Genomic DNA, 144,179 nt, shown 5'->3' on the forward strand with positions numbered 1-144,179 from the left:
AAAAAAAAAAGGAACTTGCCCTAGATTTAAAAAATCAAACAGGTAGTGGCTAGATATGATTTCTAAACATAGCTAAACTCCTCACAATCATGAAATTCTAATCTCCCCCCAGGCTTGAAGGAAGGGCACTGCACTTCAATCTATATATTCATATTACACAAGGGCTGCTCAATCCTATTTTACACAATCCCACATTTGTTATGAAAATACAAATTTTTGCAAGGAAACATGGTTTTATTTTGTTCAAGTACAAAGGAAAAATCAAACTATTTATTGCTAAACAGATGCTTTTCCTGTCCTTGGCCAACTCAGCACCCAATAGGCCATAAGAATTACCGGTACTAGATTGGACTCATTCCATATTCAGTGACATCTTCTTATCCTGACCTTTATTTTTAACTCCTTCTAAGTCAGCTTAGAGTTGTGATTAAAATACCCTACCCATTCTTCATTTTTTCTTTTAAAAAAAGCCTGTGGGGAACCTTGACACACAAACACTACACTGTCTGCTGGGAATTTCAAAGGAACAGAAAAATTGAGACAGAGTTAGGCGCAGATAAGGAAGGAGAAACATGGGCAGAAACAGCATTAAATCTATAATGCAGTGATAACAGAATTAGATACTATGACCTTAAAGTTTCCTCCCATTTCTAATATTCTGATGAAGAAAATGAAAACTATGGGAAGATAAAATAGAAATAACTGTGTAGACAGATGAAGGCTGGGCTCTGAATCTCCTATCTCCCCTTCCAATATCTTCAGTCTCAAACTGGTCCTCCCACACTGACCAAAATACAAACTCAATCCTGCCCCCCATTCCTTTGATCATGTTCTTCTGTCCTGCCTAGAATTCTCTCTGCTCTTTTCTCCCAGTGTTCTAATCCTACCCCACCTCTTTTCAAGGCCTGGCTCAAATTCCTACTCCAAGTGAAGACCTCATCCCATACCAACTAAGTTCTCTGAACGCAAAGTGTTAATTGTCTGCACCTGTGGTGTTTGTTCTGGTTTCAATCCTATTGACCTCACCACCTCAACTAGAATCATGAGCTTCTGAAATACAGAGACTCAAATTTTCTATTTTTATCATGTTCCTCCATAGTGCCTGCCACAGTGTTAGATAGCAAATACTGAAAAAATGCTATTGATTTCAGTTCTCTTGAACAGTTCCATAAAACTTCCAGATCTCAGTTTCCTCATATATAAAATGAGGGAATAGGGTAAGGTGATTTCTAAGGTTCCATTCACCCCTAACAGTCCAGGGGCTGATGAGGCTTAAGAATTCCCACCAAGTTTCTGTTATCTGTACCCTGCTGTTGATAAGGAGACAAGGTCTGTAGAGAAGAATTTGGTCAAACCAGAAAGATCTTCATGCACAAATTGTTGCCTTCCTCTAATTCTTCCCTGATGTTGGTGGTTATTCATTCACAGAAAGTGTAAACATAAGGTGAGGTGTGGGGCAGAGGAAGGACAGTTTTCCCTGGCCCCACTTTGTAGTCCCCTGCTGAGTTCAGTGGGCAGTTAGTGAGTGAAAGGGTTGGTAACTCCTGCCAAGGGTACATTGATGCTAGCCCGAGGACCAACCTGTTGGTTGTAAATATCTTACTCCATGATGCCCAAGGGAAAAACTGCCCAGGGCTCTATCATAAAGCCCCTGGATAAGGGGATTCTGAAAGCAGAGTCCCTTCCCAAGCCTCGCCCAGTTCTGCCAGCTTAGGGAAGGTGGTATGGCTCTTGCCTTGGCTCAAAGTTTCGCATCTAGCTCCAGGTCTTCACTAAACTCAGTTTTGTGGGCTATCAATGGAGTACTTGATGGTGTTATAGATTGACCCTGTTTGCCATAAAGGTAGACTTGGATGGCCGATGCACAGTCCAGTCTCTCCATGGACGTCATGAGGTAGTGAAGCTCCAGGAGGCTCCCATTCTGCTCCTCAAACAGCTCTAGGACAGCAGCTGCTGGACTTCGTTGGCAGGACAGGAACCTGCTCAGAGGGAAGGAGTCAGAGGATACTGAGAGAGGTGTCAAGTCTTAATCCCCATCTCTTGTTCTTCCATACTCTCAGAAAAGTGACTATTTCTCAGCTATAACTCTATGTTCATGTTATAATAGAATCCTATCTCTCACCCTACCTGTGTGACCCTGGGCAAGTCATTTTACCTCTTAAGGCCTCAGTTTCCTCTTCTAAAAATGAGGTGTTGGTACTAGAGGACCTCTGAAGTTTTTTATAGCTCTCAAATAACAAGCTAATGCCAAATGCTGGATTTGGAATCCAGAAGAACTGGTTTTGAGTCAAACCTTTGACTCTTACTAGTTGTCCTAGTGACCCTGAGATATTTTTGCTGTGGATTTCCTTTTCAAGTAAATAATAATATCTCACAGGATTGTTCAGAGGTTCAAATGAGTTAATGCATGTAAAGTGCTTTTTAAAATGAAAAGGGACGTATGCCTATGAGTCATTTTTTATTATTGTCATCTCATTCAATAAGCATTAATTAAGCACCTGACTGTCATATTCTGTGCTAGTTATGAATATTCAAGAATTATATGTGAATGTGTATAAATAGATACATAGATAGATATATAGATATGAATGTATACATATATATAGAGAGAGATGTGAATGTATATATAGAGATAGATAGATAGATGATAGATAGATAGATAGATAGATAGATAGATAGATCCTGAAGTCCCTGACTTCAAGGAACTTAGATTCAGAATTACAGGTCATCATCATTTCTGTGTGTGTAAATGTGTGTGCGTATGTGTGTATGTTAAGTTTGAGTATTCAAATGTATGTGGACAGAGAGATGTAGATGGATGGATATTGATACATTTATATATATGTAATACAAAGGTAGGGTGTGTGTGTGTGTGTGTGTGTGTGTGTGTGTGTGTGTGTGTGTGTGTGGTGTGTGTGTAAAATAGTCTCTGACTTCAAAGAACTTTGATTCATCATTACAGGTCATTGTCTATCCCATAAGCCCATGATCCTGCCATTGCATCCTTTGAACTGGTGTCATAAAATGGAAGGAATTCTGGACTGGCATTCAGAAGAACTGGTACATAAACCAGTGTCTGCCACCAAATAGTTGGGTGACTTTGGACAAGTGACATTACTTCTCTTGTCTTTATGTCCCTCAGTTTCCTCATCTGTAAAATGAAAACTATTATCTAGACTACTTTTAAATCTTCCCCTACTTATAAAATTATGTGATTATTTAAAAAAATAATAATAGCTAACATTTTATAAATATTATCTATCTGCTCCTCATAACAAACTGATATCCATTTTATAGATGAGGAAACAGAGGCACAGCAAGTTTACATGACTTGAATCAAGCAGCTAGTGTCTAGTGTCTGAGGCTAGAGTTGAATTCAGATTTCCTGAATCTAAACCTAGTAAAGCATTATCTATCCACTGACCACCTATCAGCTTCTTGTATCTACCCCTTTTCCATCCCAGTGCCACAACACTGGTCCAAATCCTTATCACCTCAGATGGTCATAGGATTAGAATTGAAAGTGATTCTAAAAATACATCTGAACCAGTTCCCTCATTTTATAGATGAAGAAACTGAGGGAGGGGGTCCAAAAGGGGGAAATGACTTTCCCAAGGTTGCAAAAATATTATCTGGACTATTACAATGGTTTCCATGCTTTGAAGTTTTCTCTACCTCAATTCCTCTAAAAATCTTGAGATAGACTACAAAAAGTCATTTTTTATGAAGACTATTTCCTTAAAAAAATACTTTCATTATGTCACTCTTCTGCTTAACAGTTTTCAATGGCTCCCTATTTGACTATGAAATCAAATCTTTTGTCTGGAGTTCAATACCTTCTATGATCCCTAATTGTAACATTATTTTTTTCCTTGTCTTGAACTCCTCAAGAATGAACATGTTCTTCCTAGGCTCATTACTATTCAATACTTTTGTTTGTACTGGTTATCTGATGTGATGTGGTGGATGGAGCAATGAACTTTGAGTCAGGTCTCTCCTACATCAGACACTTAGTAGCTTGACTGCCATATACATGTCACTTAATTTATAAAAGCCTCAGTTTTTCCATCTATAAAATAAGCTATAAACCTACCTTACAGATTGCTGTGAGAATATCTTGAGATAACATAAGACTGATGAAGAATTGTCACAAGGATGATAAAAATATTATCACCCATGTTCAAGACTTCACTCAAGCTCAAGGCCTTCCTCCTCCATGAGAAGCACTCAAATTTACAATGTTCTCTTTCCTCTTTGACTTCCCAGTATAAGTGGTCATTTGTGGTTTGACTCCTAAATTTATGTATTTTTTACAGAATTATGAAATATCAGAGCTGGAAGAGATGCTTCAGAGGCCATGGCATCTAACTCAGTTATCTCCTCAATTTGACTATAAGTTCCTGGAAGACAGGGTCTATATATTCTATTTATATTTACTATACCTGATCTTCATGCCACAAAGCCCTAGATGGGATGCCAACTTGCGCCAATCATTGCCTGTGATACTGTTTGGTTCCAATAGCATCTGCAACTGCTCAAAAAGTTCTGGAGGCAACCTGAAGGAAAAGACATTCTATGGTTGGGGGGTGGCACGGAGGTCTAGATCATGCTATTGATTCCTCCCCCATAATTAGCATCACACCTTTCCCAATCACTCCTGGGTAGCTGTAGGGATTGAGCTAAGACAGGAGCTTCAAATTGGCATCCTAGATATTTCCCATCAATCTTCTGCCTCACCTGTTGCATGGGGCAGGTCGAGAAATTGCAGGTGGCACTGCCCAGCTTTCCTCCTCTGATGCCTGGAACCTTAGGATTTCCATGTACTTTGTCTGCAAGCCCTGGGGCAGGAAAGGGATAGAAAACATAGGAAAACAGAACTGGATTTAGAAATCCTGACAAGTAATCTCCTGAAGTTAGATACTGATAGAATTTTCATGCTAATCTTCCCCTTTCCTATGCCAAAAGAGACACGTAACCTAAAACCTCTTCACCAGTTCTCTCTTCTTCCCTAGGGCATTTGATAGTTGGAATAGAGGAGGGTTCTCTGAGAGCCAGCAGGTCGACAAGTCTGTTCATTGTCAGTCAAGGTGAGGAGCAAAGACTGATTCATAGACTTCAAGATGCCAAGGAAAAAAAATCGAGTGGGAGCAATTGAATATCAGCCTGAGGGAAGGAAAGGGAACTAAAATTTCTCTCTCTCTCTCTCTCTCTCTCTCTCAACTCTTAGAAGAATCCCTACCATCTTGGCTCCCCTTTCCCTGATTATTCCTATTTCCCACTCAGATACAAATTAATCTCTTGGGTGAGGTCCTGAGTTGTTAGAATGTAGAGACTTATACAATTTTACCTGATGGACTTAGAGACCCCCCAAAATGTGAGACCCTAAACTATAGATTGTTTAGTTTGACTTATGATCCTGCTTCTACTCATCTCATATCTTTTAATGCCTACTACCAATATGTCTCCCCAATTTCTTTATACCCTTTATTCTATAGATGAGTAATCATTTCTCTTTGACTTAAAAAGTCAACCTGGAAAGAAAGTATAATTCCACTCTATGGCCTAGTAAGGGTAATTAAATGTTTTATAAAATCTCTTGTTGATTTTCAAGATTCATGGACAAGAATCATTAAAGGACTTTATATCCATTTGCTTAATTATATTAACAAAACCATATTCATTATGCTATTTCTCCAAATCCCTTAGTCCCATAAAGTTCTCATTTCCTTTTTTTCCTGATAATACTATTTCCCTGGTACTCACATTCTGGAAGGTGTGCATAGTGACAATAATCTCATTGGTCAGTGCTGAATTATCTTCATCTTCATTGGTTCCTAAGATAACAGAGGAAGCAACAGGTAAGGAAATGGATGGAAGTCAGAGTAGATGACTGAGAATGAGGACAGTAGAAGACACTACCTTCCTTATCCTCCCCACCCTCCTCTAACCTTGTTTTCCAGCTCCCAGGAAGACCCAAACTCTGAAGGATCTGGTGCTAGAGAATCTATGGATCTATTTTTCTACCTTGCAAAATTCTATTGTATTTCTCTGCTGGTACAATTGTGGCTCAGGAGCTTCAGGACCCTTTCACAGCTATTGGAAAGAAGGGAAAGGGATGGGCTCTTGGGTTACCTGCTTTTTTCTTGAAGCAAAAGGAGCGGAAGGGGCACTTTCCATGCCAAATGTGTAGGTAGGGTACCATCTGGCAACTGCTGTCATCCACATTTTCCCAGCCTGGGTTTGGGGGATGCAGAGGAGAGCAGGTCACTCTGTGGGGAAGGGTTGAGATGGGAAGGAGGGTATGTGTGCCTGTATGCATGCGCACACACACACATACACACACACACACACACACACAACCTTCAGATATTATCTATAACTCTTTCAATTCATTTATGAGAAGAGAGAAAAAATCAGTGATTCCTAGTTCTTAACACCATCCCATCCTTGATGTGGAAAAACATGGGGTGTCTCTATCTCTATCTCTCTCTCTCTCTCTCTCTCTCTCTCTCTCTCTCTCTCTCCCTACACACACACACACACACAGAGAGAGAGAGAGAGAGAGGTACATGCAAACACATATAGCATTGACATATATATATATTTATATTATATATATATATATATATATATATATATATATATATACATAATAGATCAGCTCAAAGGAAATGTGAGATGAGCAAATTCCCAGGAGTTCACATGGACTATTTGTTTCCAACCTGTGGTAGAGCATTCCAAGCTTGTATTGATCTGATCAGCCACAGTTGGAAACACTGTAATTTGTCTCAAATAATGATGTCATTTTGGTCTTCTTTGATAACAAATGACAAGAACTAACTAACCATATCCTTTTCAAGGTGGCCTTTCCAACTTCTTTTTCACCAAAGTCAGGAGATATAATGAAGGGAACAATAACAGAAATAGACAAAATTCAGTAGCAAATAAGAAGAAAAGTTTGTTGACCCTTCTTGAAGTTGCTATCCTCTAAGAGTCAAAAACAAAATCTGGAAATAAAGAACATGGAGTTTTGAATCAGAGGGATTTTCACCCTAAGATTAAATTTCCTTATACAAAACCTCTTTTTCCTGATTCCACCCATGGGGTGGGGGGGAGTCAGAAGGCAACATTTGCTCATCTCTCTCCTGTTCTCTCCAATGGGCTCATTATGAATCAATAGTCCTTCTACCACTCCACACTTAGGATCAGCTGTACCCTCAAAGGATCACAGAACTTAAAGGTTTTATAATAATATACTATGACAATCTTAGTGATAATCTAATCTAGTCCATTCTATAGAGTGAACCTGAGAAATGTAAATTGGCTTGCCCAAGGTCATAATGGTAGTAAAGAGCAGAGTCAGCATTAGAAGCCCAGGCCCTGGACTCTGAAACTGATGATGATGTTTGTTCTTTTTTCTCAGAAAAGATCATGACATCAGGGAGGTGATGCCATGACAAGCTCATGAATTAGATTTGAATGAGGGGTTGCTTTGCTATCATTAGCCTATTTTCTCCTCCAGAGTCATCTGGGTCCAGTGGTCAGATAGGGATCAGGATGACTGGAGACGGTCCTGGATTTGAGACAGTCAGAGTTGAGTGACTTGCCCAAGGTCACACAAGCTAGTAAGTATCTGAGCCTGATTTGAACTCAGGTCCTCCTGACTCCAGGATTAGTGCTCTATCTACCACACCACCTGGCTGCAGATCCTTTAGACTACACCAGGGCTACCTCTCTCACTGGTTCCTTCTCTCTTGGCAACCTAGTTTCACATTACTGCTCTCTTCTTTCTATATACTTTACCTTCAGAGATGTATTTGAGTTTCAGATATTGATCCCCTTGAGTCCCCATGAAGTCAAAAAGTTGGCAGGGTCCCCGGAGGCGCCCACCATAGGGCTCCTCATTGGTCATTGCCCACTGCAGGGCACAGGGTGTGTTGTTGAGGAAGTAGACACGCAGCTGAAGGTGTGACTGTCCTGGTACCAGGGCTGAGCAGAAAACAGCTAGCTGCAACCATTTTCGGGCATCACATGCATTGGGTGCCTCCAGCACACAGGTATAGAGACTAAAAGAGGTAAGGGAAAAAAGATGGGCACATCTTTGTTGTTTGGATACAGTGGTCACAGGAGGGAAGATGAAGAAGAGTGTTAGGGACAGATAAAGAAGTGGGCATCTGTGACAAGAGAGATTGGCAAAAGATCACAGATAAGAGACAACACATCTCAGACCTCCATATCTCCAACTGGTGAAAGAGAAAAGGAGATTGATGGAATTATTTCTGGATTTTGAGTCCAAGGACATGGGTTTGAGGCCCCACATTGGCCACTACATTGAACATATGATCTTGGAAAGAAATTCAGCCTTAGTTTCCCCTTCTGTAAAATGCTGGGGCTAGACTAAATGATCTGTAAGGTTATTTCCAGGTCTAGCATTCTGTGCTTTTGTAACAGAGTCCTACCCTGCCCTGGCTATGAAGGTTGGGAAAGAATGGGAAGGAGGAAGTGAAGCCCTGAGGAGACCAAAGAAGGAGAGAGTGTCAGGAAGGGCAGTGTTGTTAAGGAATGATTCACAAAAAACTAGAAATAAGTTCATCCATATAGGACTGGGAGCATATGTGTGCTCAGCTAGTTCCTCCAGTGAGGTGAAGAATAACACCATTAGATCATTGGGTTAGAAAGTGAGGAAAGAGGAAGAGAAGTTAGAAACAGAGAGAGAATAAGGCAGGTGAAATGGGTAAGAAGGGAGACCATTTTGGTCAGAAGGACTGAAAGATTAGATACAGGGGAAAGAGAGTTCCAAGAAAATAGGTTAGATAAGCATGAGGGATGGGGGATGGGGATTCACACAGGGAATGATTGTGAACATAAATAGGCAAGAGCTGAATACATTAATCTACTTGATAATTATAGTCAACTAAAAAATCAGCATTGCTTTAAAGAGTCAACACAGAATTATGAGTTATTTTGTATAACTGCAATAGTTCATTATGTTAACACAACAAATAAGTCACCAGAGAATTAGTGTGATATAGCAAGCAGCATTGATTTTGGAGTCACTTCCAACTCTGAGTTCTAATCCCAATACTGGTACCTAACTCTGTAACTACAAACAACTTGCTCAAGCTCTCTGAGTTTTAGTTTACCCTTCTATAAAATGGGGCTAATACTATAGCATTCACCTCACAAGACTATTTGAGAATCAATGTGATAATGGTGTTTTAAATGGTTTTGCAAAACATTAGATCACAATATAAATGCCAATTGTGGTTGTTAATAATAACCACAAGCATATGTACATACTCTATTATATAAATGATGTACCTATATTATAAAGATATACAAACTCATTCTCCAAGAGGATCAAATTATCTGTCTTGGGGTCAAGGTATCCATGTTTGACTGTGGCTGACCAGGTCAATATAAGCGAAGTCACAAATAATCCAAATGAAAATCTGAAATGGAGATATCTCTAAATTTGCATATCTCATGTTTCTTTTGAACTACTGCAATTCTGCTTTGCTCATAGAGCATAACACTTTCTTTAATTCAGGCAAACCATGCTGAGTGGTCCTATGCCAGTGTCTCCCATGTCTCAGAATGGATTCCAAAGTTCTTCAGAGAGACCTTAAGAGTGTCCTATATTGCTTCTTCTGACTTCCACATGAGTACTTGCCTTGTGTAAGTTCTCCATAAAATAGTGTTTTAGGCATACATTTGGCATTCAAACAGCATAGTCTACCCATCATAGTTGCATTCTCTGCATTAGAGTTTGAATTCAGGGTAGTTCAATTTGAGAAAGGACCTTAGGGTCTAGTACTATATCCTGCCAGGTGAATTTTTCCAAAACAATTCTAATGGAAATGATTCATTTTTCTGGCAAGGTGCTGTCCAAGTTTCATGGAAATACAACAATAAGGTAGGTACTATAGCTCTGTAGACCTTCTGTTTGGTAGGCAGCCTAATACTTCTCCCATACTTTCTTTCAGAACCATTTCTGAAACCACACTGCTTCTCAGTTACAACAAATCATCTTCAAAGTGAAGGATTAGCCTATTAAGGAAGACTCTGCAAGAATCTTAACAGCAATGACTAAGAGAGAGATTCCCACTATGATTGTCACAGGGACAACCTATTTCACTTTTTTTGATAGAATGGAACAATGGAAACATCCTTGGAACTCCTGGGGAATAATCTCCTCTTGCTATATAGCACAGAAAATTTCAGTCAGTTTTTTTGTGTGAGCAGAGGACCTCCTGTCTTGTAAATCTCAGCTGGAATAGAATCGGCACCAGGCAGTTTGCCATACAAGAACAGCTGAATGGCATTCGGAATTTCTTCTTCAATTGGAAATTTGGCTAGAAGGATTGACTTCAACTTGAGATATACTGTCAATGACATCAGCATTGATTGATGACAGTCTATTGAGAACACTATGTAAGTATACAGTCTACTTCTACAAATCATGTTGCTATCACTAATCAATATAACTCCATCAGCACCATAGGTCTTTGGTCCATAAATAAATTTCAGGGCATAATAAAGAACTCTAGATTGTTATTATCAGCATAAAACTTAATTTCATCTGTCTTCTTACTGAGTCAAGAATTTTGCATCTCTCTAAGCTTCTTTAGCATTTCACTTTTGATGAAGTTAAATGTTACCTTCTTAGAGATGGATGAACTATTTTATTAAACCCTATGGAGTTCTTTTTCTTTTTTTTTTCATTTTAGAGGCTTCTGAATTGTCCCATCATTTTCATCACATATTCTGGCCCAGGTGAATAAATACAGTTTTGTACAGCAAATCTCTGAAAGCTACCCACTCTTTTTATGCTCCACTGTTGTCCAACTGTGTGCTGTCTCAATTTTCCCTCCAAGTTAGCAACAAACTGTTCATACTCAAGGAGGGCTCTAATCTATTGACATTAAGTCTTCTGGTAGTCATCTTGCCTTGGGTCAGCAGTCTTTATTGAATGTGAAGGTTTAACTTAGAAAGGATAAGTCTATGATCAGTCCAGAATTCTGCACCACACATCATCTTCACCACTCTCACAATAACAAATGTCAATGTTGTCTGTGAGGGTACATCCACAAAGTTTTATTGTGTTTGAGTAGATGTGTTAGTGTCATTTCAGGGCATAATAAAGGACTCTAGATTGTTATTATCAGCATAAAATTTAATTTCATCTGTCTTCTTACTGAGTCAAGAATGTTGCATCTCTCTAAGCTTCTCTTGCATTTCACGTTTGATGAAGTTAAATGTTGTCTTCTTACAACATAAGAATATTATGAGATGCTCAAGTCTTCAGTAGTAAGTGACCTTTGCCGTTGCTTTTTCTGACATCACTCTTCCCAAGACCTCCTGCCATGTCTTAATAGTCTGAATCTACCAGATTGGCATTCAAATCACCCAGAATTATAAACCTGTCTTCTTTTGGCACATAGCTGTGTCTCTTTGTCTTCATAAAAATTATTTTTTACATTCTCAGGGTTCATCATGATCAGAGCATAATAATGGTGTCATGAGCACCATTGCAATGGGCAATCACATTGTGGTAAGTCTGTTATTCAGTCTTTTGGGGAGGCATATAACATAGTTGAATAGATTAGTTTTGATTGCAAATCCTACAACAACTTCACAACATTCTCAATTATTCTGACCAGTCTAGAAAAACATGTATTTAGCTCCAACTGGCCTTCTTCAATCAACTTTGTTTCACTCCAGGATGCTAATTGGATGGGATATCTGCTGAGTTCTCTTGCAACAAAAAACTGTTCATCTTCTTTCAGATGGATTTTGTTTTGTCTACAGCATGTGCATATTCCATGTACTGATGGTGAGTGGAAATATCTTCAGAAAAGTTTTCAGACCTTTTTGTGTGTGTTGGAACTACAGGGTAAGATTCCTGCCTACTACAGCAAGCAGGTCAGAATTGGATAAAGTAGACAATTTTGGGGGCACCTTTTCTAGTCCTTTCCTTATGCCAGGAATGTATTTTAAAATGTAAAAAAGACTTCTCAGACATCCAGGGAACAACTAAATCTCACTGCTACTTTAGTCCAGTAAGAAGACGACTGTTTGGTCTGGGGCATCCATCTGTGCACAGTTCCCAGTTAGCCATACCTGTTTCTTCATCATTGGTCTGTCACCACAGTACTTTGAGGTAGATCAAAATAGAAAAATGGTATAGTTATATCTCTTGATTTGTACATAAATTGGATTTAAGTGAGACAGAGAATTATCCATCTTACTCTCTCTTTCATAGTCATGGAAATTCAGTCGTAAAACAAAGGTCAAGACAACTGGCAATGACTGAGATGCTGTGGATGACCTTGGGTGTCTTTGATTGTCTAACCAAGCTCTAGAGGCCTGATTCTACCACTTTCATGGCAATGGGAACAAACTGTTCTCATGTGCTCATGGGAGAAGTCATCACATGTTTAGGGTAGACACTTCCCCCCAACTCATTACCAGTTTAAGGTCTGTCATTATCTTCAACCTGGCTTAGCCCATCTCCCAAGAGTTTATTGGGATGTGACCTATGCCCATGCTACATCTTTTTAAAGCCACAGGTGAGACTTCAGTGAATCAAGTATACACCAGAGGTAGAAAGCAGCCCTGAAAAGGACTTGAAAAGGTATCAGTCTTTTCTGAAAAGACTGTACCCCATTATATATTATCTATCATATAATATATGTGCATATTTATAAATAAAGGTGCTATATGAGAATTTATGTATATGCACACAGATTCTTATATATGTGCATATTACATGTGATTCAGCTATACTACATATGAAACAGATAGAGAACTATTTCTGTTATATGGCATCTATATATCATATATATACTATGTGTATATGGAAAGAGAGAAAGGTTATATGAGAATATCTTCTTAATATGTATATGAAAGTTTTCTGAAAAATATAACTCATTTACTAAGGTGTCAGAAAATAGTGAAACTGGAAAATTAACAAACAGTAGCTATTAACCCATCCAAAAAAGAACATACTATCACCACTATTTCCTACGTCCTTAAAACATACACACAGAGAAAATCAACCACTTCTCTCTGAGGTTACTGTTAAGAATGAGAAACTGTTTTTAATGTACAATATGCAGAATAATGCTCATGAATGAATGTCTTTGTGAGTCTGGGTGCGCCGACAGGTACATGTTAGAATTGATTAAGCTTCTCACTCCCCCACATGTACTCTTTGATCTAATGTCACTGACTTCCTGGCTCTCCACAGACAGGACACTATCTCATCTCCAGGCACTCTCCCTGGCTGTCCCTCAAGCCTGTATTGCTCCTCATTCTCAGTTCCAACTATTGTCTTTTCTGGCTTTCTTTGAGTATCAGCTAGATCCCAATTCCTACAGAAAGACTTTCCCATCCCCTCTTAATTCTAGTACCTTCCTTCTCTTAATGATTTCCTAATTATCTTATAGGTAGTTTGTTGGTGAATACCTGTTTGCTTATTGTCTCCTCCATTAGACTATAAGATCCTTGAGGGCAAGGACAATCTTTTCTCTTTTTTTGGATCCCCATGCTTAGCATAGTGCCTCACACAAAGAAGACATTTAACAAATGTTTATTGACTGGTTGATCCCTATTGGTGAAAAAAAATCTTTCTAAGTTCAAGTTCTGAATCCATCAGTAGTTTGTCCTAACCTCTCCTTTCTACAGATTGATATACACAGTATCTCAAAAGTCTTTCTGCAGTGTTAAACTTTAACTATAAACAACACTAAGATTTTGGGCAAACTCTGCATTGTATAGCACCATCCCAATTGTTAGGGGCAAAGCTGATTTCACAGGGAAGGAAGTAGAAGGAATAGACAGAGCAGAGGACAACGCTACCTGAAGTGGGAGAGAGGGATTCGGCACTCATCTCTTGACATGTGAGCTCCAGGTTGGCTCAGGGGCTTCCAGATCTTGGCATCAAGCATGGTTGTGTTGCTGGAATAGATACAGGCAAGGCTGGGGTTCTGGGAACAGTGTTTGAAAGTAAGAGTGCAGGGCTTCAGGAAGGAGGCTCCATGGGGGTTGCAGGCCACTACAGGGCTCACCAAGGCCTGGGTCCTCAATAGCGAAGGGCCATCAGAGAGATCCCACACCAGGGCTAGGGACACCTGCTCCCGGCGTCCCAGGACTATTGCACCTAGGAAAAAGGAAAACAAAGTAGAAGAGTCAGGGAAGAACAGAAGCAGAGGGCAAAGCTAAAGCCAGGTGGGTTCAAGGTGGGGCTCAATTACACCAGAAGGAAAGCTCTGAGGGGTCAGTCGGTACTCTGTTTGATGGAGGGAGAAGAAGGGGGTATAGAAAATTGAAGGAAGAAGCAGAAACAGGGGCTGAAGTCTAATAAAGATGTGAGGGAAAGAAGATGGAACAAAAGTACTAAAAAGGAAAGCCAATGTTAATAAGTCAGGCTGCAACAGTGGGGAAACTGGGTGCACATAAGCCTGGGCTCATGTGTATGCATGTATGTGCTGGAGGAGAGGAGATGATAATAATAAAAATAATAATAATAATGTTATGATAATAAAATAATAACTAGCACTTATATAGAACTTTAAAGTTTGCAATACTCTTTACAAATATTTATCTCATTTTACCCTCATAACAATCCTGGGAAGCAAGTGTAATATTATTTTCATTTTAGAGATGAGAAATAAGGAAAACAGAGGTTAAATGGCTTGCCAAGGTCACACTGCTAGCAAGCAGTTAAGTGATTTACCCAAGGTTACATTCACTCCCATTGATTCAATTACCACTTCTACACTGATGATTCTTAAATCTACTTATTCTCTCTCTCTCTCTCTCTCTCTCTCTCTCTCTCTCTCTCTCTCTCTCTCTCTCTCTCTCTCTCGTCTCACATCTCCAACTATCTACACAGAACTTGTCAAACTAGATTGTCCCATCAATACCTTATACTTAAAATATTCAAAACTGAACTTAGTAGCTCTCCCCTTAAACCCTTCCCTCCTCCAAATTCCCATATCAAAGGTAGTCCTCTCTATTCAATCAACTAAGTTCACTATGTAGGTGTCCCCTCAACTCTTCATTGTCTCTTATCCACCTTCTCCAATCTGTTACTAAGGATTGTTGCTAAATTCCTTTCTCTCTTCTTACACTGCTACAACTTTACTGGAGGCCTTCATCGCCTCACATTTTTTTTAATATTTTGTTTTACAATTTTTCCCCCATTCTTGCTTCCCTCCCCCCACCCCCCACAGAAGGTATTCTGTTAATCTTTACATTGGTTCCATGTTATACATTGATCTCAGCTGAATGCATCACTTCACATGTTGACTATTGCAAGACTATTGTAAGTCTTCCTGCCACAATTCTCTCCCCACTGCAGTTTGTCCTCCACTCATCTGTCAAAGTGATCTTCCTAAAAAGCGAGTCTGATCAGGTCTTCCTCCTGCACAATAAACTCCAGTGGCTCCCTATCATTTCCAGAATCAAATATAATATACCCTGTTTGGCACTCCATACCCTTCATAATCTACCCCTCCATATCATTCAAATCCTCTTATACTTGACACTTCCACCCCCATATTCTTTGATTCAATGACACTGATCTTCCTGCTGTTCCTCCAATAAGTCACTCCTTAGACTTGTATTTTCACTGGCTATCCCCAGTGCTTTGGGATTCTCTCTCTTCTCATCTCTGCTTCCTTCAAATCCCAGTGAAAAAATGTAACTTCTACAGGAAGCCTTTCTCAACCCCTCTTAATTCTAGTACTTTCCCTTTACTGATTATCTCCAATTTATCCTGTGATTAGCTCATCTGTACACCATTCTTTTTTTTAGTTTTTTGAAAGGCAATGGGATTAAGTGACTTGCCTAAGGTCACACAGCTAGGTAATTAGTATCTAAGGTCACATTTGAACTCAAGGTCTCTTGACTCCAGGGCCAATGCTCTATTCACTGCTCCACCTAGATTCCTCTGTACACCATTCTTTATATGTTGTTTCCTCCATTAAACTTTGAGAACAGGGACTAACTTCGGCCTTTCTTCATATTCCCATTGCTTAGGATACAATGTAGTATTAGCAGGCAGTTAATAAATATTTGTTGACCTATTGACTCCCTGACTCCAAGTACTATTCTCCCTCTACTTTGCCATTCAGTTGCCTATGGTTTGGAAGAACATTCAGAAAACTTAAGTTTAAGCCAAGGTTCTGTCACTTTCCTCCTCACTAGGTATAGGACTTAGAACAAGTCATTTGACCCTTTTAAAAATCTTGGTTTCCTTCTATGTATAATGAAAGTATTAAAATGGAGAATTGATGATAATTATAATTTTTACAAAATACTTCAAAGTTTGTAGAGCACTGTTCAGATATGATCTCATTGGAATCTCACAGTGACTCGGGAGATTTTACTTTCATTTTACAGATGGGGAACGTAAGACAGAGGTTATATGACTTGCAGGAGGCAGGAAACTCAACTTGGAAGAGATCTTAGAGGTTATCTGAAGAAACAGTGTTGTCTAGTAGAAAGATTGAATTCAGGAAGATTTGGGTTCAAATTCTATCTCAGGGAGTTAGCTCTGGGGCCTCTGGCAAGTCTTTTAACCTCTATTTTCCTCAGATTTCCCATCTCTAAAATGAGAAAGTAAAATCTCATTAAGGGTTATTGTGAGGCTCCAATGAGATCATGTCTGGACAGTGCTCCCCAAACTTCCCAAAAAGCACGATATAAGTGCCAATTAACATTATTATTATTGTTGTTGTTGTTGTTGTCATCCTCATTTTCAGGTCTCGATTCCAACCTTATCATTGTACAGAGGATAAAACCAAGGTTTAAAAAAATGGCCAAACTACTTGCTCAAAGTCAAACAACTGGTGAGAAGTAAAGGGACAACATAACCAGTGGTAGTAGTTAATGTCAGAAAATGCATAGAAAAGAATGGGATAGGAAGGATGGCAAGGATGCCCAAAGATTCTCAGTCAACTCACTCCATCCCCAAGGAAGAGAGGAGGCAAGGTGAAAGTCAAGAAGAGAAACCAGGAGAGAACAGAGAAAGGAGGAGGGGAAAAGAATGGGGCAGAGTCAATTATGGTATGATTCTGTTACCTGGTGGGATGAACAGAGAGATGCCCATGTCCTTGAGCAACAGACAGCCGCCCTGGTGATCCATCTCACGCCATGCAAACACCAAGAGTTTGTTCATCAGTTTTCGAACTACAGTTTGACCCTCAGTGGGTGAATGCAGCTCCTGATAGAAGTTGGCCATCTCTGTCAGGGTGGGTGGTGGACACTGCCTTGGGGCCTCATCCTGTGGCAGGAAAAGGGACTCAGGGACTGACACCTCCAAGTCCTCCAAGGTCTCTGATGTCCTGTGGTTACTGCTATTAAGGCAACTCCAATGAAGGCATTGTACCAGCAGGAGCACAGTGGTCACAGATATACCTACCAACAGCAGGAGGTGGAGAGGCAAGCTTTGCTGGACAAAACTCCCAAGCAAACACATTGGCACAGTCAGTCAGTGACTGTTGGCTCTCCTGTACTTCTATGGTGGCAAGGTGCAGGGTCAACGACCTATTGGAGGAAAGAAAAAGAGTCAGTCCTAGACTTGTAAGTAGTAGCATTTCCCTCAGGGTCTGGGCTTCATGCCAACAGAGTAGGGATCAATCCACAGTATAAAAGATTTGGACCTACAAGGGTCTTATAGGTGAGCTACACCAACACCCCCTTATTGCAGATAAGGAAAATTAAGCCCAAATTAAAGTGATTTGCCCAGGGTCACTCAGGTAATATATACATAATTACTTGAATTTACTTAAAAATATTGCTTTTATTAGGTCCCAAAACAATGTTTTGCAAGAACTAGTTATTCTATGGGGGGGGGGGGGGACTGAATAAAATATAATATGTGATTGTGATGGAATACTGTTGTGCTGTTAAATAATGGTAAAAGGGATAGTGACGGGGAAGACTAGTTTGAAGAGGCACAAAAGAAAGAGAGAGCAAGGCTGGGGAAACAGCAAAAGCAATATTGTAAAGACAACAATTTGGAAAGACTTAATGACTTGAACCAATAAAATGACCGACCATGACAGCAAAAGCCCTTGATATAACATGCTCCCCACCTTTTAACAAAGAGGTGCCTGACTCAGAATACAAGGTGAGATAAATTTTTAGAAATTGTGAATGCAAGAATTTGTTTTGTTGGACTATACTTGCTATAAGAATTCTGTTTCTTTCCAGATGGAGAAGAGTGTAGAAGAAAAAACAGAAATGGGATTTTGTTCATTTTTTTAAATTAATTTAATTTTTAAGAATTGAAAAATAACTAGGAAATCAAAATATTTGTTGAATGATGATCACTTCCCTCCTCAATAGGTCACCAGTTAAGTCTAAACTTGTGTATATGGCTCTCCATCCTAGCAAACCAGTCTTATCTCCTACTTTACCCCAATAAGCACATTCTACTATGTCCAGAACAGGCCCCTCACTCGCTCTCCAAACACAAACACGCTCACTATTGTCAATGCTGTTTCTCTCTGCTTTAGCTGGTGCTGAGAAGCTGGTGGCACAAAGTGGATACAGGACTGGGTCTGGAATCACGAAGACCTGATATCAAATATGACCTCAGATGATTACTTGCTGAGTGACCTAGGGCAAGTCAATTCACCTCTGTCTGTAATTTTCTCAGCTGTAAAATGAAAATAATAACAGTACTTTCCTCCCAGGGTTTTTGTGCATCTCAAATGAGATATTTGTATAGGGCATAGACTAGTGTGTGGCACAAAGTAGGCACTTTAAAAATAATTGATTCTTTCCTGTATTCCACTCTGTCAGACTTTCTACACCTCTAATCCCTTTTTACCCTAACCTCTCTGACCCCCAATTTTTAGGCATTGACATTTTTGGATTTGTTTTTGCAAGGCATGGGTGTTAAGTGACTTACCCAAGGTCACACAGCTAGGTAATTGTTAAGTTTCTGAGACCAAATTTGAATTCAGGTCCTCCTAAATCCCAATTTTTAAAAGCTCAGCTCAAACAAATCCCAATTACATAAAACTTTCTAGGATTACCTAGCCTCCCATGATCTTTTCCTTCTAGGAATTCACATTATGTACCATTAAGTATTTTGTTCTATATATGACAATATTTGTTCATCTTGTCTCTCCAACTAGATTGCTAGCTTTTTGTGCCTCTTAATTTTTTTTCTATCTCATAGTATGTGGCATATACTAGACATTTGATAGTCACTAGGCTAATTAAGGAAAATTAAGCCCAAATTAAAGTGACAAAAGTATACAGAAAAATTCAGAGATGCTGTCTCTCTCCTTGTATAAAAGGCACAAGGTCCTGGGAGATGTCTTCCCCTCTTTGTTTTCAGGATTGGCATAGCCATGGGCACAAAAGCCAAAGAATTCAGAATCAGGAATCTGGTAGAGACTAGACAGGAAGCATTCCCACAGCTCTTATCCGTCCTCTCTATTTCCCTTTATCAACCTAGAGTTCTAGACTCTGTCTTCCCCCAAAACCACACCTTTTCACCCTATCTCTGCAATAGGCCCTATCTCTGGCTCTACCCAGAACCATGTTCCTAGGTCTTCAACCACAACAACCCAACTTCCTCAACAGTCCTAAACCCTTCTCAAGGACTTCTCTTCATTTTTCTCTAGGGAGACTTTAATACATTCCTAATAGTATCTATTCACCTCTCCCTCTCCACACCACACCCCCATACACACACACATAATCAGTGATTCAGACAGAAATAAAGAGTGAGGGAAACAAAAGGGAGAGGAGAATGTTTTTTACTTTTGCTTAGAAATCTAGATAGCTGAGAAAGGAACAGACTGGCCGAAGTTCAGACTTTCTCTGCATCTTAGATACAGAGAAGGCTGAAGGAAACAGGTAGAAATAGAGAGAGAAAAGACAGGGCAGGGCAGGATTTGGGAGAGAAGAAAACTTTAGGGGAACTTAAAAAAAATACTAGGCAATCCAGAAGGAACCCCTGAGAGCACTGAAAGATCTGGAACCTGGTGGGGGGGGGGGGAGAAGAGTCAGCTAAGAGAGCTGGGCTAAAGAGAGATTAATTGCTTACTGGACTTGATGAACCCCACTAAGACAAACAAGGGGGATTGTAACTCTTAAGCTTCTCCCCTTAGAAATAGTTGCCTACACTTCTGTCTTTTGCCAAATGTTACATCGTTACATTGATTAATGTGATATGTGTAATGAATTTAATAATAATAATTTAGTTTCTAGAGATCTTTTTTCACCGGCAGGTTCTAGGTCCAGGAAACAGCAGAAACAAAGTGTAATTTGTTTTACTCATCACAAGTCCTGCATTCTTTTGCCTGTGTTAAAGTGAAGTGGATCAGCTCCATTCTGCTCTTTACTGTACAATCCAAAACTCTACAATCAACCCAAATGGTATTCAGAGGCAAGGGAAAGAGAATATAAGTCTGAACTGGAATCAGTGAAGGAAAGATTAAATCATTTGTAAACCTTCTTAACAACACCAGAACTACTCAACCACCTAACCCAACCTTACCAAAAGATTCCATTATCATTCCAGTTTCTATGTTCCCTTTCAAAGGAAAAAACCAAGCTTTTTCCAGGAAAAAATCCCAAGGATACTGACTCAATCAAAACTTCTGATTTCAAACCCTGAGAGTATAGAGTACTCCAGGGTATTGACAATGAATATCCTAAGCACTGGGAAGTTCCCAAAGCAGTTCCCACTCACCCTGTATTCATACAGACTTGGATTTCCAGATCTGTATCAATTTGAGACTGCTCTGAGGGAAGGGGGAACTTAAGAACTGGTGTCAGAGAGTTGGATGGAGAAAAACCAGAAGAGAACTAAAGACTGATTGGGACATAAAGGACCAAAGTAAAGAACATTACCAACTGGTCCAAATTATGGGTGAAAAACTCCTTGAGGCCATATCCCTTATGTTCTCTAGATCTATTGATTTGACAAAGGTCTGTGATAGTAAACAAAACCCTGAGGAATCGATCAGTTTTATGACCAACTCACCCGTGCTTTTGATGCCAATTCTAGAGGCAAATTCTAGGCAAATTCTAACTTCCCATGATCTTTTCCTTCTAGGAATTCATATTATGTTCCATTAAGTACTAAACCAGATAGATTTCCCACTTTGTTAGTAATCTTCTAACCCATCTCTAAACAAATTAAGTTGACTGTTTCTGATTAGCAACATTCAGACATTGGGGGGTTCTTCCTTGAGACTGCAGCTCAGCTGGCAGCCACTCCATCAGAAAAGGATGAAATTAGTGAAAGGGAACTTAAAGAAGCAAAAGAGAAATTTTTCCTGAAAGCCCTCTATAGGAGCAGTTAGATGACACAATGAATAAAACACTGTCCTTGGAGTCAGGAGGACCTGAGTTCAAATTTGACCTCAGACTTAATAATTACCTAGCCATGTGATCTTGAGCAAGTCACTTAACTCCATTGCCTTGCAAATAAATAAGCAAACAAACAAACAAACAAACAAATAAATAAATAGATAGATAGATAAATAGATTTTTAAAAAGCTCTCTGCAGCCAAAACAATTCATTCCTTACCATCCCAGGCAATCTATCCCTGCATCACCAAAACCATACAGGGCAGGAGTTTGTTTTATTTATAGAAAACCCAGCCATTGCAAGAAAGATTGTAAAATGGAAACTATGGTAGAAGTGGAAAAGAAAAAGAAGAAAGCAACCCAGAGAAGAAAGAAGGATCCTCCCTGTAATCCCAATCACTCAGCATGTCTAGGCTCCAGGGAGGGGTAGTAGAAGTGATAAAAGGAGAGGGATATATAGGTCATGCCCATCATCCCCAATGACTCCCATTAAAGATGTTTCCCTGCTCATACAGAGGCAAGAGATGTCTGCTCCGGTTGACACCAGTGACACACTCTCAATTTTAAACCTTTCTGCCCCCCCTCTCTGCTAGAGTCAAGAAAGTGATTCAGTTGTGGAGATTGCTAGTGAGACCATTGCGGTTTATGAGGCAGAACTGTTCTCCCTTTTTGGAGGAATCAGTGCCTTTCTTCCTTCTGTCCTGGTCCCTGAGATCCCTAGACAGGCCATTCCATTTGACCCAGGAAGGAGCACTTTCTTATGTCCTTTATCTCCAAAACCCTCTTTAACGCCTTCTGAATATTTGACTCTTAACCAAGTTCCCTCCAGTCTGTGGGTTTCAGAAGCTATAAATTTATTCATCTCTGAGAAACAAGGGAATGTAGTTGGTGTAAATACATGCCATCCTGTCACTTACCTACCTGAGGTGTAAAGTAAGACTTTAGATCATGACTGTGCAATATATCTGGATGTTTTGCTTTCCCTGAGAGGACTTGAAGAAAATTTACTTTAAAAGCAATGGACTTTGGCTGATACCTTGATGAATCCTGCCTCAAAAATAAGGACGACATCACTACCACAACAGAAATGATTGAAGTTTCATCACTACTGTTGCTTATTCAGCAGAGCAAGTCAAACTTGAGGCAGTAGACAGCAAGCATACATTCAGGGTGGCCCATGACTTTGGGATGCTTTGGAAAGATGGAGGGCTCCCTTACTTCTTCAAGTAAGCCCATTAAAAATCAATACCATGGGGGCTGCTAGGTGGCACAGTGGACAGAGCACCAGCCCTAGAGTCAGGAGTACCTAAGTTCAAATCCAGCCTCAGACACTTAATAATTACTTAGCTGTGTGGCCTTGGACAAGCCACTTAACCCCATTGCCTTGCAAAAAAATACAAAATAAAAAACCTAAAAAAATAAAAATCAACACCAAGTTTCCCATCTATTACACTATTTACTACTTCCCCAAACCACAGCAGTAAGTAAAATTCCAGGGTACAGTCAAGAAAACAGCATTCATGCTTTGGAACTGATTTGGCTGACCAAACTAAAACCACAAACCAGGAAAGGAAGTATGCGATCTTGATAAGACTATGGGACTATGGGTCTACACAAATGGACTTCTAGTACTCCCTAAGAACTTAATCCTTCCTATGATGGAACAGCTTTCATTCATTTGGTTATTGGGCACCTAACAAGCTGGAAGAACTGGCTCTATTGGTGGGGGAGTTTTCACAGGACTGCTGTCACTGTGAGATATAGCCCAGCTGCCCCAAGTACAGTGCATCCAAGCCACTGAAGCCAGTTTGAGATCAGTTTCCTATCCCAGATGTGCCTTTTTCTATCTGATGGATAGACTTTTTCCAACCGTCATCTGTCCTAGATTACAAATATGTTCTATGTTTTCTTGTTAAGTGGAAAGAAGCCTCTGGGGCAGAAAAATCCTCTTAGGAAAAATCATTCCACTGTGGGGAGTTCCTAAAGAAATATACAGTGATAGAGATATCCATTTCATAGAAGCTTCATTATCTCCATTGTGCCTATCATAATCTTTAGATTATGCTTAGATTATACTTAGATCCAGGTCATTTGGTTCTCATGAAGTCATTTCCTATGAGATAGTAACAGGACACCCAATGCCATTGTACCCATTGGTGGGAAGCATAGCAACTGAAGGATCCCACCTGAAGTACTATATTAGGTTGGCCCAGAAAATATCAGTCTTACCAACTTGACTCACAGTCTCATTCTTTAGAAATCCCAGTCAAGAGTCATCCAACCTGGTGACTGAGTCTATTGGAAAAGAGAGCTCACTGGAGCCCTTTGAAATCCTGCTCACCAGCCCCACTGCTGCCAAGCTTTGGGGAGCAAAGTCCCGGATCCACCCAAGATACCTTTAAAGGGCAGAACTATCAACTAGGATTGTGGAGCCCACAGTTGACCTGGACTTAAAGCAGTCAACATCTAAAGTAAATTGCTTTTCCTAAGACCCACAAGATGAGAAGCAACAGATATCTGATGTAGACCACTGACCCAAGAAACCAGATGTGGACTGAGGTTTGCAGTTTTGCCATCTATGAACTAAGACTTCTTTCTCCTTGATAGTATTCATCTAGTTTTAATGATTCATAGAAGTAACAGTTTTTCCTAAAGATACTTAAACTTTAAATTGCAGTTAATGATAAGCTTTTGCTATTTAATGACAAATTCCTGGGATTATAATTTGTTTTGAGTTTTGTTTACCAGGATGGTTGTATGAATTGTCATAAAGCCAATAATAGAAAATGGCATATTGGTAGTCTGAGGACTGGTAAGGTGGATTTCTGTGCCTGGAAAAGAAAGGGTTTATAAGGATGACCTGAGATACAACTAAGGTAAATATCCTCTTGATTCTATTTCCTGTTTATGTTATTTTCTTTCTGGAAAAGGAAAATTCCCTACCTAATAAATTTTGATCATTGCCTTTAACACCCTAGGATAGCATAATTGGTTTTCAGATAAGACTCAATCAGAACTAATGAAGTTTTTCCCTTTTCACATTATAACTATGTCTCTCTTTTTTGAATAACAAATTTCAATAATCAAAAAGTTTTGAAAATCTGTCAAATCTATTAGGTAATTGACAAATTGAAATCAAATCATTACTCTATAAGGGGCTGAACCCTTAATGACCAAAAGGAGGGAAAATCAAAAGTTATGATTTTTATATTGTTTAATATATGTATAATGAATTTAATAATAATCATCTATTTTCTAGAAAACCTTTTTTTTTCACAGGCAAACTCCAACTGGAAAACAGTGAAAATAAAGTAGTAATTTGTTCTATTCATGACAAGTCCTGCATTCTTTTGTCTGTGTTAAGTGAAGTGGATCAGCCCTGTTCTGTTGTATACTGTACAACCCAAAACCATACAATCAGCCTAACTGTTCCCACAGGACTCCTACTTGGATGGTCACAAGTGATGTAATCATTGTACTGCCCTGCTTGGTGGGCTTGTCCTGAGAAGATCACCCAAGCCCCAAAAATGCATACATATATCCTCTGCCCAAATTTCTGCAAGGTGGAACTCCAAGGAATGAAGTAATCCCATGATTTGCAAATTGGATCCTTACAAAGAAAATGATTAATAAATGATTACCTTGTTACTGGTACTCTGTCTCTGACCTGCTTTTATAATCTCAATTAGTACCTAACACATGACTATCTGAAAGTTATGATTAAAAAAATCATATCCAAAAAAATCAAATTTATTTCAAGAAATTATAAAAAAGTTGCCTAGATAGCTTAGAAACAGAGGGAAAAGTAGAAATTGAAAGAATCTATCATTTGCCTCCTGAGAAAGATCCCAAAAATAAAATTCACAGATTATAGTACAAATTCAAAGAAAATACTGCAAGTAGCCAGAAATATATATATTCAAACATCATGGAGCCACAATGAGAAACACACAAAATTAAACAGAAGGCTGATAGTCTATATTTGGATTTAAGATTACAACCCAAAATAAATTACCCAGAAAAACCAACTACAACTCTACATGGCAGAAAAAGATGAACATTTAATTGAATAGAAGACTTTCAAAATTCTTAATGAAAAGAACAGATGTGACTAGAAAATTTACATTCCAATACAACAATCAAGAGAAGCATAAAAAGGTAAATTTGAATGAGAAGTTATAGAGATTTTAAAAAGGATATAAAAAGGAAGTTTTCAGAAGAAGAAATCAAAGCTATCAATAGTCATATAAAAATGCTCTAAATCACTATTGATTAGAGGAAGATATATTAAAACAATTATGGGTACCTCCTCAAACCTATAAAAATGACAAATGCTGGATGGGATAAGGGGAAAATAGATACACTATTGATAGAGCTACTCACTGGTTCAACCATTTTGGAAAGTAGTTTGGAACTATGTCCCAAAAGCTATAAAACTGTACCTACTCTTTGAATTAGAAATACTACTAGTAGTTCTATACTTCAAAGAGACTTTTAAAAAAGGAAAAAGGACTCATGTACAAAAATATTTTTGAAGTGACAAAAAATTGTAAACTTCAGGGATGTCCATCAATTGGGAAATGGTTAAACAAGTTATGGCATATGAATGTGATAGAATATTATTGTGATATAAAAAATTATGCAAGGCATAGTTTTAGAAAGATCTGGGATGACTTATATGAATTGAGGCAAAGTGAAGTGAGCAAAACCGGAAGAACAATATACACTGTAATTGTATTATTGTAAAAAAAATCATCTGTGGGAAAACTTGATAACCCTGTTCAATATTATGACCCACCACAATTCCAAAAGGCTCATAATGAAAAATACTAGCAACTTCCAGATAGAGAATCTATGAATTTAAAGTGATATTGAAAAATATTTTTCTCCCTCTCCCTCTACATGGCTAATATAGAAATTTGTTTTTCATAATTTCATATTTATAACAGATTTTATATCCCTTGTCTTTACAACAGATGAGGAAGTGGGTGGAGGAAGGAAAGAATCTGAAATTTAAAATTAAATTATTTCTTTAAAATGTAAGCATAGAGCCTGGACTCATAGTTGTCATCCAATCATGTCCAACTCTTTGGGATCCCAAGGACTAAGGTACAGCAGGCCCTTCTATCCTCCACTATTTTCCAAAGTCTGTCTAGGCTCATTTTTGTTAGTTCCATGACACTATTCATCTCATTCTCTGCCATCCTTCCTCCTTTTGCCAAAAAATATTTTCTAATATCAGGGTCTTCTTAGCATTACATAGCCAAAATATTTAAGTTTTAGCTTCAGTATTTGACCTTCCCGTAAATAGTATGAAATGTGTATTGACTAATTTGATCTCTTTACTATCCAAGGGACTCTCAAAAGTCTTCTCCATCACCACAATTTGAAATTACTGTTTCTGTGGCACTCAGCTTTCCTTATACTCCAACTCAGACACTGCTACTGCAAAAACTATAGCTTTGATTATGTGGACCTTTGTCTTTGATTTTTAGTTTGCTGTCCAGATGTGCCACAGTTTTCCTTCTAAGGCTCAAGCATTTCATAATTTCCTGGATGGAGTTACTATTTACAATAATCATAGAACCCAAGAATATAAATCCAATACTGCTTCTATTTCTTCTTCCTTTATTTGCCAGGAAGTGATGGGACCAATTGCCTAGATCTTCAGGTTTTTGTTTTTTTGGTGTTAAGCTTTGAGTCAGCTTTTACACTCTTCTCTTTCCCCATTATGAAAAGGTATCTTAATTCTTCACTTTCTTCTTCAGTGGTATCACCTGAATATCTGAAATTGTTGCTATTTCTCCTGGCAATCTTGATTCTGACTTTGTATTCATCTAGACTGGCATTATGCAAGTTAAATGATTTAAATGAATAAGGAGACAACATATAGCCTTGTCATACTCCTTTCTTAATCTTAAATCAATCAGTTATTCCATATTTGGTTCTAATCATTACTTTTTGGCCCACCTACAGATTGCGCAGCAGACAGGTAAGTTGATCTGGTACTCCCTTATCTTTGAGGACTTGCCACAGTTTGTAGTGATCCACACAGTCAACAACTTTAGTATAGTAAATGAAGCAGAAATGGAGTTTTTTCCCCTTCTGAAACTTTCTTGTTTTCTCCATAATCCGGTGAATGTTGAAAATTTGGTCTCTAGTTTCTCTGTCTCTGAAAACCAACTGCTCTAGTAATTTTCAGTTCATATATTGCTGAAATCTTACTTTCAGAATCTTAATCATAATCTTTCTGGCAGATGAAATGAGAGCAAGGGTTCAGTAATCTGAACATTCTTTTTGTTTGTTTGTTTTTGTGTTTATTTTTTTTTTGCAAGGCAATGGGGTGACCTAGGTCACACAGCTAGGTAATTAAATGCTTGAGGCTGGGTTTGAACTCAAGTCCTCCTGACTCCAGAGCCAGTGCTCTATCTACTGCACCACCTAGCTACCCTAATTTGAACATTCTTTGGCAGTACCCTTCTTTACGATTGGGATGTAAACTGATATTTTCTAATCCTGTGACCACTGCTGAATTTTCCAAATTTCCTGGCATATTGAGTGCTACACTATAACAGTATCATCTTTTAGTTTTAAATAGTTCAGCTGGAATTCCAACACCTCCACTAGCCTTATTGTTAGCAATGCTTCCTAAGGCCTATTTTTATTCTTTCTCCAGGATGTCTGACTCGAACAGTAATCACACGACCACAGTTATTAGTGATGCTAAAATCTTTCTTGTATAGTTCTTCTGTATATTCTTGCTGCCTCTTTTTAACCATTTTTATTTTTGTTAAATCCCTATTATTTTTGTCTTTTTCATGCTCAATTTTTGCAAGAAAAAAATCCCTTGATACCATTACTTTTCTTGAATTTTATAATTTTTTCCCAATTGAATCTTCTCATTTTCTTCAATTTCTCAATCCATTGTTTCCTTTTACTTCTCTAATTTGCTTATTTGAGAAAACCTACTTATTTCTCCATGCTATCTTCTGGGATTCTTCATCGGTTTGGTTTATCTTCTTATGCTGTCTGTGTTCCTTCTTCCCTCAGCTATTTGTAAAGTCTCATCAGACAATCATTTTGCTTTCTTACTTTTTTCCCTTTGGAACATTTTTTGTTATTGCTGCTGCTGCTGCTGTTGTTTTATATACAATAATGTGAACTTCTATCCATAGTTCTTCAGGAATTCTAATCCTTTAAATCTATTCATCACTTCTACTTCATATTCATAAGATATGATATTTAGGTAATACATATATGATTTAATAATTTTCTCAACTTTCTTCAATTTAAATTTGAATTTTGCAATAAAAAGTTTATCATCTGAGCCATAGTCAGCTCCAGATCTCATTTTAACTGACAATATAGAACTCATAGTTAGCACATTAAACAAATATTTGTCAGTTTAAATATTGTCGTCCCATGCTTATTGATTGTTTTTCCTATTTACTGGTACTGAATAAATGGGACTTCTACTCATAGGGGCTCTAATTCTGAACCTTCTTCCTACTCTTTCCAACTTTTTACCCTCCAGACCACTCTCCATGGTACTGAGTGATGGGAGCAGGGAGGAACAGTAGACTGACTTTTTGCTTCTGTCACTTTGCCACTCTCACTCAGTGAACTTACACTCCATCCCATTTTTATCACTCATTCCAACTCTTTGTCACAATCATCTACCAGCCTCTCATGGTCCATTTTCCCTCCTTTCTCAAGGAATTCAGTACCTTACTCTTGGTCTTCCCTGCCTTCATTCTCAGTACCTCAATATACATATTGTTGTGTCTTCAATCACACTGGTCTCCCTTTTTTTTTAACTTTCTAAATTTTCATACATTCTGTTGCTTGGCCTCAGTCATACAAAAAGGTAACAATGCTAAATTAAAGTTTGCCCTTTGTAAGTATTATCTTATTTGATCCTCATGACAACTCTGGGAGGGAGATACTGTTAATATCCCCATTTTATATAAAAGGAATTTGAGGTAGACTTGCTTAGGACCATGCAGCTAATAAGTACCTGGGGCTAGCTTTTAATTCTGGTCTTCCTAACTTCAGATTGGATTCTATCCTCTGACTATTGTCTATAATTTTTCTACTTTCATAATTTCAGTATCTGAAATTACTCTCTCAGACTTCTGCCTCTATATTATATTAAAGCCTCACTACATGATAGAATAGGTGACATTCCAAATATTTAGGAAGAGCTTTTGGTTTTTCCTCTGCTTTCTTTCTCCCGAATCTATCCCTCATCCTCACTGTAGCTTAGCTGTAACTTCCTTCATTCATCCGTGTTCTATAAATCCATTCCCTTGGTCTGGATACTAGTTCCTCCCTTCACAATCTTGGCTAACCAGTTCAGTAACAATATCAACTTAATTACTTTGAATTTCATTGATCCTCTCTGTCCTATAGCCAATTATACCCAACCAAATCTCAACCTGCCATCATCCATCTTCTCCACTCCTATTCAAATGGTACTGGAGCCAGTATAAATCTATGCTATCTAATCTCAACTAGGCCCTCACTGCTGTACACAATTGTTTTATTCTTCCACAATTGATTCTCTATCACACATTTCCTAGTTATTTCAAACATTTCCTCACTACACAACCACTATTTACTCAACCACCCACCAATCCCTTTACCTCAAGTTAAGGACCTTGCCTCCAATTTTACTGACTGTGTGGGGGTGGGGATAAGGAAGGTCAACTCTCAGGAGCTCTCTCTTTTCTCCTATTCCACACATCAAAATCCCTCTTCAATATCACCCCTTTACCCCACCCTTTCTTTTCTCGTTTTTTCCAATTTCTGATGAAGAAGTGGACCTTTTCTTTGATAAGATTATTTTACTTGTGCTTCCCCAGTAGTTATTCTTTTACCTTCAATATCTCTTTTTTCCATGGTTCCTGCTCTAGCATCCGCAAATAGTCCAAAGACTTTCCCATCCTTTGAAAAACTTTTCCCTTGGCCCTGACATCCTTTCAAGTTATTGTCCTATAATACTTTTCCTTTTCACAATAAAACACTTCCTCCATGCCTAGAATGTCCTCTTTCCTTATTACCATCTCCATGCTTCCCTGACTTCCTTCAAACAATGCCAACTAAAATCTCACCTTCTATAGGAAAGCTTTTCTGGTCCTTTGTAATTCTAATAATTCCTTTGCTTGATTATTTCCAATTTATCCTGTATATAGGTTTGTACATTTATGTCTGAATGTTTTCTTCTATTAGACTGTAAACTCTTTTTTTTGGTTTTTTCAAGGCAATGGGGTTAAGTGACTTGCTCACAGTTAGTGAGTATCAAGTATCAGAGGTCAGACTTGAACTCAAGTCCTCCTGATTTCCAGGGCCAGTGTTCTATCCATTGTGCCACCTAGCTAACCCTAGACTGTTAGCTCTTTAAAAGCAAGGACAATCTTTAGACTTTGTCCCAGTGTTTAACACAGTTTCTGCCATGTAGTAGGCATTTAAATGCTTATTGACTGACTGACTTACCTGTCACTCTCTTACAGTCTCACTTTCAACCTCATCTCTCAACTGAAAGCGTTCTCATCAAGTTTACAAATGATTTTTAACAGTCAAATTCAATAATCATTTCTCAGCTTTCATTATAGCCTCTGAACTTTTTAAAGCTTTCAATCAACCAAATCTCCTGGATTCTCATTCCTCCTGTGGATGCCATGACATTGGTCATTCTTGGTTCTCCTCCCAACCTACCTAGCCATTCCATCTCAGTTTCCTTTGCTGGAGTGGCATTCTTTTCCCAAACACTAAATATGGGCATATCTAAGGCTCTTATACCCCTTACTCATCAATTCCTATACTCTTCTCCTTGATAATCTCAGCAGTTCCCATGGATTCAATAATTAACTATGCCAAGACTAAAATCTAGGTCCATCTCCAATGATTCTGATTCATATCTGACCATTGCACCCAAATGGCTCTAGAGGAGAAAGTGAGACTGGTAACTTTTATGTAGCACTCCCTCCCTCAAATCAAATTCACATGTATATCATGGCATCACCTCCCTGATATCACAGTTTTCTATGAGATAAAGGACAAACAACAATCACCATAACTACCATGCCAATGACTTCCAAACCTAGATTTCCAGTTCAGTGTTATATTCATATACATATGAATATACACATGGATATGAAACTTAACATGCCCAAAATAAAATTCATTTTTGCCCCAAAGTCATCTCTTCTCCATATGTGGAGGGGAGGACAGGAAAGAAGGAAAGCAACATTATTCTAGTCAGGCTCAAAAATTTATTTCCTTGACTAATCTGTCCCTCTCTTCTCCCATACCTGATCAGTCAATAAGTCTCATAGATTCTACCTCTGCAACATTTCTTACATGGATCCCCTTTTCTCCACACATACAGCCACTACCACTTTCTAAATGATCCCTTTATTTTGAATCTACACAACCATCCACTCCTATTTTTTCCAATCTATCCTCTAAATTCATATTTTAGCAACACAGATCTGATTTTGACTCTCCATTACCAACATATAGCTTCCTTTAGAGCACAGATAAGGTACCACTTTGTACATGAAATTTTTTCTATTACCACAATAGTTAGTAACTAAGTAAGAAAAGTAAGAATTTTCTCCCTCTTGAAATTACTTTGTATTTACTTAACTGTGTACATGTTATCATGTACTCGTACTCCTTAAGGATAACATGTGCTCCTTGAAGGCAGAAAGTTTCATTTTTATCTTTGCATCAAATATCAAGCACAATGCATTACACATAGTAGGAACTTAAATGGATAAATTGAGGAAAGAGGTAGAAGGGATGTTAGTGATGCTCAAAAAGTACTCTTCCTCACCTTGAGACTCTCTCTCTTCCCTATCTAAGAAAAACACAAATAGAAATAAACACACTTTTTAAAAAAATCATAAATGTTAAATGAAATTAATTAAAAAAAGAAAAGAGGAAGAATTCCTTAACTCAATGATTCCATCTCTTCCTTGTTATCAGCAAAGGGCTAGGAACATATAGTAGATTAGGGCTTAGTTTGGAGAAGGAAAACATATGTGATCTGTTCTGATTTCACTGCAATAAACTTCCTGAGGCCTCACAAGATCAGAGTCCAAAACCCCTTTAGACCATAAGACTATTAAAGGGATATATAGGCAGTGTGCCAAGGAGCCTATCTATCAGTCCCTGGATAAATAGGGCCTCTTGTCAGAGTGATAAAATAAGTTTTGAGTCAGAGAATTAGAGTTTGAATCTTGGTTCCTGCTACTTAGATCTGTGAGATATTGGGCAAATCACTTCCCCTTCTTTTTTTTAGGTTTTTGCAAGGCAAATGGGGTTAAGTGGCTTGTCCAAGGCCACACAGCTAGGTACTTATTAATTGTCTGAGACCAGATTTGAACCCAGGTACTCCTGACTCCAAGGCCGGTGCTTTATCCACTATACCACCTAGCCGCCCCTATCACTTCCCCTTCTAAGCCTCAATTCCTTCATCTATTATGTGATAGGATTGTACTTCTATTAGGGTTGATTTCAAACCATCTAAATTACATGATATTTTTGTGATTCTCCACTATCTCCTTCCCTCCTCCCTTAAAAAAAGCCTGTTTGAAGGTGGGATGGGAGTCATCCCATCTATTCCCCTATACATCCTAGTCCAGAAATTTTAAGGTTGCATACATACCACTGCCACCACCATGGACAAAATGTCATTCTCTCCTCATTTCAATCCTTGAGAAATTACTTAGTTCCAACTAAATATGTAATCTTTAGATCTGGATAAAAACCTCTGGTCAGAGGATATACAAGCATCCAAAATTCATTTTGTAAACTTTCTTATTCTCATCTAGTCTCAAAGACCCAAATCCTACAATTCAATCTGAGTTGTAAATTCCACCCATCCTTACCAGACAGGTTGAGGATTGATTTGAATTTTCCTTACTACTTTTTACCTAGTCTCTCCTCCTAAGATATTGTGACCTAGTAAACAGAGAGACAGCTTCAAATTCAGAAAAAACCTGGTTGCAAGTCCTGAATGTGCATATTCTGGAATCTCAAAGATTATTTGTAGCCAAAGTACTAACTTGCATTGAAAGAGGGGGGCTTTTTCACCTAGAAGTTTGATATAGTAATGAAATTTCAGGTCCAGTCCCTCTCTATTTCCCACCACCCCATAGCAATTTACCTAGAAGACCCTTCATAACATACTGCTGTACACTTGCAAGTCTCTCTTTGCCTTTGCCATCACTTTTCTTTGATTAGGCACTTCTACTGATTAGACACCCCTCATGATTTCTAATCCAAGGCCTATAACCTTACCTTAGAAAAAATGCCCAGTCTGTAAGATGACAAAATAATATGTAGTAGGCTTCATGCTGTCAGTGAACACTTTGCAGGAAAGAAATTTCTGGTCGTGTGTCCTCACCCAATCCCTTTCAGCCTTTGCTCTTCTAATCTCCTGTCACTCTTTCTGGGTCCCTCTAGTCACCTACTGCTTGTTGAACCCATCTCACATTTTCATCAGTCATATTTGCCCCATACTTACCTAATTGTTTGAAGACCTGCATTCACCTGGATCTCCAAGGAGTCAGAGCAAAGGAATGGTTATAAGAAAAGCAAGAATGGAATGAGGCAGGGAAGGGGAATCTAGACAGAGGGTGTGGCCTTAGGCTTCCTGGAAGTCTCTGGATACTCCTCCATAACTCCTTAAAAGGAAAGTGGGAACAAGTCTTTTTTTTTTTTTTTTTTAAGGAAAATGGACAGTCTCAGAGTTCGGTGAACATTCAAGCAGGGAGATTCAAGGGAGATTCAAGGGATAGCCTGGGATGCCAGAAACTCATGGTCTTGCCTGTCCACATAAACTCGGGTGGTTGGTTGTTGGAGGAGGGAGAGGAAAGACAAGAAATCTCCTCAGGTGAACCAGTTCAAGACTTTGCCCTTCTGCCCCCTCTAGTGGTCCACATTAAATAATAGTCTCACATGTATCTCACTGCTTTTTTGACAATCTAAAATGCCAGAGGGTACATGTGGTCTATACCCACGATCTTGTAAAAGAAGCTTAGGTCCTTTAACACTTTTGAGGTTGGAACTGGAATGCTCAGATACCTTGATCTGTTGGAATTGGGGATATTTTGGAGAGGTAATAGAATATCACTCAGAGCTAGAAGGGACTTTTGAATTTATTCAATACAATTTCCTCCTTTTACAGATGAAAAAACTAAGGAAGAAAATAAGTTTTAATAAACAATTCCTATGTGTCAGATACCATCCTAAATCTTTAATATTTTCATCCTCACAACAACCCTGAGAAATTAGGTGTTACTATTATCGCCCTTTCATAGTTGCGGAAACTAAGGAAGTTCCAGATTTGCCCAGTGTCATATGGCTGGTAGTATGAGGTCAAATTTGAACTCAGGTCTTCTAGACACTAGGCCCAGTGTTCTATTCATTGTTCCACCAAGCTACTTGATACCCAGAGAGACCAGTCAACTTATCTAAATTCTCATAGATGTATGTGTATTCAAGCTAAGATTTGAGCCCGGGTCTTTCTATTCTAAAGCTATCACTCTTTTCACTGCACCACTGGTCTTCATCTTCTGACTGGATTCTAATTGAGGAGTCTTCTCAATTCCCCAGCTGTCACCCCCCTTAAGTAGGAAATTGCACTTCCTCTTCTAACTTCAGTTAATAATTCTCCTGTCTTCTGACACACCTGCCTGTCTCACTACCCTCTTTTCCCTTCTACCCCCCCCCAACCTAACCCAGAATTAAAAGTCAGAATATACTCCCCAATCCCATATATGGAAGGAACCCTGAAGGATGTGATAAAGGAGTTAGTGAGACCAAGTCTTGTAGTTGGTTGGGGGGGGGGGGTCAGAGAATCAGACTTCAGGGTATCTTCTGGCTAAGAAGGAGGAAGATGTAGGGGACAAAGTTCTCTGCTTTAGTCAGTCAATAAGTGAGTTTCCTTCCTGTCTTACTAAACTCCTAGTCATTAGAGAAACACTCATCATTCTAACCAACAATTTAGGACCTGACCACCTGGATTCCAGTTTAAAAAGTAGAATTAAAAATAACTGCTTATCTTTCTAAATTTTTTCATGTAAGACAAAGCAGTCCCAATCCTAGAACTTCTTAATCCTTATATCTTGTCAATCTGATATAATTTCCACCTACAGGAATGCTATCAGGGCTAACTGTGATCAGACAATAATAAAACTGCCTGAGAACACAAAATTCAGGATCCGTGGAGACAGAAAGGGGCAACTACTGGGAGCTTCTAAAGGGCTCTCCTATCCTTCCATAAGAAGTCTCCCTAATGGGATTTCAGAAAAGAAGGACTTTCATGAAGTGATGCTGAGTGAGATGAACAGACTAAAACAATAAACACCTTAGCAACATGGGGTGATCCACCTTGATGGACATGCTCACTCCATCAATGCCAATGATTAAGGATAATTTTAGGGGATCTGTGATAGCGAATACCATCTGTATCCAGAGAAGGAATTGTAGAGTTTAAACACAGACCAAAGATGATTATCTTAAATTTTTTAAAAGTTGTCATATATTATATAATTTTGCCATCCCTAATATTTTCTTTCTCCCTTATTGATATGTTTTTTTTTCTCTCAACACATTCAATTTTGATCTATACATATCTTGGAAACAAATGCTGCAATTTATAGAGGAGCAATCTACTCTAGTAAACAGACAAAAACAAGCAGGGGACACTTGAAACCAACTGTGTTAAGACCTGGTTAGATGAATTGTGTATGAGTTTTTGAGTCAGTTTAAATTCAATGTTCAATATGTGAGGGCAGAATGAGACTGAGGGCTTGGGCTAGGGCAATATGAATGATCTCGAACATGCACAGATTGCTTTCTGTTGGGGGGAAGGGGGAAGGAAGAGAGGGAGGGGGGAATATAAAATTAAAAACTTTGCAAAAAATGATTGGTAGAAACTATTATTGTATATAACTGGGAAACAAACAAAATATTTATATAATTAAAAAAAGAAGGCTCCCTAAAGAGAATGAAATGGTCAGCAGGGGAAGAGTTCAAGATTTAAGGAAATCTGAGTGAGGGGAGCTTGAGGGCATTGGAACAAAGAGTGAAAATGACTACCAATTCAGACACCTCCTCACTGGTACTCCTATGACTGCTTCTCTTTACCCTGGATATCTAGGAAAGGGAGGCAGTAAGCCCCACCCTACTTCCTCACACCCCATCTTCATGTTCTTCTCTACTTCTCCTACATAACTCTTCAGGCACAGCATCAAGGGAGTCAACTGACTGCGGTAAGGAGAGGAGGGCATATTCTGTGTGGAGATGGCATTAGAGTGCAGAGAATGAAGAGAAAGAAAGAGAAAGATATGGCCACTGGTACTTTAGAATAGACATAAAGAAAGAGGTGCAGTCTGCAAGACTGTTAGTGTCAGGCTTCCAGAAAGATAATAATAGTAATAATTCACATTTATACAGCACTTTAAACCTGCTAGATGGTGAACTTTTTGAGGGAGGGGGCTTTTGTCTTTCTTTGGTGCTTAACAAAGAACATGCATCAGATTAGGGAATTAATAAACTCTTGTTGACTATCTGGCTTGAAGGTTTGCAAAGCGTTTTATATGTTACCTCATTTGATTCTCACAAAATAATTCTGTAAAGTAAGAGCTGTTATTACCTGCAATTTATAGAGGAGAAATCTACTCTAGTAAACAGACAAAAACAAGCAGGGGACACTTGAAACCAACTGTGTTAAGACCTGGTTAGATGAATTGTGTATGAGTTTTTGAGTCAGTTTAAATTCAATGTTCAATATGTGAGAGCAGAATGAGACTGAGGGATTGGGCTAGGGCAATATGAATTATCTTGAACATGCACATTTCATGCAAATTTTAGCACAAAATGGACCTGCAGTCCAGAAGACTTATGTTTGAATCCTGCATCATACTCTTACTAGCCTAGTGATCTTGGGTTTGGACTTTTTTTTCCACCAAGGAACTTCCAATATTCTGGATTTGGGGTCTTTTCCTTACTCTTTGTTTTGGGGGGATTTGGGGGGGAGGGGAGTTGCAAGGCCACACAGCTAATATCAAGTGTCTGAACTAACATTTGAACTCAGGTCTTCCTGACTTCAGGGCCAGTGCTCTACTCACTTCCTCTTTGGAGGTAGGGAAATTTAGGAGGTGGGGAATCTCCAGCCTCTGAATTCTCAGATGCTAGATGAAACTCAACTTCTCCTTAGAGAAGGAAGTAAATAGACTACAAGCAGCTGAGTTTGAATTTGGGCGGGAAGCAATTAGTAACTCCTGGCTGAGATCCTGAAGCAGGATGCCTGTGAAAGGTAGATAACTCTAGAACTTGAGTTGGGAAGAGCAGATATTTACTAATAGCCTAATAGTTCCTGGAGTTGGCCAGATCCTTCAACAAGAGATTGAAATGTAGACAAGGGATAGAGGCAAGGGAACTCATAGGATTTCTTACTGGAAGATATCATAGTTCAACCACATCATTTTACTGAGGAAGAATTGAAACCCACAGAAGACCTTAGAGAAGTCATTTGTCTAACATGGTAGCTAGGGAGCTCAGAGAGTAAAATGCTGCACCTGGATACATGGAGTCCAGATCTGACTTCAAACACTTACCAGCAGTATGATCCTGGGTAAGTCATTTAAAGGCCATCTGCCTCAATTTCCTCAATTGCAAGTGGAGATAATAGCATCTACCTCCCAGGGTTGTTGTGAGGATTAAATGAGATCATATTTGTAAAGAGTTTTGCACAGTGTTTACTTTTTTTTCTAAGTAGGCATATAAACTTGTCTTCCTCCTCCCTACCTAGATACTACTCAGTAGCAGAGGAGGATTCAAACTAAGGTATTTTGGTGTCTTTTTCTCCATTACATCATATCCATCATGCCTCTAATTCAGTTCAGATGTGCTTTTTTCATTTCAATTCAATGAGAGTCCTCCATGTATCCAGCCTTCTGTCAAGTGCTTTGAGAGATATGAAAGACTCAATCTCAGAGGGTTCACAGTCTTGTTAGGGAAAAAAAGAACAGCATACATTAAACAATCAAGGCTGTCTATGCACACTAAATGCTCAATGAGTGGAAGGGACAGTAATTGTGGTCAGAAAAATCAGAGTTCACTCTATGAACCACAACTGTACCAGAAGTTTCAGGGATGATTTGGGCCTAAAGTTGGGTCCTCAGTTTTTTTCACAGGGTTAAGAAAAACAGAAAAATGAACTAGATGATTTAAGGTTGTAATATTTTATATGTCAACTCACTTGATCCTTACAACAACTCTGTGATATAGGCACTATTGCTATCCTTGTTTTACAGATAAGGAAACTGAGGCTGCTCCCAGTGACTTATCCAGAGTCATATGACCTAGTAAGTAAATTAATCATGATTTAAGTACAAGTCCAACACCCTAGATACTTTGTTCTAGGAGTAATTGAACTAGTATATGATTAAGACAGTTTTGGGAAGGGAGCAAAGAGCTGGTAGGACTTAGTATCATATTAATCATTGGCATCTCCTCTCCTTCCTCAGGTTCAGCCCCTCTGACAATGTGGCCTCAAAGCACCTTCTTCATGGCCTTACCCCACGTGGGGCCTATTGTGGGCTGGCTGTTAGCTCGACAGCACATGCCCACCTGGTATGAGACCCTGAAAAAGCCACCCTGGTGGCCACCCAACAAGCTCTTCTTAATTTTGTGGACTGCCATCTACTCCACTATGGGGTGAGGCCCAACATACAGTCCTGTCCCCAACTCCCAATGTTTTCTAGGGATAGAATAAGAATAAAGTACCTGTGAGCCCATAATTTTTGCATCAAGCTCTACTCTAGAGATATGGGCTGCGGAGAGAAGGGGAGACAAAAATGGAATAAGTATTCATAAAATAACTAATATGAGTCAGGTTAATATGTTTAGTGATTTTTCTAATTTTATTTCATTTACTATTCCCAACAAACTTATGAGGCAGATACTATTATTATCCCTGTTTTACAGCTAAGGAAATTGAAGTTAAGGGACTTGCCCAAGGTCATAAATATAGTCTAAGGTCAAATTTGAACACAGGTATACCTGATTCCAGGCATTCTCTATCCACTGAGTCACCAGTTATCTGGTTCCTACCCCTATTTCTTTCTTTTATCAAAGATAAATTTAAGTCTCTGAAACTTTCCTGAGACCTATGTCTGTTCCACTAGGGCTGTTTCTAGCCCTAGCCCATCCATTTTAAATTATTTCCAGTTCTTATCTAGGCAGCACAATGGATAGAGAGCTATTCCAGGAAATCAGGAAGACTTCTTCCTGAGTTCAAATCCATCCTCAGATACTTACTAGCTGCGGGAACTTTGGCAAGTCACTTAATTCTGTTTTCTCATTTCCTAGGTGGTTCAGTGTAGTCAGGAGGACAGAAGTTTGAATTCGACCTCAGACACTTTTTTCTTACTAGCTGTTTGATCTTGGACAAGTCACTTAACCCTAATTGCCTCACATCTGAGGCCATTTCCAGTTGTCCTGATTCATATCTGGCCCCTGGACCCAGATGACTCTGGAGAAGAAAGTGAGGCTAGTGATTTAGCAGAGCATCCCCTCCCTCAAATCCAATTTATGTGCTTGTCATGGCATCACCTCCTTGATGTTGTTGTCTTTATCAATAAAGAAGGACAACCATTACTATTAAAATGAGTTGGAGAAGAAAATGGCAAACCATCCTACTGAAGAGTAGGACCCCTACTCAATCACAATGTTTAAATGAAGAAAGGCAGTCAAGAATCTGCACAAGTGCAGTATTTTATGCCTGCAATCTTGACTGCATTTTAACCAAGAGACACACACAAATTCAATGACATATAATCTTTTCTACACAGGTATATTTTTCTACAAATAGTTCTAAAATATCAACAAAGAAAGGAGCTACTACTGACTGGTACAATGAGCCTTACAAGTGAATCCTAAAAAACATCTTCCTGGATACCACATAATATCAACTATTATGCTCCATGTTAATGAGAACACATTTTTAAATGACAGAAAGTTCTTAAAATCACAAACTTCAAGCATAATTGCTCATGTTTAAAAAGTACCTGAGTCAGTAGTACTCATATTACAAAATCAAAGATCCTAAGACTTGGAGGGGACCTGAAAACAAAGTTTTAAAAGCCAAAAGTAACATTAAAACATAAAATATTCAATCAGGAGGGAACTTTTTATCCAATTGTCCCCATTTAAAAACAAATACTCTGATGCCTAGAAAGAAGTGCTTTGCCCTGGTATTCATAAATAATTGTTGTAAATAATGAATTATATACATATATACACATTCTAATATTATATGAAATAACAATACTTGAACCACCTGCCTCATAGAACTGTTGTAAGGAAAGCATTTTGTGAACCTTAACATGCTATTAGAAATGTTAAGTATTATCAGGTCCCCAGTTTCTTCTCCTGGGAGTTTTCCCTCAGGTCTGTTCTTTGACACTTATACCCCCTGCTTCCTCTAGTCCTAAGGTTGCCCTATGCCCAGCCCTACAATGACCCCTTCCCTATTCCTGCTCTCTTCCCATTCTATCCATTGTCAATTCCCTCCAGACCTTCCCTAATGAGGTATATTATTTACTTTCTCCCCAAAGATATGCCTCCTATCTGGTGTGGAAGGATCTGGGTGGACGCTTTGGTCGTCCTGTGACCCTGCCCCTTGGTCTCTATGCTATCCAACTTGTCCTCAACTGGATCATACTGCTCCTCTTTTTTGGAGCCCACAACCTTGGTCTGGTAAGAGTGAAAATATTCAGGAATGTGGTTGGGTGTGTACACTGATGGGGTGGGGAGTATCCCAGAAATAGGAGAGGGAAAAGAAATAGTACTTAAGATCCGTAAAGGAGATAATTCATTCATTCAGTGAGTATTTATTGAGGAAGTCCAAAAATATAGTCTGTGGAACAAGGTAGGAGGTGGGAAGGTAGAAAGGGAGTCAATGGAGAAGGAAAAATATTTCTGATATGAAGGTTCTCCCCACCATTCCCCTGACCTAATTGTGCCTCCATCCCACTCTCCCATCATTTCATTATCCATCCCTCTCTCTCCAGGCCCTTTGCCACCTGCTTCTGCTCTATGGACTGGTGCTGGGTATGGCATTGAGCTGGCACTACATCAATGGCTTAGCTGTCCTTCTTCTGCTGCCCTACCTGGCCTGGCTGACACTGACCATTTCATTGGCCTATCGTCTCTGGATAGACAACTCCAGTTCAAAACCACAGCTTTCCTCCCAATCCCAGATTCAGGCTATGGGAGAGAAGATAGACTGAGACAGGGAAAGTACAGAAGGGAGAATTTGAAGAGGGAAAAAGGGGAAGGTATATTAAAGGTTGAGGGTGAAAAAGTTAAGGGAAGTGATTGAGAAATGAAGGAGGGCAGAAAGAGCAGGAACAAGGAATTCCCAAACAGCCTCTGATCAATATTCCCATCTCCTTCCTAATAAGTTGCACTGTTCTTGAACCTCCTACCTAATCCTAAACTGACCCATTTTTTCTTTGTAATCACTTGCCTATTAAAATAAAGGCCTTTTATTTAATTAAATGTGTATTTTAAAAAATAAAAATGTTATTAGTTAAGAGTATGTGATGACATTCAATTTGGATCAATATATACCATGGAAACAATGTAAAGACTGGCAAATTGCCTGGGGGGAGGGAAGTAAGATTGGGGGAAAATTTGTAAAACTCAAAATAAATAAAATCTTTATAATTCAAAAAAAAGAGTGTGATGAATCTTGTATATAAATGTGTCTATTTGAAAGCCTCAATATTGATGCACATAAATGAATAAGTATAAATAAATAAATTATATATATATATATATATATATATATATATATATAATAAAATAATAGTAATAGTGAGAGGCATTGGGGTTTATGGCCTTGAAGTCAGGAAGAAGTGGCCAGGTCCCCATTTCTTATATAATCTAGATATGCGACTTTGGGGTATATGGGGTATTCAGGGAAGGCTAGCACTTATATGGTGAGACTTGCATGATCCCTTTTCTGTGCTGCTCATCTTCCTTTGGCATCTACTTCACACTCAATTCTCTCCTGTGACTCTAAGAAGCTATGTGGAATGTACAGTGGTCACACCTAGTAAAACCTCCTCAAGCAGATGGACTAAACAAGATTGAAGGTAACCAACAGGACTCAAGCCTGTCAATGAGATAGGGGAATATCTACCTCATGCGTGTGAAGACTTTACCCAGCAGAATGGATGGATGAGAACAATTTGACCCAATAGCCATGAAGACAGATGAAACAGGTCCTGTTTTAGCTTATCAACTGCATCCTGGGCCATCCCCAGTCATCTTGACTTTTATCTTGCCACTAGACTTCTATGACTCTGGGAAAGAGAGTGAGGCTGAGGATTTTGTGCAATTCAGCTTCACAGAAATCCAATTCACAAGCAAGTCAAGACATCATTGATCCTCTTCAAAAAAAAATTAACAACAGTAAGTTACCTTAGGTAAGTCACATAAGTTCTTAGTATCCCAAGCAAATCTTACTAGGAGCACCCTATGAGAATGAAATTATAGTTCATTATTTTCAAAACTTTTGCTCTAAGCAGGGATTATCAAGTCCACCTTTTTTTCACATAAGGAAAGCAGATTCAGAAAAAAAATGACTTGTGCAAATAGACACCCAGTAAGGGGGTAGATTTGGGATTCAAATCTAGTTATATTTGTGAATGAATGGATGAATGAATGAATGAATGAACAAATGCATTTTTAAAGTACTATGTATAAAGTACTGAGCTAAGCCTCAGGGATCTAAGAAGAAAAGACAAACCTTGTTCTTAAGGAGCTCAAATTCTAATCTGGGAGACAACAAATTTAAGTGGTTTTAGCTGAAAGTCAGATGGAACCAATGGTCCTTATCAAAGCAGTTGGCAATGTATCTATCTTCTTTAAAGTAATTTCCACTAATAAAAAAAGTCTATTTCTGATATTGGACATAGATCAAAGTCAAAACTGTGGTGGCAAGAACTTTTTTTAAGTCTATTCAGGAGCTCTGTCTGCCAAGGAGCATGGTGAGTGTGAGGAAGAAAGGGAACTAAAGAGCCCAAAGAAGCAATTGCCATGTTTCATCTCTCCATGACTACTCACAAACTCTAGGAATAAGATCAATAGTCTAGGGAAAGCAGGATATTCTTAATCTCAGGGCTCTTCAGCTCAGAATCATGGGCTGTCTCCTTCTTAGTCTGGAACAGTAGTTGAGGTGGTTTGACTCAACACTATCACAAAAGCTGGGAGGAAACTTAGAAACTATCTAATACAAGTTCTTTCAAGATCTTTTGACTCCAAGGCCAGTCATCTTTTTACTCTAGGTAGATCTGTGGAACCCCAGGTCCCATGCCTCCTCCCATAAAGTTTTAAGGTTGACAATTTCTGTGTCTGCCCCCAAGGCTCTCCCTTAGGCTAGTCTCTCTTTCACTCTTTGTGGTTTGATGATAAGAACCTGGCTTTGGAAATCAGAGGACCTGGTTATAAATTCAGGCTCTACCCATATGTGACCTTGATTAATTTTCATCATTTATGAAACAAAGGGAATGAATTAAATGATTTTTAAATTCCTTCTCAGCTTTAAATCTACAATTCTATGATCTCATCATCTTGCTCTTTTTTTTCTTCCTTATACACTATTCAAAATTCAGTTGTTGAGAAGCTGTTTGAATTCCTTCTACAATCATGAAGGGTTAGATCTTAAATATTTATATATATATATATATATATATATATATATATATATATATATATATACATATACACTATAATTGGTTGGACCTTTATTCATTCTATTGGCTCACTGGTTGAGATGACAGAGTTGAAATACTCCTTGCTTCTTACTGTATAAATATCTCCTTATCATCCACATCATGAAAAAAATCCTCATTTGATTTTTCTATCCCTGCTAACTAGGGTCCTATATCTCTCCTGCCCTTTGTAACTAAACTCAAAAAGATTGTCTATGACAGAGGCCTCTACTTTCTCTTCTCTTGCTCTGTTCTTATTGCAAGCTGGCTTCCAACCTTATCATTCCTCTGAAACTGTTCTCTCCAGTTACTAATTACCTCTTAACTGCCAAATCCAATGGCCTTTTCTCAATCTTCATTCTCCTTGACCTCTCTGCAGCCTTTGATACTTGATCACTCTTTCCTCCCCATACTCTCTTCTCTCTAGATGTGCAGGACACCACTCTCTCCTAATTTTTCTTCTACCTATCTGATCAGTTCTTCTTTACCACCTTCTCCAGGGTTCTATCTTGGGCCCTTTTGTCTTCTGTCTATAAACTACTTCATTGGTGATCTTTTCAGATTCCATGGATTCAACCTCTATGCTGCTGATTCTCAAAATCTTCCTTTTCTGCTCTACTCTCTCTACTGATCTCTAATATCACATCTCCAACTACCTTTCAAAGATCTTAAACTAGATGTCCAGAAAACATCTTAAATTCTTTATGTCCCAACTGAATTCATTATCTCTTCTAAACCCTTTCCTACTCCTCTCTTCTTTGTTACTGAAGAAAGCAACACCATCCTTTCAGTTCCTCAAGTTAAAAACCTAGGAGTCATCCTGTATTTCTCACTATCACTATCTCTCACACTCCATAGCCAAAGCCTGTAGATTTCATCTTTTTGATATATCTTCAATACATCCCCTCTGACATGGTCACCACTCTAGTATAGGCCCTTAGTCCCTTACACCTGGAATATCATCATAACCTGCTTGTGAGTCTGCCTACCTCAAAGTGTCTCTCCATTTTAATCTATTTTTCATTCAGTCACTAAATAGAGGTCTCATTATGTCACTCTAGTGGCTTTCTATTGCCTCCAGAATCAAAGGCAAAAATATTCTATTTGGCATTTTTAAAGCCCTTTCATAATCTAGTCCCATCCTGCCTCTCCAGTGCTTTACTTCAGTGACACTTGCCTCCAGGTTCTTCCATGAACAAGATGAACAAAACACTCCATATTTTGACTCCGGCATTTTCTCTGGATGTTCCCCCGTGCCTAGAGTGTTCTTCCTCCTCTGCTCCAACAAATGACCACCTTGACTTCCTTTAAGTCCCATGTAAAACCCCACCTTCCAATGTCTTCCTCTTTTAATTATTTCCTATTTATCTTATATGCTTGCTTTGCATATACTTGTTTGCAAGTTGTTTCCTCAATTATAGTGTAAGTTCCTTGAAGGCAAAGACTGTCTTTTGCCTCTTTTTGTATCTCTCAATGTTTAGCATAGTACCTGCACATAGTAGGTGCTTAATAAATGTTTATTGATAGATTAATGACTTAATATACAGATATACATACACATGCATGCACACCCATATTTTCCACTACTGTTACCTTTGCTCACACTGTTTTCTCCATGAATGCCTTCACCCTTCCTTTCTATTTGTTTAATGTCCTCTAATCCTATGATAGCACAGTAGATAGAATGTTGATCTTGGAGTCACGAAGACCTGATTTCAAGTCCTAAACTAGGCTTCCTGCCTTAGGAAGAACTGTATAGGCAGGTTTCTTCTTAAAGTTACACCTTCCTTAGGGGTTAGCTTTAGAGATAGCTATGCCTCAGGTTATTGAAAATATTATGGACTGACAAAGACAGTACAGACCTTATTGGATTCCTCATACTTCCAGAAAACCAAGACATACCTTAACCTCAAGGTATAAGGTTGTGCAAGAGAACTGCCCAGAACCTTCTGGACTTGGTCTCTAATCTACTAAAACCCTGTCCCTCCAACCCCAGCCCCTAGATTCATAGTCCCTAAACTTATATTACTTTATCTGCTCATCCTTCTCCCCTCCCCCACCATAATTTCTAGCCCCCAGTCCCATGCAGGAAGAATTTACTCCCCCCCTCCCACTCCTATCCTGTTGCTAGTTACCCCTGAGTTGTGTATAAATAAAATCAGAATCTGCCTCCAACCAGAGCCAGATATATCTCAGGATTCCTCCCTCCAAAGCATGCTGGAGTATATATGTGTGCACATAGTTTTTGTACTGTGATGAATGTGTTTTTCCATGTTTCTGAGAACCACATTGTACACACAGTGTTTTTGTGAGTGTACTTTTTCCAAATTGCAGATGAACAGCTCAGTCTGTGTATATGGGTTGTGGTGATTCATTATAGTAGGTGGGAGCTTGAGGCTACCAACCAGTAATCTGCCCTGATTTCAAACCCATGTTCTAGAGCTTTTATAGAAAAGTTTGAAATTCAAGAGGAATGAATATGGGGCAGAACAGAGGCTTTGAAATGGGGTACTGACCATGCTGGATAAAGGAGGGAGGGTGACCTTCTATATTTATACTTGTATATTGTGGTTGGATATGGGGAATGTGAACAGACAATGGTGATATCTTAGGTGGGGGAAAAGGGGGAATAAACTCTGCCTCTTCTATATGGACATGCCTGACAGGATTTGAGGGGAACTTTTCCTCATATTCTCTATTGATGTCCTAAGTTTCACCATCCCTGATTAATTCCTTTGGAGTTAAACCTTGTCCTCTCCTATGAGATTCTATTTTAAGATAATCCAGTGCCTGGTACAGAGTGATCACTTAATAAAATGCTCTATCATCTGTCTATCAACTATCACCTATCATCTACCATCTATCTGTCTATCTATCTATCATTTATCATCTATTATGTACCATCTATCAACTATCTATCATCTACCAGTTTATCATCTATTATCTGTCCTATTTATCATCTATCATTTATCATCTATTTATCATCCATCTGCCATCTATCTATCAACTATCATCTATCATCTGCTAGCTATCAACTATCATCTATCATTTATCATCTCTTTATCATATATCTGTCATCTGTCATTTATCTATCATCTTTATCAATCATTCTATCATATATCTCCCTATTATCTATCAATCTATAATTTATCTATCTATCTATCTATCTATCTATTTACCTTTCACACCTGGAAAGGACCATAGTCATTAAGTCTCTGTCAATCTAGTTAGATCAGATACTCTTCCCTAGTTATTGGGACAGGTCAAGTTGGCAGCTATAGGCTTCTGGAATGGGGCCATGAAAGGACAGAAGGAGAGGAGGGAAAGAAGAGAGAGGCATGGAAGCCACACTACACTTACTTTACAATTTGTCCAAGGTAGTCAGGATGCTAAAATCCCTTTTAAGGCAATAGGCCAATGGAGACTCATTTCCCCATTGCAAACTGAGCAGGCTGCCCCCACCCCCATCCTTCATACATACTGTTTATGTCAACAAAACCTGTTGCCTTAGTGGGTTGGGTTGTGCCCACCAGGGAGTAACTGTGTGTTGACTTATGTTTGTGTACCACATCTAGTCTCAGTAGTGACAACTGCAGGGGGGTGAGGGAAACAGAGAGGTCACTGTGGGCTGAGTTTGAGAAGCAACACACTGTCCAAACCCCAGCTGTCCCTGCACATAAAGCATTTGTCCCTTCAAAACGACTAGAAGGTATCTCCTTTCATCACTGAGAATTTAAACCTTCCCCTAGTCAAACCTCCACTTTCCCCTGTTCTAGGCCAACTCCATTCCTTTCCCTGGGTGGCAGTTATCCAGTCCAAAATGGAGAATTAACCCCCTTCCTCCATCTCAGCAGACTCTGCCTTTAGTCTCAACTCCATAACAAAAGGTAACAAATGCTTCAAAATGCTTTCTTAAAAAACTATGGGAGAATTAAATAAAAACACAATTAACTAGTCATAAGATTATAAATTAAGAGCTGGACAGATCCCGAAAGACATTTGGTCCAATATTTTTTTTTAATTTAACAGATGAGGAACTAAGCTAGAGAGACTACGTGATTTGTCCAAGGTTATAACGGCATGACAGAACCAGGATTCGAACCCAGACCCTCTGAATCCAGCTCCAGGTCTCTTGATTTTTCCTGGGGCAAGTCATTTTTCCTCCCTGGGCCTCAGTTTCTTCATACTTAAAATCAGGAGGTTAGATGTTCTCTGAAGTTCCTTTCAGTTTTGAAAATTTGTGCTTTTTTTAAATAACTTAATCCAGTCTTGCCCATTGAATGCCACCTCAGTTCTGCTGAGAAAAAGCAGATACTTGAAGAATTATGGAGTCATGTCTGGGAAGAAATGCTTTGTTCTTTGTATTTATTCCTCACTAGATAAAGTGTTGGACCTGGAGTCAAGAAGACTGAGTTGAAATCCAGCCCCAGACATTTACTGACTGTGTGACCCTGGACAAGTCACTTTACTTCTATTTGTCTCAATTCCATATCTGTAAAATGGGGATAATATTATTATTAATGATTACTATTAAATTATATGCTATTATTAATAGCACCAACTTCCCAGGGTTATTATGAAGATAAAATGAGATTATATTTGTAAAGCACTTGGCACTGGGGGGGGGGGGCAGGGATAGAAGGTGCTTAAAGAATGTTTATTTGAAATGTGCATACCTTTTGATCCAGCAATACCTCTACTGTATCTATACCCTGAAGAGATCATGAAAAAGGGTAAAAACATCACTGGTACAAAAATATTCATAGCAGCCCTGTTTATAGTGGCAAAGAATTGTAAACTGAGTGAATGTCCATCAACTGGGGAATGGCTGAAAAAATTATTATATATGTACATTATGGAACACTATTGTTCTATTAGAAACCAGGAAGGACGGGAATTCAGAGAAGCCTGAAAAGACTTGCATGAACTGATGCTGAGCAAAAGGAGCAGAACCAGAAAAACATGGTACACTCTAACAGCAACAGAGATGATCAGCCTTAATGGACTTGCTCATTCCATAAGTACAATAATCAGGGACAATTTTAGGATATCTGCATCAGAGAATACCATCTATATCCAGAGAAAGAACTGTGGAGTTTAAACAAAGACCAAAGACTATTACCTTCAATTTTGAAAAAAATTGTCTTATAACTACATAATTTTGCTATCTCTAATATTTTGTTTTTTCCTCAAGGATATGATTTTTCTCTCAGAACATTCAATTTTGATCACTGTATAGCATGGAAATAATGTAAAGATTATCAAACTGCCTTCTGTGGGGGGGGAAGGACAGAAGGGAGGGTAGGGGGAAATTATAAAATTTAAAACATTATAAAAATGATGTAGAAACTGTTATTGTATGTAATTGGACAACAAATAAAATATATGAAAAAAGAATGTTTATTTGCTTATTTCCTTCTTTCTGATCACCTTTGCATCCTAATTTCTTTCTGTGAGTCAATGTTCTATGACTTCTTCACCTCTGCAGCCTATCCCCTATGAGCTGTGATCCTATTCATCCTCATATCCTTTGAGACTTTGTTTCCCTCCTACCTATTTCTCTGGTACACAGTTAAAAGCACCCAGGATCTGTTCTTGTAGTAGCCATTCTATCTGTCTGGTTCTGTCTCTCTCCATCAGTTCACTGTGAGAACCTCTCCTCTCCTCATTATATATGAGTCTTGTGATATATGATCAAACCTTACAAAATCCAGTAAAATTTAAAATTGTCTATCATTCAAGGTCTCTCAATATCTGGCATCATCTCACCTCTCCCAGGAGTTTCTCATCCTATTCCCATTCACCTAATCCATAATTCTGGCCAAATTGAACCATTTGCATCCCCCATACAAATATACATACATCCAGGCATGCATATATGTATGTATATATACATGCCTACATTTCCCACCTCTGTGCCTCTGCTCACACTGTTTCCAAACTGAATGCCCTCAACCCTGCACTTCACTTGTTTAAAACCTCCTTAACATTTATATACTATAGAGACAGTGAAATGATATAGTGAATAAATTACTGGTCTTACAGTCAAAAAGACCTGATTTCAAATCAGCCTCAGATGATTACTGACTTGTGACTCTAGACAAGTCATTTAATCTCTGTGTTCAGCTTCCTTACCTGTAAAATGGAAATAATAATAGCATTTACCTCCCAGGGTTATTTTGAGGGAAAAAAATATTTGTAATGCACTTTGCAAACCCTAGAGTGATAACTATCATCATTATAAAACCATCATCATTATTAAAATGTTATTTCTTCCAAGAAATCTTTCTAATTCCTGACTGATAATTTATTAGGCTGGCCACTTCAGATAGCACTTTTAACTTCCCTGATTCATATATCATGCATTATTTTGTAGAATATTTAATCTCCTGTTATGTGCCAAAGTTCGCATTAGACCATAAGCTAAAAGAAGACAGGGATCTGTCCTGTCTAAACTTTTAAATTTTCCCTAATGTACAGTGTACACAGCTGATACTAAAAAAAGATGGATGCTTGCTGTGAGTTGCTTCCTGTGAAACTTTTCACTGGATTCTTCTTCATACTTCCCTGGATATTAAGAATAGATGGTAAGGCAGAACAAAAGCTGAAATATGTCTGAGGATTCTCTTAGCCAAGGACGGGTCCCTTTAAATCCATTGAGAATTGGGGAGGGGGCCCTAGTAGGGAGTTCACTGCCCTAGAAGGAGCTCAGTAGCAGCTGGAAGGGGAGGAGCCAGGTCTCTGGCATTGAATTCCCCAGATTAACTGGAGCACTTTGAGGTGGAGTGGGGGTTGGGGAAAATGCCCTGGCTTGGGTGTGATAGTCAGGGAATCTATGCCCCTCCAAGGGGAGTCAAAAATAACCAGTAAGGGTCAAAGGGCCCTCCAAGGATGGATTTGGTGAAGGGAGAATAGTGGTGGTAAGGAAGCTATCACTCACCAGTAAAGGCGGTTGGATCAAAACCACTCCCTTAAATGTCAGAAGGAACAGGCTAGGGTGGAGGGAAAGGGACAAAGGACCTAGACTGGATTATTTGCAGAGGGCTTTCAGAAGCCCAAGAGGAATTAAAAAAAAAAGATTCCTCTTCCACCATCCCACCTTTGCCCAGGTCTTTCTGACTTCTTCAAGTCACTCTGAATCAAAGGGTGAGGATGGCGAAAAGATAGGTTAGGAACCAGAACCTGGAAAAAGGTGACTGAGTAGAGAGTGGAAAGAAGAATCTCTTATGACTTTCTCATGTCTTTCATAAAGTTATGAGAGACTCAATAGATATCAGAGGTGGGAAAACTGAAGCCAAGATTGACTAAACAATAGTCTAAGATCCAAGGTTAAACTGAAGATATGAACCTTGATTTTCTTATTACTAAACCATGGTTACCTCCACATAGCCAAAATATAGGAAGCTCTGATAAAAAGAAAAAGATTCCCCAAAAGAGCTAAGTCAGAAATGGTGAATTGAATTCAGGCATTTCAGGAGCTAAGTCTAGGAGGACTGCCTGAGGTTCATTCAGAAAGGTTGCGATTTGTACAGGATAAGGCAGCTAGTAAGTGTCCAAGACTGCGTTTGAATCCAAATCTGGTCCACTGCCCACTGAGTTTCTCTGTGAATTGAAATAAGTCTCAAAGATAAAAACACCCTGGTAATCAGATGCAGACATCTTTTTTTTTGTTTCCTTCCTACTCCATATCTTCCAAATACAAAAACTAAAGCATAGTCTTTAGGTTTTTTTTTTTTGCAAGGCAAATGGGGTTAAGTGGTTTGCCCATGGCTGAGACCAGATTTGAACCCAGGTACTCCTCACTCCAAGGCGGGTGCTTTAACCACTACGCCACCTAGCCAACCCTAAAGTATAGTCTTTAAAAAAACTTTAAAGAGTTACAGAAACATGAGTTATTATTTCTACATTATTATTATTATTATTATTAGTAGTAGTAGTAGTAGTAATATCAAAGGTCAAAGATAGAGTAGGTAGAGGTACTGAGTTCAAGCATAGAATCTATGCCATGATTTTTTAGATATGTCTTACTCAAGGCAAATTCAAATTCATTGTACAGGGAATCCCAAAAGTCTTGCTGCAGTGTAAATAGCTATTAAACTTTAATAGCTTAAAATTGCACTAAGACTTTTGAGACATCTTGCATATAAATGTTTTATATCTATTTGGAATGATAAAGGTATATTTTGTTATAGATTTTGTTTGCTCATTGTTTTCTATCTCTTTATTCATCTCTGGTCCAAAGTCATCATCCACCAACCAATTAAAGTATGTTTGCTAATAATTCTAGCATTGTTCCCAGTGCTATGGGTTCTATGTGTATCCTACCCCTAAAGGCATTTTCCATGACACCCTTGAACCTCCTGCAAATAGATACACAAGGCTGTGTTTCTCTAGGTCCCTAAATATATTTACAGATGCATATGAGAAGATGCCCCTAGCCAAGAAGACCTGCATAGACACCCTGACCCCTCTTGCCTCACTGACACTAAAATGTCCCTTACTATATTTACACCCTCCCATCTTTAGGCCAGCTTGTGATTTCTTTGCCAGACCCTGAGCATTTGCGCCATATTTGAAATTTTTCACTTTACAGACTTTTCTCAGGTTTTAGGAGGAAGGGGGCATGGTATTATGGAGAGATAAAATTGCTGCATGATTTGTAATTAAATAAACATGGATAAATAAGCATCTTTTAGTTCTGAATCAACAACTCATGTGCTGACTTCTTCCTGCTCTAAAACCCCTATTCTACCCATTTTATTGAACTTTGACCTAGCCAATTCCCAACTCTCCCCCAATCCAAATCCTGCCCAATTTCCTATCCAAAAGACCTTTTATCCCTATTAGAGTCCCCAGTGACCCAATTTGAATTTTAAGAAGACATCCTCTCTCCTACCCACCCTAGATGGGGTTGTGAGAGCAGGGAGTTGATGAGTATAAGCATGAGACTGGTGTAGAGCAAGGTTATGGTGCAAGGGAGGCATTGTGGAGAGAAAAGAGAGAGACCAGGACATCTGACCTGCCAACTTTCTGTCTCTACCTACTGATAAATAGAGGATTCCAGTGGCCAAGATTTTCCACTCCCTGCTCCCACTCCAACATATTCGTCACTCAATTAAAAAAAGAGTGGGGGAGGGAAGACACTGGTTATAAGACCAGCACCACAGAGGGGCATGGGACATTGAGCTCAGAGATTCCTAGTTCACTCCTGCTCCTCTCAGTCTGATTTAGCTGTTGACAGCTGCTGCTTCCCAGCTCAGCTAGCTCCCTGTCTGTGACCTAGCCAGCCCCAGAGCCCCAAACTCTTTCCTTTTGGTGACTCCTACATCCCACCCCCAAAATGGCTGAGAAAGAGCAGGCTGCTGCTGCCTCTCCTCAAAATGGAGAGGGGGACTCCGAAAACCTGGATGACCCTGAGAAACTGAAGGAGCTGATTGACTTACCACCTTTTGAGATTGTCACAGGGTAAGAGACAGGTTGCTGGCTGCTCTTCTTTGGGTGAGGAAGGAGGGAGATTTTACTGATGAGGACTATGAGTAAGGACTTGAGTTCCAAGGCCTTGGGAAAGATGGTGGAGGCTCACCAGAGTTGGGGAGGAAAGAATTAGGGAGGATTTGACTTGACTGTACCCTGAAATTAGGGTTGGTATGTAGACATTAAATCTAGACTAATGCATAACTGCTTTTAAATATTTGGATTTTGAAGTGTCAGGACATCAACCTTCACAGGTAGGTGGATTACTTATATCCTTGCTATTAACATCAATAATTATAATACATTCATATAATCTTCAAAGTTTATAAAGAATTTATCTCACAGTAATACTCTGAGATGACAGTCACAATCAGGTGAGACTCCTCCAGAGACCCATTAGATTGGTATTATTTTTTTTTCTAAATGAGTAAAGAAGGAAAGGAACAGCAGAGGCCTGGAAACACTATTATCTCTAATCCTGGAGAAATTGTCAAGGAGAAGGGACAATGGATGAGAGACAGAGAGACAGAGAGACAGAGAGACAGAGAAATTTCAACAGGACCCCATAAAGTTGCCCCCTTCCCTATTTGCTAGGCTGTAATATGAGTTGAATGAAAGGTAGCTTCTTCCCACAAATCTTTTGTGTATTTCTCCAGGGGAGAGAAGTAGAAGTAATCCATGAATTCTAGGAGCAAGGAGCTCATACAAAATCCAAGTCAGAGAAGTCAGAATAGTGAGATAAGTATATCCAATATGAAGCATAGGGACATTCTGATCAGATGGGAGGTGGAAGATTTTGGATCCAATCCCACCTAAGCAAAATGGGCTTCTTGAACAAAAGGAAGTATGTTTAGGTGAAAGAAACAAGGCAGGAGGGGGCTGTATACAGCATCCATTTGGGCCCCACTGGCAAGCCTAGAACATGGCTATTCCAGATATAACTCCAAGAAATTCCTTTTATTGTCTCTCTTCCTTAGTCTCTATCTTTAGTTACTGCCAAATTGCTAGAGAGAGAATGAGTCTTTGAAGGGCTGTATTCAACTGTACTTGACCTCTAAATCATTCCTCCACCTCAATATCTCTCATTGTCATCTGGGGAAAACAATAGTAAGCTCTTTATTAAACCCCCTTAATCTTTCTTCATTTCTCAGCGTCTCCCTTTGAGATTTGGGAGAACACTAGTGACCAAAGATGGATGCAGACCACACTCTCAGAATTGGTAGGCTAAAGAGGAGCACAGTAGCTTCCAGGGGAAAGGAAAACCTTACTCAGGGGGGGTTCAACGTAATCCCAAAAAAAAGAACAGCTCCCAAATTTGTTCTGCCCTGTGCCCACTCACATAATCTCCTCCCTTATCCTGGGATTAGGGGAGCAGCTGGGGCCAGATAGGTCTAGAGATATGAAAGCTCTGGGGCAGCCTGACCAGGAGATCCTCATCCTGCTCCCTTAAAACTTTAACTATGCCCCACTACCACCACTGATAGCCCTAAATGAAAGGAATAAAAAGAACAGCTAAGGGTCATGGGGGGAGAAGAAGTGAAGAGTCATCAAGGGGGTTTCCTACCATCCAATCACCTTAATTTATGTTGTCCTAGGCCACACACACACACACACATATGTGATGGAAAGAACTCTCCTAAGTCTATGGATTACGACTAGGCACTGAAGACTGATTTGTGCACCCCAAAGATGAAATGATTCCCAGTGACAGACAAAGGGCATGAAATTCAAGTTTAACCTTTGTGTAACTCTAATGTTCCCAAATGGGAAAAACAAAGTAAAAGCACCCCTTTCCATTTTCATGCCCCATGTTCCCAATTTAGATTTGAGAAAGAGGAGGTGTTATTGTGGACTTGTAATAATGAAAAGTCAGAAATCTGTAGCACAGTTCTGAAATAAACAGTGAAAGCCCTACAAGTTTCCTTTCCACACTCCAGAGAAACAAGCAACAGATGTGGGAATTTGTCCCCTGGGGCCCCTCTGGGTAAATAGCTAGCTCTGAGATAGACTGTAGGTGTCACTGTCTATTTGTCCTGGGAGGGAGGAAGAGGAGGGGATGTTTGCATCCCTCCTCACTCACTTGACTTCTGTGTCAGAAAGGTCCCTAGTCTCTTTAGGGGCCTTTGGGATTTGGGCCTTGATTCTGAAGATTAGTTCAGAGTACTTCATAAAGTACTTAGTGCAGAAGAAGTGGACATGGAAAGAGAAGAGATTAGGGGAGGGAAATAGGAGAGGAAGGAAGATGCAGAAGAAAGAGAAAAATCAACCTTTTTTTGGCCTTCAACTTAGAAATTGAAAGGATGCATACAAAAGACATAGACCAAGATATTTAATAACATAATGTGAAAAAAAATTGAGGATCACAATGCAGGGTTGCAATAGAAGAATACTGAAAAGAGGCAGGGTAGAAGAAAGATTAGAGTCTTTGCATGATGAGATGGTGCCTCCAGAAATTAGAGAACCAGTCTTTTGATTCTCATTCCATAAGCTTCTCAGCCCCTGAGCCAGGTGAGTCAAAGGGTAGCAGTAAATACGGGCTTGTTTTGTAGAATTGAAGAAATCCCTTGGGGGTGGGAGGTGCCGCAGACTTGAGCCCCACAAAACTTTGGGCTTCTGGAGAAGCAGAGTTCGGAAGAGAATCTCTATTTGGGTTCATTGAATTTTGCTGTTACAAAGCAGGATAGATAGAGTGTTGGGTCTGAAGTCAGGAAGACTCATTTTCCTGAGTTCAAATTTGACCTCAATACTTACTAAGTGTGTGACCCCTGGGCAAAGGACTTCATCGAATTTTCCTCAGTTTGTCATCTGTATAAGTTGGAGAAGGAAATGGCAAAACTCTACAGTATCTTGCCAAGAAAACTCCAAATGGGGTCACAGTCAGCTATGACTGGAGAAAGTACAACTAAGGGAAGTTCTAGTGATCGTCTGTGTCTGGGTGTTCCATAGGTTATATGATTGTAGGCCTGTATGTTATATATCTGAGTATATGTATGTTTGTGTATGTACATCTACCTGAAGAAAGCTGAGAGGAGCAAATGAAAGTAGCACCTCTTAGTCATGATGCATCAGCAAAGATAAGAGAAAGGGAAGATAGGAAGTGAAGTATCTTGGATACCAAATGCCCTTTGGGGATCTGGAGCACATCAAAGGGCTGGCCCAGCTAACTCCAACAAGCCTTGCTTCTATGATCTAAAAGGAGGTGCCACATAGCTATGAGAGTGGTGACAGATAGTTGGAAAGCTTCCTGGGAAGGAGGCATAGACATAGGCTTGGGCCTCCCATCTTGAGGAACACCAGAGAGGTTCCCTTCTCAGGAAGGAGGATCTGTGAATGAGGTGATGTTGCCCTAATGGAGAAAGGGGAGGAAATACACATTTATGTGATGAGCACTAGGCTAAGAGTTTTTTCCCAAATATTACCTCATTTGATTTTCACAACAACCTTGGACAGGGGAGTAATATAACCTCTCAAATGAAATGATCTTGCTATCAAAGTACCAGACTATTTGATTGACTGTGTGATTACTAAGGTTCCTTCTAAGCTCTACTATACTATGCTGGTTTCAAATGGCCATCAAGTACAACCACCTCACTCCAAAGAATCTCCCTGAGTTCCTTTTTACTCTGAATGGGAGTAGTTAGAAAAGAATTTACATTTTTTTCATTACCCTAGTAGATGAGGAAAGAGGGGCTCTTTTCCATGAGCTGTCCCTGATAGAGGAACTGGGTCCCTCTGGATCATGAGTCGGGATTCTTTCTCACTCCTAGACTGTTAGACCTCCACCACAGGAGGATAATTGAGCATATGGAGGAGTAGTGGGAGTAGCAGGATCTTAGAGCAATAGAAAAGGGGAGGTTATAGGCATTTACCTTCACTGTAATATAAGAATATCTGACCTCAAGTGACAGACACTAAGATCTTCCCTACATAATCCCCAGGGAGGTAGTCAAGGGAGGAGGGAGTTGTAAGAAGGTTTAAGAAGACTGGAAGGGGGGGCAGGTTATGAAAGCCTTTCAGCTTTGAATAAGAAAGTGTTTTACAATTGATCCAGAAGGTGATAGGGATCCAGTATAATTTATCAAGTGGATGGGGTGACATGATCAGCTCTGAGCTTTAGGAGCTAAATGGGGAGATATTTGAGACAGGAACCATTCCCAATATCACTCTAAGGGCTCAGATAATTGCCAAAAATGATTCTATCTCATCCTCTCAACCCTGGACTGCTCCAGGGGCTAATGGAGATATATTTATTAGAATAAGTATCCTACTTCCCTCCATGGCTCATCTAAAAGAACAGACAGAAGAGATGGTCCTTTACAAGGAAAGAAAGCCAACTTAAGATCCCTCCTAGGTTTCCACTTGAGACACACACATACATTCTTACAAAAATATACAAGTTCTTTAAACCTCTCCCAAACCTCTTCCCCATATGATGGGGAAGGGCAGGAGAATAGAGGGAAGGGAAAGCTGAAACCAGCAAGATAATATTTTTAAAACACTTAGCACAGTGCTAAAACAGCAGGAACATAGGAGGCAGTTAATAAATGTAGGTTCCCATCCTCCCCCCTTTAGGGAACAAATCTGGTGTGTTAAAGGAAAAGGAGAGGAGGGAGAGCTGAAACTAGGTGATACTCAATGATTCAAGTGTAACTTGGGGATTTTTTTCGTCATAATCTCTCTTCCCTTTTAGCTGAACTTAGTTTATATATTGTAGCTTCTATGGGAGTTCTTTAAACCATTCTAAAGTAAGGATCAATTTTGTATCCTTTCAAGGATTTAGCACAATGATATATGCTACAGAAGAGGAAGGAGGGATGAATCTGGAGTCTAACATGGAGTCAAATCCCAACTTGACTGCTTACAAACTATGTGATCTTACCTCTCTGGGCTTCATCTGAGAAATGAGGACCTTGGAGTAGACTTTTAAGATTTCTCCTACTATTGGAAAAAGATGCTTTACATGTTCCTTTCTACCACATAATAATGCCAACCCCAAATTTTGAGGATTTATTTTGATTCTCAGGAGCAGCTGGTTATGACAGCTAGAGATGCTGCTGTACAGGACTGATCAGAACAATTTTAAGTCATTTCATTTGTGTCTGACTCTCCATGACCTGCCCAAGGTCACACAGCTAGCTAGTAAATGTCTGAAGCCAGATTTGAGCTTGAGTCTTCCTGATACCAGGCTCAGCACTCATACCACCTGGCTGTCCCACATCATAACACTAGCTTGTCTATATCACAGGATCTCAGAATTGAGAGGGACATGAGAAGTCATTTAGTTTGACCCATATCTGACTAAGAAGCACTTCTTTTATAAATTATCTGACAAGTGGTCATCCAATTTTCCTTCCTAGGTTGTATTTGTCAAAAGTAAGCATAAGATTGCCGAAAGAAATGTTTAAAAGGGTCCAGTTCTTCTACCTGGGAAGTTAGGTGGTGTAGTGAGGATAGATTACTACACCTGGAATCAGGGAGATTCATCCTCATGAGTTTGAATCTGGATTCAAACATATCCTAATGTTTGACTGGGCAAGTCACTTATGCCTATATGCCTTGATTTGCTCATTTTTAAAATGAACTGGAGAAGAAAATGGCAAACTATTCCATTACCCCTGCCAAGAAAATCCCAGGTAGGATCACAAAGAGGTAGTCATGACCCAACAACACCAACAGGGGAGAATTATACTTTTGGTTGCAGCATTATAGGACATTAAGCTCATAATATCAGCACTGGCAGCTGGAAAAATTTCTCAGAACAATTCCTTTCTTTATCCCTCTCTCATTCCTCTTTCTCTACACTCAATAGTAAAATATGTGCTAGAAGGATTTGCATGAGTAAACATGACAATTAAGAAGAGAATTATACTAGAAATATATAGCATAATTCTGTCTCAAAGAAAGAAATATTTACTGCTGGGTCATCTATGACAATTCTTTCTTCTGTTGGGGAAAATAATTAAGACTTATATAGTATGAACAAAAAAAAAGGTCATCCAGTAGGGGAGAGCTCCTTTTTTGTTATATCTTGGGCTTCTTGGTAATTTGGTGAAAACTGTGGACCCTTTCTCAGAAGAATGTTCTTAAATGCATAAAATAAAACACCCAGGATTACAAAGGAAACCAATTATATTGAAATAAAGATGAAATTTATTTCTCCATTCAAGATCATAGACCCCTTGATATCTATCCATAAGATCTCTTGTGAGTCTATAGACTCCAGGTTAAAAAAGTCCTTCTGAAGGGAACCTTTAGTACCCTTTTCAGACATTTTACAGTCTTCCTGACTTGTTTTCATCTCTCCAATGTTGACCTCCAGCACCTAGAAGCTCTTGGTTTCAAAAGAAGCCCCTAATTAGATGGTGAACTTTCTTTAAGTTACTAGCATTTAGCACACAATAAGCATTTAATATTTACTGTCTATGAGGGGTAGACATCACCTTCCTCACCCTGTTTTCCTTCTGATCAAGGTACCCCAAGAAACACCAAGCTGACCTACTTTCCCAGTCCACAGAAGAGTCAAAACTTTCTCTATGATGTGTTCTTTCTTTGAAATAGTTTCCCCTGTAGCAGCATTTGGTATAGGGCATCCCCTCACTGAGCAGGACAGGAGTCTGAAGCTGGAGGAAGGAGTAAACTGAGTATTATTAATAGAGGGCTGACCTTTTCTGGTCTCCTCTGGTTTCTGGTTTCTCTGGGTTCATTTCTTGTGCTCAGGGATTCTGGGTTTCAGCATTACAGATGAGGACTCTTTTCAAATTGGATAGCCATCTCTGCAGCTAGCACTCAGAACAAGATGAACAAATTAGCTTTCTCTGCTTCAGAATCTATCTGGCATAATCTTTGGGATGGAAGAAAACTTATCCAGAAGTCAAATTGACAGGACTCTCTGCAAGAGAACTTAATTTAGTCACAAATTGTTTATAAAACATTTATGCATTTAACACTTGCTTTGGCTAAATCCTTTGAACTCTGCAGGAAATACCTGTAGGACTTTCAGAAGAGCCTTTACTCACCCAGTTAAGGGATTTATTCAATTACCAATATGACTCTGGTCTGCACTGGAATGGAAAGGGGTTGGGGGGAGGGGAAATGAGGGGAAATGGTGACAAAGGAGAAGTAAAATGCAAATGGATAGTTAGCTAATACAATGCAATACAATACAAATACAAATAATTTTTACTCCTTATATAATATACACACAAATATTTGCATACATATTAAATATACTGAGTATAATAGAGAATAGCTATGTCCTACAATATTATATGATGTTGTTGTTATTGATTTTGATTTTCCTTCATGCCAGAAGAAGTCCAATGACATCAAGAGGGTGATGTCTTGATTTGCTAGTGAATTGTATTTGAGTGGTGCAGAACTGAACAAAGTCATCAGGCTCACTCTCTCCTACAGGGTTATTAGAGTAAAGTGGCAAGACAAAGATCAAGATGACTGTCAATGACTCAGGATTCAGCTGGTGACCTTGATCTTTCCCAGGTCTTGGTTTATCTGAGGTCCTGCCTATTCAATGACTAATAGCTGAATAGGAGTTGAGAGGATAGAATGGCTGAATTTGACATCCCAAATCTATATCAATCTGAGTGGGGGGAAGACTCAGAATTTCTGACCAGAACAGAAAACAATTGCTATTTACACTGTTTCTAAGACATCAAAACCTAGAGAATGAGCCTGGGTTGTGGCTTAATGGAAACCAGAGTGATTTGAGGACAAAAAAAGTAAATTGTCTCAACTTTGGGGGAGAGGGGGATAAAGGGAACAAATAAATCATATGATGAAGAAAAAAGAAATAGCTGCATTCCCAACTTCTGCTCAAATTATATACTATGCAAGATACACAAATATATACTCTTTATAATTAGCATTTTGTACATGAAAACATATAAAACATAAAATGATAATTATAGAATATAAATTTATATATTTTGCATAGTACTTAATATGTATATATATATATATATATGTACCTATGTGTACGTATATATGTAAAAAGTTCACATTTCTGTACTTCTATAGTGTTTACAAAGTGACCCCATATAATACCCTGTTAGGTAGGGTAATTCAAATATTATTTCCCTTATTTTCAGATGATGAAACTAAGGTGGTGAATTAACCTGTCCATAATTCTACAATTAACAATAAAACCAAGACTAAAATCTAGTTCATTTTCTCTCTTCCCACAAACCCATCTTTCTTACAAACTTTTTTTTTTTACCACTGTCCAGGGTTCCAACATTTTTTAAGCTAGCCAAATTCAATATCCTTAGAGAAAATCTGTTCTCTTGTTTGGCTCACATATCTGATCAGTTGTCAAATCCTACAATTTCTTTTTCTACATTTCTCATATGCATTTCTTCTCTCCTCCATTCACATAGCCATCACCCTAGTTTATATTCTCATCACCTTTCACCTAAGACAAAGACATGTTAAATGGATGCCCTGCCTCAAGGCTCTCCCCACTCAAAATATATCCTTCATAACAATACCAGTCTATATACTCTTATTCCCATCTCCCATTTCTTTACCTTTTCCCTGACTTTACCCCTGATAAAAATGTTCTATTTTCCACCCTCTAATTCTTAGATACCCTGACTTTCTAAAAGACTCACTAATATCCCACCTTCCTCCAGGAAGCCTTTTCTGATCTCCAGTTGCTAGTGATCACCCTACTTTAAGGTTACCTTCCCTCTACATTTATCTTGTATGTAATAATTTATATATATATATATATATATAATCTACTCCATTATAATATAAACTTTATGAGGATAGAGACTATTTTTGTTTTTTCTTTGTACCCTCAGCACTTAGCACCTTCACCCTGACAGCAAAAAATGCTTATTGAATAATAGTTTTAGTGATCTAGTGATCTTTCTCCTTTTCCATGTTACCTCTGTCATAGATAACATCCAATTAATAAAAATTCTTGACATATTTATATATATATATATATATATATTGCCTTAAGATTTACAAAGCACCCTGAATACTTTTATCACATAATCTTCATAACAGTTCTATGAATCACACATCCTAGGTGTCAATGTTCTCATCTTAGAGATGTGTTCATTACTTAAGATTCAGAGGAGTTTTGACTTGCCCAGAATAACAAAGTTAGGCAAAGGCAGGATTGGAACCCAGTTCTTTCCTGATTCCAAGTCTAGGACACCATATGATAAGCACAGTAAGTGCATTGCTAGCTACCAGTGGGATTTAGGGAAAGGTGCAAAGAAAATTCTGATTTCACCAGAGGGAGGTGGGAAAAGAAGACCAGGGATAGGGAAGGCTGTAAACATAGGCATGGAGGTAGGATGGCACAAGGAGACTGAGTAGAAAGTAGATCACATAAAAGATAGAGAAAAGAAGGGGGAAAAATAAGCTTGGTACCAGCTTATGGAGACAACTGAATGGGAGGCTAAACAGATTCTCTTTTATTCATGTAGGGAGTCACTGATGAATTTTGAGGAGTGATATTAGATTTGTTGATAAAGTTAACCTGACAGCAACAACAAATCGATGGGAGAGGGAAGGAGAAGGAAAAGAAATGGGAAGATCTGTAAGGAAGCTATTATTATTAACCAGTTGGAAGGTAATGAGGGACTAAGATGGTAGTAGTCAAAAGAAAGTAGAGAAATGAGAAAGATTATAGCTTTTCAGAATTAGTTTGGAGATCTGCTTACTTCAAAGTTAAGAAAATATATGCATTATGGATCCTTCCTGGGATTTTTTGCTTGGGTACTCAAACCTTCTACATAATCTACTATATGGGACAATAGGTCAATAATTATTACATATCCTCCATGTGACAAGTCTTATAAAAAAACACTGAGGAGATAAAGTTCTTTTTATAGAGAGCTACCAGCCAGAAAGGAGAAAAGGTTCATACTCAGAAAGCAGACTTGACAACATAGCCAGAAATATGGAAGTGACTGCAAATGATTATTGTCTAACTAAGTACTAAATGATAAAGGGAGAAAAAGTAAAAGTATGACCTGGAGTCAAAGAACCTGGGTTCAGATCCTGACTCAGGCAATTACCACCTGTGTGACACTGGTTAAATAGTGGCCTTTCTGGCCCTATTTTCTTATCTGAAAAATGAGGGTGTTGGATAAGATGACCTTTATGATTATCTAATGGTCACTTTTAAGATCTGATTCAGCTCACTATAAGTGGGATAAGAATCTTGAGAAGGAGGTTTTCAGATTGTTTGAAAGAGAACAGAAAGTGGTATGATGGAGAAGAGAGGAAGAATGGGATCATAAGAACATAGATTTCAAGCTGGAAATTATATTGCAGGATTCATTACCTTATTTCATACACGAGGAACTGAGGTTCTGAGAATTTAAGTGACTTGTCCAAAATCTTGTTGGTTGTAAGTAGTAGAGACAAGATTCAAACCTAGGCCCTATGACCCCAAATCCCTCTCTTTTTGCATTGTCTCAAAGTCCTTTGCTTAAGATATCAAACCTAAAGATTTATCTTAGTTATGTAGACGGGTTGGTAGCTTGGGGTGAGTCTGACCTTGTACTGGAGTTAAATGGTGAGTTCCAGGACAGGGACCTCATCAGAGTCTCCATTCTTTCAAAATGTTAAGTAAATAATAAACACCTCTGGTCTAGGACAGAGAGGGGCTTAGGGAGCTAAGTATAGTGTAATGAGGAATCCCAGGGGTTAGGGCCCCACAGTCATTTATCTCCATAGTGGAAAATTAGCTTGACATGAGAGAACATGGAAACTTGAATTTCAGTGGGGGAAGGGAGGGCATGATTCCCCTGGGGATCACTTAGCATTTGGCACCCCTGATTAATCCATTAGGTCATCAGTGTCTGGCAGCACCAATATCCTCCCCCCCCCCTTGCAGGTTTACCGGTGGTTTGAGTAGCTGCTATCTCAAATTAGGTGAAAGTTGGAACATTGAAATTGAACAATTGAACAATTAAAATTGAAAAGGACCTTAAAAGTCATTTTAATTCAATCCTCTTATTCCACAAAGAAACTGAGGCACAGATAGAAATGACTTGTCCACTAATCAGTGACAACTAGTTAATGGCTGTTCTGGGATTTGAACCCAGATTTTCTAACTATCAAATCCAAAACTTCCTCCATGTACCTCTTGTAGTCCAAACAACTTAGCTCTTAATTAATGTCATATAGTGTTCTGTTTCATGTATGTCTTTTTTATAGCTCCTTAAAAGTAGGAACTATTTTTTCTTCTTTTTCATTTCCCCATTGCATCTAGCATAGTACTGGATATATTGTAGGTACTTCTTCAATAAATATTTTATTAGAGAGGCAGCTGAGTTGAGTAAGTCTGATCATGTACATTGTTAGGGAATTCTCTTGACTGGGAAGAATGGAATCTCTTAGTAGAAGTATATCAGTAAATGGAGAGTCCCATGATTATGAGTCATATTAAGCCAAATTAAAAAATATGGAAATTTATTAGCATGCTAATAAAAGAAATTTCTATTTCTTAGGGTATAGATTTTTTTATAACCTAATAGGATTGCTTAGCATCCACAATCAAGTATTTTGTGGCAACTTAGGGTAGAGAAGGAAAGAATTTTCCTTAAGGAGGGGTAGAGAGAAGAAGATCAAGTAAGGAAGAAAAGCAGAAGAGTTGGAATGCAAACAGCAGGATTTATTATAAGAAAATATTCCCTGTTCTAGGGAAGGAGATGAGGGGAAGTGACCAAGTATTTGTACAATTGAAAAATTTAGAAAAAATAACCCAGGATCTTCCAAGGATAAGAAGACATTAAAATAGCATATGAGATCATTCACTTTATTATATCCTTTCAGTTTATTTCATTTCTCCTTCAATAGGGATGATATTTGACCATCAAAAAGTTAGATGAATAGTCTACCAAGATACTGCAAAATTGATGGCGCAGGTGGCGCAGTGTCAAGCACCAGTCAGTGCTCAGATGGAAGATGAGCATGCTGGAGACCATGCAGAAGAGGCATTCTTCAGTCAGAACTCAGGAGAACCTGAGTTCAAATCTGACCTCAGACACTTAATAATTAGATAGCCATGTGGCCTTGGGCAAACCACTTAACCCCATTGCCTTGCCAAAAAAAAAAACAAAAACAAAAAAGATACTGCAAAATAATTGCAATTCTTATCCCCTTCCCCACCCCTCCCCCCTCAGTGTAAAGTACTATGGTATATAAATAAAATGTTTTATTTCCATTTATTTCTATTATTATTATTAATAGAAATGATGATAATAGTAGAGTTGAATGTTGACTGTTTCCATTCATCAAAACGATTAAATTTTGGTAATTGGGATAATAGCAAGATAGGTAAGGAGAATTCTTGCAACTTTATCTAGAAGACCCATCAAAAGAAACTTCAGTTTTTTTTACCAAGTATAAAAAGAAATAACTGGTGGAAGAATGATGGAGTTTGCCATGAAAAATGAAAATTTACCTGAGGTCTTAGGTAAATGGATGAAAGAGGGGCAGACAAATGAACTAAACTAGTAAGGTAAAATGAAAATGCAGTTTTGTGACTTTCACCTTTATTATAGGTCCAGAATTCACCACCCCGAGGCAAGAGAAAGTTAGGAATTAACCCCATTTGACTTTGGATGGGGGGGGGGGGGTTGTGTGGGAGCTTGGTCTGTTTTCTAAATGAGATAAAACTATGTTCACACTGTATTCATTTAACCACCTCATCCTGGGGTCACTTTTGTTGCTTTTCTCATTTGATGGCATTTTAGTGAGTGAATAGAGTGCTTAAGTCAAAAGATCTTTGAGTCCAGGATTCGACACACACAAGTTGTGTGATGTTACAAGCTTTGTCACTTGTAAAATCATAGGTCTGGTCTGGTCTGATATGAGGAAATTGTCTTGCAAACCTTTAAAAATATATTGTACAATGTGTAATTTTATAATTCTTTTGTCTAATTTGAACGATTGTAATGGAATTTCTCCAGTTCCTTCCAACTCTCAAATTCTATAATTCTTGATTTTTTAAATTTTTTTAAATGACTGATTAGCCAGGCTTTCCATTGTGGTATTATTAGCAAGCTTTCCCTCAGAACAAAATCTCACCTGATAGCCCACCTTTTCCTTTCTTCCTCCCATTTAGAGAACGGCTTCCCGTCAATTATTTTAAGTTCCAGTTCAGGAATGTCGAGTACAGCTCCGGACGAAACAAGACTTTCCTGTGCTATGTGGTGGAAGTCCAGGGAAAGGATGGCCAAGGTCAGATGTCCAGGGGCTACCTGGAAGATGAGCATGCTGGAGACCATGCAGAAGAGGCATTCTTCAAAACCATCCTGCCCACATTTGACCCTGCCCTTCGTTACAATGTCACTTGGTATGTCTCCTCCAGCCCCTGCGCAGCCTGCGCTGACCGGATCTCAAGCACCCTGAGCAAAAACAAGAACCTTAGGTTGCTCCTCTTGGTGGGTCGCCTCTTCATGTGGGAGGAGCCAGAGATCAAGGTTGCCTTAAAGAAGTTGAAGGAAACAGGATGCAAGCTACGGATCATGAAGCCCCAGGACTTCGAGTATGTGTGGCAGAATTTTGTGGAGCAAGAAGAGGGAGAGTCGAAGGCCTTTGTGCCCTGGGAGGACATTCAGGAGAACTTCCTTTACTATGAGGAGAAGCTGGCTGAGGTCCTGCATTGATCTACCCTCACATGTGAGTCTACCTTCTCCCTTCACCTTCCTCTATGCCAGAGCCTATAATCTAGGCCCCTCCTAACTTCCCAGTCTTCTTGCACTTACCCAGGACCACTGACCTCCTGGCTATTTCGCACACAGGATGCTCTCCCTCCACTGACCTCCCTGGCTTCCTTGGTTCAACTAAAATTCCACCTTCTACAAGAAGTCTTCCCTAATCTTTAATTCTAGTACCTTCCCCTTTGTTATTTCCTATCTATATTTATATTTCCCCTTTGATACTTGTTTCCTATTTATATTGTATATCATTATATCATTTCTTATTTATAGCTTGCTTAATATGTATGACCAGGAGTGAGAATTGCATTTTTAAGGCCAATATATGAGGGTACCCTAGGCTAAATTCTGTTATTAAAACAAATATCATAGGGGCAGCTAGGTGGTATAGTGGATAAAGCGCTGGCCTTGGAGTCAGGAGTACCTGAGTTCAAATCTGGTCTCAGACACTTAATAATTACCTAGCTGTGTGGCCTTGGGCAAGCCACTTAACCCCATTTGCCTTGTAAAAACAAATATCAGAGAAACCATTTAAATTCACAGACTACCTTCTTTTTAGTCTCATGCCCATTGAAAACTTGAACCCTCACAAGCCCATTATTGCTGCTATCCTCTATTATTCTTATTCTTTAGCAAATTTCTCTCCTTTCAGAGAATAATGTTCTAATTTCCAAATAATTTTCAAGTTCCACAAAAGGTTTGAATTTAATGTTCCCACAATTATAAAAATATTTTAAAGGAGATTTATGATTTGCATTTAGATGTATAATTCCAGGACTGTTCACCTTTTGTTGAGAAGCACCTAAGTAAAAGCCCATGAAAATGTGTTGAAAGGAAATGAGCTTGGGATGGCAAGAAGCCATGATCTGCAGGAAATGTGGTATGGTTAAGATGATGTGTTTATCAAACTGTTGCAGCATCAAGTCAGACCCCCTACAAATGTCAAGAAGAGATAAGAAAACTGGAAGAGTAGTTGTGTTAGAGAAACATTCAGTTAGGACACAATTAAGGCCATCTTGGTCTCTTTGATGAGGGTGAATCAGATCCTGAACAAAAGCAAACTGGGGGCCTTCTGGGAGATTAATGGATCCTTTTCTACACACTTCTGGGTTTGTTCTGCTCTAATTTTCAACCTCAAGAATTCTAATATTTACCTTTATCAGGCTTGGGTGTGTGGTCATAATTATCCAGTCACTGAGAAAGGCCTTGGAAGTCTTTTCTTTTACATAACTTAATTTTAACTATTTATCAGCAGTCCATCATCCAATGGCATTCATCATTACAGCCTGAGAAGTGGACCAACTTGGTTTTAGGACACCACTGATGAGGATGTTTCAGTGAACAAAATTCAGTTTTCTGTGCACCTGATCATATCTTAATAACTCTTTCAAATGACATGTTGAAAAAATCTTGCATCTGCTCAAATTTAGTAAGAAAAGCAATGATGGAAAGGGACCTGATCACTAAATAAAATTTCTAAAGACCTTTAAGAAAATTATGAGAGGGTTTTCAAATTAAGTAGCATGTAATTCATAACCTGAGGTTTTCTCCCTGCTCTCACCAGAAATTGGATCCTTTCACTTGATTTCAAATTCACTACTCTTAGATGGTGCCTTTGACTCTATCACCCAGGTAATTAGACAAATCCTGAGCCCAGGTGTTCAAGTGGGCAGTATACTTTCCTTTCTGTGAGGGCTGAAGAATTTGGGAGGACAAGCTGGAAATGTTCAGAAATGAGTTTGAGATCTTGAAGAAACCCTAGTCAAATCCCCTTTCAAAGACAAGGAAAATGAGATTTTGATAAATGTCCTGGGTCACACAGCTAGGAAGTCTGAGGTCAAATTTAGCACCCTATCCACTATGCCACGATGTCTTGTTGTTGGGCCTTTAAAAAACATGCTGATCCCCAAAGTTATATTGGCATATGCCTCTGTAGATGTGACAGTGTGCATGGATTATCACAGATTTTAAAACCCTGGATGTTTTTGCCTCTGTCATTCTACAGTTTCTTGGGCCACTGCCTCTTGCTGTCCAATTGTTATAGGTTTGGGGATATGTGCTAATTTTTGTCTAGGCAGAACAGCTAAAGTTGCCTCAAAAATGACCACTAAAAGCATGTCAAGATAGATTTTGAGATCACCTTCTGATTATCTGAGATCATCAGGCCATAGCTAAATAAGGTTTTTGATTATTGATGTAACCATACAGAAAGAAGGTCTGTGGAAAGATCTAAGGGAAATAGTCACTCTTAGGACAGAAAATGAGTTTTTAATTCAGAGTAGTTGGAAGTTATTCATGTTGCTGAACATTTATATGGTAAAACAGCATTATCTATGTTGGTTAAACATGCTTCCATGTTTTGAGTTGATTCTGTTACTGAAGGGGTGGTCATATTTAATGTCGTTAAAAGAGCAGCATGAACACAATCCTGGAGTACAAACATCCACTTTAGCATTGATTTGCTGTATGCTTCTTACTTGGTTTTGAAAAGCACAACAGAACTTTTCATTCAAGATGAGAAATGGCTAAAAATGGTTCTCTCTGCATTTTCTATCATAAATATGCAGGGAAGAAAGGAGTTCAGTCAAAAAGCAAACCAGAAATCCCAAGACATTATAGGGAGTTGCAGGGGATTAGCTCTAATATGAATGGTATCATTAACTGAAAAGAAATTCTTATTTTGGACTTGGAGCATTAACTTCTACTAACATTTTTTCTCTATCTTTTCCCTAGGGCTAGCTGTCACCTTCAAGGGACATCGGTGATATACACAGCCATCTGGGATATGCCTGTGGCTTCCTAATACCACTTGGAGCCAAACAGTATACAAGTTAACCTTATTGGACAGGCCCCTAATGGACTAAAAATACACTCCCTGTGCTGGGATTAATTTAAACTGTGCCCCTCCTTGTTAAAGTTGCTTCTGGGGGGAGGGGAGAAGGGAAGACAAAGTAAGGTGGGGGGGGGGAGAAAATTTAATTGTTTAGGCAGTTTTAGTCCCTCTCCAATAGGTTTCATCATAAGTCAAATACCCTCAATCCCAAGGTGCAAATCTTAGAAATATGTCCAACAATATGTTTTGTAATGTTAAGAAACTTTTTTAAAAGAGAAAACCAGTGATGCTTACCAAAAGAAGATAATGTTCTGGTATTTATTTCTCATGCAAAAATGACATGCTAGATTTTTCAAGAATTTATAAACAGCAAGACATGATCCTCCACAGGGTAAAATCTCAGGGTCATTAAACTAGTATTTGTGAAGAGGCAGGATTTGAATTCAGTCCTTTCTACTCTATATCTCTAACTCTTCATCGGTTCATATCCAAAAAAATAATAGGAGCCTTAAATGGGTAAATGGGTAATTGATACAATTCCTTACAGATTTTCTTCTGGTGTCTTTCATCTCCTTAAAAAGGTTTTTTGGTTTTGTTTTGAAATTTTGCCCCATATTCAAATTGGTTTCTGGATGCAAATTATCTTATTAAATTCTCTTACTCCTGCAATCTTCTCTGAAAACAAAGCAGATATAGAACAAAAAAAAAAACAACAGTAAAACCTTGCTTCCCCTGGAAGAGTCCAAAGCCTAATAACCAAGATGATTAAGCAGCTGATTTTCTGACTCTAAAGACATCAAGATTCCCACACAGTGAGATACAAATTAAATTTTACAGAGCATCTAGCATGTAAAAATCAGTATCAAAATTCTCTTATCTCCAACTGTATGTTAATTCTTAAGTGTTTTCTTAAACCTTGACCAGTTTTTAGGAATAACATTCCTCATTTTGAAATCAGGGTCCAGTCTCCTTTCTCCATTCTTCAAGTGTGAAAAGCCATAGGAATTTGACCCAGTTATTTGCAAATGGCAAATAATTGCCTGATCCCATTCATTCTTAGGCCATATTGCCTGAGACAAGGTTGATCTCAAGTTAAAAACAAATGACTCGAACTTAATAGTGCTGAGTATAACAGTTATGTGCAAATGTCCGCCTTTAGCTTACAAGGCCAGAGTCTAATGTAGGCACAGTACACCAGGGAGCACTAAAGTCTATGTGTAGATACAAATGAAGTTAAGTAGTTATTGGAACTGCTTTTCCTTATCTGTATGAAATGATAAGCCAGACCTAGGTCTGAAGTACAAAGGTTACATTTAAAGGCAGTTTTAAAGTGCTTTATCAAGATATACTACTCTTCTAACATTCAGAACTTTTTCCACTTGGAAGAGTAGCTCAAGAGATCTTATGTGTGCTGAGAATTCAGTACAGGAAAAATAAATCAATAACTGGTCTGGTTGTTCTAATTTGTAGCACAGAGATATAGAAAGAAAACATGTAATTCCAACTTTCATAATACCATAGCTCTGATATAAACATACTCAATTTAAATGTCACAAGCTTTGTTCTGCTAGTTTAAAAATAAGATAAATAAAAGGGATGTAACACTTCCTTAGTTCATCATAGGTAGAGGCTTAGTCGTACAGGATAAAGTTAGTGAAAGGAATAAAGACTACCACCGGAATATCTAGCAATCTTCCTCTTCTTTCTTATCAGCCTTTAAATATCCAGATGTGTTGGTCCTTTCTGGAAGTGGGCTACAGGTGAATTTGCTACCAAGAGTTAGCTAGCATTTACTTCATATAACAGCATCATAGATGGTACTGTACCACTGATGAGGAGATATGATTGGAAATATGTAAAAAAGGAAAAAAGAAACTCTACCACATAGAGGAAACAAATTTTGCTCATGTCAACATAAAGATATTTCGAAGTCTACAATCTGGAGCAGAGATATGAAGGTTGTAAAGCACAAGAAGTCTCAGTCACTCATTGAGAGGGCTCCAGACTCATCATTATTTCCAATTATGTAATTTCTCATGAAAGTGAGAATATGGTTCCTTGCAGTATTTGGAATAAGGGACTACAGTTTAACATAACTGAAGTCTCTTGCAATTGCCTTACTCTAAGGTGAGACTAGGCTACAGTCCATAAGCACAAAACCTCATTTTACAAAACTCAAAAGAAAGCTTTTTTTTTTCCACTTTATTCAATAGAAGAGAATTTCCCCCTGTCAACAACATAAAGCTCAGTTATACAATTTTTTTTTTAAAAGAAACACCTTAATTCACCTGTCCTAGAATGGCTCTGGCAACACAAAGACAACACTGAACAAGTGCACAAATCATGATTTCAGGGGGGGCAAATATACAAAAAAGAAATGCCAAACCATTTGAAACTTTCAATCTCCCTGAAAGTGCTCTCTTTAAAGAGAAGTGGAGTCAATGCTGCCACTTAGTGGCCAGCTGAACAAATCATTGATACTCACACCAAGGGGTGTTCATCCTGTTAAATATCACCTGGCATTTCCCTGTCTAACAGACCATCAGTTTTTCACCCTTATTTTGAACAAAATAGCAACTTATCTGAAACACCCTAGCCTCCAAAGCCCATCCAAACAACGGCAACTTGAATTTGGCCGGTGTAAGAGAGAGACTACTTCAAATAAAACTTTTCCCTGCTCAATTTAAGATCTCCTGTCCCAGTTCTCTGGGCTTGGTGGGGGTGAGATGAGAGACATGGACACATCCACAAGGTCCATCTGTTCAGAGAGTATATACAGTAATCCTGATGTCAGTGCCCTCAAACACCTCTTCAATCATTGCAGACACTTTCTCCCACTGTAGGCGGTCAAGACCACATCCAATCCTGGAAAAATAAAAACATCCTTGTTGGGGGGAAATGAAGTTTAGAGAGTTTAGAGTTTATCTTCTCCTTCCCTTCCCTTGCCTCCCCCCACCCCCATTCCATGAAGGCTATTTTGCAAACAGAAAGAAAAAGTTTTTGTGTGGTGGTTAATTTCACACAGTTTGCCTTTGTTTTATGTCAAGAATTATACAGTTAAAGTTGCCATGAATCACCTGAGGTTTAGCCTGGTCAACCCCAAAGGCAAATAGCAGCTTTTTTCCTAGCAATCTTTCCTTCTCAATCTTTTTCATTTCAAAGCAAATTTTCAGAAAAGTCCAAAATTTTCACAGTACATTCAGAAAATTAAGGGGGAGGATGAGAGAGATTTTCTCTATAACTTCTAATGAAAACTGCCTGGCAGAGAGAGGGAGTGTAAGACCGCTAAAAACAACATTTTGAATGTATTTCAAATGAAAGTATAGGGAAAAGGAAAAGAGTATGGGCTAGGGTCTCTTTAGGTACAAAGTTCACTGGATTAAAATACAGTAACATCTTTGTGGAAGTCACATTTCTTTATGTAATATATCCAAAGCATGTTTCCTACCTTGAAAACATTATTAGTTCAATTTGTACTCAGCCTACAATGTTGTGCAGGGGAAAGAAAGCTGAATTTTCAGTCAGAAACCTGGGTTCCAATATTTACAATTCTAAGTCTTGTTTCCTCTATGAAATGAGTAAAACTCTTCTATTACTTCCTTCACAAAACTGTCAAGAGGAAAGCACTCTATAAAGCTTCAAAGTATTATCAAAACATTATATTAGTTGAAGTCAACAGCTTCAGTACATACAGAGTAATTCAAAAAAGAATATTTACTCCCTGAGGAGACTTTGTATTTGTTTACAAACAACACCCCCCCAGAAATTTTCCTCCTTCCTTCTATTTGAAGGCAAGCATTCTCCACTTTCTTCTTAACCCTGGAGGCAGGTAAAGACGTGGCAACAAACATGTCATTTTGCAAAAAGAGAAAAGTTCTAAGGCTTTAATTCAGTCCAGGCCCTTCAGAAACACACCAAAATACTACTAGAAGAAAAAACACCAAAGCAATATACTCACTCTAGTCATGTTCCCAAGTGATAAGAGCAAGAGGAATCAATTAGCAATTCCTAATAGATGGAAGGAATTTAAAGGAAAAAGTATACTGAAATCCCAAAGCGACTCCCACAGACCCCCATCTTGCATCACAGCAGTTATAAAATCACACTTCTAGTGAGATTACAATGGTCTAACTTCTAGTTATTAACTGGAATAGTTCAATAATCATTTTACCACTTTAGTGTCACACATTTATCACCTGTGTAGGATCTGGATGGGACATAGAGAAGTCCAAACAGCCCAAACTTAGTTCCTAAGTGCGTGACTTCAGGAATTGAAGCCAAACTCAGACTTAAAATGCTATATATGGGGGCGGCTAGGTGGCACAGTGAATAGAGCACCGACCCTGGAGTACCTGAGTTCAAATCCACTCTCAGACACTTAATAATTACCTAGCTGTGTGGTCTTGGACAAGTCACTTAACCCCATTGCCTTACAAAAACTAAAAAAAAAAAATTCTATATATGAAGTTGATATTTGGCAAATACAATGATTTTGGCAAATACATTACGCAGAGAAACAGAGTTAAGTGACTTGCTTGGTATCACATAGGCAGCGTATGTCCCAGAGATGAGAGACTCAATGCTTCTCTACATTACCCATTAACCTGAACAACACTTTGATTATTCAATGTGAATAAGCTGGATAATGGGAATCACAATCAAGTGAATTGGATTTGAGTGAAGGGATGCTGTGCTAAAGCACCAATTACAATTTCTCCTCTAGCACCATCTGGGTCCAGCAGCAAGATATGAAGCAGGCCCACTGGAGATAGCAATGGTTATGAGGCAATCAGGGTTAAGTAACAAGTTCAAGGTCAAATTTGAACTCAGCTCCTGACTTCAGGGCCATCTCTCTACCCACTATACCATCCAGCTAAACTCAAATTTCCACTTTTGGTTTGAAGATTAAAAAATAAGAAAATCAATACTTAAGTCCATAAATCAAACTATTTACATTCTAACAATGCAAGTAGCATAGTAGGTTACTATCCTTTATGACCAAAATTAATGAAATTTTAATTACAGATCAAAGAATTCTTTACCTAGGCATTGAGAGGTCAGTCACCCCATTCTTCAGACAGTGGGTTTTCATGGCCTCTAGACTCTTTTGCAAGTTCTCATAAGTCGGCTTGTGAGAAGCCCTCTTCTTTGTAATCTAAGAACAAAGAGAAGATTTAGGCTCTTATAAACAAAATGACACAGAGTCAATACCATATTATAACCACCCAGCAATAAAGTTTGATAAAGTCACCTGTCAGGTAAATGCTATCTATTCAATAAGTCTCTATAATAATCTTATAAATAGGTAAATTTTTTGATATATGTGGTTTAAAAAACTTACTAAAATCATTCTATTAGCCAGGAAGTTAATCTATCCATTAGAAATCAATTAGAAATTTCCCCTTCTAAAAAGTCCATCAGGCACCATGTTTCCCATCAACCTTTTTATAAGCACACTAAAAGGCTAATTTTCTCTTACCAGATAGTATACATATCTTTCATCTCTCTTTAGCACTGCCACTTCTCCAGATTTCTTTTCTTTAGGGGGGAAAAAAAGGAGGGGAGGAGAATTATTTAATATAGTTAGGAAAAAGAAAGCCTAAACACAGGTTCATTAATGTAGTAGTTCTCTTTCTAGAAATGAGTTAGGAAGGCTTTCTTTATATCTTAAAATATGAATGCTAAGTAAAATCCTATTCCTTATACATACTGTGAACAAATATATAAGGTGTTCCTCTCCTAACTCCTTAACATCCTGTTCTCCCATTCTAACATTACTCATTTTACTTTAGCTTCACCTTATCATCAACTTGCCAATACCTGATTCTCACCTCACCCTTCCTCTTTAATTCTTTACAAATTTCAAAATAACAAGACCAAAAAACTTTACTGTTAAGTATCTACAACAGTCAAGACACTAACTCTTCAGACAATACTCTAAGAGTTGAAAAATCTATTAGGGAAACTGACATGTACATAAATAACTATGCCAGAAGTGTGCTTATTCTAGGGTCTTACAGATAAAAATGCTATAGCTCAAGGGACAAAAAGATCACTTTTATCTAAGAAAGCTTCACAGAAAGGCTGGGAGTTGAGCTGGAAAGACAAATTTTTCACCAGGCAAAGGGAATGGCATGAGCAAAGATGCAACGTCAGAAAAATGCAAGAAATGTTCAATGAACAAGAAAATAGACCTTTACCTTGTGGTAAAGGTAAAATAAGAATTTTTCCAGGGGAGGAATGGACTATGCAGCATGGGAAAGTAAATGGCCCTGACAGTTACAGGTCCAGTTTTAAGTCCTGCTTCTAACACGTACCAGTTACATGGTTATGAACAAGTTTATTTAGCTGCTTAGTATCCCTAAAAAACTGTCTAAAAAAGACTGCAAAGGTAGTGGTAGTTAAAGCACAGAAAACATTAAACACATCTAGATTTTGTAAGTTAAGCAATTGGGAACTACTTAAAGTTATTGCACCTGCCAAAAGGAAGGAAAAATACTTCCTACTAGAGGGAAAATATAATTAAAAAGCTATTCTAATAGCACTAACTAGGGTAGAAACATTCAAAATTAAGGGATTATGTGGGAGTCTAGAAAGCTGTCAAAAACTATATTCTGAGCTCCTAGTGAGGAAGGACATCCTTGTGATTATATCTTGAATATAAACTTGCCCATTGTAGTTGAACAATTTTTTCTAGTCAACTGAAACCACAAGGTATGGCCTAAACTTTATGCAAACTCACGTTGATTCAAGAGCTCCTGTACCCCTCCAAACTTCTTTTTGAAGAGAACAGCTATCCCAGCACCCATTCGACAATCCTCACTGATGCAGTGGGCCAATGAGTCTGTTTGGGGGCAGGCAAAAAGGTCCCCTTTCACATAAACAATCTGGAACATACAAGGAGGGGAAGTGAAAAAACAATTGGTTTAATAGATATGTAGAAATGCTTTGCTTTGCTTTTTGGGAGCCACTTTATTCTTACTGGAATGAAGCATAATCTTTCATAGGGAAAACCCCAAAGAGCTGAATGTGAACTGAACCATGAATAAGATGGAAGTGATGATCTCTGAAAGATTGCATTAGACTTTTTGGAGTAAATGAGCCAAGAGAAGACAATTCAGTGATGCTGCTTAATTAAAATCAATGCTTAGAGCCTATGACCTCAATTATTCTGGATTTTTATCTGCCAATAAGTCAACAATTTTGTACGCACTCTGTTCTCCCCTGGATCTTCATCAGGACTGCTGGCCATGATAAGGAACTGATATTTCCAAGTCCTTTACAGTATTTCTTCAGCTAGGAGAATGGAGAAGGAAACCAATCTGCTTAGTGTTAAGCACAAACCATTCCCTTCCTGACCTGCCTCTCCCCAAATCCTTGCAAAAACCGGAGGTGCAACTCCCCGGAGCACCCTGCACCCACATCCCCATCTCTCCTTTATCAGGTTCCCGCTCCAAGCCCCAGTTCAAACTCCCTACTCTGCAGGTGACCTCGAGCCAGTTACTTCTCCTCTTTGGATCTCAGTTTCTTCCAATGCAAAATGAGGGGCATAGAAGAGACCCCCGGGGGTCACAGCTCCAATTCTACGCTTCTAGGTCCTCCTCCCAACCACATCCAATCGGAATTTCAGAGATCCTCCAGGATTGGACGCTTTAACCCTTTTTTTAGTCTGTGCCAAGTCTGGATCGCTTCTCAAAACGTCTTTTAAAGAAATAGGATTACAAAGCGCCGCCGTTCGCTTCCCCGCCCCCAACCATTCCCCAAGCCCCCCTGAAAGTCATCCCCGGCCTGGGGCTCGTACCGCCCGGGCTCGGGGAAGCAGCCGACAGCAAGCCAGGCCCCGGAGGAGGCTCCGGCCCGGGGCAGGGGGCGGGACCGCGGGACCCCTCCAGTGGGGCTCTTTGTGTCCCTCGTGCCCCCGCCCTCTTCCCCGGGGCCCGAGGGGAGGAGTGTGCAGCCAGGCTCCTCCCCGGCGGCCGCCCCGGGGCCAGCTCGGGAGCCCGGGCCCGAGGGGCCGGCGCCCCGCCCCCCGCCGGGCCCGGGCTCGTCCGCGGCCCCGACATACCCGCGGGTCCCCGGGAAGGCCGGGCCTCGGCCCCAGCAGGCGGCGGCTCCCGCCTCAGCCCGGTCCGACTCGCGGCTGCCCCCACAGGGACCTAAGATGGCCTCCCGCGGGCCGCAGGGGGGAGCGGAAACGGGGCCCCTCTAGCCCAACCGGAGGGAGGGCCGCGCTCTATGGTGGAGCCCCCCACGAGAACTTCCGGCGGGAGATTTCTCCCGCCGCCGAGCTAAGCATGCGTAAAGCGGGGAATGGGGCCCCGCGCGGGGCGAGTCGACGCTTGCGCGCCAAGCACGGGGGGCGGGGGGGGGGGGGGTGTTTTCAAGGATCTGTGGCGGACATTGGGGAGAGTGACGGAAAGGGCCGGTAGACGCTTGCGCAGTAGCGCCGCCGAGGCGGAGCTTGGACCGAAAGGGTGGGTCGACATGGCCTGGAAGAGCCTGCAGCACTTTCTTCCGGAGGCGGGAGCAAGGCGCGGGGGCGGGGTGGGTGGGGAGGGCCAGGCTGGGACGCGTGCGCCGTACGCACCAAGCGCGGGGCGGGGTGGGTCCGCAGGTGGGGAGGGGAGTGGGGGCGGGGAGAGGGGCGTGGCTTACAGGCGCCTGCGCCGAGGCGGTTGGAGGGGGGGCCCGGGGCTCCTTTGTTCGCGTTCGCCATTTTGCCAGGCAGCGGCAGTGGCGGCGGCAGCGGCGGCTGGAGCCTCTGATTGGGTTTCGGGGTCCGGTACTGGAGCCAATCAGCGCGGGCAGCGAACCGGGGGAGCGAGGCACGGTGAGTGTGAGGAGCCAATATCCAGCGGCCCAGAGCCGGCCCCAGCGCCCCGATTGGCGGGTCTCGCTGACCACTCAGGAGAGGCCCAGGCGCCCGCCGAGCCCGGGGAGCGGGGCGGGTGGCGGCGGTGGCGGCGGTGGCGGCGGCGGAGCCTGCGGGGCGGGCCCGCCTGGAAGCGGCCCTCGGCGTGGGGTGGCCCTGCCGGGGAGCTCCCGCCGCTCCCGGCCGAGGCCTGCAGGGGGCCATCCCGCCCCTGCGGGGATGGTCGGGGCCTCTCCGGGCGCGGCGCCTTGACCCGGAGGTCCCGACCCCCCCCCCCCCCAGCTGGGGCCCAGACCCCAAGCTGGGCCACGGCCCCGGGCGCCAGCCCCCCCAAACCCCCGGGGCCCGGGCGCCACCTCTTCGGGCCCACGGGCTCTAGGGGCTGGGGGAGCGGGACCCCGATTCATGCCATCCCCAGACCCTTGCTGACCTTACTGCCCACCCAGCACCCCGTCCTGCCCTCCTCGGCCTGGACGTGTCTCGTGTGTGTGCGTGTGCGCGCGCGCGCGCGCGTGTGTATTTGTGTGTGTGTGTGGACACAAACGCACCCTCTCACTCGTACCCCGCTCAGTCACCTGGACCCTAAAACCCCGCCTGCACCATCTGCCCTTCCACCCCTCCCCCACCCTGGGAGTGAGGTTGCTCAGCCCCCCGCCCAGCATGGGCAGCCTGGCAGACCTGGTACAAAAGCCCCCCGCCGTGGGCTCCCTCCCTCTTGTTCCTCTACTGCTGACTTCCCTTGTCTGCCTGGTTCCTGGATCCGGGAGGCCCTTGCCCCCCCCTTCTCCCACCCCCCACTCCCCTGGCCAGACCGTGCCCCTCCTTCCAGCCAACATTCCCGGTGTCTCCTGTCCCGTTACCGTTACCACCCCCTTTTGGCTCGTCATTTCCTCCTCTCCGGTTGCTGGGGCAGAATTGCAGCCCCCTCCAGACTTGGTGCCAAACCAAGCTGCCTCCTTTTCCCAGGCTGCATGTCCATTTGTCTCCTAGAAGTTCCATATACCAGTTGGTTCTCCCCTGGGAAAACTGTCTGCACGAGCTTTCCTCTTGACTTGAATACTTATACCTAGAAAACATGGAGTTAATTTTCCCCTACCACACTGTCTTTATTACCTGACTTCTAGCACTGGGGACCTCAGGCTCCTCATGTTTTATTTTTCTACTATATACAATAGTGTTGCATTTTAAGTTTTTTTAAATCACTTTCTATGTTAGGATGAAGCTTACTTTTCTTTTAAAAAATGAGAGAATTTATTCAACTTTGAGTCCCCTGATTCTGGCTGTAGAAAAGTTTTAGCAAGTGGTGACTTCTCAACAGAATTATATTGTACTTGCATTCTGGTGAAAAGGATTATATCTAGCCCTAAAAGATAGTCAAGTTAGTTAATATCTATTAAGTACTTAGCACCTTAGAAATGCAAAAAAAAGACAAAAATAGTCCCCTCAAGGAACTTAAAAATCTAATGAGATTTACATATAAACAAGATATGTTTAGTATGAATTGACTATAACCCTGAGTAGGCACTGGCATTAACCAGGACTGGGAAAGACATTTTTCAGAAAGTGGAATTTTAGCTGAAACCTGAAAGAAGCCTGAAGGCAGAGATGTAAAGAGAATTCCAGGGTGTGTGTGTGTGTGTGTGTATATATATATATCTGATAAAATGGAGAGTTGGGAAATCATGTTAGAGGAATAGCAAGGAAGCTAGTGTCACTGTGTAGAAAATTACTGAGAAGGAAATAAAGTGAAAGCAGGAAAGGTAGAAGGGTTTAAAAGCTATTTATAGGGATCCACTGGAATTTATCAAATGAAGGAAGGATTGGCTAGATCAGACTTGTAATTTAGGAAAATCACCCAACTTTCTGAGGTTCTACTTATTACCACTTGGGTTGATTTTTTGGGGGGACAAAGATTTTTGTATCAAGTCTATTCCTTGGTCCTAACTGTTAAGTAATAAACCCCCATGGAACTTTCCCCCCCCCTTCTGCATTGATTCTTAAAATTCAATTTTCTTTGATAAACATAATAAGGAACTCTGAGTTATTCACATTAATAGATAGAGTTCCACGGCATGGATAATTTTAAAAAATAGAATTTGTTTTTAGAATGTGTTTTTTGCACATGTTTTTGAAGAAATATCTCATGTTTTTAAATTCCATTCTCAAAATTGAAAACTGCACTCTGAAAATCCGATAGAGGGAATACAATAGGGAAATTGTTCAAATTCTTTCTGCTCTCTGCTGGAGAGTGCACACGTGTGTTATATCTGTGTGAGTATGCTTTGAAATTGGGGGAACTTAAAAGTCTCTTAGAATTATGCCCTGAAAAATACACATTTCATTCCCTGGAGGAGTTTTAGGTTTTGCAATTTCCTTTGGATACTTAAGGAAAGTAGTTTTTACATAAACTTGGCTTTTCTCTTGTGAATTTAAGACTTCAATTATGTAGTAATCATTGGATAGATAAGAGCCAAAAAGGCATCCTATGCTCTGTCAAGGTTGGCAATGTTCAGTAGGGTAGAAAGATATTTTTGAGGCAAAATTGTAAAAATCCAATTGTCCTTTGGTCACCTGAAGGCAAGAATAGTAGAGTTGAATTTTGTTTTATTGAACAGTAGGGTTACATGCAATTGAACTCTTCACAAGCAGTCTGGAGAAATGAATAAAAATTTGCCTATATGAAGTGAGTAATTTTTAGTTAGAACTCTTCTCAGACTACTGGCTGTATAATTCTGATCCTCGATTTCTTCCTCAGTAAAACTGGAAGAAATATATACCTATCTTGAAGGGTTTATAAGGACCAAATGAAGGGTATATGCTTGCATGCATGCCTGTGTATGAACTACAGTTATTTCATATATCACTGTCGGTGAAAGTGATGAGACACCCTTTCTTCCTTGGGTGGGAAAAGCTGCCCAAGCTTGCCTTCTACTCTTTGTCTTGTATTCCAGTTTATTTTTCCATATTAACTAACATGTACTGACTCTCACAGAAGATTACAAATAAAGTGTAACTGTAAAATTTGACTGGGGAAAGTATAGAAAAGTTTGGGGATTTAAAAGAAACCAATAGTTACATTTAACTGTTAGTTAAAAACATTTCCTTCCATTCATTGAAATTACCTGCAAACTCCAGAACCCTCTAGATTCAGGTGAGGGAGTTCCCTTCTTACTCAAAAACATTTAATGGCTATTTGAATAATACTGAATTTGATCTCAGACCTGTGTAATCTATTCATTTGATTGAAATAGTATATATGTACTATATGCATGGAATGAAAATAGGTCTTACCAATGTGCTTCCTGCCTTGAAATTATTTTAAAGACTTATAGAAGGGTAAGCCTGTTATAATTATAATCTGACTGTATACTACTTTTTAGTCTTATAATTTTAGTGCTAAATAATATTTAGTCATACATTATTTAGTGATCTAATACCTAGTGATTGAAATTCTCTTTCTTAACATCTCTAATAGGAGTATATACTTAGCCTGATTTTCCAGGATATCCAGCAGGACATTGACATATACGGATTTGCAATCTAGATGAGACATGGAGCAGTATACAGCAAACAGCAATAGTTCTACGGAACAGATTGTCGTACAGGCTGGACAGATTCAGCAGCAGGTATGAAAATGACTCAACTTTGATTACCAAAGTAACAGAACTGACTATAACAATAAGAGTGACTGCTAGAATACTGTTGAAAATTATCATGTTCTGGGTTTAGTAAGATGCAGAGGTCTAGAAATTTGCTTGGTAATATTTCCTTATATTTGGACTCAATATCTCAAACTATATTCAAGTTTTTTTGCAACTTGTATTCTTCCACAGCCCACTGGAGTTGTTTCTTCATGTTACCTGAAAAAACTTATTAACTTTGGTCTCCTGACAAATTATTAAAGTTCAAAGTATCTGATTATTTTCATGTTGAACTTGGAAATTGTTGGATTTGCTTTCATGTGAACATATTGAACTGATTCTTTTCTACTTCTTTTCCTGATGGAGTTGGTGTATGGACACTTTGGCTTTCTAGTAGATGAAAACAAAACACTTAGATTTAAGTAGATCTGTTTTGAACTGGTCCACAAGATGATTATTTTGGAAAGTTAATTTCTAATTCAGCTGTACTTACAAATATAGATGTATTGGAAAGAGAATAGGAGCTATAGGTTTTTAAATTAATCTCATATCCAGGTAGGATATTGTTGTGAGACATACAGATGACATTTTATGATGTTTCTTTCCTAGGTTTACCTTATTTTAGGATAGCTTCCCCTTTTTTTTGTCTGGGAAGAGACATTATTCATTTGTACTTTAGATAGAATTACTGATTGACCAGGTATAAATGAAAAGGGAATTAATGTTTTTGTTGAGTTTGAAGTTGTTTCCAAATTCTAACATATGGTATTTAGAAAATTGAGTTTTCTGGAGGGCATAACAAAAAAGTTGTTCCCAATTAGTGGCCAAAGGACTTAAGTCTGGATCACAATGATTTCAGTTCATATCTTCCAAATAATGGATTTCCACAAAAGCTTCATCCTTTAAATAACATGCTGGTTGATTTTTAGAAAAAAATTTGATGGGAATACCCATTAAGATAGATACAATTATGTGAAAGTCATTTGATTTACTACTAAATTATTACTTCTAAGGTAGTTGAGTTGAATAAAAGTAGTTTTAGTTTGAAGTTATAAAAATTTTGGATTTGTAAAGATACTTAGTCTTTAATAATTTGTCCCCATTGCAAAGATATTTTTTTAGGTCCTTGAGAGCAAAGGTCTAGTCGTTTATATACCTCTGAGACTAAAACAGTGACTTTGCATGTAATAAGTACTCATTATATATCACATGACACTATAAAGTTCTCCAATTGTACATTTCCTTTTGAAAACATAGCAGCAACTCTATTAAAAAGTAACTTTGTTATCTAAATGCAGATGAAAAACAAAGGGGTCCTATAATGCTTCTATAAGCAAATGGATTGAAAATGCCCATTTCTGAAGGCAACCTTACAATTACATGCTGAAAAATACTTTGACCGTGCCATATTAAAGAGTAGAGTTTTGAGTCTCAGTAAAGGGACACATACTTTTCTCCCCATCATTGTTCCAGTTGGTGATAGTAGCAATTTGGGTCTGTTCTTTCAGTCTGAGAGTCCAGGAAAGGGGGCTTTTGAGGGGAGAACCTCCAGGAGGTAAGGTGATCTCTTGTCTTGAGATGTGTGTTTCCTTGTCAAGTTTCAAGCTATTCCTGTTCCTGTTCCCAGCAGCAGGGTGGTGTCACTGCTGTCCAGCTGCAGACAGAGGCCCAGGTGGCATCCGCCTCAGGCCAGCAAGTCCAGACACTCCAGGTAGTGGTGATTTCTCTAATTGTATCTATGTGAGCACTGCATGAACTTCCCATCCACTTCATGTCTGATGCTGTTTTATCAGGGTTTGAAATGAGAATAGTAAAGTGAGTGACATGTGAGTCTCTCCTTTATTTGGTGCTGCTGGTTTTCATTTGAGACTTATAAAATTCCTGCTGAGTTTCTTAATGTTTCATAGAAAGCATGCAGGAACTATTGTCATATGCTTCTAAAACCATGCATCTCTATTTTTGGAATTAATAGAAAGTAAATGATTGAATGAGTAACTCGAAGTCATCTTGGGCAGTAGGAATTTTAAATTAACTTAGAAATTTAATTAGGAGTTTGATCTTTACTCATTTACTGAGTGTCAATAATTTGAGATAAAAGGATAACAAAAAAATTAAATTAACAAGACTTAAGTTTAGCCATCTTTTTTTTAAATTAATGAACTAAATGGTTAGGAGATAACAAACTTAACATTATGTATTATTTTAAATAAACCAATGTAGTAATGGGCTGACAATACTAATATAGGAGGAAATATATTATTAGATGTCCAAAGCAGGTAATAGAAAACTGAGTTGATTAAAGTATTATCACCGACATGTAAGCAGGATAAGGCACTTTACCAATAGACAACTTCAGAAATTAGCATTTTGGATAATTCCCTGGAAGTAGACCTTTTTTTTGGTTAAAATTAAAGAGTTTTCCGGTTAGAAACTCTTTTGGAGCAACCCATAAGTAGATCTTGGTGAAATACAAATAAACTCATCAATTTTTTCCTCCCTTTCTTGACAAGAAGAGAGTTTCTGTACTGTTGGGTTTGAAGGGAGGTTTCTTCTCTTTTAGGGAACAAGCCTGATAGGTCCCCCTTGTAAGTTTTAGTAGATGGTACTCTAGGACAACTTACATCATTATACCCTATAGGTAAGTTAGTAAATAAGAGCTTTGACTTTTGCTCATAAAATTGGAACTGTAATCTTGAAGTCTAAGGTCTTGGAATTGGTCGATGATAGTTCTAAAACTTTGGGATTGGGTAGTGTAAGAGTCTATGAGCCTGCAGGTTGTATCTCTTTAACATGCCTAATTGAACCATTAGAACAGACGGTAAATTATTTCAAACCCTGATTTGTGCTGCCTGTTTCATTTGTTCCATATAGATTGGAAATTCTTCAAAGCAAAAGCAAAACAGGGCTCATATCTTTACTGCTGAGTGTTGTGCACTGCCTGACTCTTTGCTGGACTAGTTTTGGTTTTCCTTTTCATGGCAGTTTGTCAGAAAAGAATAATTGTGGAATGATGAATTGTGTAGAGCCATTTTTGAACTTTATGTCCTGGAAGAAGTTGATCTTAGAAATTCTCCCCTCTTGGTATCTGTCCCAGGGTTCAACGACTTATCCATCTTTTCTGCTTGCTTTGTCTTAGTTTTAATTTATAAATACAAACAGTTCTTGCTTTAAATAAATGGATCATTCCACAGACTTTTATGTAAAGCAGTTTTTTTCCATAATGTGAATTTGCTTGCAAACATGAGTGCTAGAGAAGAAAGAGCATAGTACTGTAAAGTTAACAGGTGTGCTTTTGGAATGTAGATTTCTTTTGGAATTTATGAAATTGAATTTGTGTAATGTCTATTTGAGTAAAGCCAGAACTGTCTGTAAAGCATTAACTGCTTGTGGAATGGGAACATAATAACATGCTACTGAACCTTTGCTGCTCGTCTTATGCATGTACTTTTTAACTGTTCACATATCTAAGACTTCTTAGAGTTCATTTTTGCGTGTATAAGTGGTAATCAGAAGGATTGAGAGGTGATAGATGGGTAGATAAATGGGTATGCTTTATAACATGTCTTAAGTACTTTCAGACTTTTAAAGGCAAGGAAACTTTGGATTAAGATAAATAGCTTCCCTTTTTCTCTAGCATTCTCATTTTAGAAAATTATAAATTGCTCTTATAGATATTCAAAATATCAAAAAATGTGTTGAATATTACATATAATATGTCTCAAAAGAAGTCCACTTAGGTATACAAGACTGATAGTAAAATTCATAGATGATAAACATGGAATTTCTTCCATAGGACAGAATAACAAAGTCTGGAATTTAAAATTTCTTTTTAACATTCTTTTACTCTCTTATCTGTTTATATAATGGAGAAAATAATTCCTAATTTTGTAGTCTCTAAAAGTATAAATTGTTCCATTCTTAGCATATTTCTGATCGGCTACTCATTTTTTTTTTTAATCAGGGAATAAGTTTAGCTGAAAGTTCTTTCGCATTTGAAAGAGTTTCCTATCTTGGTTTGTACCATCCTAAAATCATGATGGAATCTGAGGATAATACCCTTACAGCTTTTGAATGGTCATTCTTGTGTTTCTGAAATGTTTTGCACTGTGGCTTCCAGGAGTTTCTCGGAAAAGTACATTTCATTTTAAGAATCAAGATGTTGCAAAGTACTCGTAGCTTCCAGGCTTATAAGCTTACAGTGGGCTCCTCCAGAATAGAAATTCTGTTCATTTCAGCTACATCTTTATAATTACCACATTCCTCATTCTATTGAAATCAAAATCAATGAAGTTGTTATTTGAAGCATTTATGGGGAATCCAAAAAACTCATATTGGTTGGAACAATCTATAATTCAAGGTATAAGCATAAAATGATGAAAATTACTCAGAATCCTCATGGTAAGTGGGGAGCTAGGTGGCTAGCTAGGTGGATCCTGGAGTCAGGAAGACCTGAGTTCAACGTTTGATCTCAGAAACTTGATACTTACTAACTCTGTGATCTTGGGTAAGTCATTTAACCTCCATTGCTCTCCCACGTGCACACAAAACAATACCAAAAAAAAGTGGTGAGAGGAACTTGCTTCTAAAGACCCTCAAATGGAGTTGCTTTCCACATAGGCTCTTGGTATTTTTCTATTCTTAATCCTCACTGACCTTTGATAAATACCATTTCTGGAAATTGGTTTACCAAGTTTCCTCATCATCTATTAAGGACTTAGTCCATGCATGTTCATAAAAATCTTGTTTTTTAGCAAATTTGCTGAAAATGTGAAGTATTGTACTTGTGTTCCATTTTAACTTTAAGCTACCTTGGCATTTAATCACAAAAAAATCTTAAACTGAAAATCACTATTGGAAGGTCTCATGTACTCATTTTTCTTCATCCCAATTACCAGCAAAATTTTGTCACAAATGATAAAGTTAGTAGGTAGTCTGTGACTGGTTCATGGTTAAATACTTTCTCTGTGTAGCTTTATTTCATTGTTTTTATTTTTTTGATCTCTAGGTCCAGGGCCAGCCTTTGATGGTACAAGTGAGTGGAGGTCAACTAATCACATCAGCTGGCCAGCCCATTATGGTTCAGGCTGTTCCTGGTGGCCAAGGTCAGACCATCATGCAGGTACCTGTGTCTGGGACACAAGGATTGCAACAAGTAAGCATCTTGTAATTGCATAGACAATTCATTAGGATATAAATTGATGTTATAATTTTTCATAATTACACTATCTTTATTTTGTGTCTTCAGCACCTAGTACAATGTACTTGATATTTAATAAATGTTTAACTTATTCTTGAGATGAATTGAATGCACATTACTACAAACTATTTTGTTGATTCATTTCACCAAATTTACCATGTGTGTACTATTTGTGAGGTCCTGAAGATAAAAAGACAAAGCAGTTCCTATCCTCAACAAGTTTACATTTTATTGGGAGTACAACATGTACACAGAAGAATCAAAAAAGGGAAATAGATTACTAGTAACTGGCAGCTAGATTAGATAAGTCTTCTACAAGGGAATGGTACCTCAATTGTGGCTTAATAGAAGACAGTTTTTGAGGGGTTGAGTTGAAGAAAGAATCCATTCTAGCCATGAATTTGAGTGCATGTATAGAAAAGAGAGCATATATACAAATTAGGAGTGTCTAGTGTTCCAGTTCTGCTAGAACATAGTTTGTGTTAGGAACTAATAGGGCCTTAAATACCAGGCTTTATATTAGAGGCATTTTGGAACCTCTGAAGATTTCAGAGGAGTGACATATCTGTCTTACCTATGTCTTAAGAAGATGATTTGATTTGTTATATAAATAATGGATTGAAGAGAGGAGAACCTGGAGCCAGGGGGAGATTGGAAGTCTGTTATAATAGACTGGGTTGGAGGTGATGAGGGCCTCGATTGGTCTGGTGGTTCTGTGAATGGAGTGGAATGCTGATGTGAGTGTTGTGGAAGTTGAATTTGATAGCATTTGACAGCTGATTGGATTGGGGGATAGAAAAGAGTCAGAAATAAGTCCAAACTTAGACTATGAACTTAGGTAAAAATTCTGATTGCATTAATTGATTTTAGGTTATTTTGTTTTGTTTTGCAAGGCAGTAGGGTTAAGTGGCTTGCCCAAGGCCACACAGCTAAATAATTATTAAGTGTCTGAGGCTGGATTTGAATTCAGGTATTCCTGACTACAGGGCTGGTGCTCTATCTACTTACTAATTGATTTTAATAATCCAGATTGCCTTATACCTGTCTGGGTTATCTTAGTAGAAACTGAAATAGTCTATTCTAATGTTGGATATATAGAATAAGGAGTAGAGTTTTAGTAACATGTTTTAATTGAGTTAAAGGTAGGAGTGAGATGGATTTTTAGCAGAAGGAAATTTCCTTCTCCAGCTCATTTTACAGATGAGGAAACTGAGATAAATGAGGTTAAATGACTTTACCCAGGGTCATTCAGCTTTTAAGTGTCTGAAGCCATATTTGAACTCAGGAAGTCTTCCTGATTGCAGGCCCAGCACTTTATCCTCTGTGTCTTTTTAACTGCTTTGATGAAGTGCTTACTGTATACCAAAAAACATCCTAAACACTGGAAATATACAGTGAAAAATGAACTGATCTCTCTCTGCCCTAAATAATCCCCACAGTCTAAAGGGAGAGAGAGTACATAGAGGGGAGTGGAAATGAGGGAGGGATATTTGACTCTGGGGCACCACAGGAATGCTAGCAAAATCCTAGGAGAATCTATACATAGCCTTTTCAGAAGCAGTGGCAATACACTGGTTTGATTTTGGTTCATAGAACAACCATTGGTGGGATAGGTTGGGAAGGGAATGTGAACGTATATACCAGGAGAGCAGAAGGCAACAAGATGAATGAAATGATTAACTGGAAGAGTTGTGAAGCATAGGTGGTCTGGTCTGGCTTGTGGCCAACTAAATGTAGTGGGTCATACAAGTTAATTTTAGTCCATGATGTGGAATAGATTAAGACTCTAGAGGAATTGGGGGGGGTGGGGGCAGGATGGCAACAGGAGAAGAGCCTCTCCTAAGTGTTCCCTCCGTAATATTTCAAAAATTTTAAAATTATGACTGTAAAATAAATTTTCAAGAGAGAGAACCCACAGAAAGATCCAGTGAGACAATTCTCCAGACCAAGATAACCTGGAAAATAGTGGGAAAACTCCACTCCCTGGGGTTAAAGTGGCAGCCCCACCAGAGTGAAGAAATTTAAGCCTCCTGGAAAGAGCCCCAGGGAGCACTGGGCACAGCTTGTAGGATCAGTGAGGGGACCTCTGCCAGAGTGAGCACAAAGCCCTGGCCCTCAGGGCACTCAGTGCATCCAGGTGTGGAGTCAGCAAGCAGGAGCCTCCAGGTAACTGAGCTGAGTGCTCAGCCCACCAAAGGTAGGGGAAGGAGACTTCCTAGATCTGACCACATTTCAGATCCTGATCACAGTCTAGGCCCCACCACCACCACCTCAGCCCCATGGCAGAGGGGTGAGCTTGTGGTCATTCACAGACCAGGAGAGCAGTCAGAGCTTCACACACTGAGATCCTTGTTGGGGTGGGTGTCCCAATAATACTCAAAAGATCAGGAAGCACCCCCAAACCAGGCACAGGCTGGAAGAATGAGTAAGCAGAGAAAAAAAGAGGAGCACCATTGAGAAATACTTTGTCTGTGATCCCAAGAAGGATCAAAATGCTCAGTCTGATGATGAGGAAGTACAAGCTCCTGCATCTAAAGATTCCAAGAAAAACAGAAGTTGGGCTTATACTATGACAGAGCTCAAAAAAGATTTTGAAAGTCAAATAAGGGAGATAGAAGAAAAATTGGGAAAAGAAATGAGAGAAAAAGTCAGCTTAGGCAAGGATATCCAAAAAATGCTGAAGAAAATAGTATGTTAAAAACCAGCATAGGTCAAATGAATAAAATAGTTCAAAAAAGTTATTGAGAAGAATGCTTTAAAACACAGAATTGGCCAGATGGAAAAGGAGATAAGAAAGCTCTCTGAAGAAAATGAATCCTTCAGATGTAGAATGGAGCTAATGGAAGCTGATGACTTTATGAGAAGTCAAGACAATACTTCCAACACCAAAAGAATGAAAAATTAGAAGAAAATGTGAAACATCTCATTGAAGAAAACAACTGATCTGGAAAACAGATTCAGGAAAGATAAGTTAAAAATTATTAAGATACCTAAAGTCATGATTAGAAAAAGAGCCTTGACCTCATTTTTAAAGAATTCCTACAGGAAAATTGCCCTGATATCCCAGAAGCAGAGGGCAAAATAGAAATTGAGAGAATCCACTAATCTTCCCCAGAAAGAGATCCAAAAAGAAACAACCCCCAGGAATATTATAACCAAGTTCCAGAACTCCCAAATCAAAGAGAAAGTATTATAAGCAGCTAGAAGGACACAATTCAAATATCATGGAGCTGCAGTCAGTATCACACAGAACTTAGCAGCAGCTACATTAAGGACTCATAGGTCTTGGAATATAATATTCTGGAAGGCAAAAGAGCTTGGAATGCAACCGAGGATCAACTACCCAGAAAAACTGGACTTCTTCCAGAGGAAAAGATGGAATTTCAAATGTTCCTGTTGAAACAACTAGAGTTGAACAGAAAGTTTGACATTCAAATACAAGACTCAGGTGAAGCATAGAGAGTGACGGAGAAGGGTAAAATATGAGGGACTTGATGATGAACTGCATGTATTCCTGCATAGAAAAATAATACTGATAATACTCATATGAAACTTCTCATTTGATAGAGCAGGTAGAAGGAGCTTTTATAGATGAAGCACAGGAGAGAGCTGAATTTGAAGAAATAAAATATTGTAAAAATGGAGTCAGTGTCTAAAAGGGAAATATACTGGGAGTAAGAGAAAAGAGAGGTAGAATAGGCTAAGATATTTCATATAAAAGATTTTTTTTTTGCAATGAGTTATTGCAATGATATGGAAGGGGGGGAAGCCAAAGGGGAATGAGGGAACCTTCACTCTCATCAAAAATGGCTTAGAGTTGAAACAGCATACACACTCAATAAGGTATAGCTATCTAGAGTAAAAAGGAGAGAAGGGGGAAGGGGGAGGATGTGGGTGATAGAGGAGAGGGTAAATCATAGGAGAGAATAGTTAGATATAACACATTTTCTTTTTGACTTCTTGGCAAGGGGCTGGGATTGGGTGGCTTGTCTGGGACCACAGGGCCGGGTGGTTGCTGGGTCTCACAGGTGGTATGTGGGCTCGGGGCCTCTTGTCTCAGGGCTGGTGATCAGTCCGCTGCACCACTCAGCTACCCTACAGCACGTTTTAGAAAAGGGACAAAGTGAAAGGAGGGAGAAAAAATATATGGTAGTGGGGAGGTATGGTTGGAGGGAATTACAATCAGCAATAGCAACTGTGGAAAAATATGGAAGTAACTTTTGTGATGGACTTAACATAAAGAATATGATTCACCTGAGACAGAGATGATCATTAAATAGATAATGTCATGTCCAGAATGGTGTTATACAACTGAACTTTGTTTAGTTCAGAATATAGACTGAAACATATTTTTTTCCTCTTTCTTTTACTTTATTTCTCATGAGGGTCTATATTTTTTTGGGGGAGGGGGTATTATGTTTACTCTTAAGAATATTTTAGTAATGTATAAAAAATCACTTGTACAAAAAAATAAGTACAAAATTAAGTTATTTTAAAACGTTAAAAAAACAAAATTGTGGGACAAATTGCTTGAAGGCAGTTTTAAATATTTTTTTATTATTTATTGGCTGAGCCTGCCATAAAAAAAATACTTAATAAACCTCATTAAATGAATGAAAAGGGTGGGGAGGCTATGCTACAACTTGACTTTGGTTTGCAAGCAATATGTAGAATATTAGGAAACTTTTAAGAGAAAGGGATTGTAGTAGACACTATGCAAGGTACCTAAGGATCTAGAAGAAATTTTTACTTTCTTCAAGCAATTTGGGGCAGCAGGTGGCACAGACTGCAGAAGGTCAGACCATTGCCTATCAGCCAGTCAGCACAGATGTACATAATACATAGCAACAATATTGCAATGAATGATCAACTGTGAACAACTTCTAAACTTTGATCAAAATAATCTTCTATGACAGTTCTAGAGGATGAAAACTATCTACCTGGAGAGAGAAAATTGATGCACTCTGAGTGCCAATTAAAGCATTTTTTTCCTGCTATTATTTATTTTCTTTTTTGGGCAACATCACCAAAATGTCAATGTGTTTTCCATGGCTTCACATGTCTAAAAGACATCATATTGCTTGCCCTTCTGATTGCAAAGGAGGGGAAGAGAAGGAATTTGGAATTGAAATTTTTTTAAATAATTGTTAAAAATTGTTTAAAATTTTTCCTTTTTTTCTTATTTAAGAATGATAAATTCTTTAGTCTATAAGAGATCATGAGATGACCGTTATTTTTCCCCTTTCCTCTAGGAGGGGCCTTACACTTAACATCTTTTATTCCCCATGTTCTCAGTGTGCTTGAAGAGATCTTAACCTCAGGAATTTGTTTTAGTGTGTTGGTAGCCATGGTAGTTGACTTTTCTTTAGTATGTGACCCTTCCAGTTCCATGATACTATGTAATCTATCACACTTCAGGAGCTTTCCATTCCCTCTTGAACTAAACTACCATAAATATTAGCGAGTCATTTTTTTTAAAAAGATTTTATTTTGAGTTTACAATTTTTTCCCCCCAATCTTACTTCCCTCCCCCCCACTCCCCACAGAAGGCAATTTGTCAGTCTTTACATTGTTTCCATGGTATACATTGATCCAGACTGAGTGTGATGAGAGAGAAACCATATCCTTAAGGAAGAAACATAAAGTATGAGAGATAGCAAGATCAGACAATAAAATCATTTTTTTTTCTAAATTTTAGGCAATAGTCTTTGGTCTTTGTTCAAACTCCACAGTTCTTTCTCTGGATACAGTTGGTATTCTCCATTGCAGAGAGCCCCAAATTATCCCTGATTGTTGCACTGATGGAATGAGCGAGTCCATCAAGGTTGATCATTGCCCCCCCATGTTGCTGTTAGGGTGTACAATGTTTTTCTGGTTCTACTCATCTCACTCAGCATCAGTTCATAGCAAGTCATTCTTGATTCAGAATCATGAGGTCCACAAAGGTAATGCTGTTCCATCCTTTCTTACCAAATTCCACTTATCTGAGGTACAAATTGAAAGAGAATAAAATTAGAAGACCAAATGAGGGAAGTTTCAAAATGAAATAATTTTCTTTTCTTTTTTGGCTTTTTAACTTCTGTAGATCCAGTTGGTACAGCCAGGACAGATTCAGATTCAAGGGGGTCAAGCTGTGCAGGTACAAGGTCAGCAAGGCCAAACCCAACAAATCATCATTCAGCAGCCTCAGACTGCTGTCACTGCTGGCCAGACCCAGGTAACTACTCTCCCTTGGAATACAATAAAATGGTAAATTTGAAAATATTAAGATGCTGAACCAAAACACATTTCATATATATATATACATATATATATATACATATATATATATATATATATATATATATGTATATATATATATATTAGAAGTCAATATCTGCAAAAGCTTTCAAACTATGAAAAATTTGAATAATAGAGCTAAACCTCATCTTTTAGTTTTTGCTAGGCAATGAGGTTAAGTGACTTTATTAAGTGTCTGAGGCCGGATTTGAACTCAGGTACTCCTGACTCCAGGGCCGATGCTCTATCCACTGCACCACCTAGCCACCCCTCATCTTTATTTTTAAGAGGAGGATGAAACTAAAAATCTGAAAAGATTTTTCCAACTTCTGTTTCTGTCTTGGCTACATTTAGCTTTTTTGTGATAGTTCAGTTCTTTTCCCTGCTCCTAAGGAACCTCTTTCTCTTAAAGTTCCCTTTTAGGTTAAACTGATCCTTTTCAATAAAATGCTTATACAAAAGTATGTGAACCTATGTGACTTCCCCTCTTTTACTTTGAAGATACTTTTAGTAGGATATATGCTGTCTATTGATGACATTTATTGTTGGCTTCTTACAGTCTCAGCAGCAAATCGCTGTCCAGGGGCAGCAGGTGGCACAGACTGCAGAAGGTCAGACCATTGTCTATCAGCCAGTCAATGCAGATGGCACTATCCTCCAACAAGGTACGGACATTGTCTTTTTCTTGGGTGGTTAGCTCACTCTTGAAGAAGGGGCATCTAGCTTCTAAGAAATAACACTTGTCATTCTTTTGTGTCTTCCTCCTAGTTTCAAATTTGAGTGTTGCTTTAGTTTTCTTTTACCAAAATATGGCAGGCATTTTCCCAAAGTTAAAGAGATTTTCCCCACAAAAAAACTTACAGAACCTTGGTCTTAGGAATCCAGTTGGTTCAGACTTTGGAGTTCAAAGATTGAACATGGTCAGCAATTTAACAGTGGAAACTTTTGAGATATTGAGAGAGAAGGGTTGTGGAGGGTAGAGATTGATTTAGTATGTGAAAGTGTAGCATTTATAGTCTTGTTGCTAGTATGACTGATCCTCGGACACTGTGTCATCTGTTCAAGGAACCAGGTATCTGAATTTTCATTTACATTTGCAGCTGACTTGTGACCTTGGGCTGTGAATGACTGAGTCTCAAATTCATTGCTATTAAAAAGCATGAATGCTTATTTCAAAGGCAAATCCACTCTGGATGCTGAATGGGATTATTACCTCCCTTGTTGTGAACTTAATGTTTTCTATTAATATAATCTATGCTTAGCAACATGGTGTAGGGGAATAGATATTTGATCCTGGAGTCAGGCCCATACTAGCTCTTTTAAGACGCTGGCAAATAAATAACAACCTCTCAGTCTCCCCAGGCAACTTTTTAATATTTTAAGTTGCAGAACAAGCTCTGAGCTGTTATTGGAGAGAGAATTTCACAGATCTAATCCAAAAACCAAAAAGATGGGATTTAGGGGATAATCATAACACATTGTTGACTGTTTAGTCTCAGCACAAGTCAGCAGTATGTTTTAGTCATGTTCAATTCTCCAGATCCAATTTATGTGTTTTCCCAGCAAAGATATTGGTGTAGTTTGTCACTTCTTTCTCCAGCTCATTTCATAGATGAGAAACTGAAGGAAACAGGTTCAGTGGCTTGCTCAAGATCACCCAGCTAGTAAGTGTCTGAGGCTGGATTTGAACTCATGTTCTCCTGACTCTGTTCTCTGTGTTTTCAATTCAACAAGACATTTATTAGATTTGAAAGCTAATAAAAACCAAATATCATTAAATAGATATGTCATATCCAGAATGGTGTTAATTCAACTTGTACATTGCACAGGGCAAATCACACCTGAAATCTCATCTGATTCTAGACACCTAATTGTAAAGGTATGGGGGTGGAATTGAAAAACAATACAGAAGGAAGTGTCCAAGAATTGTAGAAATCCTGAATATCATATCATCTAAGGAAGTATTGTTGAATTGAATTTTTAACTGAACATTTAGTCTGAAGAAAGAAGTCCTTAGGAAAGGAAGATACTTGAATGTCATATGAAAGAAAGTGATTACTACTATTTGTCATTTCAATGGTCAGAATTAGGTCCAATAGATAGAAGTTATGGGGAAAGTGGATCTCAACTCATTGTAAAGAACACCTTATACTACCCCCCAAGTAGAATAAGCCATTTTTGTGAAGTAGTGAGCTAATGACTAATATATTTCATACAAGGCCAGAATATTGTAGAAATATAAGATTCCTGCATTGAAAGAAAGGATGAACTAGAAAATCTTTAAGGGTCTTTTCAACTCTAGTAACAGGGCTTTCAACCTTACTTATTAGTTTTTATTGAAACAATAGACAATATATTTTTGATTTGCCATTTTAGTGAGAGTTCTGAGGTAGCTCAGCTTCATTTATAAGCTTCATTTAGTAAACCCACTAAATGGGTTGCATAAAATCACACTGCAGACTGCATTTGGGGACAGCCCTGTTTGATAATTAAAAATAAATACTCTCTAGATCCTTTGTCTTCTTCTGGTCAGTATTAGTATCATTTAAAAATATAGTGTGTTGGGCGGCTAGGTGGCACAGTGGATAAAGCACCGGCCTTGGAGTCAGGAATACCTGGGTTCGAATCCGGTCTCAGACACTTAATAATTACCTAGCTGTGTGGCCTTGGGCAAGCCACTTAACCCCATTTGCCTTGCAAAAACTAAAAAAAAATAAAACTAAACTAAAAATAAAAATATAGTGTGTTAAAAAACCTTTTTATTGGTAGCTTGAGGTTAGTAACTTTAAAGTTAGTAAAAAAGAAGCAACTTTTATCTTTTGGATAAGTCTTATTAATATACAGATAGAAATCCTTTTTTCAAAAATCCTATCTTCAAATAAGAGAAATATTTATGTGAATACTTTCAAGGTATTCCCATTGATTTGAAGGTAGGGTGGGCAGAGTATCCTTTTGAACCCTACTTAGAGAATATCAGTTCTTACTAGAAAGATGTTAAAGTGATGAGATGACTGCCATTGGTTTTTCTTTCTTTGTATAGCTACTTTGGGTCAGTGAGAATAAGCTCAATAGAAATGAGATTAACTTGCTTTTGTTTAGTAGTACTTTTTACAAATACTGCATTTTCTTAAAGTTACAGTCCCTGTTTCCGGCATGATTACCATTCCAGCAGCCAGTCTGGCAGGAGCACAGATTGTCCAGACAGGAGCCAATACTAATACAACTAGTAGTGGACAAGGGACTGTTACTGTAACACTACCAGTTGCTGGGAATGTGGTCAACTCAGGAGGAATGGTCATGGTGAGTAACTGAACCTGTTGCCTCCTCTTCTCTACAGGTTTTGGTATTCAGTTTTCTCTTCTAAAAAATGAAGGCATCAGGTCATATTATCCATAAGGTGTACTGTCTGGGCATATACTTCTGAAATAATAATTACAATGGAAAAGAGCACTGACTTTGCAGTCGGAGAACCTAGATTCATTTCCCCTTATCTGATGCACCTATATGACATTTGGCAAGTCATCTAACCTTCCTGGGCCTCAGTTTCTTCATTTGTAAAATGAGGGGATGACCAAGATACTCTCTGAAATCCTTTCCAACTTGATGCTTTTTATAATGATGCTGTGCCACAAAGCTGTTTTTTTTTGAGATCCCAATTTATACCTTCTAGAGTTGATTTCATCTATGAAAGCTGTGCAGCACAATTCTGATCTTTGTTACAAAGATCTATAAAAAATTGTGTAAGGCTTGGCTTTTTTTAAAAAACACTTCAGTTATGAAGGTGTATAATAACTTTTAAATTAAGAATTTGATTTGGAAGTGAAATTCTTGCAGTTGGAACATACACTAACAAAGGGTATGTGTGTGTGTGTGTGTTTGTTTTGGTGGGGGGAACCCATTCTTTGCCTCCACTCATGCTGCCCTTCTCCTTCCCCTGCCCTTCATTGCAGGTATTCACCAAGCATTTATTAAACCCCTACTATGTAGCTCCGAGCCAAGCACTAGGCACACAAAGATGAAAACAAAACATTCCCTGCTGGCAAGGAGCTTACATTCTATTAGTAGGTGAGAATCTATGTTAGTAAATAGAGTGATTAATTGTTTTAACAGGATTTTTTTAGATATTGAAGGGTTTTGCTAAGGAAGCCCCCTTAAAAACAGCAAGATTTATTTTAAGTTATTTAAGTCACAAAGATATCTTTTACATAACACTTTATCAGGAAGGGACATTTAAGGTAAACAGTATACAATAGCTATTAACCATGAGATGCTTTGAGAGATTAGGGAAGAAGTGTTCAATTTCACAAGTTTTATGGGTTTATGATGCTCTATACATAAACAAGTTATCCATAAAGAAGTAAAGACTTGAATTTTACAGTTTTCTTCATTTGCATTAGAAAGATTATACTGAATTTTCCTGAAGAAAAGGTCCTCAGACATAAAAGAAGTTTTTAAGGGAAGTTTTATTGGGATAGCTATTTAGCAAACATAACAAAAGAATTATCAAATGACTTATCTACTGGCTCCCAAGAACCACAGTCATCTATTCAAAAACTCAGTAGGCCTAGGCTGTCTAGCAATGATATATGTTTGTTTCATCAGAAACAGCAAGCAGGTATAAGATAATTATTCTTAGTACTTGATACTATAGTTTGAACTAAGATTTTGTCAAACAGTGAGGAATCTGAATAAATATTGAGTAAAATGAGTTTGGTACATTCTACCACCTTCTTTGTGTGTTTGTTTGTGTGTGTGTGTGTGTGTGTATACACCTGATTGCTGTTATTGTTGGTGTTAGTAATTATAATTATAACCATTAGGTGGCAGCAGGTATTCATGACAAATGAAGCAAGCAGCAGATGATTTGTTTTGAGATATTTTAAAGTTATCTTTATGTTTCTTGCCACAGAAGAAAAGAGGGTAAGCAGAGATCCAACAACTCTGCTTTGTCAGGGTCTTTTATGCTGCTTATTAATAAGTTCTAGGTTCTTTCTTACTCAGATGGTACCAGGAGCTGGTTCTGTGCCTGCTATCCAGAGGATCCCCTTGCCTGGAGCAGAAATGCTTGAAGAGGAGCCCCTGTATGTGAATGCTAAACAATATCATCGGATTCTTAAGAGGAGACAAGCTCGGGCCAAACTAGAGGCAGAAGGGAAAATCCCCAAAGAAAGAAGGGTAAATATATTGTAAAGTGGATAGAAGTGCATTGTGTCTTTTATTGCTCCATAAGTTAATAGTCATAGGGTCAGTCTGTTTCCCCTGTGACTGTTCTGGAAATTTAAGTATAGTGCTTTTCATTGTCTTCATTGTTAAATTAATCATTGCTAACAATAAAGTAAGGCACAATTTGATATTATCATCTTCCCTATTTATGTGGATTTTAAGAAAGGAAGCAGGAAGTTTATTGTGAATATTAGTAGATTTTGAAATTTGGGGTCACACAATTAGAACCACATTTTTACTTCAAACAAGCCTTACTTGTTTGCTCTGTTCAACTGTTTGTCAGATTTTCCTCCCAATTATTCTCTGCTCTTTTCTCTGAATTAAAATGATTTACATCTTTTACATTGCCAAAGTGCCTTACATCCTGTAGGTAACGTTAAAACTGTTTATTGAATTGAAGCGATATATGCTCAAGCTGTTTAGCTTTAATTATACTTAAATAATTGAGGGTCTCTAAAGTGGCTAAATAGAAGGCTTTCTTGTCATTGCAGAAATATTTACATGAGTCTAGGCATCGTCATGCCATGGCAAGGAAGCGTGGAGAAGGTGGTCGCTTTTTCTCTCCAAAAGAAAAGGATAGTCCTCACATGCAGGTAATGATAATAGTAATAAAAGCAACAGCTGACATAAATTTGGTTTTTTTAGGAGTTGTAAGACACTTTGCATATATTATCTCATTTGATCCTCATAACAAACCCTATGAGGTAAGTACTATAGTTAATTGGAAAGTATTTATTAAGCACCTGTGTGCTAGGTCTGTACTTGGTGCTGGAGAGAGAAGTTGTAAAATAAAACTGTCCCTTCCCTCAAGTAATATGTACTTTTTGGAGGAGAAAACATAGTCAATAGTCAACCAACAATAAACATTTATTAAGTGTTCACTCTATGCCAGGTAGTGGTCTGGGAATACCCCCCCCCCCCATAAAAAAGTCAGAAAGAGTCCCTGAGCTTAAAGAACTTGAATTCTAATTAGTAAAACAATATGTAAACAACTATGTGTAATTTGTACAGCATAAATTCAAGGTAAATTAAGAGGAAGGGCATCATATAAGTGGATATAACGTGAGAAAGGTAACTGTGGAGTTTGAGTGGTAGTTTATATTGGATCTTGGAAGTGATAGTCACTGGAATTTATTCATCAGGGGAGTGATCTGTGCTGTGTGGAGAATGAATTTGGAACTGAATGTATGTGCTGAAAAAAGAGTGAAGAGTCAAAGGTGACACTGAGCTTGGGAACTTGGATGACTGGAAAGATGATGGGGCCCTAATAGAAATAAGGGAAATTCTAAATAGGTTGGAGGAAGGAATAATGAATTCTGTTTGGACATGTAGGAGTTGAAGTTTCTTTGGATTGACCATTTTGGTCAATATGCATCCTGCAGTGATCCTTATTTACAGAATAGTGGTCTCCATTTCTATTTGAATTTGACACCATAGTTCTAATAGAAGGTGATTTGGAAAGCTGGAACTCAAGTCTAGCTCTGGATCTGTGAGACATTTACATAGAGAGGAGAGAAAGAATAGAAGACAGAGTCTTCTCCCAAGACAGAACATAGCTGAACCCTAAAGTTAAGCTTGTCAATATGCATGATGATGGAAAGATCAGGCATTTAGATCAGAAGATAAAACAGAGGGTGTGTGTGTGTGTGCGTGCGCGCATGCGCGCGCGCCAGCAATTCAAATAGTACAGTGTCTCCAACATTGTCAGATGCTGCAAAGAGGTCACAAGGATGAGAATTTCTCAACCCATTGAACTTGGCAGATAAATTCTTCAGATTATCATCATCATCATCCCTATTTTTTCAGATTAGGATGTTAAAGTGCAGAAGTTGAATGACTTGCCCATGGTTGCTTAGCTAACACATGTCTCAGTGGGGTTTGAAGCAGCATACTTTCTTCTACATCCTTCTGTTCATCAAGTAAGGATTTCATTTCTGTGGCGATTCCCTGTCCTCTTCTTTTGTTTTTGATTGAGGGAAATCTAGGTGGTACAATGGATAGAGCACTAGACCTGTAGTCAAGAAGTCTCATCTTCCTTAGTTCTAGTCTAGCCTCAGACACTTACTAACTGTGTGACCCTGGGCAAGTCACTTAACCTGTTTGCCTTAGTTTGTAAAATTGCCTCCCCTGTAAAATGAGGAATTGGAAGGAATGAGACGCTCATAGATCATCTAATATTTAACAAAAGAAAGTTTACTTAATAGCATGGAGAGGAATGTTCAGCAAGGTTACAGCCTTAATATAGTTGAGTGAAGCTCCAATTACCTTCACATTAGTCAGCAACTCTTGTGTATGTTCTTCCCTCCACTTCAAACAAGAGGTCCACCAAAGCCAAATAAACTTCCAAACTAAAATTTATCAAAAAGAATTTACTCAACGTTAGCATTAGCATATAAAGAATAAGATATAATAGTTTCCTTGCCTCCAAACTTGCTATGATGGCACTCTTGGTCAGAAACATGTCACTCCAGATGATCTCCAGATTCTTTCATGTTTCTGGCTTTTTGTGCTTAGGTGAAAAGTAAATTACTTCAGTAGTTGAAACTTCAGTCATCTTGACCAATTAAATCTTCAAGATGGTTTCATTCTTTTTAAGGGAAAAGCAAGCAACCTCCCTGCCAGGGTCTCTAGTAGACGTTCTTTTCACAAACCATACAAAGCAGGACTAATTTTACATTTTCTCTTGCAATTTCTACTAGGGACATACCACTTAAAAGTACCAGTATGTTGAAAATGCAGTGTTTAGCTCCTCTCTTCTTTTAAAAAGGGGGTTTGCAGGCGATGCTATCTGTTCTTTTTACTGTGTAGACAGATAAATTTTCTATATGTAGTTTGCTTTTGATAGTTGTTTTTTTTTCTATGAAGACTGGTTGTAAAATTCAGAAATATTTAACTTTGATTTTTATTGTTTCTTTGTCTACAGGATCCAAATCAAGCAGATGAAGAAGCAATGGCACAAATGATTCGAGTATCCTAACCAAAAGCAGAGAGAGTGAGCTGATCCAGGTTCCTCTCCACTGTGTCCCATTATCCCAGGAAATTGAGCAGACTTTCCCGTGGGACACTCATGATCACATTCTGCCCTTTTCTACAAAACAGAAACCACTTAATTTTTAATAAGTGGTTGGTATTATAATTGCAGTGATCTCTGGCGAATTGAAATTCCACGGACTCTGTCCTACCCCTCTCAGTCAGGACTTCAGACTTAATGACATTAGTATTTCATGTATTTGGATGGTACAAGAGACAAAGAGCCAACAACACAGTACTACAAGCAGCACTTAATTTGGCTGGTGAAACAGGGCCATCCCAGGGGAGAGTTACTTGTCGATCGTTAGCAAGACTGCAGTCCAGGAAACCTCAGCCCACTTCTTCCCACTTGGAGTTTGGTTAGGTTCCTCCATCCAGGAAGTTTGAGATTTTTTGTGTGACCAACAAAATGAACATGTTGCATGCAGAGATGACTTTCAGGCAGAGGAAATTTCCAATCTGTGATGTAAAGAACATACTGTTCCCTAAGAATAAGGTTCAATCAGTCTATGATTATAGCAAGAACCTGAATCCACCTGTTTGGTTTAATGCCAAGGGAAAAATACACTCTGGAGTAAGAGAATCAGACTCACCAGCATTTTAAAAGCTTCTCCTTAGTTTAGGTGGTCTTAACCTGCCTTTTCACTGAAAATGTAACCGATTTTATATAGAGTGAGATCACCTGAATCACAGATTTTCTCATTTTCCCCCCATAAGTTTCCTAAGAACGGCCTGTCCTAGAAGTTACCATTCCTGGAAGCAAGAAACAGTTTAGATTTTTTTTGTGTGTTCAAATGCTGGGAACCTTTGCAGTCAGTAAAATATAGAGAACAAAACTGTAGGTTGCTAATCACAGACTTATATAAAACTGTCCTTTGGCAGCATTTCAAGAATAGAAGGGAGGATGCTATGTTTTGTTTTTGTGTGTGTGAGTCCGTGGTTTTTGTAACACGACTCAATGGAGACCTGGGGAAGAGTGTTAGGAAATGAAGAGTGTGAGGAACAGATTCACACTAAAACCTAACCTAGCAAGAGAGTAGAAATTTACTTACTATCTTTCTTTGAGAGTTATTTTATTAGTCCCTGGCCATTTCCAAAAAAAAAAACAAAGCTTTTACCCAGGTGCCATGGTTATTCCATGTTACTTCTTGGAGCCAGTGATGCAATTTTGTTCCTTCAGCTGATTTTGTTTTTTAAAATCCCCTTGGCAGCTGGTGTATGAATGCCTCTTTCCACTTGCTTTCCCCATTTAATATGTAATCCTACACTTTAATTCAGGGGTCTTGTACAGAAAGGCTTTTACATTATACCCTTACTGTGGGACCAAACTGGAAATAGATTCTGGAGCCCTCTAAACATCAGGAATGAGCAAGGTTACCACATCTGAGTGTCTGTCATAAAACAAGCTTCTATCTCTTGAGCCTCATGGTTCAGAGAATTAAGGTGATAATTTTAGAAGAGTTGCTGTCTATTGAACAAAAGTGGCTAAAAATATTCAGAATTTTACTGAAAAAAGCTGGAGCTAAAGTATAAATGAGAGGGAAAAGATGCTTTCTCCCTTTTGTCTTCCCTGTAAAAATGTTGCTTGGGAAAAAAGGGAGGGAAAAATTTAACTTTTAAAAGGAAATGAATCAAAAAGTAAGGACTTATGGGGACAGTGGCAGAGTTATGGATGGATACATCTCCCTCATCCCAGGACTACTAGATTCTGCAATCCATATATCTAGTGTGGCTTCCATAATCAGGAGATTCTGTTCCTTTCAGATACTCCCTTGAGAATTAATTTGTGGTTATTCTATGGTTTCAAAGGCTTGTCTTACTTAGTAAGAACAAAGTTTGTATGATGACAAAACAGAAGGGGTTTAGATTCCTGGTTTATCTTTAGAATCCAGTATTAAAAAGAGGAAGCCCCTCAAACCTGATCTTTAAAGCTCAAGCTCATTAAGAAAAAGCAATTTTTAAACTGTATTTATTTATGTTTGTAAACTTGTACATAGTAACTACCCTGCAAATGTAATGTTGCTCAATTTTACATCTAGGTTCTTTAGGGATTTTTGTTGTTTGAATTCTTTTGTTGTGGGGTGGGGTGGGGAACTCTCAGTTTTCAGTTTGACTTTTACATTTAGAGGGTCAGGTCTCTCTTTGTTATCTTGAAACACAATGACTTTGCAAGGAGAGTTTGGGGTTTCAGAAATTATTTTTCTTAATTTGCTCCCAGGAAATGCTTTTCTAGTCTATAGGTGTGACTGTTCTAATGACCTTACAATTGAAAAAGTTGACTGGATGAATGAATAATTGGCATAATATGTAGTGTTAGATTTCATTTGAGTACTTTTTTTGCAGGATAATTGTGTGTGTATGTACATATAAATATATATTATATATATATATTTTTAAGTGCATTGTTACATATAACATGTCCATGTCTATACCGCTGGACCAGGGGAACGTTTTCTGGGTTGTGGGTGGGTGCCTGTTAATAATGTCTTGGCTTTCATTTGTGATCTTAAGCTATATGAAGGTTTTCCCCCCAAGGGAGAGGGGAGTACAGGTGATCATTGGTGACATTGGAATTCAGAGTAATTTCCCATTGTTATTTTTTAAAAGAAATTTATAAAAATATTAAAATAAAAGTTTGTGTTTTAGGGAAGCATTTTTATTTCTTTGACTTCTTCCATCCTGTGTTCCTAAATCTAGCTTGTTTATGTGATAATGTTCTTTAATCTATATCACTCTGTTGTCTGAAATGGCAGTTATTAATTTTGTAAGCTGTATTTTCCTTGGACTCTTATGAAAGTAGTCAGTTTGCTTTTCTAAGGGAAAATACAGAAGTTAGATTTTATTCAATTTGGACCCAGTTGGAAGATTTTCTTTAAAGATACTAAGGGTCAACTAGTTAGCTCAGTGAATAGAGTATACTGTTCAGTTTGATCCTCATTCACTAGTTAAGTGATGTTGGTCACTTTAATCTGCTTCAGTTGCCTTGATGGGTAAAATTGAAAACAATATTACCTATGTACCAAGGTTTTTCTGAGGAATAACCAAATGAGAATATTTTACAGATTTGCTTGTTTTTGCTTGTATCTTGTTTCCTTCCTAAAGAAAAGTAGCATGATGTAATTGATAAAATGCTATATTGGAATCAGAGTACTTAGATTCATATACTGGATCTACATTTACTACATATGTTATGTTTGGCAAATTGTCATAGTCTAAACCTCAGTATTGTTTACACAATTCTGAAATGCAGAGCTTTGAACAAGATGATCTGATGGTGCTTTTCCAACTTTAGATTTATGAACCTGTGAGATCATCTGGAGTTCAAATCTGGCTTCAGACACTAGCTTTGTGACTGAGCAAGTTGCTTAACCCTGTTTGTCAGTTTCCTCAACTACACTCCAGTATCTTTTCCAAGAAAATCCCAAATGGGGTCATGAAGAGTTGGATGGGACTGAAAGCGACTGAACAACAACATGAGATCTGACCATTGAATAGTTATTTAAAGTTACCAAACAGGAAGGGAAAAGGACAGAAACATTCCGGCTTCACCATCTATGGAAGACTACCTTCTTACATTGCTAAAATCTTTTAGCTTATTGATACCAATGGTCATATGATAACCACAATGTTTCTCAGGACAGGAGTTATCTCACCCTACTACAACAGTCCTGCCTGTGACTTCCTTAGAAAAGTGGCAAATTACTCTTTAAGTGGCCTCAAAATTCAACAGGATGTGAAAAGAGGGGTAGTCCTGCAAGCCCAGTGACTGGAGTCTTTCAGGGTTATCAATGATGGGGAGCTAATGGGGTTTCCTCAGAATCCAGGAGTCTTGTGAAATCTAATGCTAAGAGGGTTCAAGTAGTTATGGCTGGGTCCAGAGAGCACTCTAGTATGCCCAAGGAGGATGCCCCAGCTTAGCTAGATGTGCATGAATTTTCAGATTAGACTTTAGAGAAGGAAACTAAAGGGATGGGACACTTGATAAAGTCAGACAAAATGACTGGCACTGGTAAAAGATATGTTTGACTTCTGGTTCCCAAGAGGAGGAAGATATAGTTGAGGATCAGGACAGTCACAGAAGTATATTTGTGCTGAGCAAGGTTGGAAAACCTATCCCCACTTTGGTCTTTGGAGGAACCACCATCTGCCAACATAGATATGATGTCCTGGTTTCATTAATTCATAGTAGGGACAATTTCATCTGCCTCATCACACACTAGTCTTCATGCAGAAGGGGCTATTAGTGCTGGCAGTAGTTACTTGACCCCTTGTCTAGCACAACTGTTCCATGAGCTCCTGGGGGTGTATGTTCAGATGATGATCTAAGCAGGTATGAGCATCATTAAGAGCTGGGTATCAGAGCAGCTGCCCACTTGCTCAGAGTTGAGCCTTGACAGCTGGTGTGAGTTTCTTGCTGGCCTTACCTGCCCCATTATGATACAGTCTGGATGAACCCAGGCTGGCTTTCTCTACCTTGGCTGCTGGTGATAACCTGGTAATTACAGCATAAAGAGCAGGTTTACTTGGAAGACTTCTGTCCTTGTTTGGGAACATCTGCCTTCTGGGCAAGTAAGATCTGGACACTTCTACCTATCCTACTTCAATCTAGATGGCTTCTTGGATGCCTCTGTCAGCTATCTGCCTCCAGATGCCAGGTATGTTGTTTGTCTTGTGTTCCTCTCTACTGATAGTGAGGTCTTACAGCCCCTGGCTGACAGACAATGCACAATTAAAGAGGGCCTCCAGATCTTGGCTGCCTTGTAGATTATGACAACTGGAAGGGTAAGATGGATTTCCTACTGTGTAACTGTCCAATAGAGGTGGTATCCCCATGAGCTCTTTGATAACTTTGACAACTCTCAACAGCTGAGACTGCTAATCAGTTCATTCAGAGGTGGAGGTTCATATAGTCCATAGTGAGTGAATGCCAGAGACTTTTTAACTCTACCATCACCTTCCTAGACATCTACATTTTCTATCCCAGCCCTTTCAGCTCATCACCAGGTGGCCGAGGATTCTGCTTGTTTGGCTGAAGTCAAAACCTTATTCAATGCACTTTTTACAAAATCAAGTGCCATCCACACTGTGACCAAGCTCCCACAGAGATACTGATTGTATCTGTTATCTTCCAAATTGCTCAACCATCTTCTCTGAGCCTGCCAGGGGAACTCAACAGACCTTACTACTTTGGAAATTACCTTTGACAACCTTTCCAAAAATCCCTGCTCCTTATTGGCTTGGGAATGAGAAGGTGGTGGCTATATCAAATGATTCTTTCCCTAATTTTGTCATGGGGAGGGAGGACGGAGATGGAGAAGGGATAGTATGTGTGTAGAAGGTAGCAGGCAAGTGGGAAGGCCACCATTCTTTGGGAACCATTGGCCTCCTTTTACTGCAGTATCCTAAAGGCTGAGATGAACAGATTTTCTCAGAGAAGCTATGAGGACTCATCTGTGGTTGTGGGTCTATAAGAGTCTGTTTCTGGGTATGTTTTTTCCATTGGCCAGGGTCTTGGGTGGATGGGTAGGTCTGTCTCTCTAGTGAGACTTAGCTTTCAGTGTTGTAATGAAGCAACATGCTTCTATGAAGTTATGGAACTGGCAGCACTCTGAGCATCCTTTCATGTGTCCATGTCAGGCTGTCCCGGGTGGGGGGGGGGGGGGGCTGATCTCTCAGCATGCTGTTCTGTATTTCTATATCACAGTGTTGTGTGTCAATGAGAGGCATCATCTGTCCCTTTGCACAACCTGACCCAGTTCTTTCTGACCTCAGGTTCCATCTCCACCAAACTCCTAGACTGACCATTAACAAGAATATTCTTTTTGCCAAGACAATGACTTTCCTAAATTCATAAATAATAAAATACTTCAAAATTTAGAAAACAAAGTGGTAAATTGAAAATTATATTGAGAACCAACCAATGAAGATGTTGGATCTAATATCTTTCAGGTACTGAAGATTCAAAGAATGAAACAATCTTAACATTCTAAAAATGGAGACAAGAATTTCATGAATAAATATAATTAGAACCAAGGTAGTTTGGTCAGAAGAGCACTAGTAGTTGAAGGCAGAGAGGGTTCAGGGAAGGCTTCATGTATAAGGGATACTTGAGTTATGTTTCTGAGGAAGATAGGGCTTTGAACAGGCACAGGTGAGGAAGGAATGCCTAACATGCATGAGGGTCAACAATGCAAAGGCAAGAGAAGTGACATGAGAGTGACATGGGAGAAATAGACTGGGTGGTATAGTGGAAAAGGGAGGGATGCACAATAAAACTGGAAAGTTCAGTTGGGGAGGTTGTGAAGGTCTTTAAAAGTTCAAGGAATTTCTATTTGCTCCTAGAGGTAACAGGGGCCCTGTAGAGTTCACTGAAAAGCAGACCTTTAGGGCTGTGCTTAAAGAGAATCATTTTGTAAAATATGGAGGATGGATTGGATTGGGAAAAAAGTGATAAATATAAATCAGAAGACCAATTAGGAAGCTATTGGAACAATCAGATGAAAGGTGATTAAGACATAAACCTAGCTACTTAGTACCCTACCAATCAAAATTCCAAAAAAAATTCTTTAATGAGTTAGGAAAAAGTTGTAAGTAAATTCATATGAAGAAATAAAAAGTCAAGAATTTCCAGGGATTTAATGAAAAGAAGTGCAAAAGATGACTTAGCCCTACCTGATCTAAAATTATAAAGCATGTCATCAAAACTGGTTAAGAAATAGAGTAGTGGACCAGTGGAATAGACTAGATGCAATAGCAGGTAACGATTATAGCAATCTGCTGTTTGATAAACCCAGAGTCCAGCTATTGGAATAAAAACTCTCTCTTCAATAAAAACTGTTGGGAAAATTGGAAGTTAGTATGGAAGAAACTTAGATTAGACTAATACCTCACAGCCTATACCAAGATAAGATCCAAATGGAAATAGGATTTAGATATAAAAAAACAATACTATAAGCAAACTAGAAGATCAAGGACTAGTTTACCTGTCAGATCTATGGAAAGGCAAGTAATTTATGCTAAGGAAGAAATAGAGAACATCACTAAAAGCAAACTAGATGGTTTCGATTACATTAAATTAAAAAGCTTTTGCACAGACAAAACCACTGTAACCAAGATCAAAAGAAATGTAAACTGGGAAACAATCTTTACAACTAATGTTTCTGACAAAGGACTCATTTCTAAAATACACAGTGAACTGAGTCAAATTTTTAAAAAAGCCATTTCCCCAACTGACAAATGGTCAAAGGATATGCAAAGGCAATTTACAGATGAGGAGATCAAAGCAATCCATACTCATATAACAAATTGCTCTAAATCATTACTTAGAATAGCCAATATGACCAGAAAGGATAATGATCATTGTTGGAAGGGATGTGGGAAATCTGCAACACATTGTTGGTGGAGCTGTGAACTCATCCAGCCTTTCTGGAGAGAAATTTGGAACTATGCCCAAAAGGCAACAAAAATGTGCATACCCTTTAATCCAGCAATACCACTACTGGTTCTATACCCTGAAGAGATCATGAAAAAAAGGGTAAAAACATCACTTGTACAAAAATATTCATAGCAGCCCTGTTTGTGGTGGCAAAGAATTGGAAATTAAGTAAATATCCTTCAAATGGGGAATGGCTTAGCAAACTGTGGTCTATGTATGTCATGGAATACTATTGTTCTATTAGAAACCAGGAGGGATGGGAATTCAGGGAAGCCTGGAGGGATTTGCATGAACTGATGCTGTGTGAGATGAGCAGAACCAGAAAAACAATGTACACCCTAACAGAACCAGAAAAACAATGTACACCCTAACAGCAACATGGGATCGATTATCAACCTTGATGGACTTGCTCATTCCATCAGTGCAACAATCAAGGACAATTTTGGACTGTCTTAAATGGAGAATACCATCTGTATCCAGAGAAAAAACTGTTCAGTTTGAACAAAGACCAAGGACTATTAACTTTAGGGAAAAAAACTGATATATTATTGTCTGATCTTGCTATCTTTTATGCTTTATGTTTCTTCCTTAAGGATATGATTTCTCTCTCATCACATTCAATTTGGATCAATGTATACCATGGAAACAATGTAAAGACTGGAAAATTGCCATCTAGGGGAAAAATTGTAAAACTCAAAAATCTTTTTAAAAAAGAGTAAAAAAAAGACAAACTTAGGTGGTGAGAAGGGGTCAAATACAAGAGAATCTGTGGAGGTTTGGGGAATTTCGGTGGCATAGTGGATATAGTATTGGGTTTGTAGTCAGGAACACTCAAATTCCTGAGTTCAAATCTGACCTTACTTATTAGCTGTGTGATCCTGGGCAAATCACTTAACCCTGTTTGCCTCAGCTTCCTCATCTGTAAAATGAACTGAAAAAAAAAATGGCAAACCATTTTCACTACCTTTGCCCAGAAAACCCGAAATGGCATCATAAAGAGGCAGATATAACTACAACTTGAGATGGTAAGATCAGGCAGCAGATTGGATACATGGGAAGAAGAGTGAGTTGTTGAGGATAGTGCCAAAGTTTCAAATTTGAGAGACTGGAAGAATGGCAGTTCCTTAGAAGTAGGAAAGTTTGGAAGAGGGCTGGGTTTTGTTTTGTTTTGTTTGGGGGGGGGGTGAGGGAGGGGAGATAATGAGTGTTATTTAAACATGTTGAGTGTGAGATGTCTCCAGGAAGTTGAAATGTCCAACAATTAGAGATGTGGACCTGAAGCCCAAGAGAGACAAAGGCTGTGAGTCATCTGTATAGTTATCACCAATGAGGTTAATGGAGAATGTAGTTTAAGGAAAAGTGAATGTAGTTCAAGTAAAAGAGAATTAGTTCAAGCAAGAAATGAAGAGGACAGTCTGAAAAATTTCCATAGAGGATATGCTATAGATGAAGAACCAGCTTTGCAAAAAGATAGAGGAATCAGGAGAGAGAAATGTATTGAGAACACAAAAGAATGTATCCAGGAAGAGAGAGGGGATAGTCTAAAATGTTAAAAGAAGCAAATAGGATGAGAAAGATGAGGACTGAGAAAATACCATCAGATTCAACACTGGTAAAATTGGGGAGGGTCATTTCAGTTGACTGATGAGGTCAGAAGTTAGATTTCAGGAGGAGTGAGAGGAGAAGAAACTGAAGAAAGGAGTATACAGTTGCTCTACTAGGAGTTTGGGTGGAAAGGGGGGAGGAATATAGGTTGAAAATTGCTTGAGGGATTGATAGGATCCAGTAAAAGTTTTTAAAAAGATATTGAAGATGGGCACATTCAAAAACAATAAGAAAGGAATCAGTAGAGAAGATGAAATTTAGTAGGAAAGGGAATGATAGAGGTTGCAATCTATTGGGGAAAAGAGGAGGGGATGGAATTAAGGGCACATATCAATGAAGGATTAGCCTGACCAAGACAAAGTTCTATCTCATGATCAGATATCTGGGAATGATGTCCAGGGGATTTAAAAGGAATAGAGGAGAAAGAGGAAGCCATAGCAAATCACCTATGTATCAATGTTCTCAGTAATATAAGGTCCGGTTGAAGTAAGGTATATGAACTTAAAATGTATACAACATTGTTATGTGACTTTCTCTACCACTATCCAGGATGATATTGATTTACGAAATATTTCGAAGGGATTATTTCTCCTTTGAGATTTTAGATATACAGCTTAAATACTCCCCTACCTACAATATATGTAGACACTCTTTAAGCTAATTTCAAAACAATCAGCTATCTAGACCCTCTAGGAATTTGTATTTACCATATTGTAGTCCTATGACAGAGAAAAATATCTGGCAGAAATCTGAACCTTTTTCTAATGCTTTTTATCCCACCTATAATGGAATGATTCCTGGTGTTAGAGGCTTTATTTGTCTTTAAAGTGTTTGAGTTTAAACTCTATAATATCCAAAGTACCATTAGTGATGCAAAAAATTCTAAGATGTAAGGTTGCATATATTACTTAGATCAGTGAGAACTGCTCCACAAAGCAATCTTCTCAGAATACAATCCCATTAGTCCAGGAGTTCTTGACCCTGGGATCCATGAACTTGTTTTTAAAACTATTTTAATAGCTATATAATAATGGTTTTGTTGGATCCAGGCCTGAGTTTCATTGTTGCCCCATTGATTATCCCTTCCTAAGGACATGAACCCTAACTTCCACAGAAACTGCAAACAATGCACAATCTCACCTTGGTGACCCCCCCCAAAGAAAATAATCTCCTCCAAGGAGACTCCAACAACTTCCAGTCCCTCTAGAAACCATACCACCCTACCTCCTATATCCAATACCCTTTTTTTTTTAGGTTTTTGCAAGGCAAATAGAATTAAGTGGCTTGCCCAAGGCCACACAGCTAGGTAATTATTAAGTGTCTGAGGTTCAGATTTGAACCCAGGTACTCCTGATTCCAGGGCCGGTGCTTTATCCACTGCACCACCTAGCCTCCCTATCCAATACCCTTTAAAAAGATTTGCTCTTCCCACTACCCAATGATGGAATCTGGTTTTTTTTTTGCAAGGCAATGGGGTTAAGTGGCTTGCCCAAGGCCACACAGCTAGGTAATCATTAAGTGTCTGAGGTCAGATTTGAACCCAGGTACTTCTGACTCCAGGGCAGGTGCTCTATCCACTATACCACCTAGCTGCCCTGATGGGATCTGTTTGGACAGGACACAGCCCACCTCAGTTCTTTCCCTCAATAAACAGCTTTCCATTCACTTCCATTTTATAATTCCATCTTCCTTTTTTTTACCAAGGATTCACCTTTTGACCTTTCAGGTTTAATGTAAGGAAAACTATTAAAATAATTGATCAAATCAATAACCATATAACAATAACAAATCAATAACAATCAATAATCATGATTATATGGATAGATGCAGAAAACTTTTGACAAACTATTACAAAATATAACTATTAGGAACACTTGAAAGCATAGGTGCAAATGAATTTTTCCTTAAAATATGAAACAGCTACCTAAAACCATCAGCAAATAGTATTTGTAATGGAAATAAACTTGAAGCTATCCCAAGAAGATCGGGAATGAAACAAGGATGCCCATTATCACCATCAGTATTTAATATTGCATTGGAAATGCTAGTAGTAAGAATAAGAGAAGAAAAAGAAATTGAAATCAAAATGGTCAATGAGGTAATAAAACTGCATTCAGTATGATGATATATTTGGAAAATTCTAGAGATTCAAAGTAATAAGTTAGTTGAAACAATAATTTTAATGAAATTAGACTCATAAATAATCAGCATTTCTATATATCATCCATAAAACTCTGCAAGGAGAGATAAGAGATATACCATTTAAAATAACTATAAACTATACAAAATATCTGGGAATATATCTCCCATGACAAACCCAGGAACTTCATGACATAAAATGTTTTTTATACAAATAAAATCAGATTTAAGTAATTGAGGAAATATTAATTGTTCATGAATGGGAAGGGTCAATATAAAAAAATGAAAATTCTACTAATCTACTTGTTCAATGCCATCCCAATTAATGACCTAGAAAAATAATAATAAAATCCATTTAGAAGAACAAAAGGTCAAGGATATTAAAGAAATTAATGAAAAAAATGTAAAGGAAGGGGGTTTAGCTGTACCAGATCTTAAACTATATAAGGCACTAATTACTGAAACTATTTGGTACAGGCTAAGAAATTAAAAGATAGATTAGCTGCAAAGAGTAGATGTACAATACACAGGAATAAAATAATAATAATAATAATAATAATAATAATCTTGTGTTTGACAAATGTAAAGATTTTAGCTTTGTGGATCATAATACACTATTTAGTAAAAAAACTGGGAAAATTGCAAAGTTGTCCGGCAGAAAATGGCTATAGATGAATATCTTACACAATTTACCAAAATAGGGTCAAAATGGATACTTGTCCTAAATATAGAGATATCATAAGAAAGCTAGAAGAACATAGGACAGACATATTATCTAACACTTGTGAATGGGAGCAGAATTTATAACAAACAAGAAATATGGCACCATGAGATGTAAAATAGATAATTTAAATTTCATCAAATTGAAAAGTTTTGGTGCAAATTAAAGCAATACAGTCAAGATGAGAAGAAACTAGACAAAATTGGGGGAAATATTTTTCTTTTTTCTTTTTAAAGATTTTATTTATTTTGAGCTTTACAATTTTTCCCCTAATCTTACTTCCCTCTCCCCACTCCCACCCCCCACAGAAGGCAATTTGCCAATCTCTACATTGTTTCCATGGTATACATTGATTCAAATTGAATGTGATGAGAGAGAAATCATATCCTTAAAGAAGAAACATAAAGTATAAGAGATAACAAGATCAGACAATAAGATATCAGGTTTGTTTTTCTAAATTAAAGGTAATACTTCTTGGTCTTTGTTCAAACTCCACAGTTCTTTCTCTGGATACAGATGGTATTCTCCATTGCAGACAGCCCAAAATTGTTTTTTTGGTTCTGTTCATCTAGCTCAGCATCAGTTCATGCAAAACCTTCCAGGTTTCCCTTGGATTGCCATCCCTCCTGGTTTCTGGTGCATGACATACATATACCACAGTTTGTTAAACCATTCCCCAGTTGAAGGACATTCACTTAATTTCCAATTTTTTGCCACCACAAACAGGGCTGCTATGAATATTTTTGTACAAGTGATGTTTTTACCCTTTTTCATGATCCCTTCAGGGTACAGACCCAGTAGTGGTATTGCTGGATCAAAGGGTATGCACATTTTTGTTGCCCTTTGGGAACAAAATAGTTTTTTTTTTAAAAAAAAAAAAACCTTTTCATGATAACCTTCTGAAGAAACAAATAGTGTTCCTGAGATTCTTAGGTCATAACTAGAAAAAAATTTTAACTTTGAACCCTGAAATATATTTGCAATGAAACCATTGCTTAACATAGTTATAAAGATAAAAAACAAAATGACAGTTGTGTTTCTAATTCCTTTCTCTTTTCTGGCCTTCGCCAAGAAGTATTTATTAAGGGCCACCTGAAGGCATCCTTGGCCAGGTCAATAGAGAGCTGACCTATTGAGCCACTAGAATCAAGTCCTTCCTCTGACACATGTTGACTCTGTGAACCTCACCCTATGTTCTGGGCAATTCAAGTTTCAGAGAAAGTAAAGTGTCTGTTTTCCTGCATTGGTAGCAATGACATCCTCACATCCAATCCCTACCTCATCCCTTCCATTGTACTAAGCACCTTACTCTTCTTTCCGATGTTTCACCTATGTCAGGTCTTGACTTTAAATGTGGTCACCTTAGCATTATTCCAATCAGGTGAATGTAAAGTTAGTCCCGAATCTTTTCCCTTAAAATACATTGAGGGAGGGGGCAGCTAGGTGGCCCAGTGTATAGAGCATTGGTCCTGGAGTCAGTAGTACCTGAGTTCAAATATGACCTCAGACACTTAATAATCACCTATCTGTGTGGCCTTGGGCAAGCCACTTAACCCCATTGCCTTGCAAAAACTATCAAGGAGTTGGTCACCTCTATAAAATACAGGAGTCCTAATTTTTAAAATTTATTCTTACAGAAAGCAGAACAACCAGAATAACTTTCAGATGGTGGCTAATTCACCAAGGCGCAATTCTGCTTGCCCCTTGCCGGCATGTGTAGCTCTAGGCAGATATAAAATCATGTCAAATTTCAAGAATTTGTCCCATTAGGGTTGCGAGGGGAAGGGACATCCTCCTTTCAAATAACAAGAAAAAAAGATAGGATTTTAGTAATATTTGGCAAAAGAAGATGCCAGCATTTGTGAAAGGCATAAAAAAGTGAGCCTGAGTCTGTTTTCATGGAGAAGATGGGCGGACGGAGGGATGGATGTCTTTTCGGAGAAGGGTTTCTGTGATGAGCGAGCAGAGGCAGAGGATGCGCACGCGCACTGACACTGGTCCCCTAAAGCCCCGGAGGCTTCTAGAGAACTTGAACTTCTGGTGGAGTCCTTAAGTGAGCGCAAGAGCACGAGCGAGGAGGCGGGAGGAGTCTCTCCTCTGCCGTTTCCGATTGCAGGCGGTAAATGAAAGGGGGATGAGAAGGTGTCCCTAGGCCGGCGGAGGCTGGGGGTGCCAGAGAGCCCCACGGTGCGGGGGGGGGGGGGGGGGGGGCGCTGCTTGGCATCCACGTAGCCCGTGAGAGTAGGAGCAAGAAGAGGAGGCGGTTGAGGCGGGACGAGGGTGGCAGCGCCCCCGGACCCGCCCCTTTTTCCCTCGCCCTCCTTATCCCCCACAGGCTCATCCCTGGACCAGAGCCATTGAGCCAAGTGCATTGATTTGTTAGCGGCCAAGTGCAGACCGCGCCGCCGCGGATAAAGCGCTCCCTGGCTCTCCGGCAGCGGCCCCAAGGCTCAGCCCCGCTTGGAGAGGAGAGGGAGGGTCATTTGAATTGGGTTTTTAAGAGATGAGTTATATGGGGGATAAAAACCCACTTAAAAAATAGACTCGGGGGCGGCTAGGTGGCAGTGGATAGAGCACCGGCCCTGGTGTCAGGAGTAGCTGAGTTCAAATCCGGCCTCAGACGCTTAATTACCCAGCTGTGTGGCCTTGGGCGAGTCACTTAACCCCATTTACCTTGCAAAAACCTAAAAAAAAATATCATCCACATCCAGTTAAAAATAGACTCTTCTCGAGAAAAAGGGCACATTCTGAGTCTCACAAAGGTAGTGATGATCGAGGAGCTGCCCCTTTTTTGATTGGTTAAGGTTTTCAGAGTTACAATCTTTATACAAAAAAAAATCTACCCAGTAACAAAGAGACGAATAAAAGGTTTCATAAAATATTATCTCACCATCCAGATGGTGAGAACATCAAAAATAGACCTATAATGCCCTTTTATGTCTATCTAAATGAAATAATGCAAAGTCTTCTACTATCCTCCTAGTGAGTAAAAATAGTCTGATCAAACCAGAGGAGTCTTATCAGCTTCTTTGGAATGCAAAGTTTTTCTTATGGGAAAAAAGCCTACTATCCTAGTAGTCACTAAAAGGAGTCTTATCAAAAGTTAGGAGAATGAGGGGCATTTAGGTGGTGCAGTGGATAAAGCACCGGCCTTGAAGTCAGGAGGAACTGAGTTCAAATCTGACCTCAGACATTTAATAATTACCTAGCTATGTGGCCTTGGGCAAGTCACTTAATGCCTTGCAAAAAAACCTTTAAAAAAAAGTTAAGAGAATGAGTCACCTGTTTGGAATACAAGGGTCTTTCTTCTAGAAATAGTTTAAGAATAATGGTTTATTCTTTAATATTTCTTAACCCTGAGAGTTCATTAGGAATATTAACCCACTCTCCTTCCACTCAAGTAGAAAGTTAAGAGCTCTAAAGGAGGATATTCTGCCCCAGAGGATCAAAGGAGCAGAAAGAGTCCTAGGGTTCTTTCCAAAAAAAACCCCTCTCAGATGGAAACAGGATTTATAAAGACATCCCTTTCAGCCCTTCCGTAAGTACAGGCAGCTGAGGTCTGGATGGGGACTTGGAGCAGGAAATCACAAGTGAATTTTCTTTCTGAACCTTCCCTTTGGGAAGCAGACCTTTGAATCTCTTTGCAAGAGCAGAGGGCATCTTCAGTCAAAAAAATTGTTTAGCACAATAATCTGGCTCAAAATTGGCATTTAATAAATACATTTAGACTTGTTTAATTGTTCAAATCGTTATATCTGTTCCACAAACATTGATTTTTCTCCTCTGGGAATTTAATTTGTTTTTCCAACTACATGCAACAATAGTTTTTAACTAATCATTTTTTTGCAAGGTTTTGAGTTTTCCATTTTCTCCCTCCCCCTAACAACAATCTGATATAGATTCTACAGTTTATAACCATGCTAAACATAGATCCATATTGATCATGTTGTGAGAGAAAAATCAAATCCAAACAGAAGGAAGAAAACAGAGAGGAAAAAATACGAAAACTTTTAAAAATTGAAGATTTGGTCTTCATTTAAATTCCACATTTCCTTCTCTGGATGTGAATGGTATTTTCCATCTCAAGTCTTTTAGAATTGTTTTTGATTATTCTACTGCTGAAATGATCAGATCCATCAAGGTTGATTGTCACCCCATGTTGTTGGTAGTATGTATAAAGTTCTGGTTCTGCTCATTTCACTCAGCATCAGTTCATGCAAATCTTTCCTGGCTTTTCTGAAATCCTGTTCCTCATGATTTCTTATAGAACTGTAATAGTGTTCCATAACATTACATATATCACAATTTGTTCAGCCATTCCCCAGTTGATATGCATCCCCTTAATTTCCAACACTTGGCCATTACAGAAAGAGCTGTGATGAATATTTTTGTACTTGTGGAATTTTTTGCCCTTTTTCATGATCTCTTCAAGATCCTGGTAACTTTCTTTAGCTCCACCCATTCTCTCCTTCCTAAAGGAGAATGTAGTATTTTGAAGGAAAGGGAAGATGCCAGGTGACTGGGGGAGAGTCAATCTTGGTAAAGGTTTCAGCACCTGTTAGAAGACCTTTAAAGTTAGATTAGCTGATAAAAGGTTGTCAGCCCAAACAGTCAAAATTAAGTAGTGTTGCTCCTTCCCTGTTCTTGGAAATGAGAGAAGGGCAAATAAACAGCCCTTAAACCACCCAGTTAATTAGCTGAGTGACTTTTAGTTGTTTCATTGATTACTTTGTGGAGTATGTGTGACCACTGGGGTAGGGAGCGTTCAAGGCCCAAGGATATTGAAAGGGTATGCTGAGTGAAGATAAAGCATAATTCCCTAAAAAAAAGGCAGTTCCTACCTTTGATTTCTTAAAAGCCTTACTAATTGGCCAGATTCACACAGGTAACTTTTCTGATCAGGTCTACAATCAAAAGCTAAATACCTCAGTCAAATCTTTTACCTCAGTCAAATCTTTTTCCTCTTTGGTTCTCAGTTTACTCAACTGTAATATAAGTTAGATGAGGTGATACAGTTCAGCTGTGGTACTCTATGCCTCTACAATATACTTGCAATACTTAGGTCTTGACACAGATAAATTACATGCTAATTAGTATTGAAATACTAGTATTAGTATTAAATTCCTTCTGTTCCCAGATCCTACTCCTCAATGCCCAATAACTATAACCCAATAATTAGGACAGGACAGGTCAACCAACAATAATTAAGTACAAGTTGCAAATGAAAATACATATGGGGAAAAGCTCCTTAGAGTCCTTGGCTCACCCATTAGTGATCAATCTGGCATATATTTTTTTGTGTGTTTAGTACCTTTTGGTATTTGTGCCATTTCTTCTTGACTTCCTGGCTTCCTTCAAGACATTATTCAGTTCCCACCTTCTGTAGGAAGCCTTTCCCTGTCTTCTAAGATTGCCTTTTCTTTATTCCATATACATCTTGTATAGAGGTAGTTATTTACATGCTTTCTCCCCTATTCAAATATGAGTTCCTTGAGGTCAGGGACAATGTTTTCACATAGAGGATAGTTTAATAAATTCTTGATGACCACGCCATCTATGTGGCACAAGCTTCCCTTGTGCTTCTGTGACTAAATCATGTTCATACCTATGTGGCATCAACTCCAGAGTTTAATTGATAAGTGGAATAACATTCCACACTCCTGTTAGGACCTTGTATTAATAGACTTTACTTATATAAAGTACAAGAATTGAGGTGGAAAAAATGAGAAATATATTTATATGGTATCATTTAGGCATATCTTGGCCCTTGGTTGGGAGAATAGGACCCAGAGGGCTAGCATTCTTTCCATAACATTTGCAAGCTGTTATCAGCTAAACCCCTAATTAAGGCCTGTTTTTCTCTGCTCCATATTTTTGAATGTCAGGTGTGCTCGGTTTTGGAGGAGATATCTTGAATATCAAGGTATTTCTTGATTACACTTCACAGCTGAAGGTATTCAGATGGAATTTGACTTTCAAAAGGAAAACCCTATACAAATTATGCCTACTATTTAATTTTTTTCCCCTAGAGAATTTGAAATTACTTAGAAATCATTTTGTTTGAGAGTCTCTAGAAATTTATTTAGGAAACTGAAGGGAGATTTGACCAACAACAGTAACTGTTAGATGTGAAAAATTGAAGATTATTCAGGCTGAGGAAACTATCAGAATCTTTATTCTTCCTATAATGCCCTAGAACCAACAGACTTTCTCAGATTTATTTGTCTGAACTAGTCACAATATAAGGATGACAATTATCAGTGATGTGTTTAAGAGCACATTTTCCATATCACCCTCTATCTTTTCCCCTCATCTGTTGATATTTAAAAGAAAAAGGAATTATCTTAAAAGTTTTTAGATTCTTCTCTTTTGGAGGCATTCAGAATTCTGCTTGATTGATATTTCTTTTAACCTGTTGAATAATCCTGGGAAAAAACAAAACAGCTCCCTAATCTAGAAGATATCTTAAGGGAAAAGGCAAAGACCTTTGCTAACCACTCCCCAACAACCTCCACCTTAATCTTCACCTTATAGGGAATGTGCTCTTGGTACTCTGGACAGAGGAACAGAACCAGTAAGTGATAACATTATCTTGGTAGTGAAATGCAGTCCATAAATAAAGAAGTCTGGAGTCTGTGCTGCCAAGGAAGACCAGGATCTTCATTTAAGGATAGGTAGCAACTTCCATTTGGAAGAGATACCATAAGGGCCCAAATCCCATCCTCTGGAAGAATAGGAATGGAATTGGTGAAAGAAATTATATCAAGACCCTTTGGATATCTTAATAGGAGTTCTAAATGTAAGGGAAGCATTGGTGTCTAGGAATTTTCAAGCTTTAATATAGGATTAATCTACATGAAAAAATAGCAGATAATGAGGATCATATTCTATTGCCTTTGTTATTCTAACTTCAATTCATTTTTCCTTGCTTAATACACCAGACCTAGATTTAATAGTTTAGCTAATTTAGCATATGCTTCTTCAACTAGACCTGAGTGAATGAATTTCAGTCAAATTTTGAACTTTAAATAACAAAGCTTTCAGAGGCAAAGGGTACTTAGCATGGAAGAAAACAAATATAATATTTTGCTTATTGTTTTGTTTTATTTTTTTTTTGGTTCATCGCTAAAGGTATAATTGTTAAGTTTATTTAGCACTTGTGAGTATGAGTCAGAATTTGTGGTTATGTTGGGCAAGAGGGTAGGGAATGGTTCATGTAGTTCTCTAGTCTTAGGAATATTATAGCAGCTTCTGAATCAGATACTCTACTTCTCTTTCTTTGGTCATGTCCAAGCTTCCTAGGGAGAGAGCAAACTATTTATTTTTACCAAAACTACCAGGGAACTTAGTAGCTAATTAACTGTTTAGTATAATGAAACTGTTAACTATTATTTTCCCCTTCCCAGGCTGGAATTCTTGCACTACTTTTAGATATCCTTGGCAAGATATCATTGTTGAAGATGAATTCATTTAAGGCTGATACATATATTTAATGTAACAGGAGTAAGATGGGCATAATAGATTTTTTCAAGCTTTCTTGTGGGAGTATTATATGTATGAATATTCTAGCAGACAATGAGGAAGGGTCACATGAACTTGAACTTTGGTGGTCCTAAACAGCAAAGCAATAAAGGTCTAGTGGTTTGCAGGAAATTGTGGCCTAAGAAATTTGTCTATTTGAGCAATGTCTTCCATTTGGAGGGTGGCAGAACCAAGCCTGCATTTTCTTCAAAAACCAACAGTTTTTGGAACTTTTTTTTTAAATAAGGAAACTGTTAAAAATCTACAAGTCTCAGTGTGATATCTACAGAACCATGAGATAAGTATGACAAGAGGAGTGATAGAAGACTCTTATGAGTTCTTAGAGTCTTCACTGAAGAAGCAAGAGTCTGGTTTAGATTTAGCACTGAAGAATTTTCTTTCTGTTCTTTAGCTAAAAGATAGGCACTTCATAGGCCTATTTGATTTTGATGAACATTTTGAAAAGTGCACCAATTACCTTCCATTTTATCCTACAAATAATGGTGAGCTACTTTATCCATTCTGATTGAGAGTAAAGTTCAGAATAATCTTTGTGGATTGAGCCCTTCCCTTTTCTTTGTTTGAGTCCTCTGAGAAATGCTGTGACTTTGGATCCAGACTGAACACTTAAGCAAACCTCACAGAGGCACATTTTGAGAAACATTTTAAAGAAGGTATTTCCTAAACCTTGATTCTTCACTTAGGGATGACATATGTACACATACACACACACACACACGCACGCACATGCATGTGTGTGCATGCATGTGTGTAATTTCCAACCTATCTCCAACTCACTATTATAATTTCTAATAAGTACATATGTTCCCCTTAGCATTTATTTGATTGTTTTGATTATATGTTTCTGCTGATTTCATGTCTTATAATCTCATATTGTTCAAACCACAAGAGAAGAAACCTTATTTGTTCTTTATTTTAGGGACCAAAAGTCTGATTCAATTATACTTTCAAGGTCATAATTTCCTCATCAATAAAGTGATGGAGCTGTTCCATATGATCTATAATGTCCCTTTCAACTTTAAAGGTTTAATTTTGAATAAATATCTAGTAACTTATTGGCTGAACATATATATGCATATCTGTAGAATCAGCTTTTCAGAAATTAGTGATAATTTTTTTGGGTTTTTTTAGGTTTTTGTTAAGGCAAATAGGGTTAAGTGGCTTGCCCAAGGCCACACAGCTAGGTAATTATTAAGTGTCTGAGGCCAGATTTGAACTCAGGTACTCTTGACTCCAGGGCTGGTGCTCTATCCACTGTGCCACTTAGCTGCCCCAGTGATAATATGTTAATGTTATCAAATGTAATCCTTGATCAGTTGTTTAAGTTTGTCTAACTCTTCATGACCCATTTGAACTTTTCTTGGCAAAGATACTTGAGTCATTTGTCATTTTTTTCTCTAGCTCATTTTATATATGAGGAACTGAGAAAAACAAGTTAAGTGACTTGTCCAAGGTCACACAGCTAATTAGTATCTGAGACCAGATTTGACCTGAGGAAGATGAGTCTTCCTGACTCAGTCACTGGTGCTCTATCCACTATGCTACCTATCTGTCCAGTGTAATACTACACATTGGAAATAGAAAAGTGTAGCATTTACTACACCAAGATATTAAGTACCATCTTCAAGTAGTTAAAGTAGAAACAATTCCAAAAAAAATGCAGTCTGGCTATAAATGGAGCATTTATACCTAATTTATATTTGTACATAATTTCCTATTAACATTGTGCCTGATACCTATGTTCTATTATTTCTTTCTCTTCACTACTATATATCGTGGAATATAGGCTTAAAATTCCTCAGTATGATGCTAAATTTATTGTTATTTTACAGATTATACCCTATGGAGTGTTTATTTAAACTTTACACTGTGACCAGGGCTTTGATCAATCTAGAATTTCACAAGAAAACTTGTATATTGCACTTATATCAACTGATCTTTGAAACTGCCTTGTATATCTCCACAGCCATCAAGAATGGTTAGGTCCATTGCAAATTTGTGTTATCTAATCTGTGTTGTGTCCTCATGGCTATACCTCAATCCTTTTACACTTTTCTGATTAACTTCCTGCAGTATTTGTTGCATTTTTTTTCTTATTGGTCCATCTATATTAGTTCTTCCTTCCTCCTTCTCTTCAAAGGAATTCCATTTATACTTTACAAAGAAATTTGAGAAGATGGCAGAGAGAAGACAGGCACTGTACTAAGGTCTCCTGGTTTCCCCTCAGAAATAATATGAAATTCAATAACAGAAATTCAATCAACAAAACCCAGAAAGAGAGTCTAGGAGAAGAACATCTACCAACAAGGTCTTTCTCAGGGGACCATGGGTAAACCAGGAGCAGAGAGCAGAGAGCCAATGGGGGTGGGGTGAAGCCAGTACACCAACCTAAGATGAGCCACGGAGGCTTTGGCTGTGGGAGCAGCAGTGTGGGGTGGAGGGGGAGTTCCAGCACAGAGAGTTGCAGAGTACCACTGGACATCAATCCCTGTGGCTCTGGGCTGCGGGCTCCATACTTTCAGTGGAGCCTTCTTCCCAGAACAAACACAGTAACAGCCCCCTCCCAGCCCTCTGAGGCTCAGGTGTGGGCAGCAGAGCTCCCTCAGCTGAGAAGGGAGATTAACTACCTCGCCCAGGACTCAGCCCACATTGTTCAAGGATAACAGTATTTATCTGCTCCTCCCACCCCCTCCAGGCCCAGGGAGAGGGCCTCAAATCAAGACCACAGACACTCCAAAGAAAGTAACCAGCACCCTGTACTGGCTGGCCTAATTGGAGTTACTAAACCCAGTCAACAAAGTCTCTAGGGATTTCAAAATCAAATCCCTGTGAGCCAGCCCATTCCCTAACACAAGATCCTAGGAAATTGAAGAAAGGCCATCAGAAGGGGGATCCATTGAAAATTACCTTGAGGTCAAAGATCCTAACCCAGAGAGATATAGAACTTCTGAGGAGAATATGAATTAGTCTCAAGCCCAGAAAGACTTCCTAGAAGAAATCAGGAAAGAGTCTAAAAATCAGTTGGAAAAATTGGCAAGAAAAATCAACATGTTGCAAGAGAAAATTAATATCTCACAACAAGAAAACAAACCATTGGAAAATACAATTGGACAAATATAAAAGGAAAATAATTCTCTTGAATCATGAATTGAGAAAATGCAAAAAGAAAATAATTCTCTCTAAACTACAATTGGGAAAATGGAAAACTCCTTCAAAAATAGGATTGACTAATTGGAAAAGTTTTTGCAAAGGGTAAAATGAAGAAAATTTTTGTCTAAAAAACAGAATGGAATCAGTAGAAACTAATGACTTCAATCATTGGGCTTCCTGAAAACATTGAAGGGAAAAAAACGTTAGACTTAATATTCCAGGATTTAGTGACAGAAAACTGCCTTGACATCATGGAATCAGAGGGCAAAATAGTTATTGAAAGAATACATCGATCCCCTCTGGAAAGGGACTCCAAAATAAAAAGTGCAAAGAATATTGTGGCCAAATTCCAGAACTCTCAGATAAAAGAGGAAATCCTACAAGCAGCCAGAAATAAACAATTTAAATATCAAGGAGCCACAGTAAGGATCACACAAGACCTGGCTACATTAACATTAAGGGAATCAAAGGTCCTGCAATAAGATATTCCAGAGAGCAAGGGAGCTTGGAATGCAGCCACGAATCCACTACCCAGCAAAATTGAGCCCTCTCTTCCAGGGGAAAAGATGTACATTTAATGAAATAGGAGACTTCCAACATTTACTTATGAAAAGACCAGAGCTAAATAGAAAATTTGGGCATCAAACAGGAGACTCAAGAGACACATGAAAAGTTTAAGAAATAAAGGGTAAAGTAAAAAAAAACAAAACCCTGCTATCCAATAAGATGAAACTATTTCCCCACCTGGGAGAAAGATTCTCATAATTATTGAGAATTGGAACTCTGTTAGAAAGAATATACTTAGCCAGAAGTGATGGACACTCATGACTTATCCATGACTCAGATAGAATGATTTTAAAAAAATCTCCTTAAAAAGGGGGTACAGTAAAGAGGCAGAAGGATGGAGGAATTGAATGGGGTGAATCACATTACATAAAGTGGTACAAAGGACTTTTTGCAATAGAGGGGAAGAAAAGAGGAGATGGGAACCACCTGAATCTTACTCTCATCAGATTAGGCCTAAAGTTAACATATGCACACTCAGTTAAATTGAGAAACTTACCTTAGCTTCCAAGTATTAAAAGGGAAAAGGGGGAGGGGGGAGGAAAAGATGAATTGACAGAGGGAAGAAGGTACAAAGGTAAAGGGGAGGGGGATTGAATACAAGGGGGCAAACACACTGAAGGCCATGGTGGTATTCAGAAAAAAATACTGGGGAATATGAATAAAGGGAAAAAGGGAAAAATATAAACAGAGGGAAGATAGCATGAAGGGCAATAAAGAGTTAATAATTATAACTTTGAATGTGAAAGGGATGAACTCTACCTTAAAATGTAAGCAATAGCAGAGTAGATTAAAAACCATAATCCTACAATATGCTGCTTGCAAGAAAATCATTTGAAGCAGAGAGATACATATAGAGTAAAGGTAAAAAGTTGGAGCAAAATATATTTTGCTTCAGCTGAAATGAAAAAATCAGGGGTAGCAATTCTTATCTCAGACAAAGCAGATGCAAAAAGAGATCTCATTAAAAGACATAAGAAAGGAAAATATTTTCTCCTAAAACTTACCATAGAAAATGAAGCAATTTCAATATTAAATATTTATGCACCAAGTGAAATAGCATCCAAATTTTTAGAGTCACAGGAATGAGTTATAGGAAGATATAGACAACAAAACTCTACTGGTGGGAAACCTCAACCTCCTGCTCTCGTATTTAGATAAATCTAACCATAAAATAAACAAAAAGAAAGTTAAAGAGGTAAATAGAATGTTAGAAAACTCTACATATGATAGACCTTTGGAGAAAGTTGAATGGGTATAGAAAGAAAATACTTTTGTTTCCTGTAGTACATGGCACACAAAAATTTGACCACATACTAAGGCATAAAAACCTAATAATCAAATGCAGAAAGGTAGAAATAGTGAATACATCCTTCTCAGATCATAGTGCAATTAAAATCACATGCAATAATGGGCCAGGGAGAGATCCACCTAAAACTAATTGGAAACTAAATAACCTCATTTTAAAGAATGAGTGAATCAAACAACAAATTAGAGAAAGAATAATTTCATCCTTGATAATGACAATAATGAGACAATATACCAGAACTTAAGGGATACAGTCAATGCAATTGTCAAGGGATATATCCTTAAATGCTTACATGAATAAGTTGGAGAAAGAGGAAATCAATGAACTAAATTTGTAGTAAAAAAATTAGAGAAAGAACAAATTTTAGAACCCCAATTAAATACCAAATTAGAAATTCCAAAAATTAAAGGAGAAATTAAGAAAATCAAAAGCAAGAAAACTATTAAATTAATAAATAAAACCAAGAGTTGGTTTTATGAAAAAACCAATATAATTGATAAACCTCTGATTAATTTGATTTAAAAAAAAAGAAAGCCAAATTACTAGTATCAAAAATGACTAAGGTAGGGGAAGCTAGGTGACACAGTGGATAGAGCACTGGCCCTGGAGTCAAGAGTACCTGAGTTCAAATCCCACCTCAGACACTTAATAATTACCTAGCTGTGTGGCCTTGGGCAAGCCACTTAACCCCATTTGCCTTGCAAAAAAAACTTAAAAAAATGAATAAGGTGAACTCATCACCAAAGAGGAGGAAATTAACAATGTAGAAGTATTTTGCCTAACTGTATGCTAATAAATTTGATAATCTAAGTGAAATGGATAAATATTTACAAAAATATCAGTTGCCCAAGTTAAATGAAGAGGAAATTAAATACTTCAATAACCCTATCTCAGAAAAAGAAATTCAACAAGCCATTATTGAACTCCCTAATTAAAAATCTCCCGGGTCAGATGGATTCACAAGTGAATTCTATCAAACATTTAAGGAACAATTAGTTCCAATTCTATACAAACTCTTTGGGAAAATAGGTGAGGACAGAACTTTGCCTAACTCTTTCTATGACACCAATATGGTGCTGATATCGAAACCAGGAAGAGTCAAAACAGAGATAGTCAAAACCAAGACCTGTCTGATGAATATAGATGCAAAAATCTTAAAATCTTAGTAAAATGATCACAGCAAGTTATCACTAGGATGATACACTATGACAAGCAGGATTTATACCAGGAATGCAGGGTTGGTTCAATATTAGGAAAACTGTTATTTTAATTAACTATATCAATAATAAGCATATCAGAAAAAATATGAGTATCTCAATAGATGCTGAAAAAGCCTTTGACAAAATACAACACCTATTTCTACTAAAAGCACTAGAGAGCATAGGAATAATTGGATTGTCCCTTAGAATGATAAGCAGTATCTATATCAACAAACATTATATGCAATGGGGATAAATTAGAGGCATTCCCAGTAAGATCAGGTGTGAAACAAGGATGCCCATTATAATCACTACTATTCAATGTTGTATTAGAAATGTTAGCTTCAGCAATATGAGAAGAAAAAGAAATTGAAGAAATTAGAATTGGAAAGGAAGAAATAAAACTCTCACTCTGCAGATGACATGAGGGTATACTGAAAGAATTCCCAAAAATCATCTAAAAAACTAATAGAAACAATTAGCAAAGTCAAAGGATATAAAATAAACTCTCATAAATCCTCAGCATTTCTATATATGACTAGCAAGATACAAGATACAAGAGCAAAAAGAAAAAGAAATCCCATTCAAAATAACTTCAGACAATATAAAGGCAGTCCAAGGCAGACTCAGAAACTTTTTGAAAACAATTACAAAACATTTCTCTCACAAATAAAATCACATTTAAAAAACTGGGCAAATATCAACTGTTCATGGATAGGCTGAGCTAAAATAATAAAAATGACAATTCTACCTAAATTAAACTACTCATTTATTGCCCTATCAATCAAAATTCTAAAAAAAATTAATGAGTTAGAAAACAATTGTTAGCAAATTCATATAGAGAAATAAAAAGTCAAGAATTTCCAGGAATTTAATGGAAAAAGTGCAAAAGAAGGTGGTTTAGCCCTACCAGATCTAAAATTATAGGGCATCAGTCATCAAAATTATTTGGTATTGACTAAGAAATGATGGCTAAGAGTGATGGATCAGTGGAAGAGACTAGGTGCAAAAGAGCAGGAAATGATTATAGTAATCTGCTATTTGATAAACCCAGAGTCCAGCTTCTGGGATAAGAACTGTTGAGAAAATTGGAACTTAGTATGTCAGAAACATGGATTAGATCAGCATCTCAGACCCTATACCAAGATAAGATTCAAAAAGGGTACAGGGTTTAGACATAAAAGACAATAGTATAAGCAAACTAGGAGGTCAAGGAATAGTTTACCTGTCAGATCTATGGAAAGGGAAGCAGTTTATGACCAAGGAAGAGATGGAGAACATCATTAAAAACAAACTAGATAATTCTGATTACATTAAATTAAAAAGCTTTTGCACAAACCATTGTAACCAAGATCAAAAGAAATGTAGTAAATTGGGAAACAATTTTTACAACTCTGACAAAGAATTCATTTCTAAAATATATAGAGAACTGAGTCAAATTTATAAAAAAAATAACCAAGCTATTCCCCAGTTGACAAATGGTCAAAGGATATGGAGTGACAATTTACAGATAAGGAAATCAAAGTGATCTATGGTCATATGAAAAACTGCTCTAAATCATTACTGATTGAGAAATGCAAATTAAAGCATCTGTACCATCTCATACCTTTCAGACTGGCCAATATGATCAATGTTGGAAGGGATGTGGGAAATCTGGGACACTAATGCATTGCTGGTGGAGCTGTGAACTCACCCAACCTTTCTGGAGAGCAATTTGGAATTATACCGAAAGGGCAATAAAAATGTGCATGCCCTTTGATCCAGCAATACCACTACTGGGTCTATATGCTGAAGAGATCCTGAAAAAGGATAAAAACATTACTTGTACAAAAATATTCATAGCAGCCCTGTTTATGGTGGCAAAAAATTGGAAATTAAGTGAATTTCCATCAATTGGAGAATGACTGAACAAATTGTGGTATATGTATGTTATGAAACACTATTGTTCTATAATAAACCAGGAGAGATGGGAATTCAGAGAAGCCTGGAAGGATTTGCATGAGCTGATGCTGAACAAGAATTGATAATGAAAAGAACATTATACACCCTAACAGCTACAAGGGGGTGCATGAGTGCAACAATCATGGACAATTTTCAAGTACCTGCAATGGAGAATACCATCCGTTTCTAAAGAATAATTGTGGAATTTAAACAAAGACCAAAGACTATCACCTTTAATTAAATTAAAAGAATGTATCTTATTATTTAATTTTGCTATGTCTTCTATATTTTTTTTCCTTAAGAGAGATTTCTTTCAACACATTCAATTTTTATCAGTTTAAAGCATGGAGGCAGCTAGGTGGCGCAGTGGATATTGCACTGGCCCTGGATTCAGGAGTACCTGAGTTCAAATAGGACTGCAGACACTTAATAATTACCTAGCCTTGTGGCCTTGGGCAAGCCACTTAACTCCATTGCCTTGCAAAAAACCTAAAAAAAAAATAAAGCATGGAAGCAATGTAAAGACTAACAGACTTCCTTCTTTGGGGGAATGAGGGGAGGGAAACAACATTGGGGGGAAAATTGTAAAATTCAAAAAACAATTAAAAATATTTGAAAAAAAAGAAATTTGAGGTCATCTATTATAAACTCTGGCTTCTCAATTTTACACCTCCAGTTTTATAATTCAGCTTCTTCCTTGTCAAGTCCAGGTGCTTGATCTCATTACCTCCTACTTTTGTTGAGAACTTGCTCCCTTTCAATTTCTAATCAGATGGATCCAGAGCTGGGAAGGACCTCAGAGGCCCTGTGGTTCCCAGGTCCTCTGACCCCAGTCAGTGCTTTTACTGTCACACTACTGAGAGTTAAACACAACTCTCCTGCTCCCTTAAAAATTTTCACTTGATTATTCCACCTCTTTAACCTTTTTTAAAAATAACTTTCTTTCTTTTCATAGCCAAATCCCTAGAGAATGTTATCTATAATTGTTGCCTCTGTTTCTTTATATCTTAATCTCTTGCTCTATCCTATGTCCTCTAATCTCTCTGTGCTCTTTTGGTAATCTCATCAGCTCCTATAGATTCAATTATAGTGTCTATGTAGATGATTTCCAAATCCAGCCTTCAAATGTCATCTGAATTCTGCCTGTTGTCAGCTTCACCTTCATATTCCATAGATACCTTAAACTCAACTTGTTCAAATTATACCTCACCATCTTTCCCTGACAATTCACCATTCTTCCTTATTTCCTTAAATCTAGTGACTCAGATTCCTAATCTAGTACTTATTTTTGACTTTTCATCACCCTAGCCCCACCCCACACCCCCAGCAATTAGTTGCCAAGTGTTGTCAGTTTTACTTCTATAATATCTCTTGGGGCTATTGTCTCTCCACTCACAACTACTACCCTAGTTTAGGCCCTTAGCACCTCTCACTTAGACTATTGCCATAGCTATCTAATTGATTTACATGTCTTCCCCTCTCTGTCCAACATAGAACTAACCCAGATTACATTCCTAAAGAACATGTCTGACCATGCCATTCTCCTGATCAAGAATCTTAAGTAATTTCTTTTGGGAATCTTCATTCTATTTTTTTAAATTTAAAATTTTTTGATAGTTTTTGCTTTGACAATATCCATACTTCTCCAATATAGATTTTACCCTCCTATTTCAGAGAACTATTTCTTATAATAAAGAATAAAAGAGAAAAAATTAAACAAAACTGAACAACATATCAACCAAGTCTGACATAACATAGTACATCACTTCATCAAAGAAGGAGGGAAAATGCATTCTTATGTATCTTTTTTGGGGTCAAGTTTGCTCATTATCATTGCAGTTTTCAGTTTGAATTGTTTTTTTCTTTTACATTGTTGTCTTTGAATATAGTTTTCCTGACTGTGCTTGCTTATCTTTGCATCAGTTTATATATGTTTGATAATACTACCAACTCATATTCTTGAGAATAGGTCAGCAGGAGATTTACGCAGGACTAAAGAAACACAGACATACAGATCTATGGGGAGACTCTTTAAGGAAGAAACAATTCTTAGTAGCCTTGCCAGACTGATCTACTTCTAGAACGTATCTCACTGTTCAGCACTGCAAAAAGGATTGTCTGTTTAACTACCTCCCAACAGGAATCCAGGGTAGTATGCTTTTGAGTATGAAGCAGAAAAAGGAAGTGTATAATCCCATGTACTAGAATGTGAATGTTTCCAAGACTACCTGAGTCAGCAAAGGAAAGAAAGGAATCCTTTGGCCCCTTTCTTTGTCTTCACTCTTCCCACTTTGAAGCTATATTAGCTTCAAGGATATCCATGTTCATCAGTTCTGCAATTGCAGGGTCAGCAGTTGGGGATCTTCAGTGCAGGAGTTGGGAGGATCAGGTAAAAAATTCTAGTCCTGGTATAAATAGAGCTTGAATCTATATTGGAATACTTATAGTATAAGAAAAAGTACTAAAAGAAACCTAGTATAAAATTCCCAAGTTGGGGAATCTGGGAAATAACGTCTAATTTTTATCTTTTGTTGCCACCAAGTACAAGGAAAATAAAAAGTTCTGGATGATGTCTAAGCTGATTTTTTGATTTCTGGACCGGTTGATGTAGATACATAGGAGATATGGACCAGAGTGCAAATTCCATCTGCATAATTTTAGGAAAAATAGAGTTGTGTGTATCCAGTAAGTCTTCAATGTTGTATCTTCATGCTCTGATGAGAAATAAAGGGTATAAGTAAGACTTTCCTTGGATGACAAATTGAAGAGAGAATTTCCCCACTAGTGAAGAACTGGTAAGATAAATGTGTTTCTAAAGTCTACAGAGTCAGAAAGGGCCCTATGTTGCTGGATAAGGAAACAAAACTCCCTAGGGGACAGAACAATAGATGATGTTATCTATTTTAGTTAGTAAGAGGGAGAATGGTCAGGTTAGGCATAGAGAGGGAGTCATAACCTTGACTCCTCTAATTAGAAAAGTCAGTTGGAACAAAGGTGAAAGAGGCGGTAGGGTATCATAGAGTGTTGGATTTGGAATCAAGAAGATTTTGGCTTCAGATCCATCCTTAAAAATTTAACTTTATGATTCTAGGCAAGACAGCCAATCTAGCCTCAGTTTACTTGTCTGGGAAAAAAAGAGTGATGAACTTGATGCCCTCTAAAATTCCTTCAAATTTTAAATCATAGGATGCTATGAGGGCAATGGCAGAAAAATATTTTGAACCAAACCATATTTAGAATCAGTAACAGTCTTTGTTCTTTTTGTTTTTAAAGCATGGGCAAGAATAATTTTAACACTTTGACACAGTAGTCATAAGGGAATAAAAGTATTTCTATATAAAGTGGTAGATGTAGCAGAGTATTCTTTATCCAATTGTCCTTGCATATTCCTCAAAGGCAGGAGCTGTCTCCCACAAGGAGGAGGAGGTCATGATCCAACAGAGGAAAATCCTTCATGTCAAGCCTAAGAGTAAACAACTGTGCAGTATAAAAAATTCAGTTATGTGGTTCACCATCAGAAGGTACAGTAAACAGAGACTCGGGATTAAGTAGGTCAATATATTGACTGTTGACAGCAACAGGTTTTATATTTAGTTAGTCTAGAGTTGGAAATACACTAGCTTTGTCTTTTTAGAGGAGCACCCTGGATGAATGAGGGGTAGTCACCAGTCAGCTAGCTCCTTGGGAACAGGGCAATGGCTGGGGCAGATCTGAGATGAGGAAGCAAACCAGATGACACAAAGTTCAGTATGGTGGACTGGTGACTAATGGTTTTTTCCCTTTAGTTAGCATCAGGCAAATATTTCCTCAGAACAAAATAAGGGGAAGGGAGGCTTGGCACAAGGAGTAGTGGTAGAACTGATGTCAAGATAATAAATGCTGCCTCACTTTATTTGAACCTTAGTAAAGGCTTACAAGTGTTGTCAAGAGTATTGGTCCTGTAGGAATTTATCAAAGATTGGCTGCCTAACACTGGTTATCTACAGCATCCAGCTACATCTCCAAATCCTTGTATCTGGTTTTTGAGAGTCAAGTGGTAAATTTTAAAGATGGTTTGAACTTTGCTAGTGGAAAACAGTTTTTTACTCAGGTAAATTATCATTGCATAAATAAATAGCATTTATGGGGAGATAAAACCTTTAGAAGCTGCTTACCTTTAAAGGTGTTATGTCTGCTGACCACCAAGTCATTGAGGAGGACTAGAATTGAAGTACAACATCACTGTTTGTGAAATTCCTGTATAGAAAGGGGTCCCTGACATCCTTCTGGGCCCAGAGAAATTCCTTAGAAATGTAACTTTGGCTAGGTGCCTTTGGGTCTGAAAATAGTCTGATAGGACCCAAGGGGTCATGGATATACCATAAAATTGTCTAAAGATTTACAAAGCACCCTTGTTAGCCTAATTATCTTGCTATACCTGTTAAATTCCAGGACTACCTCCCCTTCCACAGATGCGGCTGGAACCATAAGATAGTAAATTCCTGACTCCCTCCATCTCAGAAAATATGTTCAAATATTACACAAAGACTATGACCCCTTCTCACCCCTATCTATATGGAACCCTATGTTTACACATGTATATGTCAAGATAATATATCTAACTGCTGTCTTTGCTTCTCTGTATCTTGCTTTCTCTCAGCACCCCCCCCCCCAAAAAAACACTATAAAAACCCTATCCCCTGAACACTTAGGTTTGGATACTCAATCCCCAGACAGTCCTCAGGAATAGATCTCCAATCTTATCAAATTCTGGTCTCTGTCTCGATCTTTGGGTACAGCAGAATAAAATTATTTATGTGCTTCCAAGGTAAGGGATGCTAACATATTAGGAATGGATCCACCATAAAGAGTAATAGAATAAGTCCTTTTTGAGTTGTGAGAGAAAAGGATTAAAAATTCACTATAGCCCAGCTAAGCCTTTACTACTTTCTCCTACTTATCAAACAACTTTGGGGATCACTGAGGGCCATACACAAGCGACAAACCAACATTACAAGATTTCTCTAGGCATAACAGACCTCTTTAATGGGTTAATAATGCTTTATAGAAATTATGACAATTTACGAGTCTTTAATTCTTCCTGGAAATTTTTTGGATCACCAAAATTTGGGTTTTGGGGATCTTTGGTTCAAATTATCTAGGTTGCTCAGTGTTAGAAGATCTGAATACTAATGACATTGCCCTTGGAAGGGTTAAAATCCTGACCTTGGCCTGGATGATCATTTTGGGAGTGGAAAGGAAGATTTTGTAATTTGAACTTAAGGAGTTGGAGAGGGAGGGAGGGGGAAAATCCTGTTTCTGGCCCTGGGGTGGGGGTGAGGGTTGGGGGGGGCAAAAGAAGAAAATTTAGAGGTTAGTGAGATGGAAATTAGGGAAGTAACAGCTGCAAGTCATCCAGAACGGACTTGTTTTTGCCAACTTGTTCTTGGCAAGCATTCTCTTTAGGGTAGGAGAGTTATAATAACAGTAGTATGGATCTGCTGCATTGTTTGCATGGAGTCAGACAGAAAGGAATACATTTGGGTTGAGTTACCCAGGCTAGGATTTCTTCCAACTTATCTTTGGATTTATATTGCTCTGGAGGATTAGAGATGAAGGACTGTGGACAATTTGTGGGGATAATCAATTTTCCTTTTACATATTTTAATTGTGATATTTTCCCCATGTGACTCTTTATGGTTCTTGACCTCAGATTTAGTTTTGTGTTTAGAAGCTTCTGAAGTGCCAGTTTTAAAAAGTCATCTCATTGGATTTGGTCTGCTTTAGATCCAAGGAATTGGAGAACTTCCTGTAAACTCTAGTATTCATAGTTTTGTATTCTACCTAGTTGATAAATGCTTTACTAGTTGTAACCTGTAGAAGTCCCTGAACTCCTTGCTGAGCCCTTTAAAGTATACAATCATAAACAGTCAGAAGCACTTCCCATCTGAAACTTGGGATTGGGTAAGTGCTTAAAAAGTTCCTCCCAACTGAGTTCTACTCAAGAACAAGTTGGCATAAAATCAAAGAACAGTAACAGAAAGAAAAGGAAAAAGCTTTTCTCTGATTTGTCAGAAAAAAAGATAATCCAATTCCTTGAGTTTGGGCATAGAATCTTCAGGTTGTAGCCTACCCCCTTCTCCACCCCACCCAGACTCCAACAGATTGTAAAAGAATACTTTGCCTTCATTCAGTGTGCACTAAGAGCTGAGAGGGATGAAGTCCACAGATATTCTCCATCTAGATTCATGTGCTAGATTCCCAGGCAGCTCACAAAGAACTGTCATGGTAATTATGAGCATACCTTGCAGATCCACAAAAGTTCTATCCAAAAAAAAGAGTATTTGAGGATATTCTAATAACTTCCTCCTGAAAAGTGTGAGTGCGGCACTTTCTTATATTCTCAGAAAGATACCTTGTTTCTATCTGCATTAGTATGGCAACTTTTCTGACAGGATTACCAAAGTAGTAGATGAGGAGAATACTGTAGATAAAGTTTACCTAGACTCCTACCAAGTTTTTTTAAAAAGTATCTCATGCTGCAATTATGCATAATTTAGCAACCCACAATGCAAAAACATCAATGAAGCAAAAATCCTAAAGCCAAGAAAAAGAATTAGAAACCTTTCAGATGACACTGCAGAGATGTGTGCATCAGAAGGAAGGGCAAGCAGTTCTACATGAAGGGGAAAAGGGCTATGGGAAAAGCCAGCTGTTAGCAGAAATAGGTTACCTGGCTCAGAAGGAGGGAAGACCATCTCTGTTCTTTCTTGTCCCTTCCCCCCTCCCCCCTTTTCCTCTTCCTTTTATGTTCTTTCATTCTCTTTCTCACACAATATATTCCAAGCTAAGATCCTGGCAAGTTTACTTAATTGCTTTTTTGTTGTCTTATGAAATACTGTGGTTAACTACTATGTCACTCAACAGGATTTTGGCAATGAAGCTGAAGAAAATAGTTGCCAGACACTGCTTCTGTGTTTCCAGATACTTATTGGCCATCTTCTTTGAGATGGATTTGTGCCCACCCCATGACCAGTATCAGCTTCTTTGTAACATCCTTTGTAGCGTAATAGAAGAACCATTTCACTGCATTTTTCAATGACCTGTTCTTTGTGAAAGTGATGGAGGCAGTGGCTTTTTTTTTTTTTGCTTAAATTGGTTGATTGAACTGATATTTGTTTTTGCTTTTTTGGGAGTCAATCAGGGGTAAGTGACTTCCTTAGGTTCTACCCAGGTGGTATATGTCCAGTGTCTGAGGCTGGATTTGAATTCAGGTCCTCTTGACTCCAGGGCTGATGTTCTATCCCTTGAGGTTGGTTCATATTAACAACAGGATTTAGGATAGAGTTATCCTACCTTTTGGACTTTGCATTCTAATCTAGGGTTCTTGCCTTAAGTTTTTAAAGCATTGCTTTAATGACTTGGATGTACAATCCCTTAGTCCACAAACTCATTTCTTTTCCTGCTCCAATTTTACTGATTTCACCAGTTCATCTTGTACTACATGCAGATACAATGTTATTGTTGCATGGATACTACTAAACCTTCATCACGGGGTTGGCCAGTCAACCTGGGGCACTGATTTGTACTAAAGATGTCAAGGAAGAAATCCATTTTGGCTTCTTAGAATCCCCCCCCCCTCCCTGTTCTGGGCTCTCTGATATCCAAACTCAATCCTAGAATATTAGAAGTGCCTAACTGGGCTTTGGGCTGTATACTTTAGGCATATTTCTTAATCTTGAGTATGCAGTGACCTGTTCCATTAGAGATGGTCTTACAAATCTAGGACTTGAATATTTCTAAAAGTGGTGAAAGAACACTGAATCTGAAATCAAAAGGTTTGGTTTCAATCTTAGCTTTGCTACATAAATCCCATGTGACCTTGGGCAAGTCAGTTGAAGTTATTTTGACTTTAGTTTCCTCAACTTTAGACTGGGGAGGGGCAATACAAGGTTAAGCCTTTTCTAACTCTATACTCTTATGAATTTTAGAAAAGAGTTCTCTTTTTCATGTCCTTTACCAATCAGAATGAATTATTTCTCATCTGATAGTTCCCTTTGGGCAGTCTCCCTGTTTGAATGTTACTGGTTGGGTAGTTGGTTTAAATGGTAATTCTTGAATTATCTTTCTGCCCAGTTTCCCTTGTCCTTTATAGTTTCCCATATGGATGAACTATACAGACAGAAAAAAGTTAAAACCTGTTTTATCCATTTCCCTCAGGAAATAGGTACTTTTGTCGTATACAAAGAATTATATTTACATTTATTCACATTTCAGTTAAAAGAATACTTTGTTTCTTTCAAATATTACCATTCTCTTTGCCTACTACCTTTGTTGGCATTGCAACCTCTAACAGTAATTTTAAATATAAATGGTTAGGAACTCAAAACATGTATGGAAACTAAAACACTTCATTACTTCACCTACTCCAAAAGACATAGGAGGCAGAAGGACAGCAAACTTAAGTGAGACAGTCAATTTGCTTACTTAGAGTGTTATTTGCCTCATTCTGGAATATTATGTTCATTCCTATCACATGGCTATTTTTGTAAGCCCTCAAAATTTCCCTAACAATGGTGATAAGTATCAAATAGCAAACCAAACATAAATTTTGGAATCAAACAAAGAACCTTTGACATCAACTAAGACCCTTGAAAGTGACCAAAAACTCCCTAATGAATCTTTATCACAGTATCTCCTTTTATCTTCAACCTGTTTTTAAAAAAGCTCTCATTACCCTTTTTTATACCACAGTAACTTCCCTCTATGCCACACTTCCATATAACTTTCTCATAAAAAGAAAGGAATTAATTCAACAAAACCAATTGACTCAGTAACCATGTCCGATATGGTATGCAACATTCCACAACAGCAACCCTGTGCTTTTCTACTGAGATGAGAAAATGTGATTTTTCTCACATACTAGCATTCCAAATAAGTTTTTTTTTTAAAAACCTACTTAACCCAACAAACATTTAAACCCTTACTATGTATCAGTACCCTATTAGGCCCTTGTGACTGCAAAGGCAAAAACATTATAGTCATTGTGTGAAGCATATGATGTAGAAAGATAAATACATATAACGTAATTCCAAAAAAGGTTTTGTGGAGAAAATGTCACCTGGGTTATGGTGAGTAGGAAGCTAGGGATTTTATGAAACACAGGTGAGCAGGGAATATAATTGCTGCTCTGTTTTATTTGGGGTTTTTCTTTAGTAATAGAAAAGCTCCCCAATTGACAAGTCAAAAGGATATGCAAAGGCAATTTACAGATGAGGAAATCAAAGTGATCCATGGTCATATGAAAAATTGCTCTAAATCACTACTTATTAGAGAAATGAAAATTAAAGCATCTCTGAGGTACCGGCTCACACCTCTCAGACTGGCCAATATGACCAGAAAGGACAATGATCAATGTTGGAGGGGATGAGGGAAATCTGGGACACTAATACATTGCTGGTGGAGCTGTGAACTCATCCAACCTTTCTGGAGAGCAATTCGGAGTTACACCCAAAGGGCAACAGTCTATACCCTGAAGAGATTATGAAAAAGGGTAAAAGTATCACTTGTACAAAAATATTCATAGCAGTCCTGTTTGTGGTGGCAAAGAATTGGAAATTAAGTGAATGTCCTTCAATTGGGGAATGGCTTAACAAACTGTGGTATATGTATGTGATCAAACACTATTGTTCTATTAAAAACTAGAAGGTATGGGAATTCAGGGAAGCCTGGAAGGATTCATGTAAACTAATGCTGAGCGAGATGAGCAGAGACAGAAAAACATGGTACACCCTAACAGCAACATGGGGGTGATGTTCAACTTTGATGGACTTGCTCATTCCATCAGTGCAACACCCAGGGACAATTCTGGGCTATCTTCAATGGAGAATACCATCTGTATCCAGAGGAAGAATTGAGGAGTTTGAACAAAGAACAAAGACTATTACCTTCAAGTATCATATCTTTAAGGATATGATTTCTCTCTCATCCCATTCAACTGAGATCAATGTAAAGACTAACAGAATGCCTTCTTTGGGGAGTGAGGGGAGGGAAGCAAGAATGGGGGAAAAATTGTAAAACCCAAAATAAATAAAATCTTTCTAAAAAATAAGCAAATAAATAAATAAATAAAGCATTTGGGGAAGGGAAAGGATGATGGAGAACTCCAGGATACTTGGGAGGTTGGTGATGGTGATAAGAAACAAAGTGAAATAGGTTCAGAGAAAAGCAGCCATGCCAAAGAGAAATATCAGAGAATCATGTATTTTAACTAATAAATCTGAATTTCCTGGGGGGGGGGAGTAATAGAGTAGCACTGTTTTCTAAAATCATTTCATTGCAAATGTTCAATTTCAGTTAGATATCTTGGTGGATTAGTCTGGAAACAAAATCATCATTTTTAACAGTTGTGTCAATCCCAAACAATCATTTCACAATGCAACTTGTTTGAAAGCTAGAAGATTGTAAAAAGTAAAAGACATTAATAAAATTCTCTAAAGTTGGAGATTGCCTTTCCATAGGTTTTCCTATTTGAAGTAGTTCTCTAGAGTGTTCTATTTGCCTTTTAAACAACTTTGATCTGAGTACTCATGGAAAATTAATATTTAATTTGCATTCCATATAAGGTTCAGCAAATCAAAGCAATTCTTTCTGGTTTTTTGGGTTCAAATCCCTGTGTATTAAAAGTAGGAGCACAAAAATCACACAGAGAAAAAGAAAAGTTGTTTTCGATGGTATTTGTTTTATCAACATATTTTGTCTCACTTCCATTATTGCAGAAAATTGAGAGTTGTTAGATAGTTTCTATGTCAGGTTCTCTATTTGCAAAAGATAACCTTTTTTTTGCATGCCTATTGAATGTGATTTCTCATGCTCTGTAGTATGGTACTCTGCCTTGGAACAAACTGAGTTTTTGATACTTCTATAAGAAATGTTTTCAAAACAGTTACACTTTATTAATAGGGAACTTTTTTCCAGGTTTTCTTTTTCAGATATTTTTAGACAGATTTTTTTTACATTTCAGCTGTATTTGCCACTCAAAAGAAAATAACTTATTTCATATTCATTTAGAATATTTTCTGTTCTAAAAATTCCTTTAGCAAAATTCCTTTATATTTGGAAGCCATATGGAAAGGCAGCCAGGAGTAGAAAGCTAACTCTAGAGTCAAGAAGACTTGATTTCAAGTCCTACTCTTGTCATGTGCTGGTTGTGTAACATTAGACCACTTCTTAACTTTCTCAGTGCCCAATTTCTCCAGACAGTTCTCTATGACTCTAATTTGCAAAGCAATTGCTGATGTGCTCACCAGAAGTTTCCTATGCCAATTAAGTCACAGTTCTTGTGAAAAAAAAAAACCCATTAACTTAAATATTAGCCAGACATAGAATGTATTTCTTTTTTTTAGGTTTCTTTTTCTTTTCTTTTCTTTATTTTTTGGCAAGGCAGTGGGGTTAAGTGGCTTGCCCAAAACCACACAATGAGGTAATTATTAAGTGTTTGAGGCCAGATTCAAACTCAGGTACTCCTGACTCCTGGGCCAGTGCTCTATCCGCTGTGCTACCTAGCTGCCCCCATAGAATGTATTTCTAAAGAATGCTGCTCTGTGCTTAACTGGCCTTAAGCCCCCATTGGTGGTGGATTAAGTGAATGAATCTGTGGTCTTTCCAATGTTAAAAACAGTGATTATCAAATAAGTTAATAGTATGAAATTCTCAATAGACTTAGAAATTTGGAGCTTTTGTGGCTAATTTGGAAATCTTTGTTCTTTCTTTGCTATTGTTTTGAGGCAGTGAAAAATAATCACTGATTTTTCTCATTGATGAGGCCTAGTACATCAACACAGCTTCTGGGGAGTTTTAGAGCAATAGACATTGCTCTATATAGCCTTCCTTTTGTTATAGTGTTGGCCCTGTCCTTCACATCTGCCCTCTATAATTTTTCATTTGCTCATGTGACTCTGCCAGGACTTGAACTTCTCCTTACTGCTAGCAATGGTGTGTCAGGATCTGGGAGTGGTGGACATCCCCCAAAAGCTGCATATATAAGTGCCAAGACCATATTATATAGGAATAGGTCCAGGATTCTGTTACACAGGGAGGGGTATAGTTAATGGTAGTGGGTTTAATGACAAATTAGTATCTGGACCACAAGGAAACCATCATGGCTGGCTACATAAAAGCTTAAATATTTATAATCAATGTGTGGGATCACTTTGTGATTTGTCTCAAGCTAGGGAAACTTTCCCACACCCCCAGAATCCCTTCTTAGGGGCTACTACTTCATTATTAATGTGTAAAGTAGATAAAATGAAGAAAATCAATCTGCTTATAATACTGCTTAATATTTACATAGCCCTTCAAACCCTTAAAAGGAGCCTTTATTTATTTTTAGGCTTTTGCAAGAAAAATGGGGTTAAGTGGCTTGCCCAAGGTCACACAGCTAGGTAATTATTAAGTGTCCGAGGCTGGATTTGAACTCAGGTACTCCTGACTCCAGGGTCAGTGCTCTATCCACTGCACCACCCCATGAACCCTTTATTTCTTATAAATTGCCTTCAATTTTATATCCTCTTTGCTATCACTTTTCTTTGTCATGGCTGATCATACAGATTATATAGATATGATTCTAACAAAAGAAGATTAGCATTCAACTGTGAACTAGCCATAAGTCCTCTTCACATTGTCTTATTTAATCAGCCCCCCCCCACCACCACCACATTTCTCTCTTTGCAGCTACTTTCTCCATAGGAGCTATGGGGTATCCCTCTACTTCTAGATCCTACACCAGAACCTCCTTTCCTGGGAGGTGTTACTCTTTTAGGTCCCACAGAAAGAAGGAGAAGGAGGAGGAGAGCAAATGGGAGATGCTCATAAGTAAGCTAAATTACTTGTTATAGGTTCTTGGCATGTCCAACATGCTGGAATCGCTTTCCCAGGAGTAGATCATTCCTCCATTCCTGCTTTATCAGACATATGCTTTTTCTTACTGATAATTAAGGTCTTTTCAATAGAACAATAGGCTCTTTCTTCCTAGGTCTCTAATATACTCTCTAACTATATTTTCCCTCTGTCCGTATAGAATTGCAGTTATAGTACACAACCCTTGTTAAAGTATTGAGTATACTCTCTCCCCTATAATACCTCTTAATGAGGCCTCCCCAATCAAGGTATTTTTTAAAATTAACCTGATGGCAACAACTAATACTATGATTTAATTTGGCTAGACTACATCAATAAAAATATCGACAGTATACAATTAAATAGAGGAACTGATATAAAAGGTGACAAATTTTGCACCATCAGAATATATTCAGGAATATTTATTAGAACTATGATGCAAAGAAATGGAGGGATAAGGTAAGGTGAACAGAAAAAGGGAAGCAGTTCCATAATATATACTACATACATACCACACATGCATATGAAACAGCCTATAAATACACATATACACATATGGTATATATGTGTGTATTATAAATCACATGTGTGCTGTGTGTGTGTGTGTGTGTGTACATGAATGGATGACAACTAAAGGCTTTGAAGCAAAAGAATAACGAACTTGCATGAGAAACCATAAATAGTTATCATGATTAGCAAAGATAAAGACTTGTTACTATTAGCAAATAAGAACAGATAGGGAAGGTGAAGTTAATTTTATCTTAGATTCTATCTTCAACTTTTTTAAGCTCTTAAAGAGCTATCTGTATCTTTTGATTTAATACTCAAATTACTGAATGATATTTTCTATAGTATGTCTTCTCTCTATATATATAGCCAATACCACTACATCAACAGTGTATAAGATTTCCCCCACCAACTCTGAAGAAAGGCTTTACATCTGTACTGTCAGCGAGGATGTGATGTGAATCTGGCTATACTCTTTCTTCCACCTTTGTTAAAAGATAAGTCCCCTGTTAACCCCAGGTATATTAATTTCAGATGTTTTTGTCCATCACAACTTTGCTTTATGACAAAGGCAGGTCATTTGAAATTTCTTATCTTCACTTTTTTTACTTTCTAAGTGAAATAATTATGAAATTGGATAAATGTATTCTCATTAATTTCTTTTTCTATAGAAATAGCAGTAATCCAACTGGATGGGCTAAGCCTTGCACAACAAATATTGATCAAGTATGAGGCAATCATTGACAATTTTTCCAAGACCTGCTGCAATGCCTCCTGCCTGGA

General features: G+C 38.4%; 5 protein-coding genes across 21 annotated transcripts; 3 read left to right on the forward strand and 2 right to left on the reverse strand.

Moving 5' to 3' along the window:
* Window positions 1-228: 228 nt before the first annotated feature.
* Window positions 229-33,954, reverse strand: UNC5CL (unc-5 family C-terminal like). 2 transcript variants are annotated; one of them, XM_074190156.1, is made up of 10 exons: window positions 33,884-33,954; window positions 17,432-17,556; window positions 17,092-17,293; window positions 13,864-14,164; window positions 7,804-8,066; window positions 6,133-6,234; window positions 5,764-5,834; window positions 4,738-4,838; window positions 4,443-4,556; window positions 229-1,979 (listed from the first exon to the last, which is right to left on the reverse strand). In XM_074190156.1, exons 2-10 carry the CDS (start codon window positions 17,486-17,488, stop codon window positions 1,742-1,744), a joined length of 1,449 nt encoding a protein of 482 aa, XP_074046257.1. In that variant the 5' UTR covers window positions 17,489-17,556; window positions 33,884-33,954; the 3' UTR covers window positions 229-1,741. The 2 variants fall into 2 exon arrangements, with proteins under 2 accessions (XP_074046257.1, XP_074046256.1); XM_074190155.1 differs by having other exon boundaries at window positions 17,092-17,556.
* A 2,586-nt stretch (window positions 33,955-36,540) lies between these two features.
* TSPO2 (translocator protein 2) lies at window positions 36,541-42,110 on the forward strand. Of its 4 annotated transcripts, XM_074236865.1 has the most exons (6): window positions 36,587-36,635; window positions 38,177-38,211; window positions 38,682-38,732; window positions 38,895-39,084; window positions 40,986-41,127; window positions 41,442-42,110. In XM_074236865.1, the coding sequence occupies exons 4-6, from the start codon at window positions 38,912-38,914 to the stop codon at window positions 41,658-41,660; spliced, it is 534 nt and encodes a 177-aa protein (XP_074092966.1). In that variant the 5' UTR covers window positions 36,587-36,635; window positions 38,177-38,211; window positions 38,682-38,732; window positions 38,895-38,911; the 3' UTR covers window positions 41,661-42,110. The 4 variants fall into 4 exon arrangements, with proteins under 4 accessions (XP_074092965.1, XP_074092968.1, XP_074092966.1 ...); XM_074236864.1 differs by lacking the exon at window positions 38,177-38,211 and having other exon boundaries at window positions 36,541-36,635; XM_074236866.1 differs by lacking the exons at window positions 36,587-36,635; window positions 38,177-38,211 and adding an exon at window positions 37,457-37,999.
* Window positions 42,111-53,300: 11,190 nt separating this feature from the next.
* Window positions 53,301-75,012, forward strand: APOBEC2 (apolipoprotein B mRNA editing enzyme catalytic subunit 2). Its single transcript, XM_074236876.1, has 3 exons — window positions 53,301-53,615; window positions 66,739-67,295; window positions 70,067-75,012. The coding sequence occupies exons 1-2, from the start codon at window positions 53,491-53,493 to the stop codon at window positions 67,280-67,282; spliced, it is 669 nt and encodes a 222-aa protein (XP_074092977.1). The 5' UTR covers window positions 53,301-53,490; the 3' UTR covers window positions 67,283-67,295; window positions 70,067-75,012.
* OARD1 (O-acyl-ADP-ribose deacylase 1) lies at window positions 72,831-79,640 on the reverse strand. Of its 6 annotated transcripts, none has more exons than XM_074236882.1 (6): window positions 78,822-79,101; window positions 77,380-77,462; window positions 76,909-77,053; window positions 75,646-75,704; window positions 75,209-75,321; window positions 72,831-73,031 (listed from the first exon to the last, which is right to left on the reverse strand). In XM_074236882.1, exons 2-6 carry the CDS (start codon window positions 77,416-77,418, stop codon window positions 72,929-72,931), a joined length of 459 nt encoding a protein of 152 aa, XP_074092983.1. In that variant the 5' UTR covers window positions 77,419-77,462; window positions 78,822-79,101; the 3' UTR covers window positions 72,831-72,928. The 6 variants fall into 6 exon arrangements, with proteins under 6 accessions (XP_074092983.1, XP_074092980.1, XP_074092982.1 ...); XM_074236879.1 differs by lacking the exon at window positions 78,822-79,101 and adding an exon at window positions 78,232-78,449; XM_074236881.1 differs by lacking the exon at window positions 78,822-79,101 and adding an exon at window positions 77,968-78,071.
* Window positions 78,862-108,016, forward strand: NFYA (nuclear transcription factor Y subunit alpha). 8 transcript variants are annotated; one of them, XM_074236868.1, is made up of 10 exons: window positions 78,862-78,996; window positions 82,514-82,664; window positions 84,307-84,393; window positions 87,685-87,831; window positions 93,962-94,093; window positions 94,715-94,820; window positions 97,289-97,455; window positions 99,157-99,330; window positions 99,870-99,971; window positions 102,302-108,016. In XM_074236868.1, exons 2-10 carry the CDS (start codon window positions 82,590-82,592, stop codon window positions 102,353-102,355), a joined length of 1,044 nt encoding a protein of 347 aa, XP_074092969.1. In that variant the 5' UTR covers window positions 78,862-78,996; window positions 82,514-82,589; the 3' UTR covers window positions 102,356-108,016. The 8 variants fall into 8 exon arrangements, with proteins under 8 accessions (XP_074092969.1, XP_074092974.1, XP_074092973.1 ...); XM_074236873.1 differs by having other exon boundaries at window positions 84,307-84,390; XM_074236872.1 differs by having other exon boundaries at window positions 84,310-84,393.
* The last annotated feature ends 36,163 nt before the right edge of the window (window positions 108,017-144,179 follow it).

Source organism: Macrotis lagotis, chromosome 5 (assembly GCF_037893015.1).
Source record: "Macrotis lagotis isolate mMagLag1 chromosome 5, bilby.v1.9.chrom.fasta, whole genome shotgun sequence".
In the NCBI taxonomy this organism is placed as follows: domain Eukaryota; kingdom Metazoa; phylum Chordata; class Mammalia; order Peramelemorphia; family Peramelidae; genus Macrotis; species Macrotis lagotis.

What these genes read in the sequence shown, in the direction of transcription:
- APOBEC2 (XM_074236876.1), top strand. Translation starts at nt 53,491, where the DNA reads ATGGCTGAGAAAGAGCAGGCTGCTGCTGCCTCTCCTCAAAATGGAGAG. An exon ending in CCTTTTGAGATTGTCACAGG is followed by an intron (nt 53,616 to 66,738) that starts GTAAGAGACAGG and finishes CCTCCCATTTAG; the next exon opens with AGAACGGCTTCCCGTCAATT.
- OARD1 (XM_074236877.1), bottom strand. Translation starts at nt 79,242, where the DNA reads ATGGCCCCCTGCAGGCCTCGGCCGGGAGCGGCGGGAGCTCCCCGGCAG. An exon ending in CCGCCTCGGCGCAGGCGCCT is followed by an intron (nt 77,868 to 78,821) that starts GTAAGCCACGCC and finishes TTTCTTTAAAAG; the next exon opens with ACGTTTTGAGAAGCGATCCA.
- UNC5CL (XM_074190155.1), bottom strand. Translation starts at nt 17,488, where the DNA reads ATGTGTTTGCTTGGGAGTTTTGTCCAGCAAAGCTTGCCTCTCCACCTC. An exon ending in CTCTCTGTTCATCCCACCAG is followed by an intron (nt 14,165 to 17,091) that starts GTAACAGAATCA and finishes CCTTTTTCCTAG; the next exon opens with GTGCAATAGTCCTGGGACGC. An exon ending in CTATGCACACCTTCCAGAAT is followed by an intron (nt 4,839 to 5,763) that starts GTGAGTACCAGG and finishes TTCCTGCCCCAG; the next exon opens with GGCTTGCAGACAAAGTACAT.
- TSPO2 (XM_074236864.1), top strand. Translation starts at nt 38,912, where the DNA reads ATGTGGCCTCAAAGCACCTTCTTCATGGCCTTACCCCACGTGGGGCCT. An exon ending in GCCATCTACTCCACTATGGG is followed by an intron (nt 39,085 to 40,985) that starts GTGAGGCCCAAC and finishes TTCTCCCCAAAG; the next exon opens with ATATGCCTCCTATCTGGTGT. An exon ending in GAGCCCACAACCTTGGTCTG is followed by an intron (nt 41,128 to 41,441) that starts GTAAGAGTGAAA and finishes CTCTCTCTCCAG; the next exon opens with GCCCTTTGCCACCTGCTTCT.
- NFYA (XM_074236868.1), top strand. Translation starts at nt 82,590, where the DNA reads ATGGAGCAGTATACAGCAAACAGCAATAGTTCTACGGAACAGATTGTC. An exon ending in TGGCACTATCCTCCAACAAG is followed by an intron (nt 94,821 to 97,288) that starts GTACGGACATTG and finishes ATTTTCTTAAAG; the next exon opens with TTACAGTCCCTGTTTCCGGC. An exon ending in ACTCAGGAGGAATGGTCATG is followed by an intron (nt 97,456 to 99,156) that starts GTGAGTAACTGA and finishes TTTCTTACTCAG; the next exon opens with ATGGTACCAGGAGCTGGTTC.